This window comes from Canis lupus, chromosome 1 (assembly GCF_011100685.1).
Source record: "Canis lupus familiaris isolate Mischka breed German Shepherd chromosome 1, alternate assembly UU_Cfam_GSD_1.0, whole genome shotgun sequence".
Taxonomy (NCBI): Eukaryota; Metazoa; Chordata; class Mammalia; order Carnivora; family Canidae; genus Canis; species Canis lupus.
Genome location: NC_049222.1, coordinates 33,391,190 through 33,535,368, shown reverse-complemented (window position 1 = coordinate 33,535,368; position 144,179 = coordinate 33,391,190). Strand labels below are relative to the sequence as shown.

At 33.7% G+C, this 144,179-nt stretch overlaps 1 long non-coding RNA gene across 3 annotated transcripts; it reads left to right on the top strand.

The window, feature by feature from the left end:
• The first annotated feature begins 28,755 nt into the window (after positions 1 to 28,755).
• Positions 28,756 to 132,659, top strand: LOC102157053. Of its 3 annotated transcripts, XR_005353066.1 has the most exons (8): positions 28,756 to 28,996; positions 29,529 to 29,570; positions 41,984 to 42,072; positions 55,673 to 55,734; positions 68,490 to 68,545; positions 126,792 to 126,882; positions 129,324 to 129,427; positions 130,798 to 132,659. It is a non-coding gene; the product is annotated as an uncharacterized LOC102157053 (long non-coding RNA). The 3 variants fall into 3 exon arrangements; XR_005353064.1 differs by lacking the exon at positions 68,490 to 68,545; XR_005353065.1 differs by lacking the exons at positions 68,490 to 68,545; positions 129,324 to 129,427.
• Positions 132,660 to 144,179: the final 11,520 nt, after the last annotated feature.

Sequence of the window (144,179 nt, the reverse complement as noted above, 5' to 3'; positions counted from 1 at the left end):
ATTCTATTTGTATAGTCTATGCACTGTCTCCAGAGAGATCAAGCTCCAGTAGATCAGAGTCAAACCAGTTCAAAAATACTCTTGGATTGGCTTTTATTCCCTTTATGTGTCACTCTTTCCACTTATAACTCTAGTTTCCCCGTTATAGGCTTTTTCTTAGGGGGTGAGGAGACAGTGGGGAGGTGGTAACCCAAGATCAGACACAGTAAAGGAGAATAATTGAATAAATATTAAATTGTATGTGAGTTCATCAGATATTATGTGTAATATCCTTAGCCAACACTCATGTATTCTAGCATTTGCTGCATCTTCTTTGTGGGCATAGAATACATTGGAACCAGGGGGGAAAATATCTGATGCCTTTTCAATTTATTCCCTTAAAGACCTACTTAGGGAAAATAGAAAGATTAGAAATTCGACCATTGAAATTAATTAAGCACAATGAACTCTCTTGGGCCTATAAAATTAGATAAAATAAAATCAGAAGAAAAAAATCACAGACATATTTATCTAAATGTTGGTCTCTAAAATTAATCCACAAGGATAAGAAAACTGTCGATTAGGAAGATAAAAATTGGTCTTTATTCTCTATTTTAATTTGCATTTGCACCAAGAGACTATTGGAGGAAATATTCATAACAAATTATTCTGTCAAACACAGATATTCTTGCCTTTTGCAGTTGGAAGAACTCAGCAATAGCACAAATAGGGATATATATTGGAACTTAGTAATTGACAATTGTGAAATATTTCCTATGTATCTTATGCAAGAGAAAGTAACAAAAAGGAGGTAGGATTTTCCCCATTCCCATGGACTATCAAAACCAATGTTCATTCATTCTAGAAAACATTTTTCATACTCTGTACAAGACATTGTGGTAGACCTTGGGTAGAGAAGAATGAACAAAATACATGACCACTGACATTATGAACCTACAGCTGGTGGGAGGGAAAGTGTATACTAAACAGTTGAAGACTCAAATGAGCAATACTTACAAAATGTGATAGATGGATTAAGGAAAACATTTGGGTACTCTCAAAGAGAATAATATCTGTGTATTTATATTTAAATTAGATAGAGAAGACTTAAGATCGAAGCTCACACCTGAAGAATGGTTGACTTTTTCAATGGAAAGTAAGGAAAAGACTTCTGAAAATGAATGAAGGGAGATTTGAGAAGCAGGGAGATGATGTATGATGTATTTTTGTAGCAGTGGTTACTAGACATGCTGCATGATTGTTAGAAACTGTTGAGCATGTTAAAGATTATTGAGATCCTGAGTGTTCAACTGATAATAAATTTTGATATCTTTGACAGAATGAGGTGATAAATTTTCATTGAAGAAAAGAAATAGAAATTACTATAACTGTAGTTATGTTTCTTAAATCCAATGATGAAAAAAATGACTTCACATAAAAAATATTGGAGTTGTTTTGCTTAAAGAAAAAGCAGACTCTATGACAGGATTTATTTATTTTTTTATGACAGGATTTATATCAACTGGTTTTCTTTTCTTGAAGCTCTACTACAGTAGAGTAACTTATAAGTATGATATTCAAAAAATTAATGTAAACCATAATAACTTAAAAATACACATTTTTCTTTAGTGTATAGCTTTCAGAAAATGAATTTAAGTCATAAATATTTATTCCATGATTTATATTTTTATCAAGAATATTTATGCATTCCTCCACTAAGGCACACCTCCCATTGATGCCTTTGAGAAAGAAGTGTTTGATTTCCACCCACACAAGATTTATCCATTTAATAACAAATTCTGTAAGTTTCATAATCAATTATTACCTTAAATGATATTTATAGTCTGGCTTACTTGCTAACTTTGTCATTTGCTTTAGACAGTAAGCTTCGTTTTGTTCACTGCATCTGTCTTGTATCTTTAATAGGCCTTTATATTGCTTGAATATGTGAATGAAAACATGGCTTTTTAAGATTTAGCATTGACTTAACAACAAACTTTCACAAAACAGAAGCAAATATAAATGTACATGTTAGCTTCAAAGCGAACTCAGTTTTAGAGCTATGTGGGGAAAAGACTGTATACCTTTGATGGGAAAAAGGTAGTTCAATTCCTGTTACACTGTTTAAAAAACTAGTTTGAAGACAAATAACCCACTTGTGGTCATTCATCTTTAAGAAGTAAGGTTAGGAATAGATGCAGAGTATTCTACCATAGAGTAGTTATTTCTATTAATAATGATTCATCTGCATTCTGTGCATTGAGTTTATGTAGATTCTTATGCAAAGTTATAAGAGAACTGCTGATTGTTTTCATCAAGTAGATTCAAGCCTAGTTATACATTTTCCTTTTTCTTTTTACTCTGCTTTTCCTAATTCATGAGGTCGCTGCATATTTGAGTTATAATTATTATAATTATACTTCTCTCCTGAACTATCTTTACTGTTCCCTTGATGACTGTTGCTTAATCAACATGATGAGACTTGCCTAATAAACTCCTCCTCTTGACATTATAGTTAGGTTCTCAGTGGGGGATAGTGTATTATAGGGGTTAAAACTGCAGGCTTTGGCACCAGACTGCACAGATTCCACTCCTGGTTGTATCACTTAGCAGTTGTGCAAACTTCAGCAAGTTATTTAATCTCTCTGAGCCTCAGGTCTTCCCAGGTAATAGGAACATAATAAAAGTATAAAGCTCATATCGTTGTTGTAAGGACCACATTAGATAATTCATGCTAAGAACTAAAAAAATGCTGATATATTATAAGCACCACATATAATGATAAGAATTAATCATTTAATTCCTCAAGAATACTTCTCTGATCTTTCTGCAAGGTTAAATAGACTGTACTGTAAGCTCTCAAAGCATAATATAGCTCTCTTTTATAGCACTTATAACACTTATACATTTCACATTTATTTGGAGAATTTTTATTACATTTTACTCACTCCTAATACTGTAATCTCCATGATTGCACTGTGTGTTTTGTCTTTTTTTCTTTTTCTCATTAGTACATTACATGACAGCCAGCACAATGTCCAATATGTAGCAAATACTCATTATATAAGTGATGAATATGTTGAAGAATGAATGGATAGATGAATGAATGAATAAATTTAAGTATTTGATAACATCCTGTATTTGTATCATCTTCCCTATTCCATTTTACTAAGGCCTCCTTATGGTAGGCAAAGTGCCAATTATTTCCTTTCCCTTTCTTGGTCTCATGCCTGTTTTCTCATGCTACAGTCTGACTTAATTACATTTGAATTCAATTAAGAATAAAAGGATAAATATTTTTAATATTTTATATAACTCTGAATTACAAATATGCACAAATAATTCACATTCCCTCTAAAATGCAGGTACAAGTGACATTTGATAAGGTATATTTAGTGAAAATAATAAAAATGATTCCTTCCTTTTAACATAATTAAAACAATGAACCTTGGTGCTAATGAGCCTATTCCTCAGAAATAATGTTTAGGAAGTTAAGAGAAGATGTTCTCAGGGGACATTAATTTAATTGTAGATCAAAGCCTAATTTTCAGACTTGAAGACAAGCAAATATACGTTTCCTTTCTTTTGTTTATTTATGGCTGAATAAAATTCCTTAGGTCAAGTCACATTTCAATCAATTCTGAACAGACTTAAAAAAAAATAATTCTATATTCCTTAGCAGGTAGAAGTCCTGATGGGCATGCTCTGGTTTGAAAATCTAAAAATAAAATAAACAATATACTTTTCATTAGGCAGGTGTTAATTGCCTTTTCTAATTGAACAACAGTAAATAGATGTTTCCTTTTAACTGGAGAAATATCTATAAAATTGCTCATATAGTATTAAAGAGAATTAAAAGTTAAAAAACATTTCATAATTTCCTTAAGTATTTTAAAAATTGGTATTAAAACCCCTCAAAGGATTACACAAACACACACACACACACACACACACACACACACATTTTTATAGCAGAGAATCCATACATCAAAAACATTAGTGAGTTTTGGAATGGGAAAGAAGGATATATTTGACTCTAAAATTGTGCATGTTTATGGTACTTATTATATAGACTATTTTTTTTGATTCATTCAATAAAAAATTCAAAAGTTAAGGATGTCAACCAGTAAAACAATCTATGAACCAGTCAGGTGATGGCAAATTTTTATTGGGATTCAGTTCGCTGTAAAATATAGGCTCATTAACTCTATCGGAACCACTGACCACAAAAAGAATTAAGCATCAGAGGGACTTTGCTTAGTAAAACTTTAAAATATTTTCTTTTTTTTTCCAAATAAAATTTTCCAAATCACCCAGGTTTTATTAAAAAGTCCTTGAAATTCTAAGGGTCATGTACTACCAACTTTATCTAAATTGGGAATTAAGGTTATTTCAGATTATAGTAAATAATATAAGGTGGCTTACTCATTTTATAGTTAACAGCAAAGGCAGATTGAGTAATAAAAAATAAAAATATTTATAGACCAATTTTACTTTATTAATACGAATGATAAGAGTATATATAAATAGTAGGGAACTAAGTTCAATTGTTTAGTAAAAGAATTATTGATCAGTATCTTTTAGATTTTAATAGTAAAGATCTTTTTTTGTATCCAGGGCATTTCTATAATACTATGTGACTTCAATTTTTTTCTTATTCTTAATAACAGAACACATTATGGATCTTCCAGAACTTAACTATTTTTATTGAATGGCATCCATGCTGTTTAAGAATAGAAGTGCATTTCCTTCATGTGTTTATTAGCTAATATTCTTTCTTATGCAAGTAGAATAAAAACCAGCACAAATTGTGGAAGTATGTTATATCATATACCTGAAGCTCAGGCATATAGATTAATTATATGATACAGTTAATGCTTAAACCTCATTACTCAATTTTTCATGGTCTACTGTTCTTGTTGGTAGAGCGGCTTTCATCATGTTACCACAATTCCTAACAGCTGTGGGGACAAGATGCTTCGTTATTTTTGTCCTATAGGGCACCACCTTCAACAATTCTCAGCTGTAGACTAAAATATCTTTCCTTCAATGTGAATAGAATTAGCTTTCCCCTAATGCACATAACTTACATAGAAGTTTAGATATCTGAAAAAAATACGTCATTTTCTTAGGAAAGTTGCTTGTGTGAGTGGAGTCTAGAGAAGAAACTCACATAGGCCAGCACAGCAACAACAGCAGCCTCAGCAATGATGATAACTACACCATCATCATCATCATGATAAAACTAGTTAAGTAGAAAATATAATATAATATATATATTAATATATAATATAATATAATATAATATAATATAATATAATATAATGTAATATAATATATAAAACTAGTTAAGTAGAAAATATAATAAAATATAATGCTGTAGTATTAGCATTATTCTTTTATAGAATAATTATATTTTACATATGGTATTATATAAATTAAATTACAGTATCAAAATTAGCATTTAACATTGTACTAGAAGTGCAAGTAATGTAATAAAATGAAAAATAAAAATCAAAGTATTCAAAAGAGAAGGTAGAGATAGTCATCAAATGGAAATTATAATGACCCAGGGGATTCTGATTATTTCTGGGAGGTGATCATCCTCTAGCCTTCACTCTTTCATTGAAGGAGACACAAGAAGGGTTTCTATCTCTCCCTGCTCCTAGGCCCTTCCTTCCTTGTCCTCTGAGTTGATACTAAGGAACTGCAGGGGGACATTCAGTGCACTCAGAGCTCCTACTTACATCATCATTCCCAATACTTCACAAATCTAATCTTTGGGTTGGAGAAAGTCCAGTGAATTCAATGGGCCCCTATATTTAATCTGTCCCCTTAGATTGAGGGGAAAAAATCTTTCTTCACATTAGAAGCACTACTTTTAAAGAACCCATATCTCACAAACCCATAGCCATATGCACACCTAATTATAAAAGAACCATGGGCCAAGTCTGGAGCTAGGAACTGTTAGAGTATGCCCTATAACTCTAAATATTCGTTCTCCTGAATAACATAGATCAGGCTTCAGAGACAGGCTTCTTCATGTCTCTTGTCCTATGTCTCAGAAACAAAATGCAATTTCATCTAGAGGCTATGGAGTTTTGTGGATGATGCTTCCAGGAATCTTGAATATGGATGCTTATAGGAAGTGTAGGGAAAGTTTGAACAGCAGAAATACTTTTGTAATAAAAAAGATTTAAACAAACCAAGGAAGCAAACAAAAGATGTTAGCTTGCAAATTTTCTACTCAGCAAGAATGCAATAGATTCTTGCATGAGGAAGTATCATTTCCAAGTAGTGCTTAACATCTATTTTCTTATTTTATTGTTACAATTACAGTTATAGAGTTATTTGCAAGTTAGTAAAATATTTGCAACTTAGTAAATGATTTCCAATAATTCATAAATAAGAGTTATTTCACAATATTATATATTTCATATTACACAAAACATTTATAATTAGAGCTCTAGATTAAACACCTGTAGACTATGATTATGATCCTTCATATTGGCAACTAGATGATTATGTTATTTTTTTTACAATATGTTCAATATGTTTGAAACAAAATATGTTTACCAAAAAAACCCTTTAGATTTTCAATAAATAAGTTTGGTTTATAATTTTAATTCCTTATTTGCTTTTTCTCCAATAATAATTGATATTTTTGAATATTTTAGAAAAAGTATTTTTGAAGACATATGAAATGTATTTTTAAAATTTTACATCATCATAGTTTACATTTTTAAGAAAGTATATATGTTAGTCTGCTCAGACATCTATAATAAAATATCATAGTCTAGGTGGCTTAAACAACAGAAATTTATTTTTTTGTAGTTCTGAAGGTTGAAAGTTCAAGATCAGGGTGCCAGCATAGTTGGGTTCTGGTAAGAACTCTCTTTCTGGCCTCCAGAAAAGCCACCTTCTAGCTGTGTCCTCACATGGACTTTCCTCAGTGAATGCTCTTTGAGGGAGAGAAATCACTTTCTTCTTATAAGACCACCAATCAGATCAGAGTAGGGCCCCACCTTTAGGACACAATTCAATCAATTGTATATATTATTTCAATACTTTTCTTTATAGTCACAGGACTCGTGACAATCTTATTTAGAACAGCTTAAGTAATGATTGTGCTGGAATGAGAAAATAAATTTTGTGAAACAAATGTATAATAATGCTAGAATAATGGATATATTCATTTTATTACTCATGCAAATATAGGTGTCCATCAGTAGAACACACACACACACACACACACACAGAATAATCATGTTCAATAATTTTTAATATTTTATCAACTCAGTCATTTAAAAATATTTTACACATTTTATCATAACACACATTTAAAGATAAGAGGATAGAATACAATTTGTTAACAGTTTGTGACCTTGATTTAAATATTAAAAATATTTAGACAAATGACATGAAGTCTTCCAACCACACTCTTTTCTTGTTAATTACAAAATCAGAAGTAGGCCTGATTTTGTCTTATAGCTTTAACTGAAACCAGTCTAACCTGTGAGAAAACTCCAGTACTTCAAAGCTATTTTCCTCTCTCATTTCAAGTACCTTAGCTTCTGAAACAGGACATTGTACTTCTTGTTATTTTCACTGCTACTTTCAAGTCATCCCTTCTCCTTCACAGTTCTCCCCAACAAATGAACAGCCAAACAAACAAAACATAACATCATAAACCAAAAACAGACCTCATCATCTCCTGATACTTGACAAGTATTTATTACTCATTCTTTTGGAATTCTATATAACAAACACCCATTTCACTCTTTCTCAGTCTTCAATGACTTTGAAAATTGTTTTATTTCTACCATTATTGTTACAATTCTTAAGGAGTTAATATTGATGTTAAAGATCTTGTTCGTAGTTTGACTTTCCCCATCTCTCATGATCTTGTTTTCCATCCCATCTCAGTCAATACTATAAGGGTCACATCCTTTATCTGCAATCCTTCCAAAATCTTAAAATAAGGCCCTGACCACAACATCTTATTATTCAACTTATTTCTTTTAGGCTCCTCTCCCACCCAGTCCCATACTTCACTGTATCAACAAATATTCATACATGGTTCTTGCCCTTCTGGTTTTTAAAGTGAACTCCATTGGTACACATGATTCTACACTTTCCTGCCTATTCACTTCTTACGTTACACCCTCTCTCCCACAAAGCAACAGTTTTGTCTCTCTACTGAATTATTTTTATCACCATAGAAACTAAGTATAATATGCCTCATCTTAAAATAAATATGTCCTTGTGATCACATCTCCCTCTAGTGACCACTCCATTTTTCTGTTCCATATTAGAGAAAGACTCTGAAAGAATTTTCCATATTTTTGGTCTGTACTTGCTGGTTTCTGTAGCATTCCTTGAACTTAGTTTGTTAAGGTTTTTTTTCTCACCATTTCATTGACATTCCTCTTCTCAGATCTTAGTCCACATCTGACTAGCCCTGTCAACAACATGGTACAAGGTTGGCCTTTCACCCCTCCTTGAAGTACTTCCTTCACTTGAACTATCTTACCAACTGTCTTTGAAAACCATTCAGCTCTTCATTTATTTAGGGAAAAAATTCAATTCCTTATAATGCTTTACTAGTACCTACAAGATTTAATTATCTTACTAATTCCCTGACCTCACATCTGTTTCTAATCCCCCCAGGGTTCATGTTGCCCTATATGCCCTATCTTCTTTCTATTTCTAGAATACACCTACAACCTGGCTGTAATTTCAGGGTCACTCACTATTCACTTTGCATGGAAAACAAAACATCTCTAGGAAAAACCTACAAAGCCTACACCATTACTTACTTCAATCTCTATTAAATTCTTACCTTTTTAGACTTATATTGATAGCCTATCAATAAAGTATTCCTGACAGGTTACTCTGTCTACACACCCTACTATATTTTTATTTTATTTTTAGAATGGATACTACCTGACCTGTCATTTTTGTTTTTGTGGTAATTTTCTATATCTTTCTACTAAAATTTATGTTCTAAGACATCAACCAAGTTTTGAATAAATGTATGAGTGCATTCATGTTTAGCATATAGTTAGACAACTCAAAATCATTAACTTAGAATTTTTAAAAGTTAAAATATTATTTAAAAAATAAACCAGGATGTGTGTGGGGGGTGGGCACTGGGATGGTATAGAGAGGATAACAGATGAATCTAATTGTACTACAGATATTTGATATGATCATACTGAAAGAGAAGGGAAAAAACAAAAAATGCAAAAAGGATCTTACCTACACAATTTTGGAAGGCAGTGTTTTGACTGGAAACTATAAAGCTAAAAACAAAAGGATCTATATATACACACTGTACTGTAATTGGTAAATTTTGTTTTGATGAAGGTATGGGTTAGCAATTCTGAAACACTGCACGTTAAGGTTGAGCAATTAAGTAAAGCGATAATGGATTTCAGGAGCCAAGTTTCTCCTTTTCAGAAAGGGAAGTTATAAATAGTCAAGAAAGGAAGGCTAGAATGAACCTAATAGTACTTGATTAGAGTCAGACACTTCTAATGAATTTATATTTAGCTTAATATGCATATACACATGGAGAGATAATGAACTAGGCATATATATATATATATATATATATATATATATATATATATATGTGTGTATATATTATTATATATATTTTCTGACCACAGAGATCCTAGAAGTGTTGGCACTCCAGCAGGAATAAACACACCAGTGCCCAGACTTGGTTTCTAAATTACATTCTCCAATAAAAGGAACTAGAGAGACTTGGAAAAAAATGTCACAGTCTAGGACTGAGACAGGAAAAATACAAGATGAGCCTTGAATATTATACAGTACCAGAAAGTAATGAAGTGCTCAAATAACAGCAACAATAGCAACAACAATGTGAGAATAGAGAAAGGACAGAAGAAACAATATAAACTATTCCCAATAGCTTAACCATATTTTGTTTGTTAACCATAGCTTAACAAAGAATTAAGCACAAAAATATAATAGATATTAGATTATAACCTAATGTATAAAATAAATATGAATCTATACTAATATAAATATGTGATTGAATAAATAAATGTGAGTGAAGGCATAAATCTTCCTTAGAGAATAAATTCAATAATAAATCTGGATATTCCCCCTCAAGGGGTAGAACTTAACTCCCAGGGTTTGTGGGCATGTGGGTGGTAAACTTAGTGACTCACTTCAAAAGAATGTGGAAAAGTAACAACAGTAGTTTCATTCATTATATGGAAGCCTATAAAATACTACCTGAACTAAATGATGAAGATTAATATCCCTAATGATGTCATGTAACTTCAGAAATAATGTAATAAGAAGTACTTGTCTCCTCCATGCTATTCTTTTTAATGATGCACAACCCCCATCTAACAAAGACAAAAACCATCTGACAAGTGAAATTGAGGGACAAATGACAAAAAGCCTGAATAGTATTCCTCAAGTGTCAATATTGTAAAAAACAAGGAAAACTGGATTCCATCACAGGCCAGAGGCAGCTAACGAGCCATGAGAGGTAAATGCAATGTGATGCAATGGATTGGATCATGAAACACAAAAAGATCTTCCTGAAAAACTAGTTACATACAATTAAACCCAGTTTAACTAACAGAATGTATCAGTGTTGGTTTTGTAATATCATAACTTTGATAAATGTACCATGAAAATAAAATATTAATAGGAGAAACTTAGTAAAGTATATGGCAACTCTGTACTGACTTTGCTACCCTTATGTATATAGAGAATTCTTTCAAAATATAAGATTATTAAAATAATAGTTTAGTGAATTGAGGTAAAATAAAATGATTCAAATCAATGATCAAAATTAGTAATTAGAAAAAAATCAGTAAATTAAATACAAGTCATTAGAAATAAACAGATAATAAAGATAAGACTATGAATATTTAGAAAACAGAAAACAGAAAAAAAATCAGTCATATTGATGATATCAAAAGCTGGATCTGAAAAAATCAGTAAAATTGGTAAGCCCCTAGTTAGCCTTATTAAGACACAGTAGAAATAAGTAGAATAAAAGAATGTGGGAGAAAAGAAAGGAAAAGAAATAGACGGACATGGTCAATTGATTGTGGCAAAGGTAGGTGCCCAAGTAATACAGTGGAAGAAAGATAGTTTTTTCAAATTAAGATAATAAAACAATTACTCAATCATATGGAAAATAAAATCTAACTGACCTCATAGCTTACCCCCAAATTGACTTGAAGTGGATCATAGACATAAACATAAAAGCTAAACCTATAAAACCTCTATAAGAAAACCACTTTTGGAAATAGTTTGAAAATTTCTTACAATGGCAAACATTTAATTACTATATGATTCATATTTCCACCTCATAAATATTTATCCAAATAAATTAAACTATATGCTTGCATAAAGATGTGTACACAAATAGTCAAAGAAACTTTACACATAATAATTGAAAATGAGAAACACTCAATTGTCCATTAATATATAATATACAATGTATAATTATATATTATATTAATATTATATATTATAAATATATATTATATATACAAAACAATTGGCATTACATTATATTATATTATATTAAACGAAAAGATAGGAATAAGTAATTTAATTTCTATTGTCAGAAAGCAGGTCAGTGTTTGCTTAGCATCAGCAAATGAATTTCTTTATTGTGGAACAATGGTAGGGATACTTACATTGTAGAGACATAATCTTTTTAATCTATTTACCAATGAAACATAATGAGTTAAATTGATAGAGATTTCCATGTTCAATTTTAAACACATTTGTATTTTAAGTATATTTGTGCTTTATTTAAAAAACCCTACAATAATAAATTGTGCTACACATGCAAAACTTATGTAAAGTTTGGGAAGGTTATTGTTTTTGAGGACATCAAGGAAAGAGGTAAATTTACTCATTTCTGGCCTCACAGGGCTAAACAAAGACAGGCTGTGTGAACTAGAGACATTATCCATAAATTGAACTAATCCAGGCAAAAGTGGGCATTCAGAGTCAGGCCATTATTAGGCAAACATCCTCCTTTCCTGAATATCATTGGAGATTGAGTGGCTTTCAGGGAGCTCACTATACCTGTGATAGAATATGAATGAATTTTATTTAGACTCATTTGCATTTGAAAAAATCCATGGCAGGAATAATCTCTATACAAAACTTAAACCAGGAGCCTCAATCCCCCCAGTTTTACTACCTAATTAGTAATCTTTATCTATTTTTTTAAATTCAGTTTTGGTGATGGATGCTAACTTGACAAAACATTGTGTCATTGGTATTATGATTTATTGTAACATTTTGATAAATTTGTACTTATCCATATTTCTACATAATAAAAATATTCATGCACTTTTTGAAAGGAACTAATATGTGGTTTAGTTAAGTGGGAATGATTCTAGACTAGATTATTATCTCATCAATTCCAAGATCTACCACTCCAGAGAACACATTAATTCGATAAATATTTGAGTGCCTGCAATGTTTCAAGTTCCTTAGATTTGGAGAAGCACTCTTAATATATTTCCTCTTTTTTTATAATGAAGGTAAATCCCTGATTTACTCAAAGGATAAACTAATATACTTTAAATTCTTATTAATCTTAATACTTTATGTTAAAATAATTCTTAAATATATATTGTGTATTCTATAAGACAAATTCCTTAAATAATTAGGCTTCTTTTATCTTATTTGTTCCAGTGTTATTCAAGTTAATAAAAAATTTAGACTATTCTGTCTAAAAACACCCAGGTACTTATTTATGGAATGTCAGAAATTCATTTAAGTGTTTGCAAATATGGAAAAAATTTCTTATCTATGCTACTCACAACATTTTCCTTTTTTTTTTAAGATTTTATTTATTTATTCATGAGAGAGAGAGAGGCAGAGACACAGGCAGAGGGAGAAGCAGGCTCCATGCAGGGAGCCCAATGCAGGAGTCAATCCCAGATCCTGGGATCACACCCTGAGCCAAAAGCAGGTGCCCAATCTCTGAGCCACCTAGGCGTCCCACAACAAATTCCTTTGAACTTAAACTGTACTCTGTCCAATTTTTTTGTGAACCTAAAACTGCTCAAAATAGAAGTCTAATCCTTTAAAATAAAATTAAAAATCTAAATGTATTAATAAATTAAGACCTAAAATAAAATTGTAGAATCCTTTTTAGTAGACTAATTGTTTTCACCCACATTTTGTTGCAGAGAAATAGTTCCCAGTCACTTGATCATGAATATCACTTCATATATTTTTAAAACATTGGCTATTTTAGTTCTGCCAAATCAGAATCCATTTTGCAGAAGTCTAGAGTTCTATAATTTTAGTAGGTCTCCACACATGATTATTATTTGTTTTCTGCACACATTTTGGAAATTAATGGGAGAAAAATTTTCAGTGGCTCTAAGTCAATAAGTGTTATGTTCTTACTAAACTTATTGTTACTAAGATACATATATTACACATAGGCATGGAAAATCCCTATATAAAAACATTAAAGAGCATTAAAATCTTTAGCCTGGATTGCTACTCAGCAATTTTTTTCCTTTCTATGCATATGATAGGATGATATATTCCTAAAACTTTTAAATTAGGTATAGCCCTGTGCCAAATTTTTATGACTCAGAACTTGTGCATGAGGGGTGCCTAGGTGGCTCAGTGGGTTAAGCTTCAGATTCTTGATTTCAGCTCACGGCATGATTCCAGAATCCTGAAATTCAGCCCCATGTTTGGGCTCCTTGATCAGCTGGAATTCAGCTTCTCTTCCTCTCATTCCCCCTCTCCCTCTGCCCTCACACCCCCAGCCCCACTCACTCTTTCTAATAAAAATAAATCTGTTAAAAAAAAAAAAGTTGTAAATGAAAGTGATGGTGTCAGGCCATGTAAGTGCTTTGAAAACCAATGGGAGATTTGCTATTTAGTCTTTTTATTACCCTGGAAATGGTACCAATTTTGTACAAAGGTTAGTTGAGTAGGCCTAATAAGCAGATAGCAAGGCCATATATAGCAGGAATGAAAAATAAACTTTATTTTGTGAAGTGCTACGATTTGGAGTTGATTACAGCAGCAAAACCTAGGCCACTGTGATAGATTTAGATAATGAAGAATTTAGAATCACAAAGAGTGAGTTGATTTCATAACAAAAGAAAACAGAAAACAAATATAGAAGCAAACACTGAAAGATGTGGTGGTGTTGGCTTGCACAGTGAGTAGTGAGTGGTGAGGCATCTGTAACAGAAGTCTGAATATATAGTGATCAATGTTTTGCGATGGCCAAAACATTTGATAAAACTGTAGCCCATGATTATTTGGAAGGCTTTTTGTGTACATAAAGAACTTGAATTTTTTGCTTTAAAGTTTTGAAAATAAAGTTTTTAGCAAGGATTTGTTGATATTTCCTGAGCAGTGCAAGTTATTACATATGAGAAATAAATTTAAGAAAGAATTGGCCAGTTTGTTAGCTTATACAAAGACTAATGAAGTGATGCAGAGATATACAATTCCAGGACATTTTAGAATTAGGTAAGATGACTACTTCTCAGTAAAAAACAGCAAAAGGTAAAATTTAGAAATGTTTCAAGTGCCAAGGAAACCTTAAGATACTGACAGGATTAAATTGGTGCCAGTAATTTTTTTTTTTTCATTTGGATTCCTGGCACTGGAAAAAAACAAAAACAAAACTTTAAGGTGTTGTTCTTCCATAAAAGACCCACAGTTAAATTGAGAAAGACAAGCATAGGGCAAAAAAGGAAGAAATATGTAGAAATTATGACAGTTAAGTCTATAAAGGATTTATAGGTATATTTCTATTGTCCCATGATCTGACTGGAATCCAATAGATAAGAAGCTCAGTAGGTGTTTCAGAAAGTTACCCTGTCAAGCAAACCACATTTGCAAGGTAAAGAAGGTTTTCATTTCTTGAGACTTATGAAGATGCTAGAGATCCCAAATTTATGTGGAAATATGCTTATAAAGTTGCTCAGTCCCCAAGAAATATTTATTCTCCACTGTCTAGCTTAGATATGTTCAATGTAGAAATATGAATAAAAGAATCTTCAAGAGAATAAAATAATGGCCTCAGGAAAAATTCAGCTGGGAAACCTTTTTCAAGGAAAAATATATTGGACTGTTTTCAAGGAATGTTACTCACATTTAAGGTAGAGGACTTTTCAAAAGTTTTCCTAGTAAGTTTCAGAATTGTTACGTATCAGTGTTTGTTGTGCCTATCATTTTAAGATGCAAGACTTTTGTGAGAATTCAGTTTACTTACTAATTAATGTATTTATTTTAGTTGATCAAGAGAACACTTAGTTTTAGTTCATCAAGAAAATGCTCATTTGTTTCACTTTTCTTGATTTAATCAAGAGAAGCCACTACCATGGGTCACTCAAGATTAATGGACTTTGTCTAGGTTCTGTGATTGCACAGAAATTGAGGTTGTATAGCTTGGGAAGATATGAATGCTTTTTTTCCTGAAATACAGAAATTGGACTGAATGTTTGATCCTAAAAATGCTGACCCTGGACATTATGGCTGTTTACCAAATACTTCTAGTTCTTCCATTGTCAAGTATCTGGGCGGGATTATACTTTCCTGCCTGCTTGAAACTCTGTGATTGCATATCTTACTTTGATCAATGCAAAGTGAGCAAAAGTGATATATCTCAATTCTAATTGGGACTTTAAAAGCTTTTGTGCAATTCGTCATATTCTCTTTATCTCAACCGAAACACTGTAGATGTACATGATAAGGTGCAAGTTCTAACAGTGTCTATTCCAGAGTGAGTGAAATAAGCGATCCCTTTTTAACTTACGTTGGACATGTAGAGCAAACAAGATTTTTTTTTTTCTGTGAAGCCACTAAGATTTGGGGGCTGTTTCTTCCAGCAGCATAACTTAGCTCATCCTGATAAAATATTACTAGGTTAATTATTCAAGACAAAAGAGTCGCTGATGGATCTTTTTAATATTTATCCCCTTAGTTCATCTAATTTTTCATATACATATTGCTCTTTATTGTAAAGAAAAATGAAGATTAGAGGAAGAAATATGTGACATACAAATTAATAATTCAAGAAAACATATCACTTACAGTTAAATATCAATCAGAAGCTATTTTAATTTTAACTCAATGAAATTTTATTGCAATGGTCCTGGAAAACATACCTGAGTTTAGGCAGCTGGTTTTTAAGTATATTTGTTATGAACTTCTATTTACTCCTTTTCTTTGATTGTGGCAGGTATATCCTCTTCTATCTTAAATGATCTTGGAGATATGAGAAAATGCATTTCTCCAACTATTATCTTAAATAAGATAGTAGTAGTAAATAGTACTATTGAAACATGTTCTGTGAAGAATCCAACTTAAAAAGAAATTTAGCATGTGATATATTTTGTGGTATGTATTTCCTTTTTCCCCTATCTTGTGATAAAGAAGTTTTTTTGTTTATAAATCCAGAAGGATTTGGCCTATTAAAGAGCCATATTCAACTTAATAATAAAATATGAAAATAATCTCATTAGTCCTTTTAACCTGAAGTCATAGAGTGCCCTGAATGACCTAGTTATATTGATGATCAGTAAACAGTGCAGCATATTCCTATGTAGTATTGTCACATCCAAAGGAATTTAGCCTATATGTCTACTAGCCATGAAGGTACTCTGCTATGCTTCATGTGAAGAAACAATGAGGAATATTTTTATATATTAATTCCCAACATTGATGGATGAAATAGCTAAGTATAATTAATGTAGCACTTTAAGCAGATTTGTATGTATCAGTTCTGTCATTTTTCATTTTGCTGAAAGATATTTGGAAGAACTGTGTTAGAACAGAGGAAGGATAGATACATTCTGGCATAAGAAATTAAATAGAGTTTACCTTTGAGATCTTTTAAAAAATAGTGGCAGAAGGTTTCCTAACACTGAAAGTAAAATACTATTAATCACAGTCACAATTCTGGTAAGTTTTAGTTTCAACTTATGGATGCTAAAAATTAGAATAAAACTAAAATTATGATTGATGAAAATAAGCTAATTACTGTGTTTATTTACTGGTTCAAGTAAGTATTAGAACATGGAGGTAGTTTAAAAAATATTTTTGGGAAGATCATGCATTTGAGGAATATATTTCAGAATGTATATAAATTCTTAGCAATTCCATATATACATATAAATGCAATTCTGTGTGCATGTGTGTATATAGATAGTATATATATATAGTCACACACATAGAATTTTATATATACACATGTAGAATTTATATATATATTTATATAGAAATAGAAATATACAAAATATATACATATATACATAATATATATTTACCTATACACATTATATATACATATGTAATAGTATAAATACATATATAGTATAATAAATAGTATCAATACATGGTATACATAATACATAAATAAATAATATAAATACATAAATACATGTAGATAAATAGTATAGTATATATTATATATAGTATATATTCTATACTATAATAGTATAAATAAATAGCATACTTATTTATATTTATATATACTATTTATCCCTTAAAATTATATATATATATATAGATATATACATATATACATATATATCTATATATGTATATATAGATATATACTATTTCTCCCATTTGCTAGTGTTTGGATGCTTGTATTACTAAACATAAACCTCAGGTGATGCAAAACAGATAACTCTAATTCAAAAAAGTACCAATCTGTAGGAGGGAGGTAAAAACAGGCCAAATGCTATTAAAATTAGGCTTGTTTTCAGTATGTCAATGATCTAGATGAGTAGTGCTCTCCGTTAAAAGTCATTTTTCCTAAGATTTTGTCAATTTTTGACATATTTAAATATCTCTGCAAATATCAATTCCATTCACTCTTTATCAATCTCACTTGTTTCACAAATTTAATTACAAACTTGGTTTCTGGCTAGAAACAGAGCAGATACAGCTCAAATATAAACAAAATTTAGAGTTAATAAAAAGCATTACATTTTACTATATAGTAAAAATGACTTCAAAATCAATTATGAAAAGAATTTCTGTTCAACAGGTGGTTTTCCAAAACCAGATAGTCAACAAGAAAAAAAAATGACTTTCCTGTTTAACTTAAAAAAACTAATTTCCAGGCAGAGCAATGAATTCAATGTAAAATTAATAAGATCACTAAATTACTAAAATTTCAGTGTAAAATATGGTTAGTCTTTTAAGTAAGGCACCATATCCAAAACACTTTAAAAAATCTATTCAAACATACACACACAGAGACACATATTCCTATGTACACATTAAGATTGGAATAGATTTTCAGTGCAGTACTGTTGAAAGGAAATAATTAAAACATGACATATCTATGAATAAGAAAACTATAACAAAATATAAACATAATTTATGAGCACATACACTATATATGTATGTATATATGTGTATCACATCCGTATGTGTGTGTATATATACATATTATAATATATACATTATATATATATTTATATATATATACACACCATATTACATCTAGTCATTATTTCTTTATGTCTTTGGTCGCAATTTCTCAGTCTTGTTTTTGATAACCTTGACACTTTTTTTTTTAACCTTGACACTTTTGAAGAATACTGGCCAAATGTTTTGTAGAATGCCCCTCAATTTTTTTCTGATGTTTTCCTCTTTTCTAGATGAGGTTTATGGGTTTGGGGGAAGAAGCTGCCACTCTCACAACAAATTGGAACTTGCTAGCAAAATGATTTATCAGTTATAATTTTAATCTTATCTGACTAAAGTAGTATTTTTTGTTTTGTTTTGTTTTGTTTTTTTCCATTGTGAAGTTACTCTTTCTGCCTTTCGATTCTATACTCAAAAGAAGGTCTCTACACACAGCTGGCACAGTATGTTTCCCTCTTCTTTTTTTAATAATAAATTTATTTTTTATTGGTGTTCAATTTACCAACATACAGAATAACACCCAGTGTTCATCCCGTCAAGTGCCCCCCTCAGTGCCCGTCACCCATTCACCCCCACCCTCCGCCCTCCTCCCCTTCCACCACCCCTAGTTCGTTTCCCAGAGTTAGGAGTCTTTATGTTCTGTCTCCCTTTCTGATATTTCCCTCTTCTTGAAGTAGAAGTATCTGCATAAATATTTTGGAATTCGTCTACACAGGAGATGTCTGTTCTCCCAATCACGTGTTTATTTAATCATTTGCTTATACATGAACTTGAAGTTATTTGTTTCATTCTTTGGATGTAGTCATTCCTACTTATTTTATTCCTCAAATTACTGTAGCTTTGGCCAGTGAGAGTTGTTTAGTTGATTCCTCTGTTCTTTTGACACATACCTGTCCAGTTGTGTATAAATGTGTGCCCACATGTGACATTCTCTTATTTTAAGGCACCTCATAATGCTCATTCTGTATGTTTCTTATGGAGTCTCAAAATCATCCCATTCTCCAAAGAGCCCACGATCCTTTTTTAGAGAAATTATGTTAGAAAACAAGATCTAGGGGCATCCAGGTGGCTCGGTGATTGAACATCTGCCTTGGGTTAAGGTCGTGATCCCAGGGTCCTGGGACCCAGTCCTGCATCGCACTCCCTGTAGGGAGCCTGCTTCTCCCTCTATCTGTATCTCTGCCTTTCTGTGTGTTTCATTGATAAATAAATAATCTTTAAAAAATGAAAACAAGATCTGGGACTACTAAGGTATGCTTTTTGCTACTATTGTTTCTTTTAGGACATCTATCTAAGTCGACAGAATAAGGAAATATATACATATAAAACAAGGAAATATACATTGATGTACTAATAAATGTGTATACATATATTTATAAATACTTCCATATGTATCATCTATATTTATATGAATTTAAAAACATGAGTTTATACTCATGTCTCCAACATAAGTCCATTACAACATGGATGACTCTGCCTTCTTCTCATGATAAACTTGGCTTTCACTAACCACTGACTATCACTTCATTGTTTGATTCCATTATACATGAATAATTGTTTCAGGATTGTTAACCTGTTCTCCCATGAGACACAACTTTATCAGCAATATTACAGGGCTTATATACTATTCCTTTTGCTTTTAGTCTTACAGACACTACTCCCTTCCAGAGTTATTTTGGTCACAGTATTTTCCTTCTCTCTGAAGTGAGGTTATTCCATGCATTTTTAATGCAGTTTACACTTTTTATAATAATCTGCATCCCACCCTGTGATCCAACAACCTCCTAAATAACTTTACACTGGATAAATTGAGTCTTTTTGCACTTAAAAGTTATATAGTGTAATATATATACATCATTGTATGTTATATGAAGTATTTTTATGTCCATAACATAATCTCTGTGCTTCTCTGTTCAATCTTGCACCTTTCCCAAACACCTGACAGCCACTGATCGGTTAATTATCTATAAGGCTTTGCCTTTTGCATAAGGTGATAGAATTAGAATCATACAATATATAGCCTTTTTAAGTTGATCTCTTTGACTCAGCATTATATATTTTTGTTTTTTTATACTGGATTTTTACAATTGATTAATATTTCATTCTACAGGTGGACAGCAACTTTTCTGTCTATTTATCCATTGAAAGGCATTTTGGTTTCTTCTTGTTTGGGTCAATTATGAATAACATTTCTATAAATATTCACATGAAGTTTGTTAGTGTGGATGTTTTCATATCAGTTGAATGAATGTGATCACAATATATGTTAAGACTGTTTAGCTTTTAAAAGACTACCAATCTGTCTTCCAAAGTGGTTGTACCAGTTGTATTTCCACCAAAACTGAATGGGAGTTTCTATTGCTCTACATCTTTACAACTTACTGGTGGTTTTAGGATTTTAGCCTTACTCATAGGTGTGAAGTGATATCTCATTTTTTAAGTTTGTATTCACATAATAATAAATAGTATTGATTATATTTGCATATGCTTATTTACCATCTCTATATAACCTTTGGTGAGACATCTGGTCATATTTGTGCCTATTGTTTTGATTCACTGATTTTTTTATTATTGAATTTTAAGTTTTTTTCTTAAATTAAAAAATAATTTCAATGTAGTTAATATACAGTGTTATAGTGGTCTCAGATATATAAAATGGTGATTCAGCAGTTCCATATATTAGTTAGAGCTCATCAAGATAAATATATTCTTAATCTCCTTCACCTATTTCACCCAGCCACCCAGCCGTATCCCTTCTGGTAACCATCAGTTTGTCTACGAGTCTGTTTTTTGGTTTTTCTCTCAATCTCTCTCTTTTCTTTGTTCATTTGTTTTGTTTCTTATATTCTACACAAGACTGCAATTATATAATATTTGTCTTTTTATGATTGGCTTGTTTTGCTTAGCATTATAGGCTTTAGATCCATCCATGTTGCTGCAAATGGCAAGATTTTGTTCTATTTAATGGCCAAATAATATTCCATTATATATATTTGTATATATATAAATACATGTATATATATACAAATATATTTTATCCGGCAAGTTTACCAAATTCATTTATCAGTTCTAGTTGTTTTTTGATGAAGTCTTTCAGATTTTCTGTATAGAGTATCATGTCATCTGCAAATAATGAAAGTTTTACTTCTTCCTTATCTATTTGAATGCCTCTTTTTATTGTCTGATTGCTGAGCTAGAACTTCCAGTACTAAGTTCAATAAGTGGAGTGAGTGGACATTCTCATCTTGTTCCTGACTCTAGGGGAAAAGGAACAGTTTTTCCCCATTGACTATGATGTTAGCCACGGGTTTTTCATATAAGCCCATTATTATTTTGAGGTCTATTTTCCTCTAAACCTACTTTTTGAGGGTTTTTATCATAAATGGATGTTGTACTTTGTCAAATGTTTTTTTCTGCATCTATTGAAATGATCACGTGGTTTCTATCCTTTCTTTTATTGATGTGATGTATCACAGTTATTGATTTGTGAATAATGAACCACCTTTGCATCCCAGGAATAAATCCTGTTTGAATATGGTGAATGATTTTTTAAATAACTGTTAGATTCAATTTGCCAGTATGTAGTTGAGAATTTTTGCATCATGTTCATCAGGAATATTGGCCTATAGTTCTCCTTCTTTCTGGCATCTTATTCTGGTTTTGGTATCAGGGTAATACTGCCTTCCTAGAATGATTTTGGGAATTTTTCTTCTTCTATTTTTTGGAATAGGTTGAAAAGAATATGTATTCACTCTTCTTTAAATGTTTGTTTAATTTGCCTGTGAGGCTGTCCATTCCTGGACTTTTATTTGTTGGCAGAAGAGTTTTTATATTTTTAGATGCAAATTAGTATCAGATATGTGTGTTTTGCAAAAATTTTCTCCCAGCTAATGGAATGTCCTTTTATTCTCTTGACAGTATGTCTTTCAGAGTGTAAGGATTTCATTTTCAATGCAGTTCACTTTACATTGTTTTCTTTTACATATTACACTTTTTAAAAAGCCATGGTTTTCATGTAGATTTCTCCTATGTTGTCTTCCAAAAGTTTTGTAGTTTTGCATTTTACATTTAGGTTCATGATCAATTTTGAGTTTATTCTTGAAAATGGTATAAGGTCTATATCTAGGTTCATTTGTTTGCATGTGTTCAAATGTACATATTTGTTGAAAAGAATATCCTTTCTCCATTGAATATTCTTTTCATCCTTGTCAAAAGTCAGTTGATTATATTCATGTGGTTTTGTTTCTGACATCTCTAGTTTGTTTCATTGATGTATATATTTGAATCTTTGCCATACCATGCTGTCTTGATTACTGTGATTTCTAGTAACTTTTGAATCAAGTAGTGTGAGTCCTCTAGATTTGTTATTCTTTTGTACTTGTACACTGTTCTAAGTTCTTTTATATTTTTTAGAAACCGTTATTGACCATCAACAAGTAGGTTGCTGGTATTTTGGTTGCTATTGAGTTTATCAATTTTGGAAGAATTTACATCTTAAAATATCTATGAACTTCCAATCTACAACTATAGGATACTTTTCAATATATAGTGTTCTTTCAAATAGTCTTCTTGCTTTTTAAAACTATAAATATATAATTTTTTGTTATGAATATTTAGGAATACAATTGGCTCTTTTTTATGATCTTGAATACGGCCACCCTGCCATACTTACATATCAATTCCAGGAGTTTATACTTTGGTATTTTCATTTTACTTTTCTTCCTTTTCTTTCTTTTCTTTTGTGTGTATATTTTTTTAATTTTTTTTGTATATTTTTTTATTGGGTTCAATTTGCCAAAGTATAGCATAACACCCAGTGCTCATCCCATCAAATGCCCCCCTCAGCCCATCACACCATCCCCCTGCCCACCTCCCCTTCCACTACCCCTTATCATTTCCCAAAGTTAGGAGTCTCTCATGTTCTGTCACCTTCACTGATATTTACCACTCCTTTTCTCCTTTCCCCTTTATTCCCACTCACTATTTTTTATATTCCCCAAATGAAGGAAACCATATAATGTTTGTTCTTCTCTGATTGACTCACTTCACTCAAAACAATAACCTCCGGTTCTATCCACATTGAAGCAAATGGTGGGTATTCGTCATTTCTAATGGCTCAGTAATATTCCATTGTATACATATACCACAGCTTCTTTATCCATTCATCTGTTGAAGGACACCAAGTCTCCTTCCACAGTGTGGCTATTATGGACATTGCTGCTATAAACATTGGGGTGCAGGTGTCCCAGCGTTTCACTGCATCTGTATCTTTGGAGTAAATCCCCAGCAGTGCAATTGCTGGGTCGTAGGGCAGATCTGTTTTTAACTCTTTGAGGAACCTCCACACAGCATTCCAGAGTGGCTGGACCAGTTCACATTCCCACCAACGGTGCAAGAGGGTTCCCCATTCTCCACATCCTCTCCAACATTTGTTGATTCCTGCCTTGTTAATTTTCCCCATTCTCACTGACGTGAGGTGGTATCTCATTGTGGTTTTGATTTGTATTTCCCTGATGGCCAGTGATACAGAGCATTTTCTCATGTGCTTGTTGGCCATGTCTATGTCTTCCTCTGTGAAATTTCTGTTCATGTCTTTTGCCCATTTCATAATTGGATTGTTTGTTTCTTTGGTGTTGAGTTTAATAAGTTCTTTATAGAGCTTGGATACTAGTCCTTTATCTGATAGGTCATTTGCAAATATTTTCTACCATTCTGTAGGTTGTCTTTTAGTTGTGTTGACGGTTTCTTTGGCTGTGCAGAAGCTTTTTGTCTTGATGAAGTCCCAATAATTCATTTCTGCTTTTGTTTCCCTTGCCTTCATAGATGTATCTTGCAAGAAGTTGCCGTGACCAAGTTCAAAAAGGGTGTTGCTTCTGTTCTCCTCTAGGATTTGGATGGATTCTTGTCTCACATTTAGGTCTTTCACCCATTTTGAATTTATCTTTGTGTATGGTGTAAGAGAATGGTCTAGATTCATTCTTTTGCACGTGGCTGTCCAATTTTCCCAGCACCCTTTATTGAAGAGACTTCCTTTATCCAGTGGATAGTCTTCCCTGCTTTGTCGAATATTAGTTGACCATAGAGTTGAGGGGCCATTTCTGGGTTCTCTATTCTGTTCCATTGATCTATGTGTCTGTTTTTGTGCCAGTACCGTACTGTCTTGATGATCACAGTTTTGTAGTACAACTTGAAATCCGGCATTGTGATGCTGCTGGCTCTGGTTTTCTTTTGCAATATTCCCCTGGTTATTCGGGGTCTTTTCTGATTCCACACAGATCTTAAGATGATTTGTTCCAACTCTCTGAAGTAAGTCCATGGTATTTTGATAGGGATTGCATTAAATGTGTAAATTGCCTCGGGTAGCATTGACATTTTCACAATATTAATTCTTCCAATCCATGAGCATGGAATAGTTTTCCATCTATTTGTATCTTCCTCAATTTCTTTCAGAAGTGTTCTTTAGTTGTTAGGGTATAGATTCTTTACCTCTTTGGTTAGGTTTATTCCTAGGTATCTTATGCTTTTAGTGCAATTGTAAATGGGATTAACTCCTTAATTTCTATTTCCTCAGTCTCATTGTTATTGTATAGAAATGACACTGATTTCTGGACATTGATTTTGTATCCTGCCACACTGCCAAATTGCTGTATGAGTTCTAGCAATGTTGGGGTGGAGTCTTTTGGGTTATCAATGTACAGTGTCATGTCATCTGCAAAGAGGGAGAGTTTGACTTCTTCTTTGCTGATTTGAATGCTTTTAATGTCTTTTTGTTGTCTGATTGCTGAGGCTAGGACTTCTAGTACTATGTTGAATAGCAGTGGTGAGAGTGGAAATCCATGTCATTTTCCTGATCTTAGGGAAAAGGTTCCCAGTGTTTACCCATTGAGAATGATATATGCTGTAGGCTTTTCACTGATGGCTTTTAAGATGCTGAGGAATGTTCCCTCTATCTCTACACTCTGAGGAGTTTTGATCAGGAATGGATGCTGTATTTTGTCAAATGCTTTCTCTGAATCTATTGAGAGTGTCATATGGCTCTTGTTTTTTCTCTTGTTAATATGATCTATCATGTTGATTGCTTTATGAGTGTTGAACCAGCCTTGCATCCCAGGGATAAATCCCACTTGGTCATGGCTAATAATCTTCTTAATGTACTATTGGATCCTATTGGCTAGTATCTTGTTGAGAAGTTTTGCATCTGTGTTCATCAGGGATTTGGGTCTATAATTCTCCTTTTTGGTGGGGTCTTTGTCTGGTTTTGGAATTAAGGTGATGCTGGCCTCATAGAATGAGTTTGGAAGTATTCCATCCCTTTCTTTCTTTCAGAATAGCTTACGAGAATAGGTATTGTTTCTTCTTTAAACATTTGATAGAATTCCCCAGGGAAGCCATCTGGCCCTGGACTTTCGTGTCTTGGGAGTTTTTTGATGACTGCTTCAATTTCCTACCTGGTTATCAGCCTGTTCAGGTTTTCTCTTTCTTCCCGTGCCAGTTTTGGTAGTTTATGGTTTTCTAGAAATGCGTCCATTTCTTCCTGATTGCCTAATTTTTTGGCATATAGCTGCTCATAATATGCTTTTTTATAAAATCGTTGTATTTTTTGGTATTGGTTGTGAGCTCTCCTTTTTCATTCATTTTTTTTACAATTTTATTTATTTATTGATGAGAAACACACAGAGAGAGAGGCAGAGACACAGGCAGAGGGAGAAGCAGGCTCCATGCAGGGAGCCCAAAGTGGGACTTGATCCCAGATCTCCAGGATCACGCCCTGGGCCAAAGGCAGGCACTTAACCACTAGACCACCCAGGCATCCCTCTCCTTTTTCATTCATGATGTGATTAATTAGAGTTTTCCCTCTTTTGTTTTTAATAAGGCTGGCTAATGGTTTAATTAATCTATTATTAATCTATTAATCTATTATTAATTCTTTCAAAGAACCAACTCCTGGTTTTGTTGTTCTGCTCTACAGTTCTTCAGGTCTCTATTTCATTTAGTTCTGCTTGAATCTTTATTAACTCTCTTCTTCTGCTGGTGTAGGTTTTATTTGCTGTTCTTTCTCCAGTTCCTTTAGGTGCAAGGTTAGCTTGTGTATTAGAGTTTTTCCCAATTGTTTGAGGGTTGCTTGTATTGTGATGTGTTTCCCTCTCAGGACTGTTTTTGCTGTATCCCAAGGATTTTGAACGGCTGTATCTTCATTTTCATTAGTTTCCATGAATCTTTTTAATTATTCTCTAATTTCCTGGTTGACCCTTTCATCTTTTAGCAGGATGCTCTTTAACCTCCACGTGTTTGAGTTTGTTCCAAATTTCTTCTTGTGATTGAGTTAAAGTTTCAAAGCATTATTGTCTGAAAATCTTCAGGGGATATCTTATGGTATCGGTTAAGACCTGATTTGTGACCTAGTATGTGATCTATTCTGGAGAAAGTTCCATATGAACTTGAGAAGAATGTGTATTCAGTTGTGTTTGGAAGTAAAGTTATGTACATATCTGTGAAATCCATGTGGTCCAGTGTATCATTTAAAGCTCTTGTTTCAAAAAAATAAATAATAAAGCTCTTGTTTTTTTGGAGATGTTGTGCTTAGAATATCTGTCATTTGCAGAAAGTGCTGTGTTGAAGTCTCCCAGTATCTGTATATTATTAACTAAGTAGGACTTAACTTTGGTTATTAATTGATTGATATACTTGGCAGCTCCCACATTAGGGGCATAAATATTCATGATTGTCAGGTCCTCTTGTTGGATGGATCCTTTAAGTATGAAATAGTGTCTCTCTGCATCTCTTACTATAGTCTTTGGGATAAACTTTAATTTATCTGATATGAGGATGGCTACCCCTGCTTTCTTTTGAGGACCATTTGAATGGTAAATGGTTCTCCAACCTTTCATTTTCAGGCTGTAGGTGTCCTTAGGTCTAAAATGAGTCTCTTGTAGACAGAAAATAGATGAGTCTTGCTTTCTTTTAAGTCTGAAACCCTGTGTCTTTTGATGGCATCATTAAGCCCATTCATGTTCAGAGTTACTATTGAAAGATATGACTTTAGTGTCATCATAATACCTATTCAGTCCCTGTTTTTGTGGATTATTTCTTTGGGCGTCCTCTTTTTTTAAATTTTATTTTTATTTATTTATTTATTTATTTATTTATTTATTTATTTATTTATTTTGGCAGAGTCCTGCTTAATATTTCTTGCAGAGCTGGTTTGGAGGTCACATATTCTTTCAGTTTCTGCCTATCTTGGAAGCTCTTTATCTCTCCTTCTATTCTGAATGAGAGCCTTGTTGGATAGGTTTATTCTTGGCTGCATGTTCTTCTCATTTAGGACCCTGCATATATCCTGCCAGCCCTTTCTGGCCTGCCAGGTGTCTGTGGAGAGGTCTGCTGTTAGTCTGATATTTCTCCCCATGTAAGTTAGGGATCTCTTGTCTCCTGCTGCTTTAAGGATCTTCTCTTTATCTTCGGAATTTGCAAGTTTCACTATTAGAGGGCGAGGTGTTGAATGGTTTTTATTGTTTTTAGGAGGGGGACCCCTCCATCTCCTGGATCTGAATGCCTGTTTCCCTTGCCAAATTAGGGAAGTTCTCAGCTATGATTTGTTCAAATATGCTTTCTGGTCCTCTGTCCCCCTCAGAGCCCTCTGGAACCCCAATTAAATGTAGATTTTTTTCCTTCTGAGTCTGTCATTTATTTCCCTTAACCTTTCTTCATGGTCTTTTAATTGTTTTTCTCTTTTTTCCTCAGCTTCCTTCCTTGCCCTGAACTTGTCTTCTACGTCACTCTCTCTTTCTTCTACCTCATTAACCCTCATCATTAGGACCTCCAGTTTGGATTGCATCTCATTTAATTGATTTTTAATTTTGGCCTGATTAGATCTAAATTAAAGAAGTCTCTTGAATCCTTTATGCCATCATGAAGTCTCTTGAATCTTTTATGCTTTTTTCCAGAGCTACAGTAGCTTTATAATTGTGCTTCTGCATTGGCTTTCTGACATCAAATTGTAGTCCAAATTCTCTAACTCTGTGGGAGAGAGTACTTTTCTGATTCTTTTGTGGGGAGTTCTTCCTTCTAGTCATTTTGCTCAGTGCAGAGTGGCTATAAACAAGTTGTACTGGAAAAAGGAAGAAAAATAAAGAGAAAAAAAGAAAAGCAAACAAACAAAAACAAAAACAAAAATAAAAATGAAAAACAAGGAGTATCCTCTGGTTCTATATACTATAAATCCCTTGACTTCCCCTGGAGCTTTCCAGCACTGCTCGGTCAAGAATTTGCTCTTCCCCTGTCCTTTCAGTTGGTCTTCTGGGGGAGGGGCCTGCTGTGCTAACGGTCAAGTGTGTGCACCTGGGGGAGCTGCCCCACCCCCTGCCTGGTGTGGGGCTCAGTGGGAGCTGTTTATCTTGTAAGGCCCCTGTCACCTGGTGGCCCTGCCCCTCCAAGGCGCATGGTGACACCAGGAGGAACAATCCCACTGGCAGGGGCCAGCTCTCCAGCCCTGGAATGAGCTCCTGCAATAACTATCACAGCTCCCAGTCCGCAGGGGCCTGGATACCCCAGGGGCAGGGGGCATCCGGAGGTAGGGGAGTCCTCGCTGTCCTATGCCCTCCAGGCTTCCACCTGTCCCAAGCAGAGCGCAGGATCCTGGGCTGTTTTGCCAGCGCCCTGGAATCCGGGGCCTCTGTCTCTGGAATCATGCTCCCGGGGCTGCACAGCCTCCTCTGCGGGAGTCGCCACCTGAGCTGCTCCCAGAGCCCCGCTGGGTGCGCTCCAGCCTTTACCGCACTTGGCCTGTGGTCAGTGGTGCACTCTCCTCTGGGCGCACCTCCTCTGTTAGTGACCCCGGGAACCTGGGGGCTCCACTGCCCCTCCTGTGATTCTGCCCGGGTTCCCTGCCAGCCCCTTTCCCTCCGGGAAGAATCCAGTGCAGATTTTTAAAAGTTCCTAATTCTCTGGGGCTGGACTTTCCTATTCTGGAGGTTCTCACCGCCTCGGGGGCCACTCCCCCACTTGATTCTTTTTTTTTTTTTTTTTTTTTCACCTTCCTACCTTTTTAGAAGCACAAACTCTACTCTCTGTAGCGTGCCAGCTGTTCTCTCTTTAAATCTCAGGTCCAATTCGTTGGTTTTCAGGATGATTTGAAAGTTATCTAGGTAAGTTGGTGGGGACAGGTGACTTGGGGACCCTACTCCTCTGCCATCTTGCCCCACCCCTTTACTTTTCTTCCTTTTATTTTTTCTTTCTTTCTTCTCTTTCTTTTTTTTTAAAAAAACTTGGTATTTCTATATGATAAGCATGTTATAAGTAAACAAAGACAGTTTTATATATTTATTTGAATCTGAATTGAATATGAATTTTATTTCCTCTTTTTTTAAAACTTTTGCTCTATCATTTCCAGAATAATGAAAATAATAAGTAATACTGGTAAAAAATGACTAAAAGAGTCTGGTGTTATGACTAAAAGTGTGTGGTTTTATACTACATTTGTGCTAAAATCAGATTCATAAAACACAGATATATATATATTTTAAAATCATTTCCTTCATTTGACAGACAAGTTTAATACATAGTATACCCTCCATAATACATTGTGGCAAATTCCCCCCAACATGATGGCTGCTAGTACCCTGTCATTTCTACTTCAGTTGATTTGTTTATCTATTAAATGAAAGTTGTGTTTATCCCCATGCTTATTTATACTAGTTTAACTTTTTTATACACAATCATAATAGATTAAATATTAGTTAAACCACTGAAACATGATAGGAAGATGGAGTGTCATCATTTATGTAAAAACTACAGCTTTTCAATTATTGCATATGGAAAATAAATATGATTGATTAAACAAATATATGCAGGGTTGTGAATTTCTGTGAAGATAAGCAAAATCTTTATAAAAACTGGAGGAAAATTATAGCCAGATATCATTTTTCTATACTTCTACTGTTACAAAAATTGTATTCAACTTATCAGTATACTTTAGGTAGAGTAAAACTAGAAATCACAAAGTCTCAATAGTTTATTTTTGCTTTTGTTTCCCTTGTCTCAGGAGACATATCTACAAAGAAATTGGTATAGGTATTGTCAAAGAGGTTACTGCTTGCGGTCTCCTTCAGGATTTTTATGGCTTCATGTCTCACATTTAGGTCTATAGTCTTTTAATTTGTTTCGGTTTATGTTGTAAGAATGTGGTCTGGTTTCATTCTTTTGTTTGTTGCTGTCCAATTTTTCCAATACCCATTTGCTGAAGAGACTATCTTTTTCCACTGGATATTCTTGCTCTTTCTAATATTAATTGACCATATAATTGTGGGTTCATTTCTTTTTTTTTAAGATTTTATTTATTTATTCATAGAGACACAGAGGGGGAGAGAGAGAGAGAGAGAGAGAGAGAAAGAGAGGGGCAGAGACACAGGCAGAGGGAGAAGCAGGCTCCATGCAGAAAGGCTGACGCGGGACTCGATCCAGGGTCTCCAGGATCACGCCCTGGGCTGCAGGCGGCGCTAAACCGCTGCGCCACCGGGGCTGCCCTGTGGGTTCATTTCTGGGTACAATAAAAAGCTTCTGCACAGTGAAGGAAATAGTCAATGAAACAAACAGGCAGCCTTCAGAATGGGAAAAGATATTTGCAAATCACATATCTGATAAGGATTAGTATTTAAAATTTATTAAAAAACTTATCAAATTCAACACCCCAAAAAACAAGTAATCCAGTTAAGAAATGGACAGAAGACATGAATAGATCATTTTCTAAATACGACATCCAGATGGCTAACAGACATATGAAAAATGCTCAACCTCACTCATCATCAGAGAAATACAAATCAAAACTACAATCACCTCACACCTGTCAGAATAGCTAAAATCAATAACACAAGAAACAACAGGTGTTGGTGAGGACATGGAGAAAGGGGAACCCTGTTGCACTGTTAGAGGAAATGCAAACTGATGCAGTCACTCTGGAAAACAGCATGGGCATTCCTCAAAAAGCTGAAAGGAAAACTACCCTATGATGCAGCAATTGCACTACTAAATATTTACCAAAGAATGCAAAACTGCCAATTCAAAGGGAAAACTACAGCTTGATGTTTATAGCAACTTTATCTACAATAGCCAAGTTATGGAAATAACCCAAGTGTCCATTGACTGATGAATGGAAAAAATATGATATTAATATATATATATACACAAATAAGATAAGATATATATAAATATGTATTTTATATAAATACATATATGGGACTATTACTCAGCCATAAAAGAGAACATAAAGGCCATAAAAAAAGAAAAAATCTTGCCATTTGCAACAACATAATGGAGCTAGAGAGTATTATGTTAAGTGAAATAAGTTAGTGAGAGAAACACAAAAACTATATGTTTTCATTAATATGTGAAATTTAGGAGACAAAACAAATAAGCAAAGGGAAAAGAGAAAAAGGCAAACCAAAAAAGAAACTCCTAGCTTTAGAGAACAAACTGATGATTATCAGTGGGGAGGTGAGTGAAAGGGTAAGCTAATAGGTGATGAGGATTAAGGAGTGTATTTCTGATGAGCATTGGGTGTTGTACAGGAGTGTTGAGTCAGTATACTGTATACCCAAAACTAATATTATGCTGTAGGTTAACTAACTGGAATTAAATAAAAACTTTAAAAAACTCTGATAATCATGACCTATGCATTGGATTAGAGTTTATTCAGAGGAGATGAAGAACACTGATCACTGCATAACACCTCAATAAAAAGGCCTTCTTCCTAAGTAAAAATTATAAATGTACACTTAAAATGCTTTTTTCAAAGATAAAAGACAATCTGTTAAATTATTCCTTAAAAAGACTCCCATCTTTAAGAATTTGAGAGCCTCCTAGAACTACCATTCCCAAAGTATATACTGTGGGTCAGATTATTTTGCACAAAGCCTTTGGAGTACATTATGAAATGACCATGTATAACTGAAAATGAACATTCCTCACAACCCAGCAATTCAATAGCCTAGAGAACTGACAGTGAAAAGTGTACCAAAAGTAGGAATATTCATGGTAGTAGTTGTTACACTAAAACACTGAAAATGGCACAGCACAAATGTCAGTTGAGAGAAGGATGGATTAATAAATTGTGGAATATTCACACACATATTATACATGTATATGTATACATGTATATATCATGACATACATAATATAACTAAACAAAATTTTAAAAATGCATATAGCACAGAGGCATGAAAAACACAATGTTGATTTGAGTACAGAGTACATTTGAAGTATTACACATTTATTGGTTATACATATATATGAATTAGAAAAATGTTAAACAAAGGAATGCAGAGGATGCCACTGGAAATGGTGGAGTCTGTGGCAACAAGGGTCTGCTTTTCTACATAAGTAACCATTAAGTTGGCAAAAACTATCAGAATAAATTTTTTTTCAAAACTCAATAATCTGATAAAAAATGTAACAACAACCAGGGAATGCTTTAATGAAGAAAAAGGCAACTAAAATTTGGTAAGAGCATGATGGCAGTTTATCCACATCCCATCCCATATTCTGCAGCTGAACTGTGATCATGGGCTTATAACTCACATTTTTCGTTTATATCACTGTTGCCACAATGGGCAATAGAGACCCTGTTCTCAAAGAATTATAGTTTTCTGGTTTGACATTGGTTCCCTAAGGGATCTGCTCAGAGGCTTTCCTTTGTTCTTTTCTCTTCAGAAAACTCTTTGGGCTGAAGCACTCTCCTGGACAGCATTGGTTGATACCATTTAAAAATATATACTACCTGTAGCTATCAGGAGCTAGAATGGCAAATACGACAAACAGCATATAGACTGAAATGATTGGGCAGGGGAGAAAGACATATGGAAGCTTAAGGATTTCAAAGGGTTCCAGTACACCAGGGAATCCTGGGAGCCATGAGCGTGATCAAGGCTAACTAAAGTCATACCCAGAGAAAACCTGAGAGCACTGGTAGTAAATATGGCTGATCATTGAGGACTTTATAAATAAGAAAGAAGTCTAGAGCTAATGCAGAGTTTTAGTCAGCCTTCCACAGTTTAGAGCCAATCTACAAAGGCCAAGAAAAGCTTTTCCTTTTGGTTTATTTTTTGTTTTTCTTTTTGGCTTCAGATATTTAAGAAAATTTCTATTAGGTCACCAGATGACCTGAAATAATGGAGCAGAACCCTCAGTGGCCATTTGTCAAAAAATATAGCCTTTGCAAAGGTAGTTTAGAAAAGTCACAAAACAGCAGACAAACTGCAGCTCATAAACAACAATGCCCACCGTAGGAAGGGGGGAATTTTGATTTTCAGAGTCATCACAATAGACTATTTAAAATGTTCTGTTTTCATCACCAATAAGTATGTAAGTAAGAAATAAATAAATAAATAAATAAATAAATAAATAAATAAATTAATGCATGCAAAGAAACAAAAGAATGGCCCTGAGGCAACCTAGACATCGAGATTTCTAGAAAAAGACTTTAACCAAGTGTCTTAAATGTGCTCACACTAAAGGAAACCATAGACAAAGAGCTTAAGAAAATTAGAAGAGTCATGTTAACAAATCAGAAGTATGAGTAAAGAGGTAGAAATTATTAAAAGTCAACCAAATATAACTTTTGAAGATGAAAACTACAAAACCTGAAATAAAAAATTCACAATGATTCAACAGCACATTTGAGCAGAAGAAACAATAAGAAAGCTTGAAGAGAAGGTTATTGAGAGTATCCAACTTGAGAACTGAAAAAAAAAAAGATTGAAAAAAAATTATTTAAGATTGAAAAAAAATTTAACAGAGTTTAAGGGACATAATGGCCACCACTGAGGATGCCAACATAGGAATTAAGGGGGCTTTAGAAAGAGAAGAGAAAGATATAAAAGCAGAGAGAAGCAGAGAGAATTTCTGAGGAAGTAATGACTGAAAACTTTCCAGTTGGTGAAACACCTCAATTCCAAAGGCAAAAAATGCAATGAACTCAGGTATATGCTCAAAGAGGTCCACACCAAGGTAAATTATATTAAAAAGATGGGGGGCAACACACACAGAATTCAGAATTGCTACTAACTAAGTAGAGTTGAAGGAAGGGGATGGGAAAAATGTGAGTACTTCAGTAGCATTGGTAACAAGTTTATAAGCTAGGTACTGGATTATAGAAATAAAGGAACCATACTTCATAATATCTATATGTCATATATTATTTTATAATCAAATACATGTTATGAAAAATACATAAATAGATCCTAATATTTTCTTTTTTTTTTTTTTAGATCCTAATATTTTCTAATGAAAACAGAACTAGAAAAAGAAGTAGTTAAAGTAAATGAATAAGTACTTCCCAATAGAAGAAATACAAACATGAATCATATGAAAACTTGAGAAATGACGGACATCGCCAAGAAATCTTTCCAACTGATAAATTGAAATGAAATGACTGAAAATATATATAACAGAGATACTTCATAAAAATAAAAAGACCAATTCAACAGGAAGTTATACAATTTTAAATTCATTTATCTTTATAACTTGGCTTGGATTACACAGTAAAAAAGCTGACTGAAATAAAAATAGAGATAGACAAATCCATAGTAATGTTTGGACATTTTAACATATCTCATTCAATAAATGATAGAACAAGCTGTCAATAGTATCAATAAAAAAGACAAATATACAAAGAACTCTTAAAACTCAACAACAACCAATTAAAAAAAATGGACCAAAGAATTTGACATATGACCAAGGATGATGTATAGATGACAAATAGGCATATAAAATGATGTTTTATATCCTGTTTCACTAGGGAATGCAAAGGAAAACAACGAGACACCATTGCACTACCTATTAAAATGACCAAAATCTAGAACACTGACAAGACCATATGCTGGCCAGGAGATAGAGCAAAAGGAACTCTCATACATTGCCAATGGGAATGCAAACTGGCACAGCCACTATTGAACATAGTTTGGTAATTTCTTATAAAAGTAAACATACTCTTACCATATGATCCAGAAATTGTGCTCTTTGTATTTTTACCTAAAGGTATTGAAAATCTACATGTACGAAAATCCTACACACAAATGTCTATAGCAGCTTTATTCATATTTTCCAAAACTTGGAATCAACCAAGATGCGCTTCAGTAGATGAGTGAATAAACTGTTGTACATCTAGAAAGTGGATTACTATTCAGCACTGCAAAGAAATGAGCTATCAAGCCTTGGAAAGACATCGGGGAATCTTAAATGCTTATAACTATTAATTACAAAGGGAGTCAATCTGAGAAGGCTGCATCCTATATGATTCCAACTTTATGACATTCTGGATAATACATAACTATGGAGAAGGTAGAAAGCAAAAAATTAGTTCTTTGAAAAGGTTTCTAAATTTGTTAAATATCTAGCAATATTGGCCAAGAGACAGAGACACAGAGAAAGGAAGAGACAGAGAGGATGAGAGAACACAAAAGACCATTAGAAGTAATATCAGGAATTAAAAAGGAGAAAGTCAATATGGATATTATTCTTAAATTTGACATCCTTTTTAAAAAGAAAAACTTGAGATATATAAAGTACATAAGACAAAATTAGCATTAATTGAATATGTAAGTAAAAACCTTCACCCTCAAGATCATTTTGGTGAACTTTGGGCAGGCGAATGTTTTTTTTATTTTATTTTTTCTTTTTCTTTTTCATTTTTCTTAGGCAAATGTTTCTTAAATAGGACATACAAGTTTGGACAAGAAGAAAAATTATAAAATCGGCCATATTATACTTGCAAACTTCTGTTCTTCAAAGGAGAGAGAAATATCAACCCAGTCAGTGAAAGATGTTATTCACAACACATACACCTGATAAAGAATTTTTTTAAAAAAAATATTTTATTCATTTATTCATGAGAGACACAGAGAGAGAGAGAGGCAGAGACACAGACAGAGGGAGAAGCAGGCTCCATGCGGGGAGCCCGATGTGGGACTCGATTCCGGATCTCCAGGATCACACCCTGGGCTGAAGGCGGCGCTAAACTGCTGAGCCACCAGGGCTGCCCCTGATAAAGAATTCTTAATTAGAATATATAGAGAACTCAAATTAATAAGGAAAAGTAATGCAACCTATCATTAGTCATCAAAGAAATAAAAACTAAAAGTGCCATACCACATGCTCACCAGAATGGCTAAAAGGAAAAACAGATAAAGAGACAATGCTAAATTTGATAAGAAACTAAAATTGTCAGAGGAGGCAGGTGAAAAGGTATATACAAGTGTTTGCATGACTAATAAGCCTTTAAGCAGTCTTTGCTAAAGCTGAGCATATGCATATCTATGACACATTTCTGAATATGTATCTGAAGAAGTGTGGCTACACGTCGCTCATAACACATGTATTAAAGTGTTTGTTATAGGGCATTGGGTGGCTCAGTTGGTTAAGTTTCTGCCTTCTGCTCAAATAATGATCTCAGGGTCCTGGCATCAAGCCTCGAGTTTGGCTCCCTGCTTGGTGGGGGGTCTGTGTCTCCCACTCCCTCTCCCTCTGCTCCTGCTCTCTCTGTCTCTCTCAAATAGATAAATAAAATCTTTTAACAATGTTTATTATAGTATTGTCGATTATGGTCCTATATGTCTATTAACAGTGGGCTGGATAAACAAATGTTTACTCAGTAGAATAGTATATAGAAATAAGAAAGAATATTTTATAAGTATATAAAACAACGTGAATAAAACTCACAAGTAAAATACTAAGCAAAGATACCTGATCAAAGGATTGTATTCCATATGACTCTATTTACATAAAGTATTCAAACTAGAAAAACAAATTTTTATCTTCAAAAGTTTCGTTTTGGGGAGAAGTGAGCCCAGCAGTTTAGTGCCACCTTCAGCCCGGGGTGTGATCCTGGAGACCTGGGATCGAGTCCCACGTCGGGCTCCCTTCACGGATGGGAATGGGAAGGGTGTAAACAAGTCTGGGAATTTGCCAACAATCAGTTTCTGAACTTTCTGTATAACGGCTTAGCAGTTATCTCTGTCCTGGTAACAGTATGCTTTCATTATTAGTTTTGCTCAAATATTAAATATGTATACATTAAGTAACATTAATATTTCTCTTGTAGATATCTATGTGCACATAGCCTTCCAATATTGTAATATAGAGATGATAGTTTCAGCCTTTGAAGTGGTTGAAATCACTTTGAGATTAATGTAAAATCTCATTAATGTTAGAGAATAATGTAAAAGAAGAAATTCAATAATTGACTCCTTGGAAATAACAGGGAGAATCGAATTGAGTACAGAAACACAGCTAATATTTTTAAAGAGATAGCAACTTCAAACACCGACAAGCCATCTTCTAGTAATAATAAGTTTCAATAAGTATATGACAACAAGTGTGATAAAGGAAAAGGCACCTCTTGATTCTACAACTCATTTTTAATATCAATTCGACCTTCAGTATCTGTCCTGTCTAAATGCAGGATAATTAGATTTTCTGTCTCCCATCTCATTATTTCAGGTCCATCTTCCTACAGGATATTTTAAAACAAATGCATGATTGACTCATTTCCAATACTTAAAATGCTTCAAAAACTCTACTTTTCCTTATGAAAAGTTTGAATTCTACAGTCAATCCTAGAATGTCTCCATATTTGGCTTTCACTTAAATATATAGGCCTTTTTTAAAGATTTTTAAATTTATTCGTAAGAGATACAGAGAGACTGGCACAGACATAGGCAGAGGGAGAAACAGGCTCCCCATAAGGGAGCTTGAATCAGGACTCAATCCCAGGACCCCGAGATCACAACCTGAGCAGAAGACAGACCTTTAAACATTGAGCCACCCAGGTGCTCCTAAACATACGGTTTTATTGCTTTCTTATTTTTCCCTCATAAATTCCATGATTTTGAAATAGGAATTGCTAACATTTATATGAATCCTGTATTCATTAAGTTTATACCTCTTAATATGAGGCCTGCTCTGCCTTGAATGATCTCTTGTCCACATGGGAATAACTGTGGCATGTGTCAACTGAAGGGTCATCCTCCTGATGAGGCTTTATTGGACCTTATATTGTACATTGTGGATAACATTGCAACATTCATAGCTATTTAGTGGACTACTTTTTATTCCTCAAATGCCAGACTGTAAGCGTCCTGAGCACAATGGGCCATGTTTTGTACTTTGTATCCCAAGTTTCCAGCTCCTTGTCCAGCACACAGGAGGTGAAAAGAGCATCATATTCATTAGGATAGGTTTGGCTCTTAGGAGGGTATAACTAAACATTGTGGCATAAACAGGACAGACATGTATTTCTTTCTTACCTAAAAAATCTGAGGGTAGGGGATCCCTGGGTGCTCAGCGGTTTGGCACCTGCCTTTGGCCTAGGGCATGATCCTGGAGTCCCGGGGTCAAGTCCCACATCGGGCTCCTGGCATGGAGCCTGCTTCTCTCTTTCTCTCTCTCTCTCTGTCTCTGTCTTTGTCTCTCGTGAATAGATAAATAAAATCTTTAAAAAAAATCTGAGGGTAGGGCAGCCCCGGTGGCCCAGCAGTTTAGTGCCACCTTCAGCCCGGGGTGTGATCCTGGAGACCTGGGATCGAGTCCCACGTCGGGCTCCCTTCACGGAGCTTGCTTCTCCCTCTGCCTCTCTCTCTCTCTCTCTCTCTGTCATGTATAAATAAGTAAAATCTTTTTAAAAAAATCTGAGGGTAGGTAATGGGGTTGTATGATGGTTGCTTAGTGATACATCTCTTGATGTCTTATGTGATTTCCTCTCTGCTATATGGGATTTCCATTCACAAAGTCACCCCAGGATTGAGGAAAATGGGAGAAGGGCCTGAAATGCCATTTAAAGGAAAATACCAAGAGTTTCCTAAAACATTCCAATAACATCAAAATTTAGTCAGATGGCCTTACCCATTTGCAGTGGAGGCGGGGAATTCATTGTTTACTCTAGCCTCCTCCCTTCTCCTCCTCAATGACTCCTTCTTCTTCTCCTTCTTCTTATTTAATTCCCTTCCTCTCCTTTCCCCTTGTCCCTCCTCATCCTTTCCCCTTCTAATTTCTCTTGACCACACCTTTCTATAGAGCCACACTCTCCTTGACTAGGGAAGCATACACGGAAAAGACCAGCAAGAAAGTACATATGAGCATATTGAATTTAAAATGATAAATAGGAGCATGTGAGTGGCTCAGTGGTTGAGTGTCTGCCTTTGGCTCAGGGCATGATCCAAGGGTCCAGGAATTGAGTCCCACATCCGGCTTTCTGCAAGGATCCTGCTTCTTCCTCTTCCTATGTTTCTGCCTCTCTCTCTCTACCCCTGTATCTCTCTTGAATAAATACATAAAATATTTTAATAAAGAAAATGATAAATATTCACCTTAAATACAATGCACATAAATAAATTTTATACTGGTAGATATGTTACTACTTATGATTTATATATACAGATATATTATTATATAGAGTCAATTGCCACTCAGATTTCAATTCTCTAATATTCTGTTAGAACTGTGTAAGCACATATAAGCATAAAACTTTCTATGGTTATTCACTTGATCGATATATTTTTTTGCCATACAGTAATTCAGTAAAATTATAAAATGGTTTATATATAATATTTACTTCTGTATGTGTATAATCCTCAATCAGGTGATTTATTTTTGATTCACCCATGGCTAGTTATATTTCTTAGCAAAACATATGACTAAGATGGAGTATTATTCTTTTTGTAATATTAATATTTCTGATGGCAATTTGAAGATATTGGATTTGACAGACTTGGACAGATTTGCCCACGGTCAGAAAGACTCAGCCAAAGTATCCGTTGCCATGGTATTGTACTGTAGGCTATCCTGATACACTATTTTATTATTCTTGTGGAAGCAAAGTTACTTTTTAAGAAATGAAAAATACTTTGAAGAATCTTGTCTTTGAAAGAAAATAAAAATAAGTATAAGCAGTTGAAATGATTTTTTAAATATTATAACACTGTATTGAAAAGACCCCCTTGATAATGTAGGTCTCACATACAAACACATACAGACGCACACACACACACACCTTGAAAATATGACATCTGTTTGGATGATTATATTTCACTTAAAATAGCATGCCAAATTATCTTTTTTAGAAATTGAAATTGCCTTGTTTAATTCCAAACTACCTACATACACGAAATCTTAATGGTATTAAACATTCCATAAATATCTCAGGCTGGTGATTCAATGAAAAATTTCAGTAAACTTTGTGTCCACATATCATATCAATGCATAACATAACCTTATAATTTTTAAAAAGCAAATATACCTGTGGGCTCGGAGCAAGAAATAAAATAATACCTGTATCCTTTCTGCCACTACTTCCCCAGCATTCTTGTCTTCTGTCAACATTTATTGGATTTGCTGGTTTTTGAATTTATGTAAGTGGGATTTTAAAATACCTACACTGTGTCTGGCTTATTTTTCTCAATCTTATGTTTATGGAATAAATTGTTGATTTATGTATAGCATAAATTTGTTCATTCTTAGGACAATATAATATTTTATTTTATACACCATGTCTTCTCAGTCTTGGCACTATTGATACTTTTGACCATATAACTCTTGGATGTGGGGCTTTCCTGTGCATTGTATGATGTTTAACAATATCACTGGTCCCTACCTTCTAGATGTCTATAATACCATATCTCTCTGCCACAGGTTATGACAATTAAAAATATCTCCCAACATCACCAAGCATTTCCATTTGAGAACCACTGGGATAGAAGTACCAGTATTTATCCAATCATCTGTTAATAAACTAGATAGTGTCTAGGTGTTTTTTTTTCCTTTTTTAAAAATAAATACCAATGCTTATGGAATTCCTATAATTTTCCCCCTGTAACTACTATACATAATTTTGTTGTGTATATATCTAGGATTGAATTTTTTGGGTCATAGAAGATGAATTTGTTCCCAGTAGTCTTTTAGAGTTTTTATACCAGTTTATACCCTCACAAAATAGTCTTAACTGTTCCAAATGCCCATGAACACTTGTTATTTTAATTTTTTTCCTGTGATAGGTGTTTGTTGAAGTCTTATTATTGTTTTCATCCCCATTTTCCAGATATTCATAAATCTTAGCAACTCTTTTAATGGTTTAACTATTGATTGGATATTTTCTTTGTTTTGAAATGTTGAGTTAAAGTTCCTTGCCTGTTTTATCTGTTGAGTTACCTACCTTATTGATTTATGGGAATGTGCATATAGCTTATTGATTCACGGATATATATATATATATATATATAATATATAGTGAATATTAAATTTTTTCAAAGATTATTTGTTCATGAGAGACACAGAGAGAAGCAGAGACATAGCAGAGGGAGAAGCAGGCTCCATGCAAGGAGCCCAATGTGGGACTCGAACCCGGGAATCCGGGATCATGCCGAGCCAAAGGCAGATGTTCAACTGCTAAACCACTCAGGCATCCCTGAATATAAAATTCTTTATTGGATACGCATACAGTAACTATCTTCTCTTTTGTGATTTGACTTTTCGTTCTTTTACTGATGCCTCTTGTTTTATTTTTTTCTATCTCCAGTTTACCCAGACTTATAGATTGTGTCCTTCCAGGATCCAGACTGAGAGCTTGTGATGCTTAACCCATTGTTAGCTAGTTTTGTTTACCTGGTAAGTCAAATATTGCAATCAGCTTTTTAGCTACTTTCTAACCCTGCTTAGCTGAGAAAGACAAATGCCTCATGCTGTACACTTGGGTATCCTTTTTGAGTCACCTCACTGGGCTTTTCTTATCTCTGCGATTTTAGCCCTAAAGCTGTGTTGACCTTTCTTCTCCAAACTCCCTCTGCTAACTTTTCTCCATCATAACTGCTTTATGCTAAACTCAGTTTCTTGTGCAGCAAAACTTCAATATTACTAAATGGCTCAAGGGCAAAAGTGTTGCATAGAAATTTAACCCACTTTAATGAGCTTCCCTTTATATGGGGTGGGTCCTGTACCCTCAATTCCTGGCTGCCTCAGCTCTCTAATACCCATAAACATCTTTAAAAACACTATTCAGATTTCTAGTTGTCCTTAAAGAAAATGCTATTTTTCTATAAATTGAAGTGGAACTCTATAGATGAGTAGTTTTATAACAAAGCATAGATATGAGACAGTAACTAAAAAATCATAAAAATCTTACCACCTTGTTTCTATATTGGCAACCATTTAGTGTTAGAGAAATGAAAAAAAAAAAAAACAGTGTCAGAGAAATGAATGATTGTAATTGATCTCAATTTCATGCTCCCAGATATTTTAGATTTTTAATTTTTTAGCATTGAATCTGGGTTTTTGATTTTGTTTCATTTTGTATGTGTGTGGCACCAACCTATTTAATGTTCCCAACCTTAGAATTTCATGCAAACTATCTTTTCTATGTAAAAATATGACACTATAGAAAAGTGAAAGATTATAGTGTGACAGCTTAGAAGAATATATGCCTCTTTTATTGGCATTCAGTAAAGAACTATTTGTTGTCTTTCTGATATCTGACGCTTTTTTGTTAGGTCATGTCAACTGTCTGCCATGGGTTATATTTAAATCAAAGTATAAACATAAATAGCAAGAAAAGAAAAGATGCATGAATCACCAATCCTCCAAATTAATAGCAGGGCTACAGAGCTGCATGAAATAGATCATTGTATGACTAACTATATTTATGCCTCAGGAGATGAATTGTCCAGTGTAGCTTTGAAATTGTGTACATTTCCCTTTATCCTTATCTTCTACTTTCAGTATCATTCTTTTGTCAGTGAAATAACCTTTAGTGAGCCAAAAATGTTCATCTAGGTGTACCTTTGAGAGTTCTCACAATGATTATTGTTCTGTTACAATTAGAATGAAATATGTTAACATGTTACATTTTTCACTAGTGTACATTTGTATTTATTACCAAGCAGGAACCTTACAATGATATGTATTATGGGCAGACAAAATGATATTCATTTCCATTTTATGGATAAATGTGCTTCGGTGTTTTAAGAAAGATCAAACAGTTAATACATATAAAGGTAGCACTCGAAACAAAAACCTTTGAGTTCTTAGGAAGAAAAAGATTACACAAGAAACATTATTACATGATCAGCATATGATCAGGATACTTATGCTTGCATTTTTCCTATAGGATGAAAAAAAACATGTATATTTTAAAACATTTTTCTGAATTGTGTTATCATATCCAATACTCTGTTTTCTTCTATATGTTGGGACTCATAGTATGCTAAGCCAAGCTATACTTTCCCAAGTGAGGCAAATGTTTGCTGTCTGCTATCTTTTTAATTGTTAGGAGGGTAAAAAGTCCTTACAAAATGAAATTAAAAGAAAAGACATGTTTATGAAAAACATTATTTCTTCTTGTGTATTTATTGCTAAAATATGATGAATTAAAAAATATAAATATAAAGAAAAATACTGCTGATGATATAAGGATAAGCTCTGTTGATAAGTTCTGTTGTAAATACCATTAACTCTTATGCACAAACTTTCAATTTCCTACCCATCCAACTTCCTCATTTATTTTAATCTACTCCAACTACCTCCCCTCCTGTCCATGGTTAATTATATTAAATGTTGGTCCAAATTGTGACAGACTCCATTGCTAAAAGAAAAAAAAGTAATTAATCTGCAGAAAACTGCAAAAAGAGGGTTATGACACTTTAATGAAAGATACTGTGGCATTGGTTTTGGGGTGCACATATCAGCACAATATCTGAACCAAGGAAATAATGACACAAAATAAGCTGGGACACCTTGGATTATTAAAATCCATTAAACTTCTAGATTTATTTAAAATCCTCTACAATGTTCTTTTATTGCTAAGAATCACAGATAATTCCTTTAAGTTTTGGGCTATTTGATTATTTTATTGATATTTTGTAGTGTGACATAGTAGTTAGTTTGGAGAAATGGAAATCACTTGGTAACAACATAATCCTCATCTCTTTTTTCTGGTAACAAAACATTAAATATTTATATTGCAGCAGTACAAAGTGAATAGGTCCAAATTTCTTTGAGAAGTTAAGAATTACAGGCCATACTAAATTTTTATTTTTCACAAATATCTTTGCATCATGTAGGCAATGTTGAAGTCCCAATCTATCTTAATATTTTACAATCATCAGTGAAATAAATGTCATTACACAAAAATAAAAGATGCATAAATGAATGAGAAAATAAAACTTAAATTTGATTCCAGGAAACCAAGCAAATATAACCTGGATGATAGCTGGTATCCTGCATTAATAACTCAAAAAGGAGGAAATTTTGATTCTTTGTGATTGAAATAAGATGACATATCAATTCTCCTCTTACCTAAAATCCTTCTGTGGAACATGTCACCAACATTTATTTGAATACTTTCTTTTTTAGCATTAAGTGGCTTTAACAGCATTTTCTTATAAGCTCTAAATTCTAGTGTTCTAACTTCTATTTTGTGTTATCTTTATTGTATTATAATTCATAAGGCATTCTATAGAAACAATAAATAAGTCAAAAACATTCATCTGATTTATTTATCATGTTATTGAAAGACAATTTTGACTATTCCCCTCTCCTCTCCTCTAACATAAGAAACATAATTTGATTTTATTTAGGCTTTAAATAACTGAAAGAAAACAGAAATCACATCAAGGCAATGAATGAAATTACTTGACACTTGAATGGCCCATAAGTATAAGTATAGATACCTAAAAATGATTTTTCACATAATATATTAGGTATAGGTGACCCAAGTGAAATTGAGTTCCTCATTCTATAAAAAATTCATTTAATAAGAAATGAATGCATTCCAATTTAAGCTCCCTAATTTTATGAAATTATTTAATCCAATTATGACAAAGTATTAATGCTAAATACAAAATTATGAGTATGCTGGTATAAGCAGTACGACTTTTTGATACTCTTACCCCATTCACCTTTATTTTCTTAGTTTATAAAATACATTGGCACATAAGGTCATCTCTCATTTTTATTCTTGTTGAAAACCTAGTTAATTGGGATGCCGGGGTGGCTCAGCGGTTGAAGGTCTGCCTTCGGCTCAGGGAGTGATCCCTGGGTCTGGGATCTAGCCCCGCATTGGGGTCCCTGCATGGAGCCTACTTCTCCCTCTGCCTATGTCTCTGCCTCTATCTCTCTCTGTCTCTCATGAATAAATAAATAAATAAAATCTTAAAAAAAAGAACCTAGTTAATTAATAATAACCTCAGTACAAATATACATGTGTGGTATGTAGATAAAAAATGGATGAAAACATGTGTAAATTAGTGTATAAAACAATTGTATAAACATGCAGAATTATTTGTTATATTTAAACCAAAAGAAGAAAAATATAGTTTAAACTGATTGCAACCTCAACAATGAATAGATAATAAAGATGATACATAAGTGTGTCAAAATACTTCATATAACTTCTATAGTTCAAAATAACAAGGGTATGCTGACTTAGAAAAAATGTTGTATAACATTTATTTATAAAGATGAATATGCATAACTTTATATAGAGAAGAAATAACATAATAAATGCATCAATCTAGTTTACATCTTTTGTATCTCCATTGTATGATTAAGCTTTAATAAGCTTTTATTTCCAAAAATGTCAATATCTTTTGAAAGAAAATATGTTTTGAAAGAAGAAAATTAACTACCCTTAACATGTTTTAAATGATAACTTGGTATACTATTATGCAACTCTTAACACGTTGATTATGCAGATTATGTAAAAATATGGAAAATGTTAATGAAATTATGTTAAGTGAAATAAAAATATATACATTGTGTTTGCACACACTATGCTAATTCTAGCCTACATTTTTGCCTTTAATTTCATTAGACTTGGAATCCTACAACTGGTACCACACTCAGCCTAAATAATTCCCACTCACACTTTAAGACCTATTTCAGGAACCAATCACTATTCTTGAAATAATTATCTATTTTGTGCTACTGTAATAACTGGCAAACAATTTATTATTATACTTTTCACTTTGCATGGTAATTATCTATGCAAAGTCTCTCTTGTCTCTGGATATTACTATCCTGAAGGCCGTAATTACTTTTTTGAGGTTTGTAACCCTAGTACCTAACAGTGGTTGATATGGTCCTGAGTGTCATGAAGATTAATCTACTAAGTAAAACATACCATTGCCATTGATTTCCTCTGTAGTCTATCACTAGGCTCTGGCAAGCAAGGCTATTGCCACTAGGGCAGTTATGAATGATGTTAGAAAACCTAGAAGAGACAAGTGATCACCCTTTACCCATACAACTCTTAGATCATTCCTAGAATCATTCATTCGAAAACTTTATAATTAACTAAACCCACAACGTATCACACACAATGATATTTTGTGTGTGACCTAGAATGTAAGACAAGAATACAAATCAATGAATAGAAAAGATTCTTAAAGATACTTAAAAAGGTTAATGAATTTACAAACATAGATCCATACAAAAAGTTTTAAAATATATGTTCATAAAAGACTTATTTATAATAACCCTAAGTTAGAAATATTCAAAATAATCATTAATAGAAGAACGTCAAGTTGTATTACATTCACAAAATTGCATTAGACCCACTAATAAAAGGAATGGACTACAAATACACAAAACACATTGGGTAAATCTCAAAAACTGATTTATGGTGTTGATCAAAAGAAACTGTCAAAATGGATACATCCCAGATAGATATATTTATATGAAAATCTAGACAAAAGGAAAAATATCTATGGTGACATAAATCAGTATATTGATACACTTTCTGGTTTAAGAGTGGGGTTGCCTGGGAAAAATACTAGTGAACTTTTTGAGGTAATGGAACTTTTTGTATTTTGAGAGGGTTGTGGGCTGTTAGATATGTGTATGCATTTGTCATTACTCATCAATTTTGTGTTAACTTTAATATCTATGTAATTCAATATGTGTAAATTATACCTCGTTTCAAAAATTGAAAATTAAATGCAAGTGTGCTTAATATGTAGAACTTGAGAATCTTATTCTAAAATGTATATGGAAATGCAAAAGTTATAGAAGAGCCAGTATATCTTAAAACTTAATTTTGCAAGACTTACACATCTGCATTTTAAGAAGTTACAATAATCAAATTAGTAAGTGTGGATAAATAAGATTAATGAACTATATAGTAAATAGCTGAGCAAAACCTACACTAACAGGAGAATAGGTACTTGAAAGAAGGTGCCAATTTGGATTTAAAAGGAAAAAGGACATGTTGTATTTTCTTTTTTTTTTTTTGTATTTTCAATAAATCCCATGAAATCCTCTGTATATCAGTAAAAAATAAATAAGAACTTCAAAAGCATTTTAATTTTTTTAAAGATTTTATTTATTTATTCATGAGAAACAGAGAGAGAGAGAGAGAGAGAGAGAGAGAGGCAGAGACACAGGCAGAGGGAGAAGCAGGCTCCATGCAGGGAGCCTGATGTGGGACTTGATCCTGGATCCTGGATCACGTCCTGAGCCAAAGGCAGATGCTCAATCGCTGAGCCACCCGGGCCTCCCCAAAGCATTTTAATTTGAATTTAAGAACAAAACACAAAAACATTTTAGAAGAAAATTTATACAAGTACTCAATAATTTGAAGTAGGCGAAGGTTTCTTATATAGTACAAATTGAAGCATTAAATATAAGAGAAGGGGATCCCTGGGTGGCTCAACCAACAGTCTAGCACCTGCCTTCGGCCCAGGGCCTGATCCTGGAGGCCTTGGATGGAGTCCCATGGCAGGCTCCCTGCATGGAGCCTGCTTCTCCCTCTGCTTGTGTCTCTGCCTCTCTCTCTCTCTCTCTCTCTCTCTCTCTGTGTCTCTCATGAATAAATAAATAAAATATTTTTTAAAAATAAATATAAGAGAAAAGGTGCTAAATTAGGGTTCATAAGCATTTAAAATTTCCACTCTTAAAGGTCACCATAAGGAAAACAAAAAGGGCTTTACAGGTTGAGTGAAAATATTCATATTGTATATATCCAACAATTATTTATATAGAATATAGGACACTTCTATGACCCACTAATTAAAATAAAATGACCCAATAACATAGGGGAAAAAAGCATGAGCAGACAAAAAGAAATAGTCAATGAGCACATGAAAAGGTACTCAACATCATTAACCTTTGGGGAAATTTCAGTCAGGTACCATTTCACATCTTCTACAATGGCCAAACTAAAAAGACTGACAAACTATTGAGGAAGTATAAAGCAACTGAAATTTTCACAGATTACCATAAGATTTGTGAATGTGGAGAACTGTTTGGAAGTTTTTTGTTTCTTTTTTAAATAAAGTTAAATACACACCTATTATTTGGCCCAGCAGTTCCACAGCTACTTATTAAAGAGAATAAAAGACTGTTTCTAGAAAAAAGACACATAACAGGAATGTTGATAGACACCTTATTAGTAATAGCAAAAAATAGAACAAAGGCAAAGGCCCATCAACATGAAAATAATCAATACGTTGTGATTTAAAATAAATACCTTTTTTGCTATAAAATGTGACTTCATACTTATGCTTTGCATTGATATGGAAATAGCTCAAAAACATTAGGACAAAAGACAGAAGCAGGCACAATAGAATTTGATTTCCTATATATTATGATCAATAGAATAAGCAAAACTAACCCATAATACTAGATATCAAAATTGTAGTCTTTCATGATATGTGGAAATTGATAGGAAAAGGACAATAGTAAACTTCTCATAGCCAAAGAGAAGTTCTACATAAATAATTATTTGGTGCTTTTTCAGTATATATACTTCTAAATCTTAATAGACAATCTGTACACTTTATTATGTGTAAATTATACCTCAAAATTTGCATACCAATTACATTTTTTATTATTTTTCTCTACAGAATATGTTTAGGGTTTCTAACTATTATTTCTTTTGATCACTCAAAAAACTAAATAGGTACACTCATGCAGGAACATTTTTCTCAATCAAAAAGATAAGTGGATTTTCTTGATGTCCCATCTTTTTCCACCTTGATCCTATTAGATGTCACTTTAATTTTTTTAAATAATGGTTTTAGTTAATATAAACTGACATTACTATTTTTGAAATCTGGTTAGAACTATGATAATTAATGCATGAAATCTAGTTAGAACTATGATAGTTTTTGTCGTGCTTTTATTTTGTGGCCTTGTTGTATTTTGTTTCCTTTGGTTAAGTATTATTTTCACCTTTTAAGTGCCCCAGCATCTGTAGTCTCCAGAGTGAACTTTACTTATTCCTCTATCTGCTCTTAAAATGGATTTGCTTCTAAGAGAAATTAATATTTCACTAAAATAATCAGAATTGAGATGATGTAGAATTTTTCATGAATTAGTTAAATGAGGGCTCTACAAAGAGTTTCCTTTCCTCTGCAGAAAGGAAATACAGAAGATATAAACTCATTATAAATGTAGAGTCATCCCTGTCATGAAGCAAATTTTGGAAATGGACTTTTTCCTAATGATGGCTTCAATGATTGACAAGCAGTAATATGATTATGGAGTGAATACACATTGTGGAGTATAAAAGACTTCTATTTAACCCTGGTTTTGTCATCTATTAATTGTGTGACCTTTGTACATTTCACATATATTGACTGTACATTGAAACTAGAAATATTCCAATTTGATAACAGTGAATACTAAGTCCAACACTAAATGTAAATGAGTCTGTATACATATCAATTCGCTCTTTACCAGGGTGAGGAAGTCAGGAGTCTGTAGGAAGACAACTTATGGAGGAGTAGGGTGTAGATCTGATGTTTAGACAGGAGATACTGAATATAAATTGGTTCACTTAAGTTAGCCCAGAGTTGGGACTCCTAAGTGTCTCAGTGGTTGAGTGTCTGCCTTCAGCTCAGGGCATGATCCCAGGCTTCCGATATCGAGTTCTGCATTGGCCTCCTTGCATGGAGCCTGCTTCTCCTCCGTCTGCCTATGTCTCTGTCTCTCTCTGTGTCTCTCATGAATAAATAAATAAAATCTTTAAAAATAAAAAAGTTAGCCCAGAGTTGAAATTGATAGTCACATAACCAGATGGGATGTGCAAGAGATAGGTGTACTAAGTTTTCGGCCTAAGGTTTTCATTCCATCTCTGGTTTCTGACTTTTAAAATAACACTGAAGCTTTTATTTTAGTATAAATATAGACCAGGGAAAATACAAACTATAAAATATTCAATAAGTTATTTGAAGTACTTGAAATACGAGCCAATGTTTCTGAAGTAAATTATGGCTTTCAAAATAAGCTTGGGTTTAAAAATAAAGATATTTTGCACCAGAACATCCAAGCAGGTCTGTAAGATCCACAAAGCTTCTCACCGCAGAATTACTTTAGGCCACATTGGCCAACACCATTTTCTCTTCTTTTTGCCCATGCCAATCTCTTCCTTTGATTCTTAGATAGCTTGCCACATTAGAGACATGTTCTTATTTGCTTCATAAAAATGAATTCCCATAAAAATGGCAGGCATAGAACATAGCAATAAGTGAGCTTTACTTAAGTTCACTACAGTAATTTGAGTTGGCTCAAACATCAGTCATTCTTAGTTTTTAAACTGTGAGAAAGGGAAGCAAAGCAAGGGTTTGGATGAGTTTCAGTTTCCATGGCAGGGCAAAAGTTGAAAGTGATCTGGTCATAGAGATGCCAAGGAATGGGGGACTACTTAAGCATGATGTCTATAGCAATGCATCAGTGAGCTTATTCTTTTTCCCAGTTGATCATAGACTGAAGCATTTTGTAAAATTGAAAATTAAATATTTTAAAAAAGATCATACATTTGAATGTACTAGCAATATCCAAATGCTGTTTCCAAATGATTCTAATCAATTGATACATTTAATCTGATGTTGAATAATAACAAACAATTCAATGATTGACATTAGTTATGGACCACAATTTGAGTAGCACTTTTCAGTTAACGCTTATTAGCATGAATCAATGGTGAGTGGGTAAAACAGCTTTAAAAAAAAAACAAAACAAAACAGAACAACATCCTGATTTGTAGTGTTTGCCTATTTTTTGATAAACTTCTTCCATGTCTGATTTCTAGCTACAGCTATGATGTCACGGCATGCACACTGAGGAGAAAAGTACAGAATCCATTCTTGAGCCTCTTGAGGACTTCTCTGGTTTAAATACTAATTCGAGTAATGGTCAGCAGAACTGTTATAGCCCATCTGTTATGTAAGTGAAAAATGTGGCTAGGAGATGAATTTTTGGAGCAAAATCCCAAAGCAAACATGCTTTTGCTGAGGAATACATTTGTTCTTGGGAGATTCTATCACTAAGCAAGTTACTGCAATATATATATCACAGAGTGGAGGATGGAGGGTGCAGCACAGAGAGAGAAGAAAGACCACCAACTTCATCTGGAGTCAGGTAGACTCAAGGAGTTTGAAGAAAAATATTGTACTATTAGAAGAAGGGGAATACAATCGTTAATTAGAGAAGCCAGTAAGAGCCACATAGTAGTTCATGGGCCAGATGTATTCTAGTCTCCTGACATACAGAATCTTATGTGCTCTTATCTTAAAAGATGAGATAAATATTATTGTCCTCGTTTCACAAAAGAGTAATCCAAAACTTGAGAGGAATTGAATAACTTGCTCATGATCTCTAAGCCAGAAGATGATGAAGCTAAGATTTGAAGGTCTGACTCCAGACTCAACATTATTAACACTTCATCTTAGAAAAAAGCCAACAGAGCTTTTGAAAGGAGGATTTTTCACTTTGTCTTTAGTTCCCAAAGTTCAGTGAAGATTCTTCAAAGGCCTAACAGAAACCCAGCAAAAATGGCACTTTGGAATTCAACAAAACCCAAATTAGGTCACTTGCTGATTGATTTTGTTATTTATGTTTTCTTTCTATGCTTTATTCTCCTATCAATAAACTGGGAATAAATAAATAGTAACTAGATTGAAGGGTTGCTTGAGATTTAAATTAGATAGTAATTGTATACAGCACATAAGAAGTGGTAATAAGATAATAAATATTATCTCTTCTCTTTAATCATTTAACCATCGTGATGATTGCCAGCTTAGAAATTAGGCCATCTTGAGCCTGCAGGTGAGGTCTAATGGATTTAAGTAAGGTGCTGAGTAACCAAGGCAGTGAAATGAGCTCTTATATAACTTTGGCTTTGATGTCATAAAATATCCAGTGTTTGATGTATGTTTCCAGTGTTCTTTACTCACATGTGCCTAGACCATCTAAATTGTGTCCAAATTAATACATACAATAGTGGTAGAAAGAAAGTAGCTGTAATATTTTTAGTCATTCAGTCTTGCTTCTAATTGAATATTGTTGCTTATAAACATATTTTTTTCTTAACTGAAAATTAAGACACAGGGGATTATATCATACGAGTTTAATTAAAATGTTCATTAAATCAGTAAATACATGTGATATAATTAAAGTGTTCATATCCAATGTTAATGAAATAGTTCAGAAAAAGTTAAAATGATATGTGAAATACCAAGGTCTTAGAGCCATAAATATAACTATTCTCAAAAAATAACTAATTTAATGTTGTTTCAAGCTGCTGCATTTGTAGTAACATTAAGGAGCAAGAGAAAACTAATAAATTATAGAAATTCCAGTCTATCTAGTCTGGCAGCCTCTTCACTAACATACTAGCTAAAATCAACCCTAAACCTTATAATAAAACATAATTACATTGCTTAATTTCAAGTTCTCTCTTTTTTATCTCACCTTTTTTTTTTTTCTTTTTTTCTGAATTTCTCTCTTACAGGTGCCAGGTGCGCTCCTGACAAAAGTATGCCATTGGGAGAAGTTTTCTTTCAGAAAATGATTCTCCAACAGTTTTAGTACATGTAATTAGCAAATATTGGGTTATGTCTCTCCTCATATAATTAGGTACATTAATTTTTGATCCCTTTGTCAGTTCATGAAAGAGTCAAAATCTACAAAACTCTTCATGATCATCACTTATTTTTCTGTGGCTTACTTCAAAAACATCATCATCATCATCAAACAAACCAAAGACTCATCTTTAGATGTGTACATCAGGGTGAGGAAAAAAATGTTATGATAACTGCAGGCACCATATTTTTTCCTAGAAAGAATTATTTGAGAAAAGAAAACCTTAATAGACTGTTTTTAGCATGGAAGTCAAAGTTCAGAAGGCAATGCTGGTGGGAGAATGTCTATGGTCAACCACAGGGGCAGGTTTCTTTTGTAAAGGGATATAATAAACACATGGAAGTCTAGTGGGGTGAGAGTGGCACAGATACTCTGATTCCTCCCTTTCCTACTGTCCCAACTGGTAGATCCCACTGATTGAAGCCAGATTGGTATTAGGGAATACCAATACAGGAGCCCTTGAAGGTAGTCCATATACATTAGACTCCCAGGATACAGAACAAGGGGACAAAAGATGAAGAGTGGGTTACAAGAACAAATGGAAACTATTGCAAACCTCAGGAGTTGAAAACACATTAGAAATTAATAAGAATGAGCAAATGGGGCCAAATAGTCCAGAAAACTATAAAAATGAAATAACAAAATGGAAGGGATTCCTGAGTAACATACCTGAAGGCTTTTTAAAACTGCTATAAAATTTGGCTGCCTGGATTGTTATAAAACAAACAAACAAACAACAACAACAATAACAAAACACCTCTTGATTATAGAATAACTTGAGAAAGAGAAAGGAAGGTGTTGGATGGTGGGAGGATCCAAAAATCAAAGGATGATCTCACAGCTACTCCACATTCTGACCCTTGAAAACAAAAATTCCCTGAGAAATTGAGACACTGGATCAGTCTATAAGAAATGGAGGTTGAGCTAAAATTCCATTTGACTATGAAGACATGTAAAGTACACATAGACCATGAAAATACACATCAGTATTTTCAGGTCAACTCCATATTCCAATGGTGAAAGCACTATAATTTTTAATACAAAGGGGAAACTAAGTAAGAATTTCTAAAACAAAATGCAATCATATTGGCTTCTTCCTTATATTTTTCTTATGATGAAAACTTTGTTTAAGGCTGAATAAATCATTATAAATTTTTGTCCTGAGAAGTGAAAAGTCACCTTCGGCATTTCCCTTTTGTTTCAAAATGCAGAGAAAGGTAGTTCCATGTAAAGAAAATATTACCCGGGCAACCCGGGTGGCTCAGCGATTTAGAGCTGTCTTAATTCAGCCCAGGGCCTGATCCTGGAGATCCGGGATGGAGTCCCCACATCCGGCTCCCTGCATGGAGCCTGTTTCTCCCTCTGCCTGTGCCTCTGCCTCTCTCTCACTCTCTGTGTTTCTCATGAGTAAATTAAAAATATGTATATATATTACCCACACAAGGAACTTTTCCAGAGTTTGTAATATGGGTAACTCTACTCATGAAATTATATTTACAGAGTTGAGAAATTATTTGTAGATTTTTTCAAGATCATACAAATATGCACACAACTTTATTATGCAGCTAATGATAAATGACATACCCATAAAGTTACAGCATTTTTATTAGCTCTTGATAGAGAATAAGAAAGTTTCTAACATACGGTACATAAAATATCTACACCTACTTCTTAAAACTTGGCTTACATTCCAGTTGGTAGATGTAATAGAAATTTGTGTCCTGTGGTCCTTATTATGAGTCTAATGTTTTAAGTAGATTTAACATAAATAAATGAGGATAATATCAATAAAAGACCAGCAAACTCTGTAATTCACTCAGGATACACACTGCTTTAATGATCATTTCACACAGGTGCAGAGTAATCAAATATAGAGATACACTCAATAGGTTGGCAAAATGTGGCTCTTTCTAAAATTGCAGAATTTATTTGATGAAATAGTATCTCTTCTCTTGAGAATGTATTAACATAAAGTGCTATTTAGAAAGTTTTATGTCTAAATCATCATACCTATAGTACATAATCTAAGTCAGTTTTCAGAGGAAAAAATTAAATCAGTGATTACCAAGAGAGTTCATAGAAGTTGGGTAAGTAGTAGCATTTTAATGTTTTATTTTATTTCATTAAGTAGCAAAGCACTTTTCGAATACTAAATGTATCCTTCATTCTTTTTGGTTATTCTAGGAATATAGTTTTATTTTTAATCTGGTAAAATTATAGAGCCATCCTAGCATCATTTACTGAGTGTAAATGTAATAAAGATGATGACAGCTTTCTTTAGAAAGTATGATTTGCACTCAAGTATGCTAGATATGAAGTTTTGAAAATGATAATCATAATTTATCTTTAGGTACCACAGAATTCCATAGTTACATAAATCAGCAGGGGAAGCACTGGGGAAGACAACCATTGGTAAGAAAGCCTTCTTAAAAATTTCTTCCAAAATTGAATGACCAAATAGACCTTGTGAGATCTAATCACCATTAATCAGAGGATTTGTACAATGTTTGTGAGTTTTCAAAAAGTTCACAAAAATAATTTCTACTCTTTAATGACATCTAAAACTATATTATGAAATATGCTTTTGTAGTTTTCATGTTAGTAGAAAGCATTTATTAATCATTTTTGTTTGAGTGGGTCAAAATTCTCTTCAAGAAAAGATAAATATTGGGGTATTTGGGGGACTCAGTTAAGGGTCTGAAATTTTTTTTTAAATTTTTTTTTAAGGGTTGGACTCTTGATTTCAGCTCAGGTCATAATCTCAGGGTTGTGAGATCAAGCCCCACATCAGGCTCCATGCTAGGTGTGGAGCCTACTTAAAATTCTCTCTTTGCCTCTCCCCATATATCTCTCTCTTTCTTTCTCTCTCTCCCCCTCACTAAAAAAAAAAAAAAAAAGAAAAAGAAAAAAAGGGTAAATAATGTTTAACAAACAGTTATCATTTATTTAATTTAGGTTTCTAGAGAGAAAGATTTTAAAGACGTTGTTTTCTTCTGTCCTTCAAAGAACTGTTCTTTTAGAATGATCTAGAATATTTCTATTATCTCTTGCCTTCTGTTGTTTTTATGCATTAATTTGCTCTTTCTTTTTTTCTACATATTTGAATAGAAGCTTAAGTTATACATTGAGAAGATCTTTCCTCAGATTTTTAAAAAATTGAGGCATTTAAAGCCGTAAAGTTTTCTCTAAATGTGATTTAGTTATATCATGTAAATTTTGATATGTTATGCTTTTCTGTCATCTCAAATATTTTCTAATCATTATTTGTAATTTCTTTTCTGAATGATTGACTATTTTGAAAAGTTTTTTAACTTAAAATGTATGTAGATTCCCAAATGTATTTTTGTTGCTTATTTTTAACTTGATTTTATTCTAGTTGCATAACATTTTGTATGATTTGAATCCTTTGAACTATATTGGGTCTGAGTAAGAGGAAGATAGAGGGAAAGGGGGAGGAGAAATCGTGGAAGAGGAGAAAGAGGAGAATTAGGAGGAAAAAGAAGAAGAAGAAAGGGAAAAGGGGGAGGAGGAGAGGAAGGAGAAGTAGAAAAGTTAAAAAAAGGGAAAATAAGACAACCTTAATGGAGTAACAGGAGAATTATTTTAATAGATGGGATATTTAAGGCAAGGCAATTTTTTTCTATAAAGAATACCCTTAAAATATGCCAAAAATACAGATTAGAATTAATGTTTTACCAGACTGACTGAGTTAAAATGCATTTATTATGTATGAATATAATATAAACATTTATTTGGGGGATATTCAAAGGCTGCACTAAATGAGGAGGATATGTATTTTAACCCAAGTAGAATGAATTAACTATATGATGTCACTATGTATTTTAATCCATGTAATTTGAGAATATTTTTACTAAATTGTTATAAAGATTTTACCCCACTAATTAAATAATGAATAAGCTTAATATTACTCCAAAGGATATTAATTTATGGAGAGATTATTCTTCTTAGGAAAGGATATCAGTTGATTCATGTGTTTGCATTCACTTTCCAACGGGACAGATTCGTTTTCCCTACCCCTAATAAATACAGAAAACACACTATCCTAAGAACTGTAAATGTAACCCTTAGTAAGAAAATAATTTATTTTCCAAATAAAATGATTCAAACAGAATTATTACTTTAAAACAGTGAAGATAAAGATATCACTTATAATTGTGTAAAGAAAAACTCAGAGAGGTTTTCTTATGGTCTTCCTTAAGCTAAATATGTAAGTTTAGGATAGCATGATTTATCTAATGTCATTTAATGACTGAACCTTCCTAACTATAGAAAATTGGAATTGGGCAAACTACATCTCCATACAAACTAACTCCCACTATGACCCCTTTTTCCTTTTTGTAAGTTTTTGCTTTTTTTCTGTTTCTTTTGAAGCTCATCTAGCAAATCAGGTGCTGAGCATCTGTAATGGGAAAGCAAGTTCATCTAGTTAGGGCAAAAGAACCATTCCAAATTTATTTACAACTGTTCCACTGATGTTGCTGACACTACGGAACCTCCTTTGTAGAGAGAAAATAGTTCTATCTTCTGTGGCCTCTGTCAACAATAGGACTAATTAAAGCCAATTATGAAGGCTGTCTTGGCTTGAGATTTGCTTACTTTTCCAATAAATGTAGGCCACTATGGAAATTGTTTTTTATTCAGTCAAGTTTAAAAGGGATATATTTCACACAAATAAAAATATCTCACCAGTCAACTTTATGAATGGAATAGAAAAGATTCACGCTGAATTAGATAAAAAACTATAGTTAATAAGCAATTTAGAACATGATCAACATCTCCCCCTATATAAAATAATAGTTGTAAGATTTATAAATAATGAAAGGACCATTTATGTTAATGGATATTTGAGAAGCTCCCACTCTTCTTCCCAATTTGTGGATTTTTTTTTCAAGTGTGTGAGGTCTCCAAGCAACCTGAGACCTGTAGATCAATGTTGTTCTAACATGTAAGTCATCTCCTTAGAATATTTTCACCCACTTCTTCAATCAAGGAAACACAGACTTATATCTGGGACAGACACATGGTGGGCCTTGGCAGCTGCCCTGAACATCTCTGTGAAAGAATAATGTTAACATTACTCATGCTGGCAAGAATCCCCACATATAGTCATTACCATTTTATGGTTTTCTAATAATTTTATTCAAAAAATTATATATGTATTTTGAAAGAGTTTCTAAGTTTAAGGGAAATAATTAAATGCATACTCCTTGGAGCATTTTCAATGTCTGTTGGAAAGTTTCAGCTATGTTAATATAAACATAATATAGAAGAGAAACCATCAGTAATTTTTATTACACCATGTTTTCTATTTGAGGAATGTGGCTGATGATCACTTAGTGCTCTACTCCACAGGAAATTGACTTAAAAAGTATTTTTAAGTGCTTAAAAAGGAAAGTACTGAATAATTGCAAGTTTAATTAGTTAAAATATGTAAAGACAAATCTTTTGCATTCCAAAACTGTCAGCTCTCAAGTAACTTAAATTTCTTGATTGGGCTTAGAAAGCAATTAGGTTGAACTATTCCTTGCTAACTTAAATTTGCATGTTAAATGCATTATGATCTGGCTTATGTTAAGAAATATTTGTGGGAGAAACAATTCTTCCACAGGGATAATATAAACTTTTGAATGTGTTAATGTAAAAAGTAAATATAATTGTGGAACAGTAACTTTAAGGTTTTAAATACTATTTTCTGGGACAGCCCAAACCTTAAGTGTGGAAAAATGTGCTGAAATTTCAGACTTAGCAAGAAAGCCAGGACTTCCCCCTTTGGGGATAATATTGATCCCCTCTTTCAAATTCGCTTTAAAATGTAAGTTTTTCTGCGATGATGCAATAACAGCACTTAACAAGGAAATAGAATATTTAACGCTCTTATGCTTAACAACAATTTAGGCATGCAACATTTCTCTAAATTTAAAATTAATTTTGAAATAGAATATTTATTCATAAGTCTCTCTCACCCTCTCCTTCCATATCTCTTCTCTGTCTCTCTCTCTCTCTCTCATACACATACACACGCACAGATATACATATGCCTACATCTCATATGTTTAAGTATTTGGTAGTTAAAAAGCTACTTAAATAAGCTGTTAAATAAAATATGTTTAAATCCCACTTCTTAGCAAAAGCCCTGGTAGAGATTAAAGAAGAGGTTTTAATTTAGGCTTCTCATACTCTATTGAATTCCAATTCAGATAATGGTAGTGTTTGCAGAGCTGACCCCTAGTCCTTATCCTACTCCCTTTTTCCCCCCGTATCAGACTCCATGACTAACCTTGTGGCCTGTTGTACACATATTTGGAACCAAAGCTTATGTACAAAGGAACAACCCACATACTGCACAAACAGATGCCCCTTGACAACTCTTTGGACCTTGGGCTGTTCAGAGTAGATTTCTGTCTCCACTATGGGAGATAAGTACAAATAAATATGCTGCATATCTAAAATAAAGAAGGGGCCTTTGGGTGGTGACTCTTGGTTTTGGCTTGGGTTATGAACTCAGCTCAGAGTTGTGAGATCAAGCCCCATATACAGCCCTACACTGGGTGTGAAGCCTGCTTAAATTTCTCTTTCTCTGTCTTCCTCTCCCTCTCCCACATCTCTCTAACCCCTTCAACTCTCCCCCTCCATGGAATGTGTGGGCTCTCACATGCATGTCTGTGTGTGTGCTCTCTCTCTCTCTAAAAAATTTTTTTTAATAAATACATTAAATAAAGGAGACTCTGATAGGTAACAAAAAGTATCAGGATCAGCTAGGACTGTGAGGACCCAAAAAATGACATAATATAGTAAATTCCCTGGGTTTCTATCCCAAACTTGTAGCTGAAGAAGCAGGCATACTGGAAATGCCAACTGGCACAGAACAAAAACGTCCCAAGAGAAGCATGCTCTCTGTCACCAAGGAAACTGAAAGGAAGCATCCTAAAGAAACTAAACTTTTAGACAATAACTACTCTAGCCAAACCACTATTGGAAAACAGAAACAAAACCAAAACCTGTGTGTCCTGTGGTGGGGGAGAGGAGGAGGTAGGGAGTTTCCTGAGAAGGGATAGAAAGAGGCCCTTCGAGAAACACGATATTATGCTGATTGAAATAAGAGAAGGACAATCAGAGAAGGACAATCATCATATGGTTTCACTCATATGGGGAATATAAGAAATAGTGGAAGGGATTATTAGGGAAAGGAGGGGAACTGAGTGGGACAAATTAGAGAGGGAGACAAACCATGAGAGACTCCTAACTCTGGGAAACAAAGGGTTGCAGAAGGGGTGGTGGGCGAGGGGATAGGGTAACTGGGTGGCAGGGACTAAGGAGGGCACTTGATGGGATGAGCACTGGGTGTCTATATGTTGTACTATATTTTGGCAAATTGAATTTAAATAAAAAATAATTTAAAAAGAATATTAATACACTGTAATTGCATAAAAAATAAAAACATGAACTTCAGACCAGGAATTCCTCCTATAGTTTAATGACAGGATTAATTAATTAATAAATAAGCAATTTCAAGTATTTGGCATATTAGCAATGTCATGGTCAACATCAGTTTGTTCCTTTTAGTCTTCCATTCGTGGCTATAACTTGGGTGTGGCAGCTCTAGTTATTATATCCCTATAACAGGTAACATATCACAGGGTGTGAAAGAAAATTTTTGCATCTGTACTTTATTGTATTGTTACTAAGGGGAAAAAAAAAACCTAGTTCTGAAAAATCCAGGAAGATTCCCTAGCATGTTGTTGGCCAGAACTGGACACCTGTTAGTCCAGATGCTGGAATTATTTCCCTAGAAGTTGAGTTCTTGATGAATACAGGGAAACCTCTTTGGCTAGGTAAGAAAGACTTGAGAAGACTGAGATGTAAATGGCTTTGGTTTAACTAAAGAATATCTGTAATAAGCTGTATTAATATAGCTTCCTATATTAAGCATTATGTGTGTCTTCTAATCCACTATAGTCCACTGTTAATTCTATAAAGTGATGAACATGTTCAGAAATAGCAAATTGCATCCAGGAGAACAGGAGACCCTGTGGGAGCAGACCAATCACAAATGTTTTCCTGTAGCTCTGTCAGGCACATGGGTCTTTGATAACACTGCAAGATTTAATCTCTCTATACTCACCAGAGTCTAGAGGGTAGAGGCTTTTATCCCTGATATTCCAGGAGTCAAAGCCCCACTGGAATGTTTATACTAACATACTTAGTGGCATCATAACATTTTCTTACCCTGTCAAGAATTGCCCACTTCCCCCACTGCCAACTTTTCTCACTATACCTTGTGTAGTCCTCAAACTGATGCAAATACATTATCCTAGATTTCAAAGTATGCTACCTTTTCCCCCTCTCATCTTGGTTTTTTTTTTTCTTTTTTAAGATTTTATTTATTTACTCATGAGAGACACAGAAAGAGGCAGAGACACAGGCAGAGGGAGAAGCAGGCTCCATGCTGGGAACCCAGTGTGGTACTGGATTCTGAGACTATAGGATCATGCCCTGGGCTAAAGGCAGGTGCTCAACCATTGAGCCACCCAGGCGTCCCCCAACCCCCATCTTCAATTAAAACTGCCCTACTTTCCCCGAGAACACCAGCGTTATTGCTCATATTACTCAATTCTTCGGTACTCATAGCATCAATTGGCTCTTACAGAGCAAAATCTAGATAATATAATTTTTATCCTCTTAAAGCATTTTTCTTCTTTAAAGTTTATGTCAATTGCTTATGTTATTTAGCCTACTTTGTTGTATATTACAACTATCTTTCCAAATGTAGTTCGCATTTATTAAAGCTTTACAATCTGAGCAATAATCCTTTACATTTCCACAGTTCACATCAACACTGGCTATTCTTTTTTAATGTAAAAATAAAGAATTCTGTATATTATGTTATGAAAAAAGTAATGCATACACATGAAAATAAAAACCATAGCAGTACTGAAAACTTCTAATGCTGCTAGTCAGTCTAATTCCTTATGGTATATATAAATTCCTCTCTTTGTATTTCCTACATTGGTTACCTTAATGATGCTAGAAAATGAGCAGTTATTTTTCTCTTTCATTGTCTTTTGGTCTCCATTGTGTGTTTTGAGAAGTCACCTTTTGAAGGTAAATTGTCTTTTTCAGAGGTGGAAGAGTTGGAGTGCTGTTAGGAATTTACTGTGTATTTCATTTTAAGCAGTATCATCAGTACCTTATATTATGATAGGGCAGATAAAGTAAGTATTCATCTTGTTTGAGGTTTGTTAAATTTCTCAAATCTTTAGCCTGATTTCTTTCGTCAATCTTGAAAAAAATCCTATTCATTATCTCCTCAAATGGTACTTAGAACCCATTCTATTTCTTCTCTTCATAACTCCATTTAGACTTTAAGAAAATCTTTCACTTTATCCCTTAAATCTCATATTTTCTTCTGTATTTTCAATTATTTTATATTCTTCTTTCTGATTCTGGACAGCTTTTTGGAGCTTTTTAGACCTTATTTTCATTCACTGTTTCTCAATTCATTCCCTCAAATATATTAAATTCATACATTGCTTTCTTAATTTCACATTTTTCCAATGGTAGAAGCTATCATTGTTGATGTTGATTTTATTTTAAAAATAATCTTTAATTTTCTATGAAAAAGATCCTAATCTTTGAGAGTATTAAGCATGATTAAGTATTATGTCTCTTTTTCTCATTTTTAAAAATATTTTATTTATGAGAGAGAGAGAGAGACAGAGAGAAAGTGCTACCAGGAGTAAGGGGGAGGGGCAGAGGGAGAAGATCAAAGCTTGGCTTGATTCCAGGGTGCTGGGATCAGGACCTGAGCCAAAGGCAGCTGCTTAACCAACTGAGCCATCCAGGTGCCCCACCCCCCTTTTTTGAAAGATTTTATTCTCTTGGTTTTTATATCCCTTTCAGTATCTGACTTTTCAATTTTATGCTAAATATTAAAGAAAAACTGAGGGAATAACTTCATGATTGAACATATTTTGTCTTTGCTCAGAAAAAAACTTAGTATTTCTCTCTCTCTCTCTCTCTTTCTTTCTCTCTCTCTCACTCTCTCTCTCTTTCTCTTTCTCTCTTTTCTGTGCCAGAGAACTAGCAGCTTTGGCTAAGCAAGTTTAGTCTAACACATTTATAGCTGTTGATATGATTTGAAAGTATGGCCAGTCCATACAAGGAATAAATCATATCCAGTTTATTCGGAGGTATATCCTTCTGGAGATCCCAAACAAAAAACAGGGTTTTTAAAGAGAGATCAGGGTTTTTAAAGAGGGATCACAGTCCTTGGCTGACACTGATCTAAAATTAATTCCCCTAACTCCATAAGTTTGTCTAAATCTCTGCATGGATGCTAATTTGTTTCTTCTGTAACTGACAGAAACACCTGTGTGTAGCACTGTCCAGTGAAAACTTTTGTCACAATTGAAATGTCTTCTATCTGCATTTTACCATATAGTAGCCACTAACTTCATGTGGTGCATGAGCACTGGAAATGCAATTAGTGCATCTAAGGAACTGAATTGTTGTTTTTATTTAATTTTAATTCATTAAAATTTAAATACCCAATATGTGACTAGTCTACCTTCTGGGCAGTGCAGTTTTAGGGGAAAAGTATTCCAAAATGCTAGTCCTAATACTGAGTTTCCTTCTTCTTGGAAATCTTGTCTTTATAAATTTTCACTGTCTTATTAGTTTCTTGCTGCCTTCAGGTAGATGTAAGACAATATTTTGCCTAGATTTTCTAGTTTTTCATTTGTTTGTTTTGAAGAAGAGCGATGTATCTTACCTGGTCTGCTGTTTCTAGAGGCAACTTACTCTATTCAAGAGCTTCATACATTTAAAAATAAAATTAAACTTCAGTTCTTGATTTTATATTATACCTTTTGATTACTTGCCGTGTAAGTTAAGTAATTTAATGCTACATCTTACTCCTACCATTTTTTTTTTCTTTTTTACTCCTACACATTCTAATGGTTGCTGACAATTCCATTGTTTTCACATAGCAAACCTTTACAAAGTTAGCATTGTTTGGGGATTATAATCAAACCTTTTATTTTCTCATGTTTTTTTAATTATATAAAATATCATATGGTTTTACCATGTTATAAATAAATATGATTCTAAGGATACCATGTAATATAATTTGACTGATAGAAGAGCAGGAGATATAATCACATCCCATTCAGAGAAACATGATCCAAATATATCCTTCCCTCTCTCTCCTTATCTCTCTGTAACCACACACACACACACACACACACACACACACACACACATTTCCAGTAATTGGTCAGTTGCTAAAATTATCTCCATTTCAGGTTTTTCACACTTACATCGCTGCTTTTTTATGTGTTATTTTCTGGTATTTCTAATGCTTTTTAAGTATTGGATATATTCTTTTTCAATAATGTCTGTATTTTACTATTATTTTGATATAGTTATATGCATTATTGTCAGTGCTCATTTCTATAATTTTTATGACATGGTTTTTGCATTCTTTGCAATTTTTTTTCCCAAGGCAGCAAATCTATATCTTTGTTTTAAAAAATACTTAAACAAAAAAAATACTTTAACAAAAAATACTTTAAAAATACTTTTAAAAAGAGGGAAAAATATTTAGTCTTTTTTATGCATTTACACATCATACACACATTTTCTGGCTAGGAATATTGAGATTGTATAAATTCTCTTATGTTTTGCAGGTATAGTTCCATTCTTTCTGATTTCTTTTTTCTTTTTTAAAGATTTTACTTATTTATTCATGAGTGACACCGAGAGAGAGGCAGAGACACAGGCACAGGGAGAAGCAGGTTCCATGCAGGGAGCCCAACGTGGGGCTTGATCCTGGGTCTCCAGGATCATACCCTGGGCGGAAAGTGGCGCCAAACCGCTGGGCCATCAAGGCTGCCCTGTTTGGTGGATTCTTTTGTCTGTGTTTCTTCCTAAATATTTAACCTATCTTTAAAAACAAATACCAAAATATGTTTCAATGTGGGACTAAATTTTGCTTGAAACAGGATGCGTATTTGAGGCTGCCTACTCAGTTTTTTGTATATTTTTAGCTATTATTTATCAAAACCATGGGCTATTTTGTGTGTGTGCAATGTATATGAGAACTTTTATTTTTTTATTATTTTTAATTTTATTTATTTATTCATGAGACACAGAGAGAGAGAGAGAGAGAGAGAGAGAGGCAGAGACACAGAGGGAGAAACAGGCTCCATGCAGGGAGCCCGACGGGGACTCGATCCCAGGTCCCCAGGATCAAGCCCTGGGCTGAAGGCGGCGCTAAATCGCTGAGCCACCTGGACTGCCCATGAGAACTTTTAGCATAATAAATTCAAAATATCGGGACATCTGGGTGGCTCAACGGTTGAGCGTCTGTCTTTGGTTCAGGGCATGATCCCAGGTCTTGGGATCGAGTCCCACATCGTGCCTTTCCTTCTTCCTATGTCCCTGCCTCTCTCTGTCTCTGTCTCTCACGAATAAATAAATAAAATCTTAAAAAAAAATAAGGTCAAGATAAGTATATTTTTAACCTACTAGTTGTGGGATGTTTGGGTAAGCTCTCAAATATTAAGTGCTTATTTTCTTTCCCTTATATTTCATATTTAATACAATGGTTAATAGATAATGAATATCCCTGTTATTCTACTCTATTGAGTAAATTATTGAATTACTCAGATATATTACAAATTTCCTTAATTTTAGTTACTGTAGTAGATAGAGCTTCTACATTGTAGTGAATATTAGGGAAGAGCAAGATATGATTTTAAAGTTCTCTTTGAAAATCTAAATAGATGTTTAATGTACATAACCGATAACTCTAATTATATGTGTATATTGGTTATAATGGTTTAAAAATTATTTTACATTATTTGCCTGAGAATTTCTACTAAAATATAACGGCTATACAAAAACATGAATTTCTAGGAATATTTACAAGTATATGTCACCTAAATTCCTTAGAGAAAGTTGAGAGACAAAATAAAGCACATTTTTTTTGATAAATATAAGCCATCCGAAACACTTATTAGAAAATATTTTTAGGGCAGTCCGGGTGGCTCAGCGGTTTAGCGCCGCCTTCAGCCCAGGGTGTGATCCTGGAGACGCGGGATCGAGTCCCGCCTTGGGCTCCCTGACTGGAGCCTGCTTCTCCCTCCGCCTGTGTCTCTGGTTTTCTCTCTCTCTCTCTCTCTCTCTCTCTCTCTCTCTCTCTGCCTCTCATGAATAAATAAATAAAATCTTAAAAAAAAAAAAAGAAAATATTTTTAGAGCATGCAACTGGCCAAAAGTCCAAGGTAACTCCCAAAATTAAAGTTTATCATTTTGAACAGAACCCACCCCCTCAATTTTACATCGGTTTTGGTAGTACATAGTTCAGAGGATATACCACTTGTTTTAGAGAAGTCAGTTAATTGACTATGTATTTTATTGTTATAAAGTTAATCTTATTTACATAATCTTGGGGAAATTACTGTTTGGACCTCAGTATTCTTACATGAAAAATAGTAGGTTTTAATTACTTGAATTCTTCAGCTCTAACATTAACTTGGATCTAAGATATATTCCTTTACCACTCTTACCCCACTTCTCTCGAGTTTTTCTATCTACATATCTGTCCAATTATTCACCCGCATGTATTGCATACACACATACCACATTTATATATGCATTGTATATTTATTTTTATATAATTTTAGTTCAAATTATCTAAACCTCCAATTCAGTGTAAACATTATATATTACTTTTTATGCTATGAGTAGCAATATAAAAGGGATTATTAATATAAATTTGACTTAGACAATAATATACTGGTTATTTAAAAATTTTACTAATAGACATCTTTATATGCTCTCCAAAGCATTCTGTACAAACAAGAAATATTCAATCTATATACTAGATTATTAGATGTTCATTTGATACTTAGACATGGAGTGAATAGAATCCAAATGAAGAATAACAAACTAAAGAAAATAATCTTGAAAATCACTATGTTTCTTATTTAAGAATTTATTTTTAATGAAATCATTCGTATGGACTGTAACAAAAGATTCTATATGTTGCATTAAGTCATTTGAAATGCATAACAAATACTTTTTGTTTCATTTTCTTTTGTTAGCTCCTGCATAGTTTCTTTTAAAATTGAAAGTCTAATTGTAATTAGATATTAAATACTGTTAAATAGATTGAGCTTCTCTGATAGAAATGGGAAGTAGATTTAATTTTGAAGCTTCATTATTACCTTAGGCCAAAGAATTATTTTCTTATTATAATATGAAAATGATAAGCTCATATTATTGAAATTAAATGTAACAATAGAAGTGTGCTAAACTCCTACCATAAACAAGACATCATTATTTAATGACGAAATTGTAGAAAAAATTAAATATGACTCACATTTTTGTTTAGTATATTTCATGTCAATTATAGCTTCTATGAAAAATTCCCAAAAATGATTGGCTTCTCTCTCCTTTTGCAAGCTGATATGTTATTAGATATATCTAGATTTTTATATGATTGTGATAACAGGGTTTATTATTATTATTATTATTATTATTATTATTAGTTTCAGGGATAGACTTTAGTGATTCATCAATTACGTATAGCATCCTCATTACATCAAATATCCTCCTTAATGCCCATTACCCAGTTACCCCACACCCCCATTTACCTCCCATCCAGCAACCCTGTTTGTTTTCTAGGTAAGAGTCTATTATGGTTTGCTTCCCTCTCTGTTTTGACCTTATTTCTTTTTTCCTTCCCTTCCCCTATGTTCATCTGTTTTGTTTCTTAAATTCCACATATGAATGAAATCATACAGTATTTGTCTTTCTCTGACTGACTTAATCTGCTTCACATTATACCTTCTAGTTCCATCCATGTTGTTTCAAATGGCAAGATTTCATTCTTTTTGATGGTTGAGTAATATTTCACTGTTTATATATACCACTTCTTTATCTATTCATCTGTCATTGGACATCTGGGTTCTTTCTGTATTTTGACTATTGTGGACATTGCTACTATAAGCATTGGGGTGTAAATTCCCCTTCAAACCACTATGTTTTTATCTTTTGGATAAATACCTACTAGTGTAACTGCTGGGTCATAGGGTACTTCTATTTTTAACCTTTTGAGGAACCTCTATCATGTTTTACAGAGTGGCTGCACCAGTTTGTATTTCTACCAGTAGTGCAAGAGGGTTCTCCTTAATAGGTAGGTATGTTCTCTGGTTGCTTTGCAGCTAGGTTTTTGCATGTAATCTAGAAAATTTTCACACTCAAATCCATAAGAAAGTTAGAAGCTGGAAGTAAGTGATGTGAGATTGTGAGATGGCAATAGTTTGCCTAGTTTATTACTTGGGGTTCTCCAGGGTTACATTCTCACCAAGAGTGAAAGAGAATTCCTTTCTCCACATCCTCACCAACATCTGTTGTTTCCTGGGTTATTTTAGCCATTCTGACCTGTGTGTGGTGATATCTCATTGTGGTTTTGATTTGAATTTCCCTGAGTCACGTTGAGTATTTTTTCATATGTTCTGTTAGCCATTAGTAGCTCTAAAATTTTTCTAGTAAATATATTTAACACTTGTTGCATATATTATGTAAAATTATGCATACATGGAAATATCTAAAAATCTAACTATGGAAATATTTCCCAGGATCTATTTTGCTTTGTGTGGCTTTGTTTCTTTGCAATAGCTGAAAGTCAAGAAGTCATTCTGACACTCTGTACCTCTTTCCAATATAAATTATTCCTTGGTCAATATGGCTGTCTCATTTTCACTTGCTACTCCTCCCTTTCTTACCGAATGAAGCAATATTGCAGTTTTGGCAGTTAGCATTTGCACTAAGCATATTAATCACAACTTCTCTTCATTTTGTGTATAAATATGAAAGTGGTCTGCCTCTGTATTAAGCTATAGAAACCTGTTACTTGCACTAAAGCAATGAAGCCTAAACTATTAATCTAGAGAAATGTATTTTCCAAGTCCCAGATGTTATTATTCTGGCCTTTCATCTTTTCATCTGTATAAGTAAAAAAAAAAAAAAAAAAAAGCCTGAGGGATGGCTGGGTGGCTCAGCAGTTGAGTGCCTGCCTTCAGCCCAGGATGTGATCCTGGGATCGAGTCCCAGATCCGGATCCCTGAATAGGGCCTGCTTCTCCCTCTGCCTATGCCTCTGCCTCTCTCTGTATATCTCTCCTGAATAAATAAATAAAATATCCAAAAAAAAACCCTGATATTTATTTTGTTGTCACCATGTACCAGGAATTGTGAATATTTCTTAGCATATTATATGCCATCAATGTCACAGTGATTCTAAAAGATAAACATTGTTTATGCCCATTTTAAAGATGAAATAGGAAAGGAAAGGAAGAAAAGAAACAAGTGTGCACATTCTTTCATGTAATTCAGCATGTAATTGTGGATCATAAATTAAACAGAACTATAAAGCTTCTTTGCCTTATTAGAAACAGTATGATGGTTTTTGGTTTTGGTTTTGCCCCCTTAGTCCATCCTGGTGATAGCACTGATGGTTTTATTTTTGTTTTTGTTTTTTACTCTTTATCTCTTCCTTTGCTGAACTCTTAAAATCCATGGTTAAAAATTTAGTAAAGTGTTCTGCTCATGTAATCTGTTTTAAAACATTTGTTCATCATTTTTTTTCAAATGAAAGAAATAGTATATTTTAATTATTATTGGACTGTAAACATTGATTCATTGTTATATAACATGTTATTTTTCTACAAAACAAATACACATAAGATGATTTTTACTATTAAATAGATTTTTGAGAAATTCAGAATATAATTATGAAATCCAGAAAAACATAGTTTTAAATTGAGGAAAAGCATCTTGATATTTAGGTATAGATGACAGATTTGTTGATCTAAATGCCCTTTTAAGGAACATTATTATACAATGATCTTTTTTATTACAAAATAGTTATTTAGTTTAGTTTTAGTTCCAAAGCAAGACTTAAAAGATAATACAGTCTTTCAGATATACTTAAGAATGAATTATTTAGGCATTTCTAAGACTTGAGGAATAAAGATACAGTAAATTGATTGTAGTTTATTCAAATGAAAAATAGAGATCAATTCATTTATTGATAAGCCAGGCAGGCTTTTTAGTAATACGATACACAGATTACACCATTTGGAAAAAATGCACCCATGAACACACATGCATAGATAGATAGATAGATAGATAGATAGATAGATAGATAGATATAGATAGATAGATAGATATAGATAAGCATAGACAAACATGAATTAATGCACATACATATAGAAATACACATAGTGAGTAGCAGCAGTAGTGTAGCTGTTTAAAATTTGTAATCTGAAGCCCTTTGAGATTAAATTCTAGTTTACCACTTACCTTCTTCATCTATAAAATTGGATCACGGGCAGCCTATGGAGCTCAGCGGTTTAGCGCCGCCTTCAGCCCAGGGCCTGATCCTGGAGACCTGGGATCAAATCCCATGGCAGGCTCCCTGCATGGAGCCTGTTTCTCCCTCTGCCTGTGTAGCTGCCTCTCTCTTTCTCTCTCTCTTTCTCTCTCTCTGTCTCTCACGAATAAATAAATAAAATCTTTAAAAAAATAAAAAATAAAATTGGATCACAATAATTTTTACTTCATAAGTCTTATATAAGTATTAAATGAGTTACTTATTGGAAAAAAACTAGAACAATGTTTGGCAAATCAGTAAGTGTTACCTAATTCTCAGTGTGTTAATAAGTGTTAGCTAATAGATTATTTTGGTTTTAAAAGCCAAAGAGATACAGACAATAGTGCCAAAATATGTTTTTAAGAGATGAGTTTTCACAGGTAACTAAAAATTTAAAAAATTTTTTGAATGATTCTGACATATGTACTTTAAAATGTTTGATAATTTTACCATACCATATAACCCTTTGATTGGAAATGTGGAAATATATTTTTCTTTTATTACATTACATTACACATATGTGATATGCCGTATTATATTTTTAAAAAGATGAACATGATAAACATCATTTAAGACTCATGGATGATGGTAATATAAGGGACAGAACTTATGTAATACTAAGGTGAATAAAGTAAATTGTGCTGTGTCTTCTCTCCCAATACCAGCCTACTAGTTAAGGAAAAGAAGGCCCTAAATTAATGTTGTCTGCAGAGCATGATGGTATGTGGACATATAGTAAATGATATGCACTTAAATATAGATTGTAAAAGAGGACATGGAAAGAAGTAGAAACAAGATTTATTTTGGAAAGGATATATTTTGAACCAATAGAACCTGTCTATATATTGATTATAAGATGTGAGGGAAAATAGGATGCCTACAGAACAATAATAGATTTTTGGCCTAACTAAATAGTGGAATTTTGGTGTTTGTATATTGAGATAAGAAAAACTTTAGGGGGTGGTGAGTTGAAAAATGCAAGGAGGGACGCCTGAGTGGCTCAGCAGGTGAGCATCTAACTTCAGCTCAGGATGTGATCCCTGCATCGGGCTCCCCGCAGGGAGGTTGCTTCTGCCTCTGCCTGCTTCTGCCTCTGCCTGTCTCTGCCTCTCTCACTCTCTGTCTCTCATGAATAAGTAAATAAATCTTAAAAAAAAAATGCAAGGAAAACGAAATAAACTCTTATAAATCTAGAAAATGCCCTTATAATTAATACAAATTTTTTATAAAGGTAAATTAGTAAATTAATGAATCATAAAATATTATTACATAGCAGGAAAACACATAGATCATTAGTGCTATGTGAGATTTGGCTAAAGTTCTAAAACTAAAGGTAAACAGTACTGAACACCTTCACATTCTAATGATATTACAGAAGAGTTGCTAACATTATTTAGAACTTAGCAATGGATGACAGTAACACTCCTTTGATTTACCTCTTAATTTCATCAGAATAATCATTAGTTACAAGAGAGAATTAATTTGTGGTATAATTTGTCAATTTACTGCAGTAAATCGTGGTGTTTCTGCTCCTCCCAACCACCTACCAGTTAAGGAAAAGAAGGCAGTAAATAAGTATCATTGATTGAGCATGATGGTGTATGGACATATGGTAGATTAGCATGTCTTTCATCAGATAGCTGGTTAGTGAACTGTAAAAACACAAATACCACCCTGGTAGAGCAGAACAGAATACAGTTGGAAAGATCTTTGAGCGATTTGGCATGTGTCACCTGTAATGTGAGGAACTATAGTGAATGGTGTTGTCTTCTTATCTGGGAAGAATTCTAAAAGAGGGGAATAATCCGAGCAGTCCAAATAACAATGAAAACTGAAAGGACAGTATACAATTATGTAGTATGGAAAAGAAAAAAGCTCTAAAACACAAGGATATGGTAAGACAAAAAAAAAAAAAAAAACAAAGGATGCGTATATAAAGTGTAGCATGAAAATCGGCATCCGATGCCAAAGATGTTTAGGCAAGTAGAGATATGTAATTTAGAAATTTTGAATTCATCACTAAGATGTAATGATTATGAATTTATAATTCTGATATAGTTAAAACTATCTAGAGAGAGATTATAGTTTTTAAATATATGCTAATAAAGGAAATAGCTGAAAATCAATGAACTAGGCATCCATCTCAAAAAATAATATAGGAATTAAAAAATTCAGCAAAAAGACTATAGTCAACAATAATTTATTGTACATTTAAAATTAGATGTATTCTAACCACAATAAACTAAAATTTAAATAATTATAACTGAAAACCTGTTCTTAAAAATAACTCAATCAAAAATTAATTAGCATATCTAACTATACGTATTTTGTTTTTATTTTTTTAAACCATACATATTTTAAAATGCAATTTTTACATGAACTTTCCCAAAGAATAGGAAACACTGAACAATGTATTTTAAAAGACCATCATATTTTTAATACTATAGCCTAAACAGAGCATTAATAGAAAGGAAAAATACAAGCTAAGCTCACTTACAGAAAAGAGTAAGACCCTAAAATATTTTCATCCCAATTTGTTACTATTGCATTTCTAATTTATTTTAAAATATATATTTATACATATGACAGCATGACAAGTTAAGTTCATCATGTGAATGCAAGATTAATTTAGTATTTTTAAAGACAGTTTGTTTTACAACAGTGACACAATAAAAAAGAAAGAAAACAATATCTTCAGTAATATAAAAATAATTTGATAAAATTCAAAATCCATTAGGAAGATTTTCTAACCAGTTAAGTTTAAACAGGATCATCAATATTGTGAGAAAGATTTTCAAGAAAACTCTTTACAAAATATCACACAAAATGGTGAAATATTGAAATCATTCTCTTTGAAATCAGCAAAAAAGACAGAGTACCATCACTTCTGCTACCGTTGTGCAATGCAATAAAGCAAGAAAAAGAAATGGAAGAATTAATATTGCTAGTGAAGCAAAAATAATGCCTCAATATCTGAAGAGAATATAACTGGCTAAGTAGGAAAACAAAAAGAATCTGAAGTTATATCGTTATAATTAATGAAGTATTTTGGCAATATTTCTGCATTTGGGATCAATAGTTTTAAAATTACATTTTAAAACCATCAACATGATAGTGGAGAATGAGTTTTTTATGATACCATTTATAATCACATACAAAGAATATCTATGAACAAGTCTAATTAATGTTGTGTAAAACTTCTTCAAAGAAAATTATAAAATAATGTTGACATAAATTAAATAAGTCATAAATAATTGAGAATTACTTCATGTTTATGTATTGAGAGAAGCAAAGATAAAACAATTTCCTCAGTACAGTCTATAATTTCAGTGCTCTCCACAACAAAATCCCAATGTGTTTTTTGATGTTTACTCATGATAATTGTAGAATATTTTATATCAAGAATAACTAAAGCTACACATTAAAGTAAATCACTGAAGTTTGTGGACCTGTTCTACCAGATATCAAGATTTATTTTATTTTATTTATTTTTAAATTTATTTATTTGAGAGAGAGAGAGAACAAGTGTGTGAGAGAGAGAACACAGCAGGGAGGTGGTGAATAGAGGGAGAAGCAGACCCCCTGCTGAGCAGGGAGCCTGACAGAGGACTTGATCCTAGGACCCTGGGATCATGATTTGAGTCAAAAGAAAACACTCAACTGACTGAACCACCCAGGTGCCCTCTAGATAATATGGAGTTCTTATAAATATAGAAAGGTGACAAAATAAAATAAAAGCCCAGAAAATGATTCACACACATATGGACTTGTGATTTAATAAAAGTGGCAATATAGAAGGAGAAGTGATAGGCTTTTCAATAAATGGTGCTGACATGTTAAGATGTCGATACCTAAAGAAGTGCAGCTTGACTTCGACTTTAAACCAACAAGGGATCCCTGGGTGGCGCAGGGGTTTGGCGCTTGCCTTTGGCCCAGGGCGCGATCCTGGAGACCCGGAATCGAATCCCACGTCGGGCTCCCGGTGCATGGAGCCTGCTTCTCCCTCTGCCTATGTCTCTGCCTCTCTCTCTCTCTCTGTGACTATCATAAATAAATAAAAATTTAAAAAATATTAAACCAACAAAACTGTATTCCAGTTGGAATATAGAATTTAAAGTGAAAGGGTAAGAGATAAAGTCTTACAAAATAATAGGATATATTTGTGATTTCAAAATAGAAAAAGTTTTCTTAAACAGGAAACAAAAAGGATTAAACATAAAAAGATAATATTAACTGAAATGAAATGGAGTTTCTCTTCACTAGTAAAGAAAGAATAGGAAAATGGAGAGAAAATATATTTCCAACATATATAAAAAAGGATGCTTTATAAAAAAAGAGTTATATAAAGACACAGGATTTTTATTTAGAGTATATTTCTAATACCTTTAAATCAATAAAGAAAGGCAACCAGACTAAAGAATAAAAAGCTTTTTGAATAATCATTTCATAAAAGAGAATAGGTAATATACATATGAACTGTTGCTAAACCTCCTTCATCATTAGGGAAGTAAATTAAAAACACAACAAAGAAATTAGATGTCTGTTTGTAACATTTAAAAATTTCTGAAAATACAAATATGGCAAGGATATGAAGGAATAGAATCAAAATCAAAAACTGCTAAACTAACTCTGACAAATGTCATGAATGTATTTGGAATGCCAGACCATGTCCTAGCAATTGCCATCCATAGGTAGAAAACCTAATCAAAACACAAATTTGCATGTGCCAAAAAATACATACAAGAATATTTTCAGCAATGTAATTCTCAAGAACTCCAAACTGGAAAAGACCCAACTGTCAAGTGAGGGTGAATAGATATACCATTTATAATATGTTTATGTAATAGCATACTATGGAGCAGAGGTCACCAAATATTTTCTATAGGGAGTCAGACACTAAATACTTTAGGCTTTGTGAGACCTAATGTTTCTGACTTAACTACTCAACTCTGTTCTTGTAACATGAAAGCAGTTATAGGCAATACATAAATAAACACTGTGTCTGTGTTCTACTGAAACTTTATTTTCTAAAACAGGAATGCCATAATTGGCTTGATACCAGTAATTTGCTGATCCTACTATAGAGAAAAACAAAGAAACAAACAATAACAAAACTAAGGCTAAACACAACATTGGTGAGTTCCTGCACAAATATAACATTGAACAGAAGAAACCAGACATAAAAAATCATAAAATAATCATATGGCTAATAAACTATGGCTCATCAGAGAAATGACATATTCTAGACCTGGAGAAGGAAAAACAAGCCTAAACATCTCCTGGTGTTAGAAAGTACTGTAGTGCTCAAAAACCAAGGCAGTGATGGAAGGAGATATCAAAAGGACACAGAAGCCAACTGAATGAGTTACCAATGACCAAAGCTGGATGTATTTAAACAACAAAATAAATAACAGAGTATTGGATTATAACCCTGAGTATAAAATAAATATCCATGAATCTATCCTGCCATAAATAAATGCTTGAATAAGTAAATAAATGGGAAATAAGAGCCAAAGGACCCATGCAGAAGAATTCCAAATAATTTATCTAGATATTTTTAAGTCAAAGAGACAAACAAGCTTACCTCACTGCTACTTAAATATCAGCTGCACATAATGACTTCCTTCCAAGGAGAACATTATGGAAATAGGGTTAAAAAAAGTAACTTTATAGTAGAGAAATCTGACAAATAGTACTTCATCCAGGTGATCAAGTATCAGTGATTAGTCAGACAAAGATGAGTTGTAGACACTGCACTGCAAATGCTATAGTATTGTAAATTCCACATTCAGGAACTTCTCTTAGAAGAACATTGAGAGAACTGAAGTCTAAAATATAATTGGAATCTTCATCTTGGAATGGAGTTGAAAATGCTATAGCCCCAGTGCCTGTTTACTGTTTTCTATTAGCATTAGTCACATGCCTTAGGGTGAAGGAGAGGAGAAATTGGCTGTCTTAACCAAAGAGTATAAAGCTGGATTGGGGAGTGTGTTCACCTTGGAAAGTTTCCATTTAACATTTGGGTCATGTGGATCTGGTGTAGGAACTAAGGTGTGTACCCTTGATATGATGTGATGTGAATTTTACTACATCTCTATGGTCTTCCTTTTCAAGATCTACAATCCCTGTCTTACATATGGTCTTCCTTTTCAAGATCTACAATCCCTGTCTTACAATGAGAAAAATATCAGACCAACTCAAACTGAGGAACATTCTACAAAATACCTGACAGGTACTTCTCAAATCTGTGAAGGTCATCAAAAACAAGGAGTGAGAAAGGAGTGTAGTCTAGAGGAGCCTAGGAAGATAAGATTACTAAATGTAATGTAGTATCTTGCATAGGATCATGTTACAGAAAAAAACATGGAGGAGGGGGACATTAGGTAAAAAACAAGGAAATACTACATTATGAACTTTAATAATGTCTTAATATTGGCCCATTAATTGTGATGAATATATCATACTATGTAAAATCTAAAGAACATGAGAAACTGGGTACAGGAATATAGGAACTATATGCAACTTTTCTGCAAATCTAAAATTATTGTATAATAAAAATTTGCTAAAATAATTCATGATTCCATTTTTATAAAGTGTTTTTTTTTCTTTTGAAAGTAGTCAAACCCAAACTATAGTATTTAGATACATATGCCTGAATAGTAAAATATAAAGGAAAGCAAGAAAGTAATTTTTTTCTTATGGCTAGGTTAATAATTACCTTATGAAACAAACAAACAATATACAGCAATTGGGGAATGGAATATAGGGGGCTTTTTAGTGGCAGTATCCTATCTTTTGGCCTGGGTGGTGATAGCAAAACACTGGCTTGTAGTAAATCATTGAGTTGTGTATTTTTGCATACATATATATATTTGAGCGCTCTCTCTCTCTCTCTTTCTTTCTCTCTCTCTCTCTGGAGAGAGATCTCCTTGATGGGATGAGGGATTATTCTACAAGGAGCTGTTAGGGGGGTACCATGAAAGATATTAGTTGAGCCAGATATTACATCACCAACATCAGAGAACCCTGGTGGGAAGAGTCCTTCCAAAGGCCTTGCAAAGTCATTCTGTCAGGACACATGAGAACTGAAATGTGAGGGCCTACCACACAGAGGGTGCCGAACATGACTGTAGGAATATCATATGACCACATGGAATTCTTTTATGCCTCTCTCATCTTTCTTTCAGTCCTATTTATGGAAGAAGCTGTCAAAGGAGAAAAAAGATAATACAGATTGAAAGGACAACCCATGGCCCCTTTCCCAATGAGGTTTACAACTGTGAATTAGCCTTTTGCTGGGAAAAGGGAGACTATTTACATTGAAAGTAAGATTGGTGTTTCAAAATTAGGCCATGCCAGACTCATTAGGACCCAAATTCCATGAGATCCACTTGACACTGTCAAGATATTGAAAAGAGAGAATTCCAAAACATATTTAATTAGATAAAAGACTTTTTGTTGTACCTATTAAACTCACTCCATTATATATTTCATTGCTATATACACCTCAAATATGCAACTTGACTTAAAGCACAGAAACATAAACACCTATGTCTATTTTTTCAGGTACAACCTGATGATAAAATTTCTATTTTCTTTCTTGCATCAACCACACTCATAACAACATTTAAAAAATATGTATTTATTTATTTCAGAAGGAGAGTATGAGTGAGGGAAGGGGCAGAGAGGAAGAGAGAGAATCTCAAGCAGTCTCCTCACTGAGCACAGAGCCTGATGCAGGGCTGGATCTCACAACCCTGAGATCATGAACTGAGCTGAAACCATAGTTGTATGTTTAACAGACTGAGCCACCCAGGCACCTCCATAACAAATTTTCTATTATATCTTTTATATCTGGTTCCTTTGAAATCTGAACAGAAATTTAAGAGCTCCAGCAATTACATCTTATAACTAAATCTTTCTAAATGTTTCTCATTTTTGTTTCTCTCAAGGCTTCTCACCTTTATAATTCATATGTTTTTAGTAAACAACTAAAAAGTTGTTTTTAGTAATTCACATTTCTCAAATCCTTCCAAAGCTTTAAGTCAGTTTTCACTCAATGATAGCTTTTTTCTATTAATATTTCATTTATTTGCATAATGTGTATTTGAAATCTCAAACCTATTTGAGAACAAATACCAAGGACACTTGAGGGGTTTTTTGAAAAGATTTTATTTATTTATTCATGAGAGACACACAGAGAGAGGCAGAGACATAGGCAGAAAGAGAAGTAGGCTCCTCAGAAGGAGCCTGATGCAGGACTCGATTCCAGGACCCCGGGACCACAACATGAGCCAAAGGCAGACATTCAACCACTGAGTCACCCAGGTACCCCACTTGATGGGTTTGGAAGTGAAGAAGTGTCTGGGTGTCTTTTAGCATGTGTTATAGAGTTATTGAACACTAAACAAATTTAGTGTAACACTTAAGTTGAAATCATTTAAAAGTTTTCTTCTGTCTTATGTCTGAGTTACTTTTCAGTGGTGATCACATGGATTCAGTCTAATATATATCTCCAACAAATCTGGAGATAGGGACAAGACTGGCTAAGATTACCCAGGAAGAGAAAATAAGGATAAAAAAGCCCAGGGCAAAGTTCTGAGGAACTGCAAACATTAGACTCAGCAAAGAGAATACAGCAAAGAGAATACAGAATCAGGGAAGTAGAAATAAAACAGAGACTGAGATAGGAATAAATCCAGGATAATTTTAGTATCAGCTAAATTCAGAGAGATTATGTTGAGAAGAAAGGAGATGAATGTCAACTGTGAAACATACTCATGAGTATTTAAATATGATGGAAACTGAAGAGTGACTACTGGATTCAGCAAATCCTGGGGTCCTTTGTTAACTGGGACAGAGCATATTCAGTGGCCCAGTGAAGGTGTGAGCCAGGTGCTAGAAGTTTGGAAAGATAATGAGAAGGAAGGAAGTTGAGATAGAATATAATTTACATTTCCAAGCCATTTTGATGTGAAGGGAATGAGAAAGTGGCTAGAAGGGAAGAAGACAATGAAAAGTATTTGAATACATACATAATTTTAAGGGAATGAAATGTAGAAACAGTCAAACTGAAAATGTCTAAATGAATGTGAATAATAAAAGAGAAAATGGCCTATTTACAGACTAAGTGGGTGTACTGGCCTTTAAAGAGACATTTAGTTCCTTAAAACAATGGGAGCATGAGAATACTTCAAAGTAGAATAATAAACTTTGTGGCAAGGAATTCTAAAAGTCCTGGGGACCTGGATGACTCAGTGGGTTATGCTTCTGACTCTTGATTTCCAGTTTTGACACCTTGATTTTCTGAGGTCATTATCTCAGGGTCCTGAGATCTAGTCCCACATTGGGCTCCATGCTCAGTGTGGAGTCTGCTTTAAGTTCTCTCTGTCCTTTCCTCATCCCCGAATCCCCTACCTATTCTTCCACCCCCCCAAGCACCACTCATGGGCTTGTTCTCTCAGTTAATCGATCAATAAATCAATCAAGTCTTTAAAAAAATTCTAAAATTCTAAAAGTCCTTAATGATTTCTATTTTCTCCTAAAATATGACACAATGTCATCAAATAAAAGGATTATACAAGGGTCATGGGGACCAGAACAGAGATGAGAAGTTTGATTACAGCTAAGAAGAAATAAATAACACTGTCTTTTCTGTTAGAGACTGAAAATAAGCTCCCCCAGACCTCTGGGGCTATAATCTTTAAGATCTATTTGAGTTTGATACCCTATATTTAGAATAAAGCCAGTCACCTCTGTTACATAAATGTTTCCTGTACAAAGTTCAACTGCTCAGGTACAAGCAGAAAGACAAAAAAAAAAAAAAAAAAGTTTCCAAACAGAGTATGACTTTTACCAAGTTGGACATTTGTGGATATTTGTAAAGGGGATATTATGGTGATGGGCCTTAGATGCTGATCTGTCTAAGGAAGGCAGGTCAGTGTATGGATGGATTGTGAGATTGTGGTGGAGCTACTGAATTGGAGTAGTTTAATATGAAATGTTTAACAATAAAATACTTTCAGACAATCTTACTACTCCATACATGGGGATATAGGCTCACCAAATTGACTTCCGTAGGACATCAGGGACAAAACTATTTATTACTCAAATATCCTTCTTCCTTTCTATTTAGAAGGGTGTCAAAGTACAACTTTGATCAAAATATTTTGAATAGGTTTATCCACATAACCCTATTGTTTTTCCCCATTTAAATGAGATTGTAGGCTCATGAAACATGTCCATTTTCCCCTAATGTTTGGCAAAAGGACACGGATGAGTGTGGGGTGCTTAAAATTTAAACCAGTAATCATTTAGGGCATTTGTTGCAGAGAATGGCCGTCAGTTGAGGTCAAGAGAAAGATGCTTAAATGTTGCTATTCTAGGTCTATTTTTAAAGATTAGCTTTTTGGTCATAATCAGATCTGTATTGAAAAGTAGTAATATTGCTAAAAAATGTTTAATTTGGAACAATTCTCTTCTTCTTCTTCTTCTTTTTTTTTTTTTTTTTTGGTCCATATTCTCTCTCCTTGGAACATTGTTCATGGTCTAATTGCAGCTCCTTTTGCTTCCAATTGTGTGTTCCCATTCATTTTTTCTATAGTCGGCTTTCAGCTACATGAATAATTGTATCTAATTTCCTGAGTCTTGAAGATGAGTCTCTTAAATTCAGATTATGATGACTAAATGAAATCCTTTGTTTCTTATTTGTTTAGTCTTCCATCCATACCAAATTTTCTACAAATAGTAGCTCTTTTCTTTAAAGCTATTATTCATATATATTCAAGCTCAGTGAGTTCTAGGGCCCAAATGAAATATCATTTTGGAGCTGGGACAGCATTTATGGCAGAACCTGCTTTTATGTAGGAAGACAGGTCATCCTGTATTGCTAATACTATTAATTAAAATGCTATCAGATTTGTAACATTTGAAGGAGACAAATTGAAGGACATTTTTAAATAGTCCCCTAGATTAAGCCTGTTGTTGGCTTAGTCTTCACAAAACCAATCACATGACATATATTTAAAGAAAGAAGATCCAGGAATATGGATTTGGTACATATGTCATCCTACAAAATTACCTTCAAAATGCAAGAGAGAATTGCAGGAAAAAATGCACCAAAATAATTTCAAAAAACAGTTATCTCTCCCAATATCCTAGGCAGTCACTGTAGAGCTTCCTGGCAGCATAAAGCAGCGGGAGCCAGCTAATGAGGCAAGTCATCCGTTATCATTGCTGTGCTTAGCCTGATTTAGTTATCTGAATCAAAATGACAGATTCAGGAGGAAGGCTCCTGGGAACTTGACTGAAAATGTTATGTTGTTGTAACCATGCATTGATCAGTCTAGTGGAGTGCTTCTTAGTCTCCATGCCAACAATAAAAAGAAACAAAAAATAGCAGGTTAAAGGGCACACTTTAGGAAAATGGATATTGGGCAAGATACTCTCTTTATAAACAGGTTGAGTTAAACATTGAAATAAGCTTCATGCCCTGACCAACCTAGGGTTTCTCAACACATAAGAGGTTTTATAAAGTAATTTCAGCTTGTCAGGAACAATTTTCCTCTTTCCCTTTAGGATTACTTATAACTTTAGCTTTTGCAACTATAACCCGTGTTATTGGCAGCCTATTAACTTTATTCCAGTGTGAAAACTGCAGGAATTAACTCTTTCTATCCTTGCCTAATCCTGTGCTGTTCTCCAAAGCCAGAAGTAGACAGCTGTTTTTAAAGTGCTTTTGACATGCTAGGCATGAATTTAAGAGGCTTGATAAAAGAGGTACTAAAAATAAGAAAAAGAAAGAATCAGAATTACCTGAGGGGAATACATGCTGTTGACAAATAGCTCTGTCTGCTAGCCCTCAGTTTGAGAAAGATTTTGATAGTTTTGATCAGTGGGCTAGACATATTTTTCTTGTTACTGGCAAGCTATCAACATTCAGAAAACAGCATAAAGGGCACATTAAAAACCACACATGATGAAGAAAAGATTGTTCTTCCAAAGATAGAATAGTTCATTGCACAAACCTCGTCCAGTCAAAGATATCAGCACTGAAGATGGCTTATAAAAGAGAGGTTTTTTTTGTTGTTGTTGTTGTTTTGGGTTTTTTTTTTTTTTGGGGGGGGGTGGGCAGATGTACATGTTATCATTATAGGACATAAACAGATGTCCTATAGGACCAAGAAGGGAGAAACCCACACACATTCTTCCACTTGATGTGCCTGGTTTATTTTATGCTAAGGAGTGCAAATGTATAAAACATCTTCAACTACTCCCCTGGAGTCATTTAAGTTGATATGGGCATCACATTAGGATTTAACAATTTTCTAAACTGATCCGATTTAATGCTTTTTAAAAACTTAGTTTTCTTGGTCTTTCAAGCAGACTCTCTACATCTCCAAAACAAAGTGCCCAGCTGTATAAATGAATGAAATAAGGATCTGCAGGAAGCCAAAATCCTAATTTTAACCACATGCTGGAAAAATAAAAAAAAAGGGAGAATTTATCTGTTTCATCCAAGTTTTTTTCTTCTCCCTTAAATGGGAACTGTGCCTTTGTAGGTGGCTTTTCTCTGGATTGTTGATTGAATATTTAGTCTAGGCTGAGCAAAATTACAAGGATAAGCAGGAAGTAGTACATATATTAACACATCCTTCCAGGAAACCTTTTGCAGTGGATCCTTGTGTGCCTTGATTTCCCCATGTCTAGTCATAATGTAGAAGGCTCCCAGCCATCCTCTTCAAGTCCTTAAAAGTCTTCAGGCTTTGGGTAAATACCAGGGCAATGAGAATGGTCTGCTCAAAGCCTGAGGTGGGACAAGATGAGCCTGTGGAAGTTATATCTTGTATTCTGCTCCTGAGCTGCCAACACTGTCCACATCCTCTGGAAAAGGTCTTATGTATCCTTTGTCAGGCAGACCAGGAAGACATGAGAAGTCTTAACATGCTACTGTGTGATTATTAGCCTTTTAGAGGATTAAAGAACTGTTAGTCCTGTTCATCTCCTATCATGCTTGTGATGTTTTCTTCATTCATTATTTTCTTAATTTTCCACAGCATACTTATTGTTTACTTTCCTGACACTACCTTATTTAGGTTTCTTTATCAAATTCCCTGCTTTCTCCTGAAATTCACTGTGACTTGAGGGCTTTCTGAAAATTACTTCACAATATACAATAATGAGTCAAATAAAGATATTATATCTGATTTCAATTAGATACTTATCAAAACAAAATCAGAGCAAGGTTCAAACAGAAGTACATAAGCTGTGAGGGCAGCTCATTGTCCTTGGAACATGTCACAAGATGCAGTGAGCTTGTCCTTCTGCTAGGAAACATCCAGTCCCGGGTCCAGAAGAAGCAGCGTCCGAGCTGTAGTGAGCCAACTAGCAATTGGGGAAGGAAGAAGTATAATGCAGTGTGCCCCAAAGTTCATGGTAGTCTTCATAGGAATTCTCAAATCTCACAGTTGATTGAATAGTGAAATTTTAAATTTAGACCTTTTCATGTTTTTGGTCTTGGCAAGAGAAAGAGGCCTTTGAACCTCAGCAATTCCTTTTTTTTTTTTTTTTTTTTTTTTTTTTTAGCAATTCCTTTTATAATATTTCCATCAGATCATTTATAAGGGAGCACCATGTTTCCCTACTCCCTAACACTATCTTTACTTCTCTCATTCTGTTTTCTACATAAATAATCTACACTATCTACATAAACAATAGCAAAAACAAGTTTTCTCTTCTTTTTCATGAAAAATTAATAGGTTTATTCATTTTGGAGTTTATATTCAATGATGAGTTAAAGACCAAGCTGAAAAGTTGTTATAATGTACACATACGCATTTTGATAAAAGTATAGCTGAAATTTCCATATATATCAGCCGTTCACCAAAACAACTCAAACCTTCTGTAGTTACAATTTCATGCAGGGAATTTTTATAGAACCACCTGGTCTCTGCTGGACCAAGACAGCTATGCAGGCTTCATTATTTTAGGTTCCCTATAGATTCGTGTTCTTTGTGATAGCAAATTAAAACCATCACACATTACCATCACTGCATTTCATCTGCTGTGTATTTAAACTAACCTAACCTTGACACTAATGATCTAAACACTGTACAGAGAGCACACCACCCAAAACACAAAATAAATATATAAGATATGCTGGTCAAGTGAAAGCTGAATGGATGTTTACTTTTTAGAGTTATTCTGTGGAAAAACAGAGCTATCGAAAGCCCAGGGAAAAACATTTGGATATTCAAACATGAACAAGTTAGTTAAAGGACTTCTTATTTATAAAACATAGCAAAAACCAAAAGAAACTAAAAACAAACAAAATAAATGAGGAGCCAGCTTGATCTATAAAGAAGAAGAGAAGCATATTTCCTGCCAAATAAGAAACCTCCAATAGGATATGTGCCAACTGTTAAAAGAAAACACTCCAACTCTGGAGAATAGCTGTCCAGAGTTTCTTTGTCCTCTAAACCTTCCTTCCTTCTTTTCTTCCCTTTTCTTTTTCTTCTTTCTTTCTTTCTTTCTTTCTTTCTTTCTTTCTTTCTTTCGTCCTTTTTTCTTTCTTTCTTCTTTCTCTTTACTTCCTTTCTGCCTTCCCTCCTTTCTACCTCCTTCCCTCTCCCCTTCCCTCCTCTCCCTCTTCCTTCCTTCCCTCACTGCCTCTCTTCCTTCCTTCATTTCTCCCTGGTGCCTCTCTTCCTTCCTTCATCTCTTCCTGGTTTTCTCTCCCTCTCATTCCCACTCTGCCTCTCTTTTTTCTTTCTTACTTTTTGTTAGAGACAGTCAATTCTCCATTCGGTTATATCATTAACCACCCTAGATGAAGGGAAAACACAAATCCAATGAAGAATTGATATGTTCTACTCCAGTTTGGCGATTCTGGATTTTCAAATATGATAGTAACTGAAAGAAGTATACATTCCATCTGAATATTTCATTCTCGAGACTTTGAAATAAATCACAGTAGCCTAGTGTCACACTCCCAGTGCCAAATTGTAAAACAATACAGAGCAATTTCCCAGGTGTTTCCACCTCCCTGACTCAAGTTCAGATGGTTTTAGCCATATTTTCAACAGATAAGGCATTGGTTAGGGAGGAATGGGACAAAACTATATGAGATAGGGTAACAGAATTATGACAATAAGAATACTACAGGCACATGTTACTTTTAAAGAAAAAAAAGCCACCTTCTTAATTTCTTGGGTGGAGATTAATCATATAGTTTAATCTGAAACAAATACTAAAAAAAGTCATTAAGATTTTCCAGAGACTTAGAGTGGCCACTATTTATCAAGTTTTTGTAGCAGTCCTAAGAAGGAAGAGAACTAACTTCATCTATTCAGTGTCCTTTTCCCCTGGAAGAAAAAAAAAACAAAGTCCTCAATGAAGCAAAATATGATTATAATCTACTTTTATAGATTCACAGATGTAATTTAAACTACTTAGACATTTTATATAGCCACAATCTCAAAGGATATACAATGATTGCGTTATTCATGTGAAAATTTTGCACTTAGTAATCTTTATTTTTTTCTTTCTTGTTGATTATATGGGAATATAGAACCCTTCCCTCAGAGCAACATAAAAAAACTAATGTAACAGCAAAGACTTATTGAATTAAACAGGAACATGGCTATTTGGTCTTCCTCATCTATGATACTGCATGGGGATAGTTGAGATCTATATTCAAAGTCTGAATCTATATTCTCTTACCTTCCCCATATGCTAAAAACAGCTGATATTCTTTCTGAAGAATGTGTTTAGTTGCTACTTAGATCAACATATAAATATGTATATGATTACTTAAATATACTGCTGATTTGGCACTCCTTTCTATATGCTAGGCCCCCTTGTTAAAAAAAAAGAAACATTTGTTTTTCTTAAATTGCTCCCATGCTTGTTAACTTCTCAGATTTAATATAAGAATTCATGTCTTGTATTCAGTATTCTAAGAGGAGAACAGAAAAACGTCCTGACAGATTATTTTTCCTTGGAGGATTTTGGTTTAAGCCTTTATGCAAAAAGAATACTAGATTAGTGATAACTGAGAAGCAAAGAACATTTTTTTTTCTGGTCTCTGAGCAGTGAAAATGACACATGATAGTGTGTCATGTTATGTAGACTCCTTAAGTCCCAGCTGAATTTCAAAGACTTGAAGCCAGCAGTATATTGCTTTTTCTACTGCATAAATGTCATTTTAAGTATTCAAACTTGATGGTCCTCTCTGAGAAACACCATTTTAAAGCTTTCTTTCATACTTATGGGTGAAAGAACTAAAATGCAGCAAAGAGACAAAAAACAATTTGAGGGAAATGAAGACCCCAAATTATACTGCTGCAATATAATACATATTTAATATAAATATGTATATATTATATATTTATATAACTACTATATAAATTTATTTATTCAGCCTTAGCCCCAAATATGAAAGTCATTGATTGTCTACTATGGAAATGTTATCTAGTGATTTATGATAAGTCAATCTCATATAATAAGCTTAGCAGCTAGTTTTCATTTTCTACAATGAAGGTGACCACTTGTTAGTGGCTAGTGAAGCACTGAGTTAAGAAGACTTTTAAGGCATATCAGTGCATCAAGAAAATGATTTCAGAGAACAATTTCCTTTCTGCCTGCCTGTTAGATTATTATTCTTTTTTAATACTGTTTGTTTTGTTTGCATTAAGCAAGTGGCAGTTAATTTTTATATAGAATTGGCTAGGTAGAGTGCCCAGTTGTCTGGTCAAATACTTAGATGTTGCTATAAAAATATTTTTTAAGTGTAATTAACATTTACAATCAATAACCTTTGAGTAAAGCCCATATTCTCCATTATGTGCATGGTGTTCATCTGGTCAATTGAATTCCTTGAGAACAAAGACAGCTTTCTGGAGGAAGAAGCAATTTTGCCTCAAGATAGAAACATAGAAATTCTAGCTAAGTTACCCATGTGCTGGCCTGTCCTGCAGATAAATTTCAGACCAAAGACGGCAACGTCGTCTGAAATTAGGCAACGCCAGGTCACCTAATTTTCTAGTCTGTCAGCCTACCCTTGTAAATTTCAGACTTGCAAATCTCCAAAATTAGAGCCAATTCCCTAAAATCTACCCCCTCTCGTATGTATATGTTTTCAAGACATGGGAATATATATATATGTGTGTGTATATGTGCATATATATGTACATAAATATATATACATATTTACTTATATGTATATAAATATATATTAATATTCATTTTAGTATGTAACATAACTTTAACCATAAGAACTATGACTAAATATACAGTTATATGTATAAGATATATGTGTGTATGTGTATATATATATAATATGTGTGTATATATAATATAACATATTATATATATATATATAATATAACATATATACAATATGTTCGTTCTGTTTTTCTGGAAAGCTTTGCTCTGAATATTATAGACTTCTTCCATGACCTTGTCATAATATCAACTAAACCTAAACCCTTCAGTGATATTCTTCCTGAACTAAAATCACATTCCTAAAATTAGGACTGCTAATCAGACTGCTACCTATTTCTTGATATTTAGTTTCTCATGATCCCAGCCTTCATCTTATTATCTAACATTATTGATATTACTAGTAGTACTAGTACTAATAGTACTAACATTCCACATCATATCAGTCAATCAATCAGCTATTTTAATCATCCTATCAGCCAGGAAGTGATTGATATTTATTGGATATTATTTACTTGGCAGTCTAATATAAGGATAGCAAGGGAAATCAGAAACAATATGATTCTTAAAAAACGTAAGAGTTTAAGACTATTAAGAGTTTTCTATTTCTGAAAATTTTGCAGACTAGACCAGAAAAATCCCGTTATAAAATTACTGAAATGCTACGTATTTTTTTTCATAGATAGCTAAACTGAGATTAAAGAAAATCTCCAAGGCTATAAAAAAGAAAGAACTAAAAATTTGAACTGTTAGTAGATGTTGCCAACCAGTATAAATAACTAAGAGACTTGGGAATTAAGGGTTACACATGCAGGAGAAAAAAGCCTTTGGCAAGTTTGAGAAGATAGTTGTATTTGAAACCTTCATATGAACATCCAGGATATGTGGATAGTGACACTTTCAGTGAACGGCTGAATTAAACAAAATCTACTCATTAGGAACAGGAGGTGGGAAGAAAGACTTTCTTTCTTGGCCTTGTTCCGGGTGCTAAGAAAAAGAAAGTATTTTCCAGCCATTGTAAATATTCTTATTAAGGTTTGGGTTCTCAGAGGTACTGGCACCCATAATTGAGAAAATAACCTAAGAAGGTTGTTTTTCCTGACAATATCTAATGGATATGTATGGAAACAAATATAAAAGTATTGGTGAAGAGATGAAATCTAGAACCCACCGTATTTCTAAAGATGAAGTCCTCAGGAATACATAGTGTCAATTAATACAAACATTAATCAGAGAAAGCAACATTAATCAGAGTTTGAAGCATAATTATTCATGACAAACAGATGAAATTATCAGATAAAGACTAAATGAAAACATTTTATATGATAAAAATAAAAGTTAAAAGCAATTGCAAGTTTTTGCAAAAGTGCTATCAAATATTCAGTTATGTAAAAATAACTTAAAAGATCTTTAAGAAATGACAAAAACAGTGTATTCATTGAAACTAAAACTTAAAGTGGTTCTAGCAGAAAAATAAACATAAGGGAAGATAGAATAAGTGAATAAGAAGTTAGAGCTGAAAAAATGCAAACATTGAGGAAAAGTAAATGTAAGAAAAATAGAAGGCGTAATAGACATTGGGTAAAGAAAATAATAATGATACTCTATATAATAGAAGTTTCAGACTGAGAGAATGCAGATACTTAGAAACATTTTTTATAGTGAAAGTAATTGGGAATTTACTAGAATTAGTTGGATATATGTTCTCTCAGATTTAAGGATGTTGCAAAACTACCAGATTGTTATAGTACAACAAAAGAAATATAGCACTTAAAAAAAAAAGAAACATTGAGGACAAAGAAATAATTGGATTGAGAGTTACTTTCCAATAGCAACAAAGGAAGATATAGCAATAATGCATTCAAAGAGCCAAAGACTAAATTATCATTTGATGATAAGGGCAAAACGACTTTACCTACACACAAATACAAATTTGCAAAATTACTTTGGAAAACAGTTCGGCAGTATCTTTTTTTTTTTTTTTTTTTTTTTTTAATGATAGTCACAGAGAGAGAGAGAGAGAGAGAGAGAGAGAGAGAGAGGCAGAGACACAGGCAGAGGGAGAAGCAGGCTCCATTCATTCACTGGGAGCCCGACGTGGGATTCGATCCTGGTTCTCCAGGATCGCGCCCCGGGCCAAAGGCAGGCGCTAAACCACTGCGCCACCCAGGGATCCCCAGTTCTGCAGTATCTAATAAATCTTATGACAGAAAAATGCCATATCTAACCAAATACTCAACAGAATGTGTTCATGTATGTGGTCCCCAAAGATATGTACCATAATGTTCATAGCTTTAGATTTACAGCCAGTGTTAATTACAAACTGCTTAAAAATTGATGCATTGTGGAATATTACTGTCTTGTGGTATTTTATAGGGGGAATTGATTTTTTCTACCATCCACACCAAGAATTATTCTCAAGTAGATTAACATATGAAAGAATTCAGGAACAAAAGAATATATAGCATATGAATTTGAAAGAATGCAAAATTACTACTGGTTATCTTTGCAGAATTGAGAAATTGTTAGTGTAAGGGGAGAGAACATGACACTCTCAGGTGATGGCAATATTCAGTTTCTTGATCTGGTGATTACACAATTCATTCATTGTGACAAATCATCAGTTTGCTCATTTAGCATCTGTGCACATTTCTGTAAAGTAGAATAATTTCAAAAGTTTCCTGTAGAAAAGGGAAATGATATAAAGAAGCATTCCAGCAACAAGAAGAAAAAAACATTGACAAAATGCTCAGCCTGTCCGGTAAGAAGAAATATATATTTTATTCAATCCTAAACAATGCTTTGTGTCTTTAAAATTTAATAGAAGAGACAATATAGGAGGGCTTGAGAAACATGGTATTTTGTTTGAAGAAGCAGAAGGAAGGAAATGATGCAAATTTATTTTTTCAACAAAAAGTTATTAAGCACTCAGGTAACAAGTCCTCTTCTTTTAGTAGAGTCAATAATAAATGCTCTCAAACCAATCAATTCTACCTCTGTACCTATCACTCACTCGAGATGATTTACAGAGAACATATGTCACATATATTCTTTTTGTTTTATTTATTTTAAGCATTATTTATACACAGTGTTTTATATATCTAGTTTCAGGTGTATAATATTATAATTCAACTATATACATAGAGTTTTAGATGCACAATATTATGGCTCAACAATTCTATACATTTCTCAGTGGTCATCAAATTAAGTGAAGTCATCACTTCATTCTTGATCCCTTTTATCTATTTCACCCAGGTCCTCACCCACTTCCCCTCTGGCAAACACAATTTTGTTCTCTGAATTGAAGAGCCTGTCTTTGGGGACAGCTGGGTGGCTTAATGGTTAAGCATCTGCCTTTGGCTCAGGGCGTGATCCCAAGGGCGTCATTACAAATAGCAAGATTTCATTATTTTTTATGGCTGCATAATATCCCATATTCTTCTTCTTTATCTATTCATCTGTTGATGGACACTTGAATTGTTTCCATATCTTGGCTTGTAAATATTGTAAATAATGCTGCAATAAACATAAGGATGAATATATCTTTTTGGACTTTATCTTTTTTTAAATAAATCAAACTGTGATATGTGATGTGGTATAGCTCAGGAACTTGAGTTATAACATCATTCTAGTCACATCAGTAGTCAAAAACATTGGAAACTTAAAAAATATATAAATGGAATATATATGGTATATATGGAATATATATATATGGTATACACACACACACACACACACACACATCTTCTTTATCCACTTATATTCTTTTAATAATTATCCCAGTGTTATACATGTAAACTCAGTTATTCACACAGAGCTCTAAAGTAGAATTATTACCATCTTAAAATCACTGTTAAATGAAATTTAAAATTCATGCTGGGTTTCAATGACATTAAATATAGAGGATGAGAAAGAAAAATGTGATGTTTAGAATTATATGGCAAGATAATAGTTTGAGAAAATGGGCCAATGCTCTTGCTTTACTTTTGAGCAGTGGTTCTCAAATTTCAGTAGGCATCAGGATCACTGAAAGGCTTGTTAAGCTACAACTTGAAGGAACTCTCACACTAGACCTACATTTCTGATTTATTTTTTTCTAGAGTGGGGCCCAAAATTGTATATTTCTAATAAGTTTACAGATATTGCTGATGCTGCTGGTCCAGAGACCATACTTTGAAGGATATATATTTGTAGAGTGATGAACAGATTTGAGGATTTGTTACATAATATACAGCCTTTCGCTTTATCTAGAAAGCCCACACATTTCTTTCTATTATCCACTCAAGTAATCTCTATTCACATCAAAAGAACCTTCTCTGAGAAGCAGGTCAAGAAGAACCTCCCAGTCTTATTTATATGCCTTCTCTCCTCCCTTTGAATAAGTCCTGTCTTGTTGAAAAATCTCTCTTCCTTTTCTTTGATGATTTAATGCTCTCTTAATTTATTTCTTGCCAGTCCTTTAAATCTCTTTTGGCTCTGCAGTCCCATGAATCCTTGCTTCTTTCCTAGAGATTTTGTTTTTACTCTACAAAAGTTTTTAGAAGCTCAAATCCTTTCCCATGGTTGCAATTAGATTTATATACAAATGAATTCAAAATCTGCATTTCCATCCCAATTTCTCTTCCGAGCCCTAGACTAGTGAAGTGACTGCTTTTGAGAGATAAGTGTTTAAATACCCATAAACGCTTTAACCTGAACATGTTGAAAATGGACTTCCCATCTCTAACAACCCTCCAAACTCCCACACCTTCACACAGACACCAGGCATCAGTCCATGTTCTCTGGCCCTAATGAACATCATCATACCTGTGATTCCTATTTTCCTTCATTTTATGGTCAATCACTTCATTTTGATTAACTTAACATTTAAGGAGATTTCGAGTCCATCTATTCTGTTTCATCCTCACTGGCAGTTTTCTAGTCTGCCCCATGATCTCTATTTTTTCCCCTATCATTTCTTTCAAAGAAACTTCATATTTTACTCCTGTCTACTTTTCTATTAATCCATTCTTCATAATGTAGACAGGGAGACCTCTAATAAACTTGAATATAATCATGTTTATCATCTGGTAAAATCTTCTGTATTAAATATGAATCTTGCTTACAAGTAACAGAAGCCTACTTGATGGATTTTAAAGACTACACTGTTTTTTAAGACTTGCAGATATAGTGCTCCCATGCCCCTGGAACTTTTAGGAACAACTTGGTGTTCAGAAATCACATGTAGTACACCCACCACCAGTAGCCTTTGCTCCTCTATGTGCTGCATTGTCTTACTAAATGCCAGACAGAACCTACTCATCCCCAGGTCCTGGGGTTTTAATCTTCTCAACTGTATGGAAGCACCTCATGTCTAGTGTCAGATTTCCAAAGGGATGCCAAAAACCTTTTCTAATGCATCTATCTAAATGCGGCTCCTTCTGTTACTCTTGCTGATAGAATCTATTTTTCTTGATAGAATTCATCGTGATTTTTACGTTTTTAATTTTTAAATTTTAGAATATATAATTCACTTCTAGACAGTGAATTTCTTACAGCTAAGAACTGCAATTTTTTGGTTCATCAAAAATCACAAGAATAGTGGTAAAGGAATACAAACCCAGATACATCAAATTTAAAGTTGAAAACACTAAAGATAAAATATTTTAAAATTAAAAAAAAGAGAGTAACAGAAACAGCTCCTACAAAAGAACAAGAAACTGACAATAGAATAATCAATGGCAAATGCTAAGAAAAAGAACTGTCATCCCAGCAATGTAATCTCAGCTAAAATATTACTCACCAAGGAAAGCATAATAGACATTTTTCAGGCAAACAGAAAATTTACCATCATTAAAGACATCTAAAAATATATGTCAGGAAGAAGAGAAAGGTCTATAGTCACAAGTCTGAAATACTAGAAGGGATACTGTTATTTTTTAAACTGGTAAATTTGTGGTTATATAAAAACCATACCAATTGTATAATATGATAGGAATAATCTTTGAATTTCAATTATTTTCAACAATGAAATACTGTATTTGTCATTCTGATTCAGATAGTTTTAATGGAGTTGACTGGGGAAAAGGGCAAGTCAGACTTCCCCTCTATCACTCTAGACATTTTTATATGAAATAAGAATAAGATAATTTGTAAAGTAACCACTAAGTTAATAGAAATTGATCTTATAACAAATAGAGGGATAAAAGATGTAACAAGAGAATCCTAAAGAAAAAAAAAAAACTGAAGGAAACCAGCAGTAAGCAAGAGACACGGGGAGGGCTAATGGCAGAAATGTGGGAGAGATAACATAAATAGGATGAAACAAATCCAAATAATTTTGCCAGCATGTCCCTAAAATATGTCTTCAATAGAGACAAAAACAAGAGCATAATTAGAGAATTTCACATAAAGGGGTTTTATGTAATTTCTCTTGTCAAGTATCAAGCAGATCAACTATCAATTCATGTAACTGCATATGCATAGTTCCTGCCTCCTTTTCTCAAACACACACACACACACACACACACACACACACACAGAGGACAATACACAATTCTTTTTTGGTACCAAGTACCAAGTGCCAAGTACATTCAAGAAAACTGATCATATTCTAGGCTGTAAAACAAGTTATAACACATTTTAAAGAATTGGTGGCATACATACCATGTTTACTGACCCCAGCACTATTAAATATAACAAATAAGAAACAGATAAAGGCAACTTGTACATTTTAAATTTTAATACAATACACATATAATTTATTTCTGATTCAAGTCATAATGGAAATAAAAAATATGTTTTGAATTGAGAGATAAAAGTACTATAAACAAAATGTATGCTATTAGCTGTAGATATATTTACAAATAGATAAATAGCCTTCATTAGAAAGGAAGAATGGTTAAAAATAAATGAGCTAGTATCCAAGTTAAATCCCCAAATAAAGAAATAAGTAAGAGTTAACTCAGAAATAATACAAAAGGAAGGAAATAAGAGCAGAAATTAATGAAACAAAAGATATATTAAAGAAAATTAAAACATCAAAATTTGGTTCGGTAGGAATAAAAGTATTATTGAAAAACTTCTAATATATATAATCAATTGAAAAATGCAAGACAGAAGATAAATGTTGGAGAATTTTTAAAAGTTTAAAGCATATCTTTATCAAAGGAAAAGATAGAAATATAATATTGTGATTATTATGTGTCAGTATGTTATAAAGTTAGGTGAAATGAAACAGCTTTCAGAACATGTAAATTACCAAAATGTACTCTCTAAGAGCAGAATATCTTAATTGAACTATTTCTATGAAAGAGATTGATTCTCCAGTTTAAAATTTCCCTGTGGGTCCTCCTGGGTGGCTCAGTTGGTTGAACATCAGACTCTTGGTTTCAGCTCAGGTTATAATCTCAGGGTCATGATTTCAAATTCTCTCTCTCCCCCTCTTCCTCATGCTTGCACATGCTCTCTCTCAAATAAATAAATCTTAAAAAAAAATCCCTATTAAAAAAAAAAGCTCTTAGATCATCTTAATTTGCAAAATGCAAATTATATAAAATTTTCAAGAAGCAAGTATTTTCAGTCTTATATAAAACAAAGTAAACACTCTCCAACTTATATTCTGTTATTAACATAACCTTGGCACCTAAATCAGACAAGGACACTCATAAATATAGATGAAAATATTTAACCAATTTAACCAACTTATTTCAGATAAGCAAGGTTTATTTAACACTATAAAATTTGCTCATGACCATGATGTTAATTACAAATATGAAAATATTAAAAATGGAGTTAAAAGACAAATACTAAACTAGACAGTGTTGTAAAGAATTCACTGATTTATATTATTTATATAATTTCATAAATAAAAAATAAAAGAAAAAACAATAGAAAATACCTCAAAATACATAGAAAGAACTTTGACAAAAAGAATGTCTCATAAATTCATATAGAGATGTCTAAATATAGTATTATTTAGGGAAATTCAAAATAAAGTAAAATACTATTCCATATCTGCCACATTTGCAATATTAAAATACATGTCATTTATGAGATTATGGGTGAGGGGAAAAACAAAACAAAACAGAACTCTTTGTATTATCTTTGAAGTTTTTCTGTAAATCGAAAAGTATTCCAAAATTTAAAAAAAATATTTAAAAAATAGTATCTAAAGCAAAGCCTGGTATGCAGAAGCATTTGAAAAAAAAGATAGCTTGAGGCACAACTATGTTTTTAAAAGTTTATTTGAGCATACGTTGGTTGGAATCAGGCAGCCTGAAACCAAAAGTGGCTAGGAGCAAGCATTCCATCCACAGGAGCTACAGGAGAGGCCTTTATAAAGAAGACCATTAACAGAGCAAGGAAATTATTTGATTGCTGTAGTTTAAGCACTTGCCTGATTTGGGAAAGCCTGATTGGCTGTTTGGGACAAATTGCTCTTGGATTAAAGTGCATTGACTCTGGATTAGGTTTTGATTTGCTTACTAGTTTACTGAAGCATCAGAGCCACCTTAGACTAATGACCTCCTTGTTTAATTATTTTAACACGTTCAATAAATATTTTGCACGCAGATATGCGATAGTGAGGAAGTGGCACATCCAACATTCACTAATACAAGTCTATGTGTAGTATAACTTGGTGCAATCATTCCTTAAAAAAAAAAAAAAAATCACCTAACAAAGTTAAACATGTACACACTTTAATGATATTACAATTTCAATGTATGTGTATCTTGAAATTGTATGCACACATATTTATGTGCATACACATATGCCTTGAATTTTATATTTGTGTATATACTTTGAATATATAATATACATGATATATAGTTATATTTTATATTTGAAAAATATTAATATAATATCAATCTTATATTGTTTTTATAAGCATAGGATCTATTAATAATTTTTGGTACATTCAAATTACATATTATATTGCCATTGGATAATGAACTCCAGGTGAATGCAGAAATATGTTTCTTCATGCATAAATACTCTGACATTGCTTTTGTGAAAAACAAATCAAAGATATGTCCATTATGAAAACATTATTACATTATTATCATAATATTTTTGAAACAGACAAAATGTACAGTGCCCTAAATGGGAATACATTTGAAGTTGTTAAACTTATATTTAAAAACATGGAAATAATTATTTCAGGATATTGGTCATCTACGGGTGGAGAGTTGGTGTTATACTATATAGAGAGGCACAAAATGAGATTTAAAATGTTTGGCAATGTCCTATTTCTTAAGTTGTATGGTGAACACAGGGCATGAGTATTTATTTTTATATAATATGTGTGCATTAATAATTATGTATGATATTTTTCACAATTAAGGTTGTCATATTTAGCAATGAGTAATGTTTTAGTTTAAGTATGCAACATGCAGTATTTGGGATATACTTGTATGAAAAAATTGTATTGGTTATCTGAAATTCAAATTTAACTGAGCATTTTGTATTTTACTTGATAATCTTATTCACAATAACTATTATGTAAAAATCAACTAACTGCAGTATAGGGATCTTGTATCTGGCAACCTGAAAACTCTTGCATTATTTCTGTTAGCTTTCGTTGTCAACTCATTTGATTCACTTTTATATTCCTTGCAGATTTATATCATGAATTCATGTGTCCTTTTCCCGAATTTATGCTTCTTATTTATTCTTTTTAATGCATTTATTATTTCAACAAGTACAGAATTAATAGTAATGCTACTTTGGACCAATTTTCTTGTTCTATACTTGAATGGGATTAATTAATTAATATTTAAACAGTAGGATAATGCTAGCTTAATGTGTGGTGATAAAGGAAAGAAAGCTGGAATTAAATGGCCTGAGTCAAAATCCCAGGTGATCCCATATTATAATGACATGAGCCTGGAAGCAACCAACGCATTTTGAAAAATCCTCTAGGTTATATACTGGTCAACCCGTCAGAGATTCTGGCTTGAAGCTTAGTCAATTTCAAAAGGGAAAGTAAATAATATGGGAGTTGTGGATTTGAATAATTTTAAATTCAAAGGAAAGTTTATATATATATATATATATATATATATATATATATATATATATATAATCTGTGGTTCAGTTGGTCTTTTCTTTTTCTGTGACTGTAACAACTGTAAATAAATCACCGTAACTAGATCCTCATTTGTTTTGTTCTCTATTCATGCATTGTCCCAAGGACTGGTACATACTTACATAGATGAGGGAAATCCGGCTTACGGCTTGTTTCTTGACTTGAGATGGTTGTGGTTCCAATAGCCAGCAGTTCTGACAACTGAACCAACTGAACCAGCTCTGTCTGTTACTTTTGGCCACTAAGGAGGCAAGTCCTAGCCATGGATAGGAATGTGCTGTTTGTATATAATGCATTATTCTTGTAATAGACAGCTGGCTTTAATTTACTTCATTTAAAATTGTATTTGCATTGAAGCTTATAAATAAGATTAATTTGGAGTTTCCTTTTCTGTTCTTATTTGGTTTAGTATCAGTGTTTTGGAAAAATATATAATTATTTATATTATTTTCCCAGAAGGTACTATGCTATGCAATAGTATAAAATTTGAAAATGCTCTCTTCTTTTAGAGGAAAGGTAAAAGGAAGTTCATGTTAGCATGTTTATCCAATATGAAGAGCTTTAAACTGTTCAGTATTGTTGGTCATTTCTGACTTCGGTTATTTAAAGTTGAATAAACACATAATAGACATACACACCCCATACTTCTTTTCAATTATTATGTGCAGTTGTCATTTTAAATTTGGTATTCTGCTACACTAGGGATATATTAGTAATTCAGAAGCTCCATGAAAATAAACTCTGTAACTACCCTGAGACAAACTTATTTGGAGTTAGCTGTTATTTCTTGGTATTTTCCTCTCTGTGTTATCCAGATTTCAGTGGACCACTAAGCATTTGAGAAGTCAGGTTTTTCTATTTATTGTTTTATTGAAACCAAAAGAAAAAAATTTGACTTATGGACTATATTCAGACTGAATTTTTAGAAAGAAATCTTCAAAAGATTTTATTTAAACTGAATGTATTTTCCTTTTTCTACTCCCTCCCCCATTTTTCTTTCCAAACCCATTCCCCAAAATTCTAAGACCTCATTTAAGAAAGTTGAAATAGAATATGCCTGGGGTAGTGAAAACCTTTGAAAGCTTCTAAATAAAGAAACAAACCTTCTGGACTTGAAAAACAAGAGAATGTTTAAATTCTTTCTCTCACGTACATGACCCTATGAAAGGTTCCCTTTGGAGAAAATAGCAGGATTTGAAAGCTGGAAAAAAAAAAAAAAAAGACATTGTGCCCTAAGGGTCAGTAACTTTATTCCATGGATAGAATGTTTCAATTTAATGGGGATTCATTGGCTAAGGGCCTTGTCAATTGATAGTCAGCAGGGCAGCTTGGTGTTCAGTGGCAAATCCTTGGAGGGGCAAAAAAAAAAAAAAAAAAAAAAAACAACTCTAAAGAATCATAAACATATGGAATAATTAGATCAGGGTTCGCTTAAATGTATTTATTTTCAACTTAGCACAGTCTCCAATTCATACAAATATCAACATATATTCTTTTAATTTTTATCATTATGTATTTAATTCTATCCCAACACTCACTTTAATTTTCCACCTAAATCATGAATTGTTTTCACCTTCTAAGTCACTTTTTTTACTTTGCTACTCTATTTTGGCCAAAATATTATTTCTTTAAGGCTTGCTGTAATTTCCCTCCTTCTCCTTCTTATGTTTTGCCATGTGTGTTTTATATGCTCATTTTCTACAACTTAGGTACATGTTGGAAAGCCTTTAATTGGCTGATTTAAATTTCATGGCAAAGCTAGATCTTCTAAACTATCAAGTTTTACTTTCTAGTTTAAATTATGCAAGGTAATGATATAGAGCATAATTTTAGTAAGGACCGATCTATTTTATGATTGGCCTAAAACCATATTTGTTTTTTATTTAAAATATTTCAGAAGCTGTTAGAGCACTTTTTAAATGTTTCTTAAACTACACATTACTTACACAGATCTAAAAATTATGTTATCCCATTTCTATATCATTTAGGACTTCAGTGACAAAAATAATAAAAGGGTTTATTGGCTTATTTTCTCCCTGAATTCCTTCACAGAAAAAAAAAATAGAGAACTACCATCCCTTTTGATATTTCACTTCCTTTCATATGGAGTACCAATAAAGAAATTCATAAAGGCTTATATAAATAATTATCAAGTCATATAACCAGCATGTTTTAGGTAGCCTCGCAATTTTTGTATTTTTAAAAGGTTTAAAAATGATGTTTCTAGTAGCTTCTATGTTACTTCATTTGATTCACTTTTGTTTTCCAAGTAGATACTGGAAAGTGATTTACAATGCATATGCAATTATCTGAAGTTTTGGCATTAGAGGATGCCATAACAGTAGGATAGAATGCAATTATTTTCAGTCACAATTCATTTATAAATCTCTGCAATTTGATGTAATAGACAGCAGTTGAATATTTTTAAAATGTTTTTAAAAAATCAATGTTAAAAGTATCCATTTATAAATGAATCTAGAAGATGGCAGAATGAGAAAGGAGACTCTCCAAAGGAGACACCAACTCAATAATAACACATGAACCAGTTCTCTTTTTGAGAAATGCAGAAACCAGTGAAGAGGCTCCTATAGCACAGGAAGGCATGAAATTGTAGCATCTAAGCCACTAGGAAAATCTATGGCACTTAGTGGCCATAGCCCCTCCCTCCAGCAAAGCACAGTACAGCACAATTGAGGAAACCCCCATCTCCTGGCTTCTTCATAGAGATGGAAAGACAAAATTGAAACGTATGCCCTATGTTCAGACTTCTCAAGGGACTGCCTAAGAGACTTATTTCTGTCATGCCCGAATCTAAATGTTGATAGGAGAGGGTGGTAGGTTGAGGGGGGACAATGAGAACCAAGGCCATGCTTTGAACTAGCACATACTCACCATAGACCCTCCCTCAAGCTCAGCATATAGCAAATGGGAGAATGTCCCCCGTTCTCCCGGTTTATCCCTGGGGAAGGAAAGCTGGAGCATGTGTTCAAAATATAGATAACTAGTTCCTCTCTGACCTCACCTCTTTGGTTTTAAAGGTTATAGACGTTCTGTAAGATAACCAAGAGTATCTGGCTGAGGATATGGTTTGTTTTTCTTCTGCACAGAAATCATCCCCCTCTTGGTAATAAACTGTAGGCTGTATCTGTATCTATAATCATGACATTCTTTCAGTTACTACAACGTGGTTTTTTTGACCATTTTTAAATAAATGTAAACATTTGTTACATTTTATTTTATTTTTTTTTCTCCCCAGTAATTTTTTTTCTCCCCAGTATTTTCAGTGAACATTTCCAGCCCACAATGTAGCATACTGTCTTAAAGTACAAATCCAAGGAAGGTAATACCTTTCCCAAGTTACAAAACTTTGGCAAATTAATATAGTACTTTTTAATACAATAAAACCTTTTTTTTGTTGATTATGGATAAAAGATATAGATAACTATACCTCAAAGACATTGCAGGTTTAGTGCAATAAAAGCTAATATCACAATAAAACAAATTAAATTAAGTTGTTGGTTTCCCAATCCATATGAAAATCATGTTTACACTAAACTGCAGTCTGTTAAGTGTGTAATAGCATGAAGTCTAAAAAATGTACATACTTTAAATAAAAATACTTCAATGCTAAAAATTGCTAACCATCATCTGAGCTTTCAGCCAGTCATAATCTTTTTGTCAATATGGAGTCTTGCCGACTTATCAGAGTAGTGGTTATTGAAGGTTAGGGTGGCTGTGTCAACTTCTTAAATAAGACAGCAACGAATTTTGCCACATTGACTCTTTCACGAACAATTTCTTTGTAGTATGTGATAATGTTTGATAGCATTTTACCCATAGGAGAACTTCTTTCAAAACTGGGACTAATCCTCTCAAGCTTTGCTATGCTTTATCAACTAAGCTTATATAGTATTCCAAATGTTTACCACATCCTCACCAGGAGTAGATTCCATCTCAGGAAATCACTTTATTTTCTCATCCATAAGAAACATCTCATCTGTTCAAGTTTTGTCATGAAATTGTAGCAATGCAGTCACATCTTCAGACTTCACTTCTAGTTCTAGTTCTCCTACTGTTCTCACCACATCTGCAGTTATTTCCTCCACTGCAGTCCTGAACCCCCCACAGTCATCCATGAAGTTTGGAATCAACCTCTTTCAAACTCCTGTGAATATTGATATTTTTACCCCTACCCATGAATCACAAATGTTCTCAATGGCATCTAGAATGGTGAATTCTTTCCAGAAGGTTTTCAATTGATTTTGCCCAAATCCACCAGAGAATCACTATATATGGCAGATATATTTTAAAAAATGAATTTTTTCAATAATAAGACTTGAAAGTAAAAATTCTGGGGAATCCCTGGGTGGCTTAGCAGTTTGGTGCCTGCCTTCGGTATGGGGCGTGATCCTGGAGTCCCGAGATTGAGTCCCATATCCGGCTCCCTGCGTGGAGCCTGCATCTCCCTCTGCCTATGTCTCAGCCTCTCTCTCTTTCTCTCTCTGTGTCTCTCATGAATAAATAAATAAATTTAATCTTAAAAGAAAGTAAAAATTCCTTCTTGATCTATGGACTACAGAATAGATGTCATGTTAGCAGGCATGAAAAAAACATTAATCTAATTGTACATTTCCATAAGATCTCTTGGTTGACCAAGTGCATTGTCAATAAGCCGTAATGTTTTGAAAGAAATCTATTTTTCTGAGCAGTAGGTCTCAATAGTGGGTTTTATCATATTGTTTGTACTACTCATATACCATATTCAAAAATCAACTGTCAATCAATCAAACACTTAAACATAAGACCTGAAGCTATAAAACTCTTAGAAGAAGACATAGAGAATGAGCTTCATGACATTAGTCTTGGCATGCTTTCCTGGAGAATGACACCAAAAGCACAGGCACTAAAACATATCCTAACCAATGGGACTACATCAAACTAAAAAGCTTCAGCATAGCAAAATAAATCATCAATGCAGTGAAGAGGAAATCTAAGAAATGGTAGAAAATATTTTCAAATTATTTATCTGAGGGCAGCCCGGGTGGTTCATTGGTTTAGTGCCATCTTCAGCCCAGGGCCTGATCCTGGAGACTCAGGGATCGAGTCCCACCTCAGGCTCCCTGCATGGAGCCTGCTTCTCCCTCTGCCTGTGTCTCTGCCTCTCCCTCTCCCTCTCTCTCTCTCTCATGAATAAATAAATAAATAAATAAATAAATAAATAAATAAATAAATAAATAAAATCTTAAAAAAATATTTATCTGATAAGGAGTTAATATATAAGGAACTCCTATGACTCATTAGCAAACCCCAAATAACCCAATTTAAACATGGGCAAAAGACTTGAACACTTCGTAGAAAAAACGTAATATACTACCTCACAATTCTAGTGACTATATGTCCAAACCCAAGTTGGCTGGGCTGTACTTCCTCTGAAGCCAGTTGGGGAGTGACCCGTCCTTGCTTCTTCCTAGCTTCTGGCAATTTGTTGGCAATTTTTGCAGTTTCTTGGCTTGTAGATGCAGCACTCCAGTCATATGGCCATCTTCTGTCTGTGTGCCCGCCTGTCTCTGTGTCCAAATTCCTTTTTCCTGAGGACACCAGTCATACTGGATTAGGGCCCTTACCATTGATCTGATTTTTACATTACAGTGTTTTTCAACATGAGTTTGTCCCCTCTGCTACAAAGACTTAATGATTTTGGTAAAGAATTCTCAGATCCCCTTACCAATCAACCAAAACTCAACCAATTGTTAATATCTGAAGTTCTCAAAGTATCTGTATTTTATTTTCTAATATGTCTAGAAAAGGAATTCCCTAAGAATATGGCTTATAATCTTAAGTACAATTATATTTTACTAAGTTTGTTTTTCTTAATATTATCTTCTTCAATGACTGTGGCCTAGAGTTATGATTCTGAAGTTCATTAAACAGTCCCATCCATATTCAGTTATCCATTGCATTCCTGAATTCCTCAGGCTTCATCTTCCATACTGAGGTCTAGTATATCCTATACTTTTTAATTTTGATTTTTCAAAAGTTTAAGATTTAAAATACAAAATCAGAGGATAATCTCCATATTGAAAGCAATGATAAAAGACTATATTGTATTGTTCCCTATTTTCTTTCATAAACATGGTGTTGCATTTCAGTCTTCACCAAAGGCTAGATTTTGCTTTAGGAATATCTTTCACATGGTGTAAAACACAGAAAAAAAACACAGAAAAACAACCACATGTATTTTTCATTTAAATATTTAAATATTGGTTTTTATCCTACTATTTAATTGATAAACTTCCTTGTCCACTCTGTCATAATGCAGTATAACAATATACAGCATAATTTTCTAGTAAAATGTTTTAATAACCTTAATAAATATTGAATCACTAAAATATACATTTTGAAATATTTCAGTTCTATTGTCTGTTTAGCTTTCTTTCAGGTCAAATCATCTATGGTTTAGAGACATAAAGATGATTAATTTTCCATTTGTTTGGGAACAGGCCACCATTTATAAAGCAAACAGACAAGTCACTTCAAACAGAGAGGGCACTCAAAGCAAAGTGGTATACTTCTTCCATTGATACTCCATGACCTTTCAAGATGAAAGGATAATAATAGTCATCCACCCAGAGAAGAAGGAGAAAAGTTTTATGTGCTGTTTACAGGGTTTAGAGGTCACTTGGTTATGCAGAAAACAAAATACAATGGAAACTGCAAAAAACACTAGAAAGAGGATTCATGGCTACATATTTTTCTAAACTTCCCATTCACTACCAGTTTTCATCTTTTAATAAGCCCCTCTGTTCCCCAAACTAAGGCCACATTCTGTTTATTGTGTGGCTGGGGCCCCCCTTAAGTTCAGCTGTCTATCCGTGCCCTCTTTAGAGTGCAAGTAATTGGCCTAAATCAAGAGCCAAATGGCATGTCTAACTCATTCAGCGTTCTGGTGATCATATGACAGAGCTTAGAGAATTTGAGGGAGGTCTCAAACAAAGCAGGATATTATTTTCAGTGGAGTCCTGTGGCTATGTGTACCTCTATTGCAGAGACAATTAGAGCCTTTGTTTCTCCCATGATCCTAAGAGTCAGCTTGACTGTCTCATTGAAAAAACTCAAAGGCGTTCCCATAGCCTTTCCAAAGCATCGAAGACTATATAGAGACCACTCTGTATTCAACTCTCCAAAACATATGTTTAGGAAAAATGAGAGATTTCTCTACTCCACTAGTCAAAATTTATTATATTTCCAAATGAACTATAACTATGATGACAAAATCCTGATTTAAAAGGCAAAAACAACTAAAAAAATCAGTAAATTTACATTTTGTTTTAAACATATTCAAAGTGCAAATTTTGGAATTGTAAGTTCAAATTCTATCTTAGAATTTTATTTGCTCCTTAATATGCCCATTATACTTTTTCTACATTCCTCTACCTGCCCATATTTTGAAAATTAACCTGATTTCAGTGTAAAGACATGTGAAGCTGCTCAAAATATACTTTTCCCCACCCAGAACTATTTGGAACCCTACTATAAGATATAATAGTGAAAACTTAAGGCTACACTTTGTTGTGGCATATATAAACATATTGATATATTTTAAATATATAATATATTTTATTTAGTAAATATCTGAGTTAGAAAGAGACTTGATTATCAACAAATGCAACTAAGTTATTTTATGGGTAAATTTTGACAACTTATTCAAAATCACAATTGAAGGATCCTAGGAATCCAATACTTGGATTCTTAACTTAATGTTCTCACACTACTCTTTTCTCTTGAGCTGCAGAGCACATGGTGCTAATTCAGAGTAGAAATTCCTGTGTTTTCATAAATTTTATGAAGAGATTATGCATGTCTACCAGTTTCGGTGATGTACCACCATGTTCTCAAAACATTAGGAAAACTACTTCAATTGGCACAAAACCATGAATCAGCAGAAAAAGCAAATGTCAGAGCTTCAGTCCCCGTGGCTTTGCTTACATGACCACTTCAGATTGAAACTGCTCAGCACTGTCTTGACACTGGCTTTGGAAATTCATAAGATTATTTATCACATGATGTCTTTCATTTTAAACAGTAACACTTTAATTCCTTAGAGAAATCTGGTAAAAATTGACTACCTTCATAAAATATTCTACAATCAGATTTGAATATTCATTAGTGCATATATTCCATAAACTTGGAGGCAAAATCTATGCCTTACTCAAAGGTTCATGATATCAGATCTCCGGGATAGAAAGTAGAAAAGGGAGATCAGGCTTTTATACTGTAGATCCCTGCTAACCCAGAGCTATTTTGATTAAATGGCAGCCCAATGTAATATATTCCTAAATGTAAAATCTAGAATATTTCGAAGAGTTTTTTCAAATGCCTTGATTAAAGTTTCTTAACAATACCCTTCTTAGGCTGCTTTTTATTTTATTTTATTTTATTTATTTATTTATTTTTTTGTAAAACGAAGGACCGAACTAAATCATTTCTAAGGATTAGTCCATCCACCTGATAAAACATTATAATTTTATTAAAAATTTAAAGATATGTAAAATTACCAACAGTTGTTAAAACTGCTTTGGTTTGTTCTCAAAACATTTCTTGTAAATGTTAGAAAGTGTTACAGGTCTTTTATCATGGTCTGATCATACAGTTTTGAATTCTCTAGATCCCAGACTAAGACTTTTCTCTGTGACCACGTTTATGCAATACATTTCCAAAAATTAAAGACCCTGCACTTCAAAATCCATATGCTTCATCATTCTGAAACTTTACAGAGATAACACTTTTTTTAAGATATCTAAAATTATCACGTATTTAAGATAAGAGATATAAACATTAATTATATATATAAGAAGTTGCCAACCATGACCTAAAGGCTAAACCCAGCCTATCATATATTTTTTTAAATAAACTGTGTTGGAGTGAAATAACACTTACTTATTCACATTCTGTCTATTTTTGCTTTTAAGCTACAATATCAGAGTTAAGTATTTGCACCAGAAACTCTGTGACCTGCAAAGTTTGAAATATTTACTATCTGGCTAACTTTATGGAAAAGGATTGCTGACCTTTACCATATATTATAAACATAGGAAATAAAAAACATTAAATTCAGGTTAGTATTAGAAAATAATGTAAAAATTATCTGAGTGTTAACATCCGTTAGAAAGTCCAGATTTGCATATAAAGGAATTAATAGTAGTTAACATAGTTGGAATTAAGTTTTAAGGGACTTTTTCGAAGTTGTGCTTACATAACAAGGACATCTACTTGGAATTAATGCTACTGAAGATTACTAAAGGGATGCCTGAGTGGCTCAGCGGTTGAGCATCTGCCTTTGGCTCAGGGCGTGATCCTGGAGTCCTGGGATCGAGTCCCACATCAGGCTCCCTGCGTGGAGCCTGCTTCTCCCTCTGCCTATGTCTCTGCCTCTCTCTCCATGTCTCTCATGAATAAATAAAACCTTAAAAAAAAAAAAAGATTACTAAAATGTATCGTGTTTTACTTAAAATATATTAAACAGTTTATATTGTTTATCACTGATCATGTTTTTTTCAACAAATGTATTATAACAGTTTTAGGTTTACAGAATTATTGTGAAGAGACTCAGAGAGTTCCTACATACCCCAAACCCAGTTTTCTCTATTTTTACTGTCTTACCTTAAAATGGTATATTTGTCATTTAATACAATACATTTAATGAACCAGTATTGATACATGATTATTAACTAAAATGCTTACTTTATTTAGATTTCTTTAGTTTTTACTCAAGTACCCTGTTTTGATGACCTTGACAGTTTTGTGAGTCACTGGCCAGGTATTGCAGAGAATGTTCTTACATTGGGATTCGTTTGATGTTTTCTTTATAATCTAACTAGGCAAATGTGGTTTTAAGGGGAAGACCACAGGGGCAGAAGTGTCAGTCTCTTCACATCATATCAATGAATCCTACTATCAACATGACATAACTGTTATTGTTAATATTGATCACCTGGCTTGAAATAGTGTTTGTCAGATTCCTCTACTAAAATATTATTCTTTTGCTCTCTTTCTTCTTCCAGTCGAAGAAGTAATTATGCAATGCCTATACATAAGGAATATGGGATTATGCTTCATCCCCTTTACAGTGGAGGATCTACATAAATCATTTGGTATTCCTCTACATGGAATATTTGACTATTTTCCCCATTTGTTTATTTACTTAGTCATCTACTTGTATAAGTATAGACTCACTGATATTTGTTTTGGAATTTAGTTTGTAACCCAACACTACTTTTTTTACATTTTTACATACTTTGACTACTTTGACATCCCCCCCCTCATTGTATGTATATATGTATGTATGTATGTATTATGTGTTTGTGTCTGTGCTGAGAATTTTCTTTCTCATATACTATAAGATGCTCGAGGTTCATCTTGTATATTCCCTTCCCCATTCCTGGAATCAACCATTCTCAAAATACACCCATGTGCCCCTAGTCAATATCTTTAGTAAGCTAAACATGAATTTATACTGATGTCTCTAACTCTAATCTATTACTACAAGGATCATAATTCCTTACACCATCTACTCTGTCAATTCCTTCTCAAAAATGAGAAACTGGATCCTTCTATTTTTTTTATTCTTATTTTTATTGGAGTTCAATTTGCCAACATATAGCATAACACCCAGTGCTCATCCTGCCAAGTGCCCCCGTCATTGCCCATCACCCAGTCACCCCAACCCACTGCCCACTTCCCCTTCCACTACCCCGTGCTCATTTCCCAGAGTTAGGTGTTTCTCATGTTTTGTCACCCTCACTGATATTTTCACTCACTTTCTCTCCTTTCCCTTTATTCCCTTTCACTATTTTTTATATTCCCCAAATGAATGAGACCATATAATGTTTGTCCTTTTCTGATTGACTTATTTCACTCAGCATAATACCCTCCAGGTCCCTCAACATCGAAGCAAATAGTGGGTATTTGTCGTTTCTAATGGCTGAGGAATATTCCATTGTATACATAGACCACATCTTCTTTATCCATTCATCTTTCGAAGGACACCGAAGCTCCTTCCACAGTTTGGCTATTGTGGACATTGCTGCTAGAAACATTGCAGTTCAGGTGTCCCGGCTTCTCACTGCATCTGTATCTTTGGGGTAAATCCCCAACAGTGCAATTGCTGGGTCGTAGGGCAGATCTATTTTTAACTCTTTGAGGAACCTCCACACGGTCTTCCAGAGTGGCTGCACCAGTTCACATTCCCACCAACAGTGCAAGAGGGTTCCCTTTCTCCACAGCCTCTCCAACATTTGTGGTTTCCTGTCTTGTTAATTTTCCCCATTCTCAGTTGTGTGAAGTGGTATCTCGTTGTGGTTTTGATTTGTATTTCCCTGATGGCAAGTGATGCGGAGCATTTTCTCATGTGCTTGTTGGCCATGTCTATGTCTTCCTCTATGAAATCTCTGTTCATGTATTTTGCCCATTACATGATTGAATTGTTTGTTTCTTTGCTGTTGAGTTTAATAAGTTCTTTATAGATCTTGAATACTAGCCCTTTATCTTATATGTCATTTGCAAATATCTTCTCCCATTCTGTAGGTTGTCTTTTAGTTTTGATGACTGTTTCTTTGGCTGTGTAGAAGCTTTTTATCTTGATGAAGTCCCAATAATTCATTTTTGCTTTTGTTTTTCTTGCCTTCATGGATGTATCTTGCAAGAAGTTGCTGTGGCCAAGTTCAAAAAGGGTGTTGCCTGTCTTCTCCTCTAGGATTTTGATGGAATCTTGTCTCACATTTAGATCTTTCAATCATTTTGAGTTTATCTTTGTGTATGGTGTAAGAGAATGGTCTAGTTTCATTCTTCTGCATGTGGATGTCCAATTTTCCCAGCACCATTTATTGAAGAGACTTTTTCCATGGATCCTTCTGTTTGCCATCTATTTGTTTAATTGTTCAATTCCAGTACATATGTGTGCTGTTTTCAGAAATGTAAATTCCACCCTTATGAAAGAAACTTCACCAGTAAGAACATAGCTCTTAAACTCTGTTAAAGTATATTAAAGAATAATGTATATGGGGCACTTGGTAGGTCCAGTCAGTTAAGGGTCCAACCGTTGATTTTGGCCTAGGTCATAATCTACTGTGTCAGGCTCTACACTCAGTATGCAGTCTTCTTAAGGATTCTCTCTCTTCCTCTGCCCCTCCCCCTACTTTCTCTTTCTCTCTCTCAAAATAAATTAAATCTTAAAAAAAAGGAAGAATAATGCAATATAATAGAGTAGGTTCATTTTTTGTTCTCTTTCAAATGTAAGATCTTTCATTAGCAGGCAAATCTATCATTGTAATAAAGTTTGATACATAAGGAGAAGAAAAGACAAACATGATCATATCAAATTGATGGCCTAAAAATGTTTGACACATTATGCCAGCCATTCCTGTTATGATACTAAGAAGGATAGACATAGAGGGAATATTCATAAGTATTATAGAGCTTAATCATCTGTAACTAAGTCTTCATGGGAAAAATATATAAGGATATCAAAAAATTATGAAATTCTTGAATAGACAGAAGGGATTATTGAGAGTTGTTTTAGCATTGTGTTGGAACTGATATGTTCTTGTCTTGGCTAATTCATTAATATGTAGGGACAGGGGTTAATTTGTAGAATCTGTCACGTACAGAAGCAAATAATTTCTTTCTGGTGGAAGAGATAGTTCTAGTGATGGTTCTTTATGATCCTGCTGGCTATTAACAAGTTTTATATTTTACCTAGCATTATAATCCTAACATTTCTCCATCAACTGCATATATGTGAATGCATTGTAACAACTTAGTGGCCCCTCAATAATTAATAAGTTTAAGAAAATATTTTTGCATGTTAATTTTATATTTGTATGAAATTCTTACTTTTACATTTAAAAAAATTATACTTTAACATTGATTAAACTTACAAATAAGTAAAACATAATATTTTTAAATAATTAGTAACGACAAAAAGACATAAAACAAATAAATAGAAAAAATAGATAAGATTAAATACAACCAACCATAAAACAGAGCCAAAAATAGAAATTAGAGATGATTTGTTTAATATCATCCAATTTCCATTAATTAAATATGTAGTAAAATTATGTACTTCTTAATATGTGATACAAGTCATAGTAGAGATAAAACATAGCTACAAAATAATCACAAAATCTATAAATTCCCACAAATTATTTTTTAAAGATTTATATATTTATTTGAGAGAGAAAGAGAGAAGAGAGAGCACGAGCACTGGGGGGAGGACAGAAGAAGAGGGAGAGAAGCAGACTCCCCGTGAGCAGGGAGCCTGAAATTGTGGAGCTCAATCCCAGGACCATGAGATCATGACCTGAGCCTAAATCAAAAGTCAGATGCTCAACCAAAAGAGCCACCTAAGCACCCCATCTCCTAAATTATTTTTAACAAAAATGTGTAACTAAACTATCTGAAAATTATCTAAAGAAAATACAGAAGTATATAAAGCTAAGGTCAGAAAAGATGAAGAATAGCATCTTGACCTTATAAGAAAGATTTAGTTTGACCATTTAAAAAAAAAAAAAACAAAATTTTATACCAGGCCACTCAATGCCATTTTTTAAAACCTGAAAAGATTATTTTTTTAAAAGTGGTACATAATCTTCCTTTAAAAAATCTTTTAAAACTCGTACAGAGAGTATGTGCCTTGAAAATTCCCTTTAATCCAGTAGTATAACAACTTATTAAACATAAGGAAAAAAACAAAAATAAAAAAAAAGGAAACTAATAGCAAAGATATGGTAAAATGTATCTTTGGGTGAACAGTGGAACAGAAACACAAAACACTGACCAAGAATGAAGCTACAGACTTCCTGGGCCCTGCGAGTCAGAGAGAGGAGGGAAAACCAGATTGAAACAGTGTGGTGCCTGAGTGTCTCCTTTGTCTAAATGTCTGCCCTTGGCTATGGTCAGGATCCCAGGGTCCTAGGATTGAGTCCCAAGTCAGGCTCCCTTCTCAGCAGGGTGTCTGCTTCCTACTCCCCTACCCTGTTCCTGCACTCTTTCTCTCTCAATAAATACATTTTTAAAAATTAAAAAAAAAAAAAAAACACTGAGCCAGGAGAGTTTTAGTTGGGTTACCCTGCTCATAAAAGGGAACCAAACAACAAAAATCCTGCAACCTATTATCAGATGTTCTGCTATTACCAGAAACTCTGGGCCTAAGGTAGCAGGGACAAAGGCATGTCTTTCTGAGAAAAATTAGGATGTCAATGGTCCTGTGTTTAGTTCTATCTTAGCCCTAGTAACCTAGGTGACAGTAATTCATCATCAATCCTAAATTCCTCTTTCTTCCTAGAATCCCAAAACAAGCAGAGAGGGAGGGGATATCCCTCAGGAAATAGGAAATCCCTGAGTAAAAGCAAGAGAAGAAAGCAAGGAATAGGAAAAGAGAGACACATTATACAGTCTTCTGTCTATAAACGAAAATTACAAATGCCCAAAGAAATATAGACTGAGAAAGAGCATCATCAAAATAAATTAATATATATTGTCAAATCTATATTAAGCTAATTGTACAGAAAAACTTGACAAAGAATTTATAAAAAGGAAACTAAGCCTAGATTCAATTTGAAATAATTTAATATGGAACAAAAACATCAGAAAATAACAACCTAAAGTAGATTAAAAAAAAAAAACACCTTTAGAACTCTCAAAATGAAATAATGCAGTCATTTAAAAAGAAAATAGAATATGTGATATTGGATACAAAGACTATGTTAATGAATTCAGAAGATTGGACTAAGAGTAGTTGAGATAGAAAAATACAAAAGACAAAATAGAAAAATAATAGAAAAGATAAGGAAAATAGATTAAAAAATCACATTTGTTTAGGAGTTTAGAAGAAGACATTATACAGAATGGAACAAAAATAATGTTTGATTAAATAATTGTTGAAAATTCTCCAAAGGCAAGAAATTAATAAACACATAGATACAGCATGTTGAATTATCAGTGTAATAAATAAAAATAAATCTACGTTTAGAATGATTACAATGAAGCTATATGACATCAACAATAAAAAGACTATCTTAAAAGATACCACTAAAAACCTATCTTACCTTTAAAGATGTAAATTACCTGTATCATTAGTAATAGTTTAGAGAAATGTTTTCAGATTATTGAAGGAAAGTAACTATGTTGGCAATCAGTAACCAAATATAAAACTTTCATTCAAGAGTAAGGGAAATGTAAAGACATTCTCAGATAAATCTAAGAGAATTTATCACCCAGAGATTAAATACTTAAAGATTAAAGTCTTTAAGATCATTAAAATCACCAAAAACAAAAAAAGACATGCACCGATAAGACTACAAAGTAGAGGGTATGTATTATAAGCAAAATATTGGCACATAATATTTGATAAAACAAATAATTTATTTGGAAATTATTGAGTGTAAAGTTATTTCATAATAATATATGTATATTTTATGAAACTTAAATTTAAATACAAACAATAAAAATAAAGTTAAGCATGCAAAATTTCCTCTAGTGCTGTTTTTTTAATTACTTAAGTGCATAATCAAATTCAGTAACGAATAGAAATTAAATATTTTATTTTATTTTATTTTTATTTTACTGGAGTTCAATTTGCCAACATATAGTATAACATCCAGTACTCATCCCGTCAAGTGCCCGCCTCAGTGCCCATCCCCCGGTCACCCAGCCCCCTGCCCACCTCCCCTTCTGCTTCCTCTTGTTCCTTTCCCAGAGTTAGGAATCTCTCATGTTCTGTCACCCTCACTGACATTTCTCAATCATTTTCTCTCCTTTCACTTTTATTCCCTTTCACTATTTTTTATATTCTCCAAATGCATGAGGCCATATAATGTTTGTCCTTCTCCGATTGGCTCACTTCACTCAGCATAATACCTTCCAGTTCCATCCATGTAGAAGCAAATGGTGGATATTTGTTGTTTCTAATGGCTGAGTAATATTCCATTGTATACATAGACCACATCTTCTTTATCCATTCATCTGTCAATGGACACTGAGGCTTCTTCCACAGTTTGGCTATTGTGGACATTGCTGCTATAAACATCGGGGTGCAGGGGTTCTGGCGTTTCACTACATCTGAATCTTTGGGGTAAATCCCCAGCAGTGCAATTGCTGGGTCATAGGGCAGATCTATTCTTCACTCTTTGAGGAACCTCCACACAGTCTTCCAGACTGGCTGCACCAGTTCACATTCCCACCAACAGTATAAGAGGGTTCCCTTTCTCCACAGCCTCTCCAACATTTGTGTTTTCCTGTCTTGTTAATTTTCCCCATTCTCAGTGGTGTGAAGTGGTATCTCATTGTGGTTTTGATTTGTATTTCCCTGATGGCCAGTGATACGGAGCATTTTCTCATGTGCTTGTTGGCCATGTCTGTGTCTTCTTTGGTGAAATTTCTGTTCATGTATTTTGCCCATTACATGATTGAATTGTTTGTTTCTTTGCTGTTGGGTTTAATAAGTACTTTATAGATCTTGGAAACTAGCCCTTTATCTGATAGGTCATTTGCAAATATCTTCTCCCATTCTGTAGGTTGTCTTTGAGTTGTGTTGATGGTTTCTTTTGCTGTGCAGAAGCTTTTTTATCTGATGAAGTCCCAATAATTCATTTTTGCTTTTGTTTCCCTTACCTTCATAGATGTATCTTGCAAGAAGGTTGCTGTGGCCAAGTTCAAAAAGGGTGTTGCCTGTGTTCTCCTCTAGGGTTTTGATGGACTGTTGTCTCACATTTAGATCTTTCACCCATTTTGAGTTTATCTTTGTGTATGGTGTAAGAGAGTGGTCTAGTTTCATTCTTCTGCATGTGGCTGTCCAATTTTCCCCGCACCATTTGTTGAAGAGACTGTCCTTTATCCAGTGGATACTCTTTCCTGCTTTGTCGAATATTAGTTGACCATAGAGTTGAGGGGCCATTTCTGGGTTCTCTATTCTGTTCCATTGATCTATGTGTCTGTTTTTGTGCCAGTACCACACTGTCTTGATAGTCACAGCTTTGCAGTACAACTTGAAATCCGGCATTGTGATGCCCCGGCTCTGGTTTTCTTTTGCAATATTCCCCTGGCTATTCGGGATCTTTTCTGATTCCACACAGATCTTAAGATGATTTGTTCCAACTCTCTGAAGTAAGTCCATGGTATTTTGATAGGGATTGCATTAAATGTGTAATTGCCCTGGGTAGCATTGACATTTTCACAATATTAATTCTTCCAATCCATGAGCATGGAATATTTTTCTATCTCTTTGTGTCTTCCTCAACTTCCTTCAGAAGTGTTCTGTAGTTGTTAGGGTATAGATCCTTTACCTCCTTGGTTAGGCTTATTCCTAGGTATCTTATGCTTTTGGGTACAATTGTAAATGGGATTGACTCCTTAATTTCTCTTTCTTCAGTTTCATTGTTAGTGTATAGAAATGCCACTGATATCTGGACATTGATTTTGTATCCTGCCACGCTACCAAATTGCTGTATGAGTTCTAGCAATCTTGGGGGTGGAGTCTTTTGGGTTTTCTATGTACAGTATCATGTCATCTGCAAAGAGGGAGAGTTTGACATCTTCTTTGGCAATTTGAATGCCTTTTCTTTCTTTTTGTTGCCTGATTGCTGAGGCTAGGACTTCTAGTACTATGTTGAACAGCAGTGATGAGGGTGCATCACTGTTGTGTTCCTGATCTTAGGGAAAAGGCTCCAATGTTTCCCCATTGAGAAGGATATTTGCTGTGGGCTTTTTGTACATGGCTTTTAAGATGCTGAGGAATGTTCCCTCTATTCCTACACCCTGAAGATTTTTGATCAGGAATGGATGTTGTATTTTGTCAAATGCTTTCTCTGTATCTGTTGAGAGGATCATATGTTTCTTGTTTAATCTCTTGTTGATATGATCTATCACGTTAATTGCTTTATGAGTGTTGAAGCAGCCTTGCCTCCCGGGGATAAATCCCACTTGGTCATGGTGAATAATCTTCTTAATGTCCTGTTGGATCCTATTGGCTAGTATCTTGTTGAAAATTTTTGCATCCATGTTCATCAGGTGTATTGGTCTGTAATTCTCCTTTTTGGTGGGGTCTCTGTCTGGTTTTGGAATTAAGGTGATGCTGGCCTCATAGAACGAATTTGGAAGTACTCCATCTCTTTCTATCTTTCCAAACAGCTCTAGTAGAATAGGTATGGTTTCTTCTTTAAAGGTTTGATAGAATTCCCCTGGGAAGCCATCTGGCCCTGAATTTTTGTGTCTTGGGAGGTTTTTGATGACTGCTTCGATTTCCTCCTTGGTTATCAGCCTGTTCAGGTTTTCTGATTCTTTCTGTTCCCGTTTTGGTAGTTTGTGGTTTTCAGAAATGCGTCCATTTCTTCTAGATTGCTTAATTTATTGGTGCATAGCTGCTTATAATATGTTTTAAAATCGTTTGTATTTCCTTGGTATTGGTTGTGATCTCTCCTTTTTCATTCATGATGTTATTAATTAGAGTCTTTTTTGTTTTTTATAAGGCTGGTAATGGTTTATCTATCTTATTAATTCTTTCAAAGAACCAACTCCTGTTTTTGTTGATCTGTTCCACAGTTTTTCTGGTCTCTATTTCACTCAGTTCTGCTTGAATATTTATTAACTCTCTTCTGTTTGGTATAGGTTTTATATCCTGTTCTTTCTCCAGTTCCTTTAGGTGCAAGATTAGCCTATGTCTTCGAGTTTTTTCCAATTATTGAGGGATGCTTGTATTGCGATGTGTTTCCTTCTCAGGACTGCTTTTGCTGATTCCCAAAGATTTTTTTTTTAATTTAAGATTTTATTTATTTATCATGAGAGACAGAGAGAGAGAGAGAGAGAAGGAGGGAGAGAGAGAGAGAGAGAGGCAGAGTGAGAAGCATCCTCCACATAGGGAGTCCGACATGGGACTCAAGCCTGACAGGGGACTCGATCCTGGGTCTCCAGGATTACACCCTGGGCTGAAGATGGGGCTAAACCAGTGAGCTGCCCAAGCTGCCCAAGTGTCCCAAAGATTGTGAACAGTTGTATCTTCATTCTCATTAGTTTCCATGAATCTTTTAAATTCTTTTCTAATTTCCTGGTTGACCCTTTCATCTTGTATTTAGCAGGATGGTCTTTAACTTCCACGTGTTTGAATTTCTTCCAAATTTCGTCATGTGATTGAGTTCTAGTTTCAAAGCATTATGGTCTGAAAATGTGCAGGGGACAATACCAATCTTTTGGTATCAGTTGAGACCTGATTTGTGACCCAGTATGTGATCTCTTCTGGAGAAAGTTCCATGTACACTTGAGAAGAATGTGAATTCAATTGTGTTTGGAAGTAAAGTTATGTACATATCAGTGACATCCATCTGGTCCAGTGTATCATTTAAAGCTCTTGTTTCTTTGGAGATGTTGTGCTTAGAGTTTCTGTCATTTGTAGAAAGCACCATGTTGAAGTCTCCCAATATTAGTGTATTATTATCTAAGTATGTCTTAACTTTGGTTATTAATTGATTGATATACTTGGCAGCTCCCATATTAGGGGCATAAATATTCATGATTGTCTTATTGGATGGATCCTTTAAGTATGATATAGTGTCTCTCTGCATCTCTTACTACAGTCTTTGGGATAAACTTTAATTTATCTGATATGAGGATGGCTACCCCTGCTTTCTTTTGAGGACCATTTGAATGGTAAATGGTTCTCCAACCTTTCATTTTCAGGCTGTAGGTGTCCTTAGGTCTAAAATGAGTCTCTTGTAGACAGAAAATAGATGAGTCTTGCTTTCTTATAAGTCTGATGGGGTCATTAAGCCCATTCATGTTCAGAGTTACTATTGAAAGATATGACTTTAGTATCATCATAATACCTATTCAGTCCCTGTTGTTGTGGATTATTTCTTTGGACGTCCTCTTTTTTTTTTTTAATTTTATTTTTATTTATTTATTTTTTTTACAGAATCCGGCTTAATATTTCTTGCAGAGCTGGTTTGGTGGTCAAATATTTTTCAGTTTCTGTCTCTCTTGGAAGCTCTTTATCTCTCCTTCTATTCTGAATGAGAGCCTTGTTGGATAGGTTTATTCTTGGCTGCATGTTCTTCTCATTTAGGACCCTGCATATATCCTGCCAGCCCTTTCTGGCCTGCCAGGTGTCTGTGGAGAGGTCTGTTGTTAATCTAATATTTCTCCCCATATAAGTTCGGGATCTCTTGTCTCTTGCTGCTTTAAGGATCTTCTCTTTATCTTTGGAATTTGCAAGTTTCACTATTAGAGGGCAAGGTGTTGAATGGTTTTTATTGTTTTTCGGAGGGGGACCCCTCCATCTCCTGGATCTGAATGCCTCTTTCCCTCGCCAAATTAGGGAAGTTCTCAGCTATGATTTGTTCAAATATGCTTTCTGGTCCTCTGTCCCTCTCAGAGCCCTCTGGAACCCCAATTAAATGTAGATTTTTTCCTTCTGAGGCTGTCATTTATTTACCTTAACCTTTCCTCATGGTATTTTAATTGTTTTTCTCCTTTTTTCCTCAGCTTCCTTCCTTGCCATGATCTTGTCTTCTATGTCACTCACTCTTTCTTCTACCTCATTAACCCTCATTGTTAGGACCTCCAGTTGGATGGCATCTCATTTAATTGATTTTTAATTTTGGCCTGATTAGTTCTAAATTCTGCCATCATAAGTCTCTTGAATCCTTTATGCTTTTTTCCAGAGCCACATTAGCTTTATATTTGTGCTTCTGAATTGGCTTTCTGACATCAAATTGTAATCCAAATTCTCTAACTCTGTGGGAGAGAGTACTTTTCTGATTCTTTTTTCGTGGGGAGTTCTTTCTAGTCATTTTACTCGGAGCAGAGTGGCTAAAAACACGTTGTACTGGAAAAAGGAAGAGAAAAAAAGAAAAAGAAAACAAAAACAAAAATGAGAAACAAGGAGGAGTATCCTCTGGTTCTATATACTATAAATCCCTTGACTTCTCCTGGAGCTTTCCAGTGCTGCTCGGTCAAGAACTTGCTCTTCCCCTGTCCTTCCAGCTGGTCTTCTGGGAGAGGGGCCTGCTGTGCTGTCAGGTGTGTGCACCTGGTTGAGCTGTCCCACCCCCTGCCAGGTGTTGGGCTCAGTGGCAGTTGTTGACCCTGTGAGGCCCCTGTCCCCTGGTGGCCCCGCCCCTCCCAGGTACAGGGTGACACCAGGAGGAACAACCCCACTGGTGGGGGCCAGCTCTCTAGCACTGGAGTCAGCCCCCACAGTAACTACCACAGTCTCCCAGTCTGCACTGACCTGGATGCTCTGGGGGTGGGGGGCGCTGACCTGCACAGCTCGGGGGCGCCTGGCGGCCCGATTGTCCTCACTCTCCTGTGCCCTCCAGGTCTCCGCTGGAGGGGAGCCCAGGATCCTGGGTTGCGTCCCCCATGCCCTGGGATCCCGGGCCTGCACCGCTGGAATCACGCTCCTGAAGGCAGCAGGGCGTAGCCCCCTCCCCGCGGAGCCGCCCCCTGAGCTTCTCCCCGAGGCCCCCCTGGGCGCACTCCCGCCCTTTACCAGGCTCGGCCGGGGTGTTGCGCGCTCTCCCCCGGGTGTCCCCCTCTGTTAGTGACCCCGGGAGACTGAAGGCCCCACTGCCCCTCCTTCAGTTCTGCCCGAGCTCCCTGGGAGCGCCTTGCCCTCCGGGAAGAATCCGGTGTGGATTTTTAAAGTTCCTTCTTCTCCGGGGCTGTGCTTTCCTGTCCTGGAGGCTCCCGCCGCCCCCCTTGGGCGGGCTCTTGGAGCGGGGGAGCTCCCCTACATGATTCTTTTTTATTCTTATTTTTTCCGTCTTCCTAACTGTTAGAAGTGCAAACTCTTCTCTCTGTAGCGTTCTGGCTGTTCCCTCTTTAAATCTCAGGTGGAATTCGAAGGTTTTCAGGATGATTTGAAAGTTATCTAGGTAAGTTGGTGGGGCCAGGTGACTTGGGGACCCCACCCCTCTGCCATCTTGCCCCACCCTCCTAGAAATTAAATCTTGATCACAAGGAAAATAAAAAGCTGTAAGATATTTAATCCTATGGAATATGGGGATAAAAAAGTGAGAATACAAAATAGAATAATAAATACTATATTCAAAATAATGTAGAAAGATGTTTAAAACATGTCAGTAATAAAATACATTAAATGCATCCATTAAAACGTCGGATAACCATGTTGGTTTTAAAAAATCAGCCCTATGCTACCTCTAAGAGTCATACATGAAATAAAGTGAAAATGAACATAAGAAACATTGGTTGGCAAAAAATTAGTACAAAATGATGGATGCCACATGAAGTAAGGTATCCGTTTCTCATAAAAACAGGTAAGCAAAGACAGAAGCATATTTTACTTCCAATGCATAGACAATATGTATTCTTTTGACTGTATATGAAACTAAGTCCAAAGTAAAAAAAATAAATAAATAAAAATAAAGCTTCAAAAAATCAGTGTCACACAAAATATATTTTATGACAACACCACATTAAATTAAAGAAAAAAAAACAATTCAAATATAGCAAAAAACTACATTGTTTGGAAATTTAAAAAATACACAGCTAAGGACCTCAATATATAAAATCAAAATGAAAATTGTGAAGCTTATGTAAGCCATTTAAGATAACTGAATCTGCTATTAAAAATTTCAAAACAGGGATCCCTGGGTGGCGCAGCGGTTTAGCGCCTGCCTTTGGCCCAGGGCGCGATCCTGGAGACCCGGGATCAAATCCCACATCGGGCTCCCGGTGCATGGAGCCTGCTTCTCCCTCTGCCTGTGTCTCTGCCTCTCTCTCTCTCTCTCTGATGACTATCATAAATAAATAAATAAATAAATAAATAAATAAATAAATAAATTTAAAGCTTTAAAAAAAAAAAATTTCAAAACTTCTTGCTACAAATACTTGCCAGAAATATAAGTGGTCAGGCGTATCTTTCTCAAAAATTCCAGCAATAGGTATTCCCTATTTCTTTCAATCTGATACTGGGAAATAAACAAAGCTATTTGATTCATTTTACAAAGTTAGTGTAACCTTAAACAGTACCTAAAACCTGATAAAGACTTTATAGGAAAATAAAATAAAAAGCCAGCATAACATACAAAGAGATGAAAAATCTGAGATAAAACAAAAGTGCATTGAATAATATATCAGCACCAATTGCAGTTTACTCAGAAATGTGTGGATATTAATCATTTAAAAATCTATTAAAATAATACACTATATTCATAAATTAAAGGAGCATATTCTTATGATCATCTAAAAAGTTGTGATTTCATTCTTGATTAAAATATTTTTAACAATTTAAAGAGAGGAATAAAAAAAATTTCCTTAATCTAATAAAGGACATCTGTCAAATTCGACAGCAAATGAAATAGTAATTATGAGTGTGGAAACATTCTCATAAAATCTGTGAAAATAAGAATATTATGCATACTATGCATGCAGCTCATCATTATGTAATAATTCCTCTACAAGTGAATAAAATATATAAAGAAGCACCAGAAATTAAAGGAAGTATAAAGCCATTTATTTTTTCAGATGACAGAATGGTTCTTAGAAAACTCGAGAGAATATAAATACATACTATTAAAATCGTTGAAAGAGGAACCCTGGGGGGCGCAGCGGTTTAGCGCCTGCCTTTGACCCAGGGCGCGATCCCGGAGTCCCAGGATCAAATCCCACGTCGGGCTCCCGGTGCATGGAGCCTGCTTCTCCCTCTGCCTATGTCTTTGCCTCTCTGTGTGTGACTATCATAAATAAATAAAAATTAAAAAAAATTGTTGAAAGAGTTTAATGGTGTGCCAGAATTTTATAAAGAAAATGAGGGAAAGTGTACTGAAGTACAAAAAAATCCAAATAGAGAGTTGTACTAAATTCACAGATTGGAAGAATGATGACTAAGACACAGTCTTTCAAAGGTAAACTAGAAGTCCAATGTGGTTTTCAAATGCATTGCAACAAAGAGCCAAGTGTAATGGAGACAATTTTGAAGAACAAGAATGTGATAATTTGTTCTCCTTGTGGAAAACTAGTAATTATAGTGTCAGTACAGGGATGGAAGACCAATGGTAAAAAATATGGCACCTGGCATATGAATGACATGGCTTTATAAATCAGTGGAGATGTAAATCATCCTGTTCAAGACACAATGCCTGGTCAACTGGCTAGTCATATGTAAAACAAATAAATTTAGATTTTTACCATGCTTATGTCTTATATTTTTTCACAGAGAGGTTAAAAACATAACTGAAAATTTGGAATAAAATAGGATAATCCATATATGAACCTAGAGTATGAAAATATTTAATATTAATAATTTTGACTGCTATAGATAAATTTGATAAAATATACCAGTTAGCAGTTTTTAATGAAAAAAATTCAGGAGGCTAGAAAATATTTCACTATGTGAAGAAGAGACAGGACAATGAGATGTGCTGTCATTTATACACTATTTGATATGATTTAAAACTGGAAATTTTTGGAAGATATTTAATATCAAGAATAGTGCCTGGGTATGTGGGTGGGTCAATTGGATAAGTATCTGTCTTCCACTCAGGTAATGGTCTCAGGGTCCTGGGATTAAGGCCAGCATCCTGCTCTCTACTCAGCAGGGAGCCTGCACCTCCCTCCCCTTCTGTCCCTCCCCCTTGCTCCTCCTTTGCTCCTTCCTTGCTCCTGAGGTGCTCTCTCTCTCACTCTCTAACAAATAAAATATTTAAAAATAAAAGAATAGAAAGAATAGTGTTTATGGTATATTTATTTATACTTGCTTTCTATGAAGTAACATTTCATTTTTATCTATAATTACCATAACATTTACTTTCCTAATTTGACCATAAAATACCACTTGTAACATATTAATAAAATGGGAAAATTATCCCCTTTTCAACATTAATCTTATTGCTATGTTTGATAACTTGACCTGGAGAATCATATAATTCATCTCTATCATTTTAAATTATATATGAAGTCTTTGTTAGCCTTTTTTATTACTTTTGATGAATTTTAATGTTAATTTTGATATTATTTTTACTATAAATTTGTTTTATTTATTATTGAAGTATAGTTGATAGACAATGTATACAAAGGTACATTAGTTTCAGATGTACAGCATGATTTGGCAATTCTGTATATTACCCAGTGCTTACCACTATAAGTATATTCACCATTTGTCACCAGAAAATGTTATTATAGTTTTATCGACTAAATTTCCCATTCTGTATATTATATTACCATGACTTACTTATTTTACAACTGGAAATTTGTACCTCTTAATCCCTTTCACATATTATTCCCCTTTCCCCAATTTCTGCTCGTCTCTGGCAACCAAATTTGTTTCCTGTATCTATTAATCTGTTTCTGTTTTGTTTGTTGGTTTGTTTTGTTTTTAAAGTTTGATATTAAGTGAAATCATATTGTATTTTTCTTTGTCTGACTTTTTTCACTTAGCATAACATTCTCTATGTCCATAGATTTATCCATGTTGTCTCAAATGGTGAGATTTTATTCTTTTATGGCTGAGTAATATTCCACTGTGTGTGGAGTAAATATCCGATATTTATGCATATATATGCATCTTCCTTATCCATTCATTTCCTGCAGCACGCTTAGGACAATCTGTTTCTTTCTGTACCTTGACTATCGTAAATACTGCTGCAGTGAGCAAGGGTGTATATATCTCTTTGAATGGGTGTTTTCATTTTCTTCCAGTAAATACCCAGAAATGGAGTTGCTGGGTCATATGGTAATCTATTTCTAGGCTATATTCTTGCTTTTGTTATAAGCTCCCATCTCTTAGATTCTGGGGAGAAAAATAACACACTTCCCATCTTTCTAGTATCTTCTTCCTCTATAGTAATAGCTTTGAGGTTTTTTTTTAATTTCAGCATAATTTTTGTCTCACTAGTTTAAAAGTTATGGCTAACAATTTTTGAGGAGCTCTTATAGTCAACATATAAATTAGACTGGCATGTACTTTTCTAGAACCACTCTTTAGAATGTTTGGGTTTGTTATCACCTGGTCTTACTAGCTTTGTGTCTTGCCTCCACTTCCATGCAAAATCAAGATTCCATTTTTTGTTTAGAAACATGTAGCACCTTGCAATATAAGACTGAAAGAAGGGGATTATATGTTTTTAGTAAAAATATAAAAAAGTAAATGAAAAACTATTGACTTAAAATATTTTTACCTAATTGAATTTTTTCCATAATGAAAATGCGTAATTGATCAATAAAAATAAATGTAAGTTGTGTGTTTTGAAATTATTCTATCTTAAATAACTACTTATTCTTTAGGGTGTCACAGGGAAATTCACAAAAAAGAATTTTAAAAAGTTGGCTTTGTGCTCTGAATTATATCTCTAGCCCATCAGCATGTTTTTGTGAAGTATACAGATAAGGAACTGACAATACATTTCAACAAGCTTAATTTTGAATTGAGGGTTCCAAAGAAAGTACATACTCAACCTATTTGATTATGCTTATTTCTAAGAAAACTCAAATTATATACTTTTTTGAAAAGTAATTAATTTCAAAATAGAAACTTAAAAAGAAGTAATTAAAGTTTAAACAAGTCCTTAAATACCTAAAGCAGACCTCCTAAACACAGCTTTTATTTAAGGAAATATAGATATTATAATTGCCAATTTATTCTGTACCAAAATGATAATTATATCTGATATTGGTGTTGACAGAGTTAAGAATAAGTGACCTGTACTTATTAAGTAATGAGATTTCTACAGCTCAGTTGGTTCTATTTCTGAAAATAGCTATGAGTCTACTCACTTGTCTAATAATATATCAAAAATTATTTTCTCTGATGTGTGAGACTACATAGATATTTCTATAGAAAGCATTCTTTGTACATTTTATACAATGTACAATATCTAATTAACAAATAAAACTTCATAGTTGCACTTGAACAATTCCAAATTAGTTATTATTTTTGTTATCACAGGCTTCCATCTTAGGAACTCATCTAGACAATCTTAATGTTTTGTTTTTCCTTTTTTCCCCCCCCTTCATGCTACTGAAAAAACTGTGGATAGATAGTTAACATGGAATGCTCTCTTTACTACTAAGTCTCATTATAGTTTCAGAAAATATTAGATTCTCTCATAAACTTAATTGCATGATTCTCAAAAGTTAAAACATGTATATGTATGGATGTGTGAATTTATCCACAGATACATGTATATGTAGTTTCTCTTTTTTCAAGAATCTATTTACTGCTTATTCTACTGATAAGTAATTCTATATCTATAAACCTTTATATGCTTCTTAGTATCTTAATCCCAATGATACATAGGTAAGGGATATTTCAGTGCTATTTTTTTTAAAGATTTATTTATTTATCAGGGAGAGAGACAGGAATTGAATGGAAGGAATAGAGGAAGAGAATCTCAAGCAGACTCCCTGCTGAGGGCAGAGCTGCACTCTGGGCTCCATTCCACTACCCATGGGTTTATAACATAAGCCGAAACCAGAGGCAGACTCTCAACAAACCAACTCACCCAAGGACCGCTTTCAGTGCTAATTGTAATGTATGGTGATAAATCTGATTTCAGTAGTTCATATAAATATGGGGACTTTCTTTGACTAGCTTGTAATCTTTGTATCTTGCAACAAATACAGCAATGTGAGAAATACAAGTAAATTTCACAGCTTGTATAGATTTATTGGATGCGAATTCATATATTTGTTATCTGTTGATATACAATACTTAAAGAAAAGAAAAAAATAGAGAATGAGAGAGACAGAGAGGAAGAAAAGAAAATGAAAAGAAAGCTTCAGCTTCTTAAAAGCCATATAGTTATGTGATTGTTAATGGTGTATCAAATTTTAATTATTGAATTATGTGTCTATCCATTAGCAGCAATACAATTTTCATCTGAAATAATTAATAAAGAGTATTCCATATAAACCCTCCAACATTTTACCATATATCATTGTTATGGAAAAATAAAATAAGCGATAATTTGCCCTATATCTATATATATGAGTGTATGTATATGTACCTATAGTCACTGTGCAATATAGTAATCATTTCAAAGTACAATATCTAAAACTAAGAATCATGGCAGTAGCACTTATTAAGGACATATGAAGGGTTGTTTTTGGTCATCATGACCTGTTTTCTTTGCTGCTAGTAATCAGATAAATGCTGTCACATGGCGAGAAACATTAAACAAATGGTCTGGGGTAAGGTTACATACATTTGTGCAGTAACCTCCTGTCTAAGTGAATAGCTAATTGGACACCTATGTGAAACCCTATTGAAAAGTGGCAGTTCCATTAAGCTCTAAGTCAATAAAAACAACATGAGCCTAATTTGTTTTTATAACCACACAAAAGGAAATTATAGAAACATTTAAAATCTGCAGGAATTCCTCATAGGATATAAATATGCTTACTTGTCTCTCCTTTTTGTTTCTCAAGCTGTAGTCTATGTTCTTCACAGAGGCTTATTAATATTCAGGATTGGTATTTTTGCAAGGTGAGAGTTAAAGCAAAATATTTGGAAAGCTTAATTCCCAATCTAGTGGCTGCTGACCATAGAGACTCTTCTTTTCAGAATTTCAGTCATAAATCTTTCATTCGCTGCATATTGCTAAGGGCATAGGACCCAACAGAAGACACCCAAGGGTGGAGGGAGCTCAACAGTGTCTAATGCTCTGATACACTTTTCCTCCTAACTCTGTCCACTTTATTTCCAAACTAGGAATCTTTGAAAATGGAGATAAATGGAAGGTTACTTAAAATGCTCAAATATAAAAAGGATGCTGCTATTATTTCAATTTGGATATTCTGTGGTAAGCAAAATAATTTATTTTAAAAGAAGGAATATTATGCAATAGTTAACTGCAAGGACTCTTAAGCCAGTCTCCAGGGTTGAAATTTGGCACGAGAGAAACCCTTTTTACATCTGTAAATTGAGGAAATAATATCTGCCTCTTGGGATTGTCTTCAGAATTAAATGAATTCATTTATGTAGGGTGCTTAAAACAGCACCTGGGTATTATAACCATCATTTAATAGTGTGCTATTTATTATTTTCTGAATTAGTTAAATAAGCCCTCCTATTATAACCTGTAGGTTCAATAGTTTGTTAGTTGTATGGGCAATGTTTTGTCTAATATGAATACTTTAGGCTAAGATAGAGAATGTATGAGCATTCTATGAGTCATGTATAAAAAAAAATCTAAAGATGCAGTATAATGCTGTCATGTCTTCTTGTCTTATTGCAACTAAAGCAAATATTGAGTATGTATCTGGAAATTGATTAGAAATTGCAGGGACTTAAAATATCAGACATGATCCTTGCCTTGAAAGAGCTTACAATGAGACTCCTGGGTGGCTCAGTGGTTAACCATTCACTTTCGGCTCAGGGCATAATCATGGAGTCACAGGATCCAGTCCCACATATGGCTCCCTACATGGAGCCTGTTTCTCCCTCTGCCTGTGTCTCTGCCTCTCTCTGTGTGTCTAAATAAGTAAATAAGTAAATAAGTAAGTAAGTAAATAAATAAATAAATAAATAAATAAGCAAATCTTTTAAAAAAAAAGGAAAAAAGGGCTTATAAAAGGATGGAGGAAAAGGCTACTAAACAAGAGAATGTAAATCAAGTTCAGAAAAGTGAAAATGGTTTACAAGGGGCTAAAGGTATTCTGTGGCAATAGAGAGAGGAGAGATGAATTCTAGTTTAATATTTAGAACAGAGATTTTCCATTCCCTGAGTATTAAGCCCTCTGCTTGTTTGGACCATGATGCATGATCAATGGCTGCTACATTTCATAATGCTTTAAAAATCCAGAGACAGCATAACACTATATATTTGTAAGTTCCATAAGTTAATTCATCTAGTAAGCATTTGTAAATAAATAATATCTGTAGCTTATCTACAGAGCACAAAGCAAACTAAAAATGAGCACAGTGCAAATGTACTACACTGTATTAGATGTATAATATGTATTATCATTTGTGTATGTATGATGTATAATATATAGAAGATGAATAGGTGTATAATTTGTATTATTTGATACAAGTCATACAAATAGCACATACACAAACAGGCATACAGAGAAGTTACTCTCCATTTGTTTAAAATCTTGTCTTCTGATGAAGTTTCTGTCATAAATAAAAGCAAGTGAAACCAGTGATAGCAAGTTAAGTAAAATGAAAAAAGGCTAGAATAATAATTGCTAATACTACTACAAAAACATGCATAAATTAAAATGTTTATTGCTGTGGTCTTACTTTAATTAAATCATCAATGGCTCCTACATTCAATAACTGATAGAGAATATGTTGCTTCTTCTCCATGAAAAACAAGAAGAGATTTATTTTTGAGTAAGGAAAGAATTCTCAGTTGTTTTATGTACCTTAGCAGTATTATAATGATTTAAATGTCCTTGTCTTCCTGCTTTTCCACAAGGTAAGAGATACATCAGCAAGTAGGAGTAAATGGGGAAAAAATCTTATACAAAAATAGCTACTTGAAGTGCTAAGGGAGCAATCAAACACCTGCCTGATTGAGTGGGAAGCAAATGGGCCTTTCCCACTAGGGTTACAGAGAAGTGAGTACGAGCAAGAGAGACCTGGAATAAAGTGACTATACAGAAGGTTGGTAGACAAAAAAGGGGAGGGTGGAATTCTGAAGTTCCAAGGGAACTCATGCAAGAAAATACTCCTTTAAGTACCATAAAGGTAGAGAGCTAGTCTTCAGACAGGAAAACCAGCGGATGAATACCAAGGTGTAAGCAGGCGAATCAAGAATTTTGAAGGTCAGAATTAATATGAGTGACACTAATGAAGAGAAGGCACCAATCTCAGTTTTTCTCTCGGGGCAGAATCTATTTTTTCACCTAGGTTTTATACTTTGTGATATTTGCCAATAGGTAAAAGCTTGAAAGTGCGTGTTTGCATGCCAGAGGGAAAAACGAATACCCAGGAAACACAGCATAAGCTTCCAAATTTAATGGCATGGAGCCACATTTTTTCATCTGTTTTAAGTTAGGACGAAAATAAATAAATAAAAAGATAAATGTTGTAAAAAAAAAAGTCTTAGGTATAATTTAGCGAGTAGCTCTAGTGCAGATTAATGGAAATTCTGAAATAACAAGTGTGACTGAGAAAGATCTATTTCACTGAAGCCTGAGCAGAAAAATGATGTGCTTTATTACTTTGAACAGTGAATAATAATTGTAATAATTCAAACGAGTTGGATAAAGTTATCAAACCATTGTCTTTTAGCTCAAATCTATTCTTGGGACTATATGATGTTGGGGCTGGCACTCTGAACATTGGATTTCTCCTTTCCCTCTTGTCTACCTGCCCATCAGAGATTGGAAGGCAAGGTGAGGGAAGGGGGTGAACTCTGTTCTGTTTGTGTTCAACACTTGTCAGCAAGTACTTCTCCCCCGTCCCTTCCCCCACCACCCCTGGCAGCATTCAGTTCTAGTGTTAGGGCTAGAAAACATGCAGAACTTTTCTCACCAAACATCCTGTGAAATGAGGCAGTTCTCTGTTCTCAGACACCTGGACCTCAACCTTATGGGAACCTGTTTTCATGTTCTGGTTCTTAAAAAAGCCCCAGTTTCTGGGATATTTATTCCCCATAGAGGGTCCACTATCCCTGCAGCCTTACTCTGTGTTATCTCAGGACTCTAAATGAATTTTTGGTCTTCTTACACTCGTTTAACCAGGTCTTTATTAAACCCCCTCTGTTAAATTAACTAGTGGAGTTATTTCTGCTTACATGTGGGGAAAAAATAGATAAATGGCATTTTACAAATCAAAAAGAAAAAAAACACCCTTAGAGTCAAGAACCCAATATAACAAAAAGTAGAAGCTACAGAGGGCAAAGTTAGTAATGTGCCATATTTTCAAATAATGAAGATTTTACATTTAGAGTATTAGCGAAAACTATTTATTTTTTCATATTCCTTGTTTGTGCTTAATCAGTGGAATGGCATTTCTACATTGAGGAAAGCCAAATGTCCAAGCCTGTTAAAGGTTTTCAAGATTCATTTATTTTGGTTATTACATGTCCAAGCTGCAAGCTCATTTCTCAAATAAGAAGACTCAATAGATGTCAGTGTTGAGGGGATTTAAAATTCATCCCCAAATTTATGACTCTCACTTCAAGGATGAAAGATGATTTCTGAAGCCAAAATAACAGAAGAAAAAATACTTGTTTAGGAAAGAATCAGATCAGAGTAAAAGCTCACATTCTTCATAATACTGACCCCCACAGAATAAATAAAATCAGGCATCACTAGGAATTTTCTAATTTGCATTAATTATTCTATTTGAACAAGGTGCATAATTTTTATAGTTCTAATTGTAATTGATTTTCATACTATCCTTCATTGTGCTTAATAAATGTTGTTATTCGCTTTTAAAGTAAATTTTCCCCATTACTAAAATGTTCAGCTGTGTGCCTATTTTATCTAAAGAACAGAAAATTGTTACCACATGCCCATATTTGTTTTGTTTTTAATACAGTTTATCTGAGTCATTTAAAGAGTACAGTGATTAGGGAACATAGTCAAGGTCATTCATTCTTAAGACAGTCAAAATATTGGAGTTAGAATTACTGCTTTTATTTGAGAAAGACAAGAATCAACATTATCTATAGCATATTAATAGTCATATGCATACTTAAAATGAATCTAGATCCCTATTTAGTTAGATTCCCACTCATCCATGATTTTGCTTTCTGCAGTTTCAGATACCCATGATCTGGAAGAAGATGATTCTCCTTCTGATGTATGTAGTCAGAAGGTCTACAGCAGCCTAACATCACGATACCTGCACCATTCATCTCATGTCATCCCATCACATAGGAGTTTTATCATCTCACATCACCACAAGAAGAGATACCATAAGATATTGAGAGAGAGAGAGAGAGAGAGAGAGAGAGGGCACATTCACATAATTTTTATTATAGTGTATTGTTATGATTTTCTGTTTTATAGATAGTTGTTAATCTACTGTGCCTAATTTATAAATTAAACATTATCATAGGTATGTATATGTAGGAAAAACATACAAAGATACAGAGTTCAGTACTATCCACAGTTTCAGCCATCCACTGGAGGTTTTGGAATGTATGTCCAGTATATAAGGGAGGAGTACTGTATTTCTTAAGCATACCTTTAAATTATTTTTGTGGGGTGGCCCTTGACAGTTCATCATTTGAAACTAATGTCATCATTTTACCAACGAAACATCTAACACTTCTATGATACTTAGCTCTGTGAACTTGTACCTACTATCCCTCGCAGTTGAAAGTGGAATTAATTTTAATATCCATTATAAAGTTTTTCCTCAGAGCTCATGAGATATAAAGGGCAGATTTTTCTATCAATCCCATCTTTCAATTTTGTACATTTCTACTATGATTATGATTATAGAATCTTCTACAAAGAATAAAATAATATTAAACCTTCCTAATGAAATTTGAAAAATTAACAATGTCATAAAAACCCTCACTGCAGGCACAGTATTTGTTTTTCCCAATTATTCTTACATGCTTTTCACCATAGCCTAATCCTAAAACATATTTTTAGTAAAATGTATTTTTTCTACTATGAACTTAAGTTAAAAAATGCATTTAATAAGACTAATTAAATACATCAAAATGTTAGTGACAACTTTTCTTTCTTGTTGATATTTTTGGCCTTTTCTCTTTCCTGTTTTCCATGTTCTCTATAATAAATATGCATTACTGTTATTATCATGAAAATTCAATTAGTTAAAATGAATCTATCTCATCACTATAATGCTCAACTTGAATAATTGAATAAACTTGAATAATCTTCTGTTCCTTTCTATTTTAAGCTTATTATTATTATTTTTTTCTCCTTAGAAAAGTTATATTCTACTAATCTCTCACTTGGTGGCCTCTGAGATACAGATGATGAGTGAATACAACATGTCAGGATTTTATGAGGGTGATTGCCTGTCCAAAAGAAAAATAGGATAGATAGTGGCAGTGAAGGCTGAGACAGCTCTCAGACCTCAAAGCAAATCCAGCCCCAAGAGAAGGAACAGAGAGAAAAGGTTGGGTGTAAACATCCTAGAATGCTGAGCACTCTACAAAAGATTTAGAAAAGCCACCAGGAATCCCTTAAACAAGGGAAGACAAGGCAGACAAAGGCTTCATGTTTCTTCCACGTACAGGTACATTTAATATCCCTTCCACACTGAGTCATTGGTGAAGATAGCCTATGGGAGATTTGTATTCTGCAAAAACATTGGTATGGATATAAAAATACAGCAGCTTTGTTCATTTTATATTCTGTAGTGAGTCTGAAGTTGTCATTATCATGGTCACCATATGCCCAACATAGTTCCTTTCTCTAAATCTAGGTCATTTTTAACTCAGATTTGGCTGACCCTTTCTATAGGTCTTTATTATGATTTTTTTTTTCCTGCTGGTGTAAATGGCCTACATTCTTTGTTTTATTCAAATAAAAATTTTATTTTTTTGTTTTATTCAATAAAAATTTGGCCTTGTAGGCCAAATTCCAGATCCTTTGCCTTGTATTTTCACCTGATATAATGGCTAACATTGTTCATCATATAAAATGCAACATAATATTAATTGCAGTTTTGTGCTATAATAATATAATATATATTATAATATAATATATATATAATATATTATAATTATATATTATATTATTATAATAATATTATTATATTATTATATTATTATTATATATATAATTATATAATATATTATAATATAATATACTATAATATATTATAATATAATATAATAATTAATAATAAATTGGTAATAAAACAATACTTTTATACTGTTTTGGTTATTTCATATATGTTATTTCATTGATTCTATCTTTAAAAAACAAACTTTAAAAAACTCAAAATAAAAAAGGAAACTGAGCTTGATTTCCTTTATTTATGCACGAAGAAAGTTTGAGTTCAGATAGGTTAAGTGGTTTTACAAGGTCAATAGTTACGTAAAATTATAATTATGTATGGTTTATTTTATAGCTCCAGTTAGAGTGCAATTATATTGACCCTTCCTAACTGAAGGAAGTTTTATCTTCCTTATGGAATGAAAAGACAACAAATATTTATAATACGGTGACAGTATCAGAAGATCTTTCCCATCACCACTTCTGTGAACTTTTAGAAAGAAAAATCAACACAGCAAAATCCTGTCATTGTTGATAGTGACCTTTTACCACATACACATTACTTTTCTGGGTCCAAAGTTGATGTTAGGCCCAGAATTATAATTTATTTTTTATGTGTTTCCACTGTATCAGGTAAAATAGTATTATTATGTTCCACTATACAGTAGAGAAAAATCCAAAATGTACTCAAAAGGGCATCTCTGGGTGGCTCAGCGGTTTAGTGCCTGCCTTTGGCCCACCATGTAATCCTAGAGACCCATGATCAGGTCCCGCGTCAGGTTCCCTGTATGGAGCCTGCTTCTCCCTCTGCCTGTGTCTCTGCCTCTCTCTCTCTCTCTCTCTCTCTCTGTCTCTCATGAATAAATAAATCTTTAAAAAACAAAATAAATAAATAAAATAAAATGTACTCAAAAGTGTTTTGTAAACCAGTAAACTTAGGAAATAAATTGGGGACCACGGTAGTTTACAGTTTTTTCATAATGTTTCATAAGTTGCTTTATGGATAGCCCATTACTGAACATAATTGAATAATTGAATGTAACATTCAATTTCTTCTGATTGAGTAAATTTACAAAAATGTATTTAAATATAAAAAGATGTGGGAAGATTAGGTTTAATACTCTGTTATTAAATTCTACTTGTAAACAACTGTAGTCAGAAACTGTGGCCAATGTAAAAGGTATTTCTTTTTTTTTTTTTTTGCAAATTATATCTTCTTTGACATTTAATAATATTTCCTTTAGTTTATGCACATAAGTCTATATTCCACATAGATATTATTTTAATGTTTTCTAATCTATAAAGTTTCCATTTCAGGAAATATTTTGTTGTATTTATTTAGATTTGTAGACACTATTTCACATTTAATTTAGTCTTAAAAGTAAATAGCACTATGCTAACTACGAGCAACTTTGTATTATTCTGAAAAATAGAATTTCAGCTTCATAAAATGTATATTCAAATATATTTTATTTTTCATTGTTATTATTCTCCAAAATGGGTAAGTTTAAGCTTTCACGTGCTTGTTCCTGTCATAGACAACTGGCAACTTGATTACATTATACAATTCTAGAATCACAATTTCCCTCTCAATATTCTTTAAATAATTTTTCATTTTTGGCTTTAAGATAAAAGTTTTTTTAAAGATTTTATTCATTCATTCATTCATTCATTCATTCATGAGAGACACAGAGAGTGAAGCAGAGACACAGGCAGAGGGAGAAGCAGGCTCCATGCCAGAAGCTGATGTGGGATCTGATCCCAGGACCCCAGGATCATGACCTGAGCCAAAGGCAGATGCTCAACCGCTGAGCCACCCAGGGGTCCCCGGCTTTAAGATAAAAGGTTTAAAGACAGTCTGCTTTTGTAACTTTATTCCTTTCTTCTATGATTGTAATTTCTTAATATGTAACAGCAAGAATTTTTGCTTTAAGTCAATAAAATGGATCTCTTTCATCAGTTGTGTCCAAATTGTGGTACTTCACAAAGATACAGACCTTTCCTAACTGAAGGAAGTTTTGTTTTCCTTATGGAATAAAAAAAACAACAATATCTATCATATTATTAGAGTATCTAAAAATCAGCATCGAAAATCTAAAAAAAAAATTGAGATGTCTTCTGTAAAGTTTAGAATATTACAGTTCATGATTCTATTCTCTTTTGGTCTATATAGTTTTATTATCCTTCTCAGTAATAGAAAATAAGTACAATTCTCTCTTGATACCTATTATTTTTGCTTTCATTGTTTTTATCCTAATATTTTTATCCTCTGCACTTTGAATGACATTAGGTTTGATTTCCTAATAATCTAAAATACCACTCTGCCAATTCTAACTTGTCTATGAGGCTGACTTTAATTATATCTCACATTTCAGTGTTGTGTCATGCTTACTTTTCTCACCTATCTTGCTTTTCATGGTAGACTGATATTTCTTTACAGTTTTTTTTTAAACTCATAATGGGATAGTATTAGCTATATGTAAGATTAACTAAATATATTGTTTCTTTTTCCCACATTTACGCATTCTTTTTTTTTTTAAGATTTTATTTATGTATTCATGAGAGACACACACAGAGAGAGAGAGAGAGAGAGAGAGGCAGAGACTCAGGCAGAGGGAGAAGCAGGCTCCATTCAGGGAGCCTGATGCGGGACTTGGGACTCTAGGATCATGCCCTGGGCCAAAGGCAGGCGCTAAACTGCTGAGCCACTCAGGGATCCCCTTCTCCCATTTACTCATTCTAGAAAAAGAAAAAAAAGTTTGAACTTCAAATTTTTCAAATAAACACTAACATCAATTCTACTTACTTGTCTTTGTTGTTACTTCTCCTTTCTGTATCAATAAAAAAATACAGAAAATTAATGGGAGTGGGCCACAGCCCATTTTAGATCTAATAGCAACATCTATTCATCTGTATTCTGTTTTGATTTTTGTTTATTTTCCTTATTCTTATTTTTTAAAAGATTTATTTATCTATTCATGAGAGACACAGACTGAGAGAGAGAGAGAGAGGCAGAGACACAGGCAGAGAGAGAAGTAGGCTCCATTCAGGGAGCCCGATGCGGGACTCGATCCCGGGTCTCCAGGATCATGCCCTGAGCCGAAGGCAGGTGCCCAACCAATGAGCTACCCAGGCATCCTTGTTTTTGTTTTTGTTGTTGTTGTTGTTGTTGTTGTTAGTTTGTTTTTTTAGCTTCATTTCTAGTGGTGTGGAAACTTGAATTACCTCAAACATGTCAGTATCTCCCAATCTGTTTCTTTATGTCCAATTATTTCTGAAGGCTTTCTTCTTTGAATGGAGGGAGAAAGAATGAACAGATACTTATCTCTCACCACATGTCTGTATGCAGGTAGAAAGCATGGATGAATGCCCAGGGTTTGGTTCTTAAAGACTAAAAGTCTTTGAACCAAAGTAACAAACAAGGTGGAATGGATTGAATGCCTTTTGTTTTCTTTCTGGATGATAGGTCTCTTTTGTTTCGCATGAAAATCCACGAGTGGATCACAGCTTGTATCACAAAATTTAAGCTCATGGAATTTAAAGCAACCAGGAGGATCCTCTTCCATTCTGTTGCTGGGCTGTGGCAGTCTTTGTTTGGGGTAAAGATGTGAGAGCCCAGCTCTTGTTTTGTCTTTATAGGCATTTTGGTTAGAATTTAAGAGAAGTTGTACCAGGCTGTCCAACAGATATAATTTAAACTGCTCTGAATATTGCTTTCTAAATCTGAAACATAATAAAAGTAGAAATTTCATTTTCAATATTAAGCTTAACAAATTTAAATGTTAATACAAAACATTTAGACTGTTCACAAATCACAAGAGTGTAATATAGTGAATTCATTGTATTATTTGATCTAGATATCTGTTTTACTTAGATCAGCTTTTCAGAGGTAATGAATAAGCTTATCATTGTTGTCTCATCTTCCCCATAATCTTTTATGGGACTCAGTAAGAGGCTTGACAGAAATATGCTACGGTTGAAGGAGTAAATTGACTTTTTTGTTGTAATAGCGTTATTAATTAATTCTACACGAAATTCTCTTTTGCTTTACTTTATAGAATATTTAAATAATAGTACATAGCGTGTCCTATTAATATGTTTTCCTTTTGTTCAACAAACTATATAGATAATAATATAATTTATTTAAGATCCATTTTTAAATGTTGTGCTTAGAATTGCCAAAAGCAAATGAAATTGACTTTTTGCCTATCTTGCCTACCAGAAATCCACCATCCTCTAACCTTTTTTTTTTTTTTTAAAGCATTGCTAATTACAAGTCACGGCTCTAGGTTTTACAAATCCTTTAAGATGTATAAATGATTAAATGATTTAACAACAAGTTTTCAGGCTTTTGAAAAATAAAAAACAAACCAAGCATAGAAACACAAAACAGAATGAAATACAGTTCTTAGGAAATAAAGAGCCACAACAACAATTGATTTATATCTAACCAGCCAATTTTTTACTTCACTCCTACTATTTTACAAATAATTAAGATTTTAAATGCATCATAGTGTTACTTGACCACACAAAGAAGAGACAAATGCATTAAAGAACACCTGACAATTATTAAATAGAATATTTAATAAAGCCCTGAACCTAGAGAATATGACATTATTAAAATATTTAATCTAAGTTTTCAGATGAAATGATTATGGCAGAACATTATGCATGCACAAAATGCAAAATAGTTACTTTCCTTCAAACACCTGTTTAACGGAAATGGCACTTTTACAAAATGAATAGGACTGAAACAAGGATAGTCTTCATTTTTGTTCCTCTGTTCTTTTAAGAATCTGTGGCAGCTAGGCTGAGGAGAGAGGGCTTCGCAAGGAAATCACTGAAGAATGGAGGTGACTTATGTTTCCTGTTGCTATTTGCATTTTCCAATTAACCTCTTTTCGACTCAGATCTTGCTGTCAGGATGATTGTGTACCATTCATTGTCATCAACTCACCCACTACCACTTAACCAGTACTTTTGTTTGTGATTTTTTTAGGATCTCTTTCTTACTCAAAAAAATTTTTATAGAAAAATCCACGAATGCTTTTCATGTGTTCCATTAAATAACCTTCTTATAAAATGTAACTGATTTAACTATTCATGTCCACCTACATAAAATTTAAATATTTTAGGTATTTCTTATAAAATATAAGAAATACAGCAAATAAAAGCTTATATTCATAATTGGTAATACTCCTTAAGAATACCTTAAAAACCTTCATATTTTTGCCTTTCATATTCTCATTTTTCTGAATATATCAAAAAGCAATTGAAATATTTAAAATTATCATGAGATTTGCATACACATCAGTAGACCTAAAAGATTGAGGAACAGATTATTAAGCCTGCTGTTATAATTTAAATATTTTTTGTGCAGAGCTAATGTGCCAGTTTCCATTCTCCACTTGTTTGATGCAGATACTATTACTATTTCTTAAAAAGGTAGACATTTCAAGTCTATGTGTAGTAGGCTGAATAATGGCTCCCCAAAAGATATCCAAGCGCTGATCCCTGGAACCTGTGTACCTTATACAACATAAAAAGAGTATTGCAGATACATACAATTAAGTTAAGGATCTTGAGTTAGGAAACTGATTAACAACATCTCTTCCTCTTCTGTCTCCCTCTAACTCTTTCAGGATACATGTGATTATATGTAGGATTCACCTAGGTATCCAGGGTAACCCAGGATATTCAGGATAAAAAATATATGTAGGCAAGTCCAAAGTCTGCAATGTACAGTGGCAGGCTAGAGATCCAGGGAAGTTTCGATGTTGTAGCTAGAGTCCGAAGGCAGTCTGCTGTCAGAATTCTCACTTTCTTGGGAGAAGTCAGTCTTTCTCTTAAGGCTTTCATCTAATTGATTGGATGAAGGCCACCCATGTGATGGTAGGTCATCTGCTTTCCTCATTAACTGATGTAAATGTTAAAAATGCCTTTGAAGCAACTTAACCTCATCCTAAAAATACCTTCAAAGTGACTTACAGATGTATTTGACCAAATGTCTGGCTATCACAGTGTACCAGAGATAATGGTATAGCCAACTTGAGACATAAAATTTACCATCACAGAAGGCAGCTTAACCGACAAGGGAGAGAATGAATACCACAAACAAAGGAATGATGGTAGATACCAGAAGATTTAAGAAACTGGTTCTCCCCTAGAGCATCTGGTGGAAGAGCATCTTTATCCTTCACTTGATTTCAGCTCAGTGATACTGCTTTGCACTTATGTCAGTCATATCTCTGAAAGTAATTATTTCCAGGTAGGTTGAATTAGGGCTTAGTGCAGAAAAATCAAATATGTGACCAATGAGTGATCTAGTGGTCATTCATACAATATAAAGGAATTTTTAAAAGAATCTCACTTTTCTTGAAGAAAATATATAATTATATTAGGTGAAAAAAACTATCTTCAGAGATTACATTTTAAATGATTTCTCAGTGAAGTAAATTAAATTTTCAAAACTATGATTTAAAACACAAAAAATTCATTTTGACTGTGTAATTCACAGCAATGTAAACACAATGAGAACAGGCACTTGCTCTGTTTGTTTCACTAATGTGTCTCCACCAACAGCCAACAGAGTTTGTCACATAGAAGGAGATTTGTAAGTACTTGCTAAAGAAATAAATCGGATTCACAAATTTTCATTTTCATATATTTATGCTGTTTTAAATTCCTTAAAAATAAAATGATCTCCTTATATTCTTAGCAAGAAAATTCCCTTAGTTTTTCTTTTAGAATTTACAACAAAAGTATTTATATATTTATATACATATAAGACATATTGTGATTTTATATTTATGATAATTTTTGAAATGCCAACTTATGTAATATTACTACCAAATAAATTTTAGTCCTTAAATGCTAATGTAAATTTCCTTTGAAATGAGCTAGACCATTTAAGTTTGGACGATAGCCATGATTTGAATTAGTGTTTTTATATATATGTTAACTTGCCACTTTTAAATATTCATACTTCATAGCTAACTGTAAATAAAGAAGGCTGGCATTTTTTTATTCTTAGCCTTAAAATTTCTTAATACAAGTTAATTATATCAAGGAAAATATTCAATTATTGGGGTCCAAATTAAAATAATTTCTTTAAAATTAAGATTGTATGAAGGGAAAAGTATTGATGTATAAAATATTTTTGCTAAATTATTACATAGAAAATTAATGGAAACCACTTAAATTAAAAATATATTTCTACTTTGATAAATTTGTTTCTCTATCACTAATATTTTCTTCACTAATATGAATTTTAATTTGCATGATTTATCACACTTTAACATTTATTTGCATGATTAATGAATGTTCTGCTATTATACTTACCCAGATTTCTGAAAAGTGTGTTGAATTTATTATGTTTTACGAGCATAGGAAGGATAAGAAAGGCAGTGTATTAGTTTCCTGTGGCTACTGTAGCAAATGCTGATAGATTAAATGAATTAATTATTAGTAATATATAATTTTACCAAATTGAGTTTACTATTTTAGAGTAATAGGAAATCTGAATCCATATGTTTTAAAGAACAAGTCATTTGTTAAGAAGTTAACTATATTTCTGAATACTAAGAAAGAATAATTCAAAATTCGGAAAAGAACTAAAATATCATCAAGCACAAAGAACTTAAAGATAAATTTTACTAAATATGTGCAAGTTCTGTACAGTTAAACTATAAAATACTCCTGAGAGAAAATAAAGGTGAGCTAAATAATGGAGAAATATACTGTGTTCATGGTTAGAAATTTTTTTAAATATTTTATTTATTCATGAGAGACACAGAGAGAGAGAGAGAGGCAGAGACATAGGCAGAGGGAGAAGCAGGCTCCATGCAGGTAACCCAGTGTAGGACTTGATCCCGGGACTCCAGGATTACACCCTGAGCCAAAGGCAGGTACTCAACCACTGAGCCACCCAGGCATCCGAGTTAGTATATTTAACATGGTTGTTAATTTTGCATAAATTCACCTATAGATTCAATCAGAATTGTGGTAGGATATTTTGTGTACCTCGCCAAATGCTTTATAAATTTATATGGAACTTCAATAGACTTAGACAAAAATTTTAAAAAATCATTAAGTTGGAGAAATCAGATGATTTGATTTCAAGATTTACAGGAGAGCTCCATTAATTAAGATAGCATGGTAAAAAAGAAAAAAGAAAAAATCAGATGGCATGGTATTGGCATGGGATAAAGGTATACCTCAGTTATAAAGGTATAAAGGTTTACCTCAGTTAAAGAAAGCTGAAAGTCTCTGAACAGACCCAAATAAATGTAGTCAATTGATTTTCAGCAAGGATACCAAGCTAATTCAATAGGAAAAAGATAATCCTTTCAACAAATGATGCTGGGGCAATGGGCTTATCATATGCCAAAATATGAACTGCACACCTGACCTCATACGATACTCAAAAGTCAACTCTAAATATATCACAGAACTAAATGTAACAAAAAGATATAATTTAAAATATATGTTTATATTAACACAAAGACTGGGAGTTTTAAGTTCCTAGAATTTTTATTCAAAATTATTAAAAAATGGAAACAATCCAAGTGTTTATTAACAGTGAATGAATGAAAATTTGGAGTATAAAATTGAATACCATTCCAGAAAAAAAAATTGATACCTGCAACAATATGGGTGGATCTCATAAATGTTATGTTATATGACTGAAGTCCTACACTAAAGTTTCTCCCTTTTCCCTCTATTTCTCTGCCTCCTTCTGTGTGCTTGTCATGAGGAAGGAAGGAAGGAAGGAAGGAAGGAAGGAAGGAAGGAAGGAAGGAAGGAAGGAAGGAAGAAGGAAATAAATAAAATCTTAAAAATAATTTTAATACTTATATTAGACAGAAATAAATCAAAGCTATATCCCAAATACTACTAAAAGCAGTAAATCAATGCATAAATAACAGCTTATTGAAAGTAAAGAGAAAACATTTACCTTTTCATATGCTGAGATGCAAGTCTATATAAACTAAAATTATTTAACTAATAAACAGTAAATAGTCTTATTTAAATATATTAAATATAAAAACATTATGACATTTTAAATACCCCAACAACTGAAATCTGGGAAATTTAAGATTAAATTAAGAAATAATACATTTGAGGGGTGCCTAGGTAGCTCAGTTGGTTAAGCATCTGCCTTCAGCTCAGATCATGATCTTGGGGTCCTGGGATCAAGCCCCACATCTAGCTCACTGCTTGGTAGGCAGTCTGCTTCTCTGTCTCCCTCTTCTCACCCCTCCTCCCTGCCCCTCGTGTTTGCTCTCTCTCTCACTCTGTCTCTCTCTTTTAAATAAATAAATAAAATCTTTTTTTTTTTTTTTTTTTTTAAAGAAAGAAATAGTACATTTGATTAACTCCTGGAAAGACTGAAGAGCGTGTGTGTGTGTGTGTGTGTGTGTGTGTGTGTGTGTGTAAAACTATGTACCAGAACCATAACAGGGGCTACTTCTAACTGGTGGAAATACAGGTGATTAAAAGTCTTTCCCTAAGTGATTCTTCGGAATTTTGTTTTTTAATGACCCTGTTTGTATCATCATCAAAACATTTAGGTTGTTTCTATTTTGAAAAAAAAAAAAATAGAAAAAGATGATTCTCCAGAAGTGCTCAGCCCATTGTCTGGTACCACCTCCATGAACTCAGCCAGATGAGCATTTGTGTTCCTTGAGAATAAATGATGTCTTTTCCTACCTTGTTTACCACTGGAATGCCGGTACATGAAACCATGGCTGACACTTTTTAAGTGCTCAATAACTATTTGTGGGATGAATGAGGTGTAATTACAGTTCCTATTAAGAGAAAAAAATAATGTGTCTTTTGACAGCGATTATAGGTTTCTTGAGCAGTGGGAGGAAGGAGGCTTAAGTCTTCTCTAATGAATGGTCTGACTGCCCTTGATACCCTGTATTGGAATGGCTCCTTTTGGAAGGTTTCTTGCCATGTGGGTGGCTAGATCATCACTCTCCCAGGGCCCAAAGCAAGCTTGCCAATTGTTTCTTGGCAATTTTCCTTCACTTCCCTTACCTCTCTTGTGTTTTTCTGGCTTTTGGTCCCCTTAAGGTTGTTTATTGAGTTAAAATCTCAATACAATAGATTTCTCTTGGATACTCTTGGAGCAGTTCTATGATTTTTGGCAAACATATAAAGTCTTATAGCCCTCACCAAAATAAAGATATAGCATATTTTCATCACCACAGATGAAAGTTTCCTCCTATTTTTTAATCAATCCACTTCCCACATCCTCAGGTCCTGGCAACCACTGATTGATTTCTGCCTCTAGAGATTTGCCTTTGTCAGATATTTTATGAATAGAGTAATAAAATGTTAATAGTTTTAATGTGTGGCTTGTTTTCATTTAACATAATGCTTTTGAGATTCATCCATGTTGTTGCACATATCAGTTGTACACACTTTTCGTTGTTGAGTAGTATTCTAATATATAGATATACTGCCATAGCTTATCCATGCATCTGCTGATGGTCATCTATGGTGTTTCCAGTTTGAGGATGTTATGAATACAGCCGATAGAAACATTCACACCCAGGTCCTTTTGTGGTCATATATATGGGAGTGGAAATGCTTTCTAAATACTGTACATGTGTTTTACTTTATACTACTGCCAGATGTTTTCCAAAACTAGGATAATATTCACTTCTGGGGAACACTGAGGGTGAAGATCTCCATGTCGTACATAAGATACTTCTGGACTGAAATATTCTATTTATTGACGAGTGAGGCTGTCACATAGACATGTTCTTTATATTTATATGCACAGTACATTTATGATGTTTTTATTTTTCATACGTATTATATTTCTTAATTTAAAAAAGTAAAAAAAAAAAAAAAGGTGAGGGTACTACCTAAATCAGGAATGTATGTCCTCAATGATGGACATCTATGCATTTAGATACTGAAAGAAAAATTTTGAGGTTATCTTGTTTCCTATCTTGAAGGATTATACTTTTTACAGCTACGGTTTAATGAATTAGTTAAATCTAATACCCTATTCAAAAGGCAAACATAATCTATTGGATGTTTAAAACTATTCCACTCAGCTTTAAATAATAAAAGGATGATAAATAGCAGATTAAATAATGTAACTTATTCGGGTATCTATTTCGAGTGATTATAAAGCATGCCGAATATACTAAATATTATCTTGTGATAAAATTTTGGCCATTGCAAAGAGAATTGAATGACTGATTATTGACTAGTTAGATCTTTTTTTTTTTTTTTTTTCCCTTTGGATCATTAACTTGTTCCCTATGTGACTTTTACATCTTTTCAATGCACCACGAGTATATGTTATCCAACAGATGTTTGGACCTTTTAAAAAGTCCCAGAGCTGCAATAATATTTTCTGGTTACAAATCCTCAAAACTTATGCCAAGAATTTTTAATCCTTCTCCTCACTTTA